The sequence below is a fragment of the Martes martes genome, assembly GCF_963455335.1.
Source record: "Martes martes genome assembly, chromosome: 12".
Classification (NCBI taxonomy): domain Eukaryota; kingdom Metazoa; phylum Chordata; class Mammalia; order Carnivora; family Mustelidae; genus Martes; species Martes martes.
The window spans coordinates 64,259,171-64,401,470 of NC_137900.1; the positions used below are offsets into that span (position 1 = coordinate 64,259,171).

General features: G+C 49.8%; 1 protein-coding gene across 1 annotated transcript; it reads left to right on the top strand.

The window, feature by feature from the left end:
• Positions 1–10,095: 10,095 nt before the first annotated feature.
• COL15A1 (collagen type XV alpha 1 chain) lies at positions 10,096–113,164 on the top strand. Its single transcript, XM_080820787.1, has 41 exons — positions 10,096–10,295; positions 10,399–10,484; positions 46,223–46,770; positions 47,978–48,052; positions 49,572–49,652; positions 55,222–55,369; positions 59,791–59,936; positions 61,750–61,905; positions 63,085–63,228; positions 64,621–64,770; positions 65,256–65,399; positions 69,171–69,230; positions 70,397–70,489; positions 71,543–71,668; positions 72,240–72,302; positions 78,222–78,257; positions 78,647–78,787; positions 78,984–79,052; positions 79,829–79,864; positions 79,967–80,050; positions 81,312–81,377; positions 83,370–83,405; positions 85,537–85,599; positions 88,102–88,170; positions 88,281–88,316; positions 90,961–91,014; positions 91,115–91,174; positions 92,655–92,723; positions 92,835–92,876; positions 95,254–95,299; positions 97,368–97,448; positions 98,056–98,105; positions 98,206–98,307; positions 99,199–99,343; positions 102,427–102,491; positions 104,235–104,363; positions 104,513–104,572; positions 105,284–105,337; positions 108,988–109,173; positions 110,786–110,901; positions 112,062–113,164. Exons 1-41 carry the CDS (start codon positions 10,285–10,287, stop codon positions 112,273–112,275), a joined length of 4,140 nt encoding a protein of 1,379 aa, XP_080676913.1. The 5' UTR covers positions 10,096–10,284; the 3' UTR covers positions 112,276–113,164.
• The last annotated feature ends 29,136 nt before the right edge of the window (positions 113,165–142,300 follow it).

The following is a 142,300-nucleotide window of genomic DNA, read 5'->3' on the forward strand; positions in this document are numbered from 1 at the left end:
CCTCTGCCTTCGGCTCGGGTCATGATCCCAGGGTTCTGGGATCGAGCCCTGCATCGGGCTCTCTGCTCGGCGGGGAGCCTGCTTCCTCCCCTATCTCTCTGCCTGCCTCTCTGCCTGCTTGTGATCTCTGTCTGTCAAATAAATAAATAAAATCTTTAAAAAAAAAAATTCCACTTCCCAGGGTCTGCCTACAGACATTCTGATTTGGGAGGTTTTAGGTAGAGACTCAGAAGCTGCATTTCTAGCATTCTCCCACAAAATAATTCTGATGCGTGTGGGCCACAGGTTAAAAAACTCTGGTCTGGACCAAGGCTGACTAATGCAGAGTAGCAGAGCGAAATGCTCTAGGGTGGCCCTTAGAAAAGTGGGCATCTCACGAGCGTGAAACATTCATTTCTTACTATCTTTCTGATTTTAACGGTCTTGAGTGGGGGGAACTTGGCAGGAGCCCCACAAGGCAGAGAGATCACTGGACAGGGGTTAGGGCACTTGGCCCTGGCTTAGCCCTGGATTAACTGTGGCCTGGGCAAGCCCCTTTCTCTGTCTGGGCAGGAGGAGAGACTGGCTTGACAGTCTCTGAGAACTCTTCTAGATCTGATATTCTATTTTTTTTTTTAAGATTTTATTTATTTATTTGACAGAAAGAGTACAAGAACAGGGAGCAGCAAGGAGAAGGAGAAGCAGGCTCCCGCTGAGCAGAGAGACTGACGTGGGGCTCGATGCCAGGACCTGGGATCATCACCTGAGCTGAAGGCAGATGCTGAACCAACTGAGCCACCCAGGTGCCCCTTCTAGATCTGATATTCTATGACAATAAGTATGGGCTTTTATTTATATTGAAAAGACAAAGGCACTAAATAATAAAAAAACAGAAAATTGCTTAGTGACTGCCATGTGCCCACTCTATACTACTATAACATTTTTTTTCTTTTTTAAAGATTTTATTTATTTATTAGAGAGAGAGAGAGAGAGAGAAATAGAGCACAAGTGGTGGGGAGGGGCAGAGGGAAAGGAAGAAACAGACTCCCTGTTAAATGGGGACCTTGACGTGGGACACGATCCCAGGACCTTGAGATCATGACCTGAGCCAAAGGCAGATGCTTAACCAACTGAGCCACCCAGGCGCCCCACTGTAGCTATCTTTCAATTCATGACACTTGAGGCACAGAGACGTTAAGTGACTTTCCTAAGGCCACACACTCACTAAGAGACAACCCACGAATTTAAAGCTATACAGTCTGATTTTAGATAATCTCTGCTACTCACGTGTCAGATGTTAGATGGAGTCCTTCTGTCCTTTGAAAGTGACCTTTGCCTCTGCCATTCTGTGGCAGAGCTTCTTTTGGAAGCTCAGAGTCACCCTCAATATCTAAACAAGTTCTCAGAAAGCTGAAGTTCTTATGCTTACCTCTGATGCCGAACTCCTGTTCCTACTAAGTTTCCAGTGATGGCTTATCAGGACATCCCATGTGGGCAGCCTTTGTTCTGTTCTGGTGACCAAGATATGGAATTCATCTCTCAGTCGATGTCCTTAAAATCCCGTTTTCACAAGGCATTTATGTATTTGGAAGACTTGATGGAAGGCTTCTGTTCTTGTGGCTTCAGGAAGGGGACAGTCAGGAGGAGTTTCCATTGCTGAAATGCAAACAGCTACAAGCTGTACCTTAGCTTCATAGTTTCTCCAAGGGTCTGCAGCCAAGCCGGCTACAAATGTTTCACCGGCTGCATCATCTACAGACTTTCTGGCCTCTTTGTGGGTACTGGTTAAAAGCTCTTATTCTCGGTCTTAACCTGGGTTTCAGAACTCAAGTTCAAGGCAAAGACTTCTGCGCTAATTCATTACAGAGTACAATCCCTGGAAGGAGGGAAGTGGGAAAGAATCAAGGAACAACAAAGATACTAAAGAGGCATCAAGTGGAAACAGTTTCTCCCTCTTGTGGGATATTCTTTTAAGAAGCTGATCTGTAGGGGCACCTGGGTGGCTCAGTGGGTTAAAGCCTCTGCCTTCGGCTCAGGTCATGATCTCAGGGTCCTGGGATCGAGGCCCACATCGGGCTCTCTGCTCAGCGGGGAGCCTGCTTCCCCCCCACCCCCGCCCCCGCCTGCCTCTCGGCCTACTTGTGATCTCTGTCTGTCAAATAAATAAATAAAATCTTTAAAAAAAAAAAAAAAGAAGCTGATCTGTAGGGTGGTTCATCTGGAAGAGGGAGGGAAAAATATCTATTCACTGGTTTCTATCTCCCATTGTTCAAAAGTCAGCCACACAGTATTTCCTTTGCATTTCCAAGTTGCTTGGGCACTAAGTGGATCCTGCGGCGTCTCAAGCTTCTGCATTGAAGGAGAGGTCCCAAAGCAGGAGAAGGGTGGTACCCAGTCTGGGTGAAAGGCTGCCAGGCAGCACACATGGTTGGCTGGAATCCTTGCAGAGGTGATGGCCGCAGTGAAGACTGTGACTGGAGCACATGGCCGCCTGGAGACAGGTGACACGGGAGGATTTGAAGTGGTGTGCTAGGGTTGCCTAATCTGGTCCATGCCTGTACTTCTTAGGTTTGCACATGCCTTCCCAATAGATCTGGATCCCATGCTAGGATATGGGGCACCGGTGTTGTGAGAACAAGATGTTCTCTTCAAGTGCAAGTCCAGCCAGTCAGAGAGTTCCTTTCAAGATCACAGCCTTGATTGTTTCATTTGTCATCAGTATGGAATATGGAGGGGCCAAGAAATCCCCATGAAATCACTTGAGTTCCTCCCTACCCTCATATGGTAGCTGCTGTCACACTTACGGAGCCTGGTGGGAAAGACCAAAGGGAAGTCCTTAAAACTTCCACCCTTTCTCCATCTCCAAGAGTAAATAAGAAGCAATACCACCTCCCAGGAAGCACGGCAGAGATTAGACCCTCAATTAAGATTCAAGTAGTGCAGACATGGTGAGTCCCATTATACTTCCACTAATTCACCTCCATGGCTCTTGCAAAAGCCAAATAGATTGTGATGGGTAATAGTGGATTGCCATAAACTTGCCCAGGTGGCAGCCTCACTTGAGCTGTCGTGCCAGATGCAGTCTTTACTGGAATGTATCAACACAACCTTTGGCACTTGGGGCGCACCATGGTCTGGCATGGTCATGGCACGATCCCCATCAGTAGGGAAAACTGAAAAGCAATTTTCTTCCATATGGCAAGGAGAGTACTAGGTATCTACTTTTTTTTTTTTTTTTGCCCCAGGGTGGTGTTAACTCTCCGGTTCTCTATTATAATATAGCCCACAGGGACTCTGTCCTCCAGACATGCCACAGGTCATGATGCTAGTCCCCTCTGTCAATGGCATCGTGCTGATTGGACCTGGTGAGAAGGAAATGACAACCACCTAGAGACTCTGTTTCAACACATGAGGGTGAGAGAGCGAGAGGTAAGCCCTGCCCCCGCCTTACCCTAGGCTCTCAGGCAGCAGTTTTGGGTGTCAGTCTGGCATTTGGGAGTACAGTCACAGGAAGCAGGGGTGAAGGAAAGGGGAATGAGGCGCGAAAGGAGGAGGGGCCCATAAGACGCATTAGACAAGAGATGCCTGTCTCAGGAGACCATGAGACACCTTACACATGGTTCTCTTGGGACAGGGCATCTGGGAGAAGTAGGGAGAGACACATATCTGTTGGCTTCCACTGGCAGAAAGTTCGCTTCTCAGGGAGTTATTTGCACATCATTTCCAGGTGGCCCATGCTGAATGGCTCACGCATGTGGCAGCATCCACAGGGAGCCCTGGGGCAAGGAGCCAGAGGTGTTCCATGCGAGCAAGGGGCATGGGGGACAGGGGACTCTTGGGGTCTCTATGCATTCCCACCAAGGGGGAAAGGGAGCTGACTGCCAGTCATTGGCTGAGAGCTGCTCGGTCAGCGACAGCTCCCAGCACCTCAGGTCCAGGTGGCCAGAGCAGACTCCAGCAGCCAGAGAGATCACTCAGGGAAAGGGAAGCAGGCCCGGTAGTTGGAAGCCTTTGCCTATAATACACACAAATGTCAAAGGCAGAGGGTTCAAGGACCAGACACTGACAGTGGCTCTGAAGAACATCCGACATGCTCTCCCTCCTGGTCCACTTCCCCTCAGGATCGTCAATTTTCAAATTCACCATTGTTGGTTTTTTGTCGTCGTTGTTGTTTATGGAGCCCTCCGTTCCCCTTTTGCACAACAGAACACATCAGAGCAGTCATCAGAGCAAGGCTCCTTGCTGGAAAGCAATTGGGGCCTTAAACGGCCATTGCTTTTTCTTGATCACCCAAAAGGCCACCCTCTTTGGTTATTCTAGCAAATTCTTTTCTAGTCAGCTAGCTAAGTTTATTCCCCTTTCTCTGCCCATGGAATCAGATGAGGATGCATGCTGCGGGTGCCGGCAGGAACTCTGTCACCACCACCCCACAAGGGAGGTATTATCCCTGCGTCCTGAAGAAGCAGGCTCGGGAAGACGTGTGCTGTGAGCTTGGAAACTGCTTCCCCAACCAAAACTTGGGATGCTTCTCACTGACTTTTGTACCCCTTCCAGCTTCTGGAGACAGTCTGGAGAATGTTTTTGGAGACTGTGTTTTCTGGGACACTTGGGTAGATCATGGGAAAATGGAACAGCACATTAATTTAGCTGAGTCCTGGAAGAGCCAGGGACATAAGATCCCCACGTCTCCACATGTCTTAATCTCTCAGATTGTACTGAAGCTGTGGTAAACAATGTAAGACCCGCTTGGGTTTGACATGAGGCTTCCCCTTGGCTATTTCTGCCACTTCATACTGAATGGAAGGAAATGGCTGAAACCCTCAGAACACAGTCTGGCAGGAGGCGAATTGCCTGGCTTGGCGTCCTACCCCCATCCCTCCCACACCTGCAGCTGGGACCATTTGGATACCCTGCACCCTCCCCTGAGCTCACAGTTCCTACCTCTAGACCTAACTCCAAAATGAGAGCCCTACCACAGCCCTCTAGGATTTGGCTTCTCGGGTGAAGTAGGTACAAAATTAACAATATTCACATGCATTCGGTTCCAGGCATTTGTGCAGAAGAAATGTGCTTTGGAGACGTTCATCTTTAGGTTCCAGTGAACTGGATATTATCCAATATGTACGCAGAAGTTGCAAAATGTGAAATATGCACACAAGATGCCCCTGGCAGAGTAGTAAAGGAACCCGCCGCCTTAAGCCTACAGATCTTTCTCTACTTCCAGTGTGGTTAAGTCCCGATAAACCCAAGTTCGGTTGAAAATATCCTGAGTTGAAAATGCATTTAATGCATCTAACCTACAGAACATTGTAGCTTAGCTTAGTCTCCCTTAAATGTGCTCAGAACACTTACATTAGCCTATAGTTGGGCGGAATCTTCTAACACAGAGCATGTTTTATAATAAAGCATTGAATATTGCATGTAACTTATCAAATACTTACTGAAAGTGAAAAACAGGACGGTTGCATGGGTATGAATGATTGTAAGTGTATGGTCTGTTTACCCCCCAATCGGGTGGCGGATGGGGAGCCATGGTTTGCTGCCATTGCCCAACATCACGAGAGAGTATCATCCCCCATACATCTAGCCTGGGAAAAGATCAAAATGCACAATTTGAAGTATGGTTTCTATTGTACTGACTGCATATTGCTTTCATACCACTGTAGAGTCAAAAAACCATAAGTCAAACCATTGTAAGTCTGAGGCCATCTGTACGTACCTTGAATTATAAATGGGACCACCGTTAAAGTCCACCAGGCAAAATGCAGCCGTGCCTTCATCCTTCCAGTAGCAACATAACTGAGGGGGACAAGGCTTGTTTCAAAACAGCATCTTAGTTTTCTTTCTTTCCCAAGGTAGATATTAAACATGCAGAAATATGTTCTTCCACATCTTTCTTGAAATCTGACTATATATTTATACATCTTTTTGTATTTTACCCATTTTTTACAGAGACATAAGCACTCAGTCCATTCTACTTTTTTCTTTCCTTTTTTTTTTTTTGGAAGGGTATGGGTAGGGATGGGCAGTGGGAGAAGGAGAGAAAGAATCTTAAGCAGACTCCACGCCCAGCATGTAGCCTGATGTGGGGCTCCATCTCACAACACTGAGGTCATGACCTGAGTTGAAATCAAGAGTTAAGTGCTTAACCAACTGAGCCACCCAGGCACTCCCCAATTCTCTCTTTTTTATGAGAAAGGCAAAGTGGATGTAATGGCAAATGAGTCATAGCCTTGGCGTTGGGGAACAATAGGGAATGGTGGGAACTATGGCAAAGTGGAGAGCACAGCCTTACCTGAAGGCAACAGCCCCTTTTCAATACAGTCAACTGTTGGCAATACAGGCAACTGTTTGCACGTGGGAATGCAGGCCCCACGTTGCCAGGTTTTCCAAAAATTTAAAAAGAAGCCAGAAATCTAGACTTTAATATAAAATCACATAATTACCCAATATTGTTAATTTAATTTTGATCTTGTCACCAGACAAGTCAAACGAAACATACCTGTAGGCCAAATTGAGCCAATGGCCACCAGTTCACAACATCTGGTTTTAAGTCAAATAGAACCACAGACCTACCAGAAAATTGTGGCTTGCATGGCTCTTTCTAAGCAATGTAGAAATGTATTCTAAGTTTGAGTTCTAAGGAGGCCAATTCTATGTCCAGTTGATGTGATACTTTGTAAGCAATAGAGAAATAGAGAACTAAGAAAGCAAATTCCCTATGGTTGGTAATTCATACTAAAGTAAGATATTCCCACACAGAATGGCTGCAAGTGGGAGAGAATTCATATTCACAGAGAGTACGAACAGATGAAGAAAGAAGCCTGAAGCAGATGATTTTGTTAGAATGTAGTCTGCCTTGTGTGTTAATTCTACGTGGGGCCATCCTAGCTCTAGAGCTGCTTTGGCGGCTGCTGCCTTAGCCTCTTGAAGGCTGGGCTGGGGGTGGGGGGTGTCGTCTCTCTTCCAGCCACACCCCTTCCCAGAATCTCACCACCATCAATCACAGAAGCTAACATCCAAATGAGCATTATCTTGCGCCAGACACTCCGATAAATGCTGTGTACGTCAGAAACCTCTCCATCTTCCCAACAACTGATAGGAAGAACGCTTCATCATCTTTGTTTTACCAATTTGCCCACATTTCATATAGCTCCTTAGTAACAGAGCCAGAATTCACCGGGAGGCATGATCCCAGAGCCCCAGTTCATAATTCCTGCCTTCTCTGGGACCTCTTGTTTGTTAAGGGGTGTGTCTCTCTTGTGGCAGGGAATTCACCACCTTTAAGGATCTTCTGCAACACTTGAGGACCTTACCCCTGCTCTCCTTTTACGAATCTTCCTCCTCAGTTCTGGGACTTGTCAATTTGTCACTTACTGGAGAGTTAACTTGTAAATTACTTGGCCTTTCTGAGCCTCAGTTTTTCTGTCAATAAATTAGGGACAGGAGGGAGGTGGCTGGATCAGATTTCTCAGGGCTCTATGTAATGTTCCAGGATTCCAAATGTGTAGAGAATGCCAGTGATTTCAAGGCCACATTCAAATACATCAATTGGCATGTCATAGAAGGTCTTGGCTCCGTAGCATTGCCCTGCCTGCCATTCTGCTTTCCAAACCAGGACGTCTTTAGCCATTTGCTGCTTGAGTGTCCACCTCTAGGAGTAGTGCCTTCCCCTCCCTCCTCCGAACCTCCCCCCCGCCAAAACTCTCCCCTGACCCAGAGGCTGGGTGAACTTCACTTTCATCTTGAAACTTCTCGTGCCTTCTCCAGGCCATGTTGCTCTCTTCCCGTTCTGAAGGCCATTCACATGAATCCTAGCTGTGTACAGATCCCAGATACGCAGCCCTTTATGGGGGAAAGAGCACCTTTCCATGTTTTTTTTATCAACAGACCCACAGCCACTTGCCCACACCAGGACCATCGTGTCCACTATACAGATGAAGAAATTAAAAAACCAGAAAATGGCAGGATTTGCCCAACTTTATTCTGTAGCCCAGGCCAGAACTGGACTGGAAACCAGCTCCTTTTTTTTTTTTTTTAATAATGGTTTTATCTTCTTTTTTTTTTTTTAAGATTTTATTTATTTATTTGACAGAGAGAGAGGTCACAAGTAGGCAGAGGCAGGCAGAGACAGAGAGGAGAAGCAGGCTCCCCGCCGAGCAGAGGGCCTGATGTGGGGCTCGATCCAAGGACCCTGAGATCACGACCCAAGCCGAAGGCAGAGGCTTAATCCACTGAGCCACCCAGGCACCCACTGAGCCACCCAGGCACCCCTGGAAACCAGCTCCTGATGGCCTCGCTTCAGAGCCCTCACTGGCTGTGCAGGCATTAACCCTTTCATGCTGGGGTGCTGCATGTCTCCAGTGGGTCTAACCCTATTGTCATTAGGTCCATAGTGTGATTGAGTGGTGAAAAGCATGGGTGCCTGTCCCTGTCCTTCATACGCTAGGCATGTTTTAAGCCTCGGCTTCCTCATGTATGAAATGAGGATCATTGCAATCCTGCCTTTCCAGGGCTGGATTAGATATAGGCATCCCCTGCTTTACCAATGTTCACACTTTGCCACTTTGCTTTTATGAAAGACATACAGGAGTACCTGTTTTCTGTTACTAAAAGAAATCCGAAGCAGATTTTCACTTTTGCGGAGAAAAGGGGCAAAATGAAAGGAGTGCTCTGCGTTTCGCAGGCAAACATTACAGATGCAGCAGGGACCCCAAGCAGTGGGATGTTCCCCCCACCCCAATAAGCATCTCAGCATCAAGCTGCCACCGCTTTGGACCGTATCTATGAGCATCTGTGCTTTATCTCAATTTATTTTGGGCATCGTTAGCACGATGTGTCCTAAGGTGTCACAAAAGCCCAAGAGGGGTTATTTCTGGGGTCTGGGAACTCTCAAACATTTTTCTAGATAAATTAGTGGTAATTGCTTCTTCACCTTACACCATTCTGGCTCAGCAAAGATTTCATAGGCTCGCTCTATGTTCTGATGGTGGGGGGAATCTGTAAAGAATTTATTTAGCACAGGGTCTGGGAAATAATCAGCACTCCATAAATGTTAGCTACCATGTCCATCCCCCATCCCATCTTTGGGGGCTAATGCAAATTACTAGAACTGAAAACTGGGAACTGACCACAGTGCTTTAGCTCGATGTGGCCACTTGGTGCTTCAAGAAGAGAGGCCCCTGGGTCTTGCAAAGCTTCAGAATCATGCAGGTCCCCGTGGACTCCATGGTGCCTCCTTGTAACCCCAAATCTTGCTCTGCTGTACTTGCTGGTAATCATAATAAAAAGCCACCATTTGAGGGTTTAGCCAGTGCCAGGCCCTGTGCTGAGCTCTGTTCACGTGGGGGCAGTCACACACACCAGGGATGATTTTGGAGGCTGAGCCTAGTTCCCATGTCCCACATCATCACGGTGCCTGGAGTGGTCTCACTTGGGACCGCGTTCCTTCATTCACCCAATGTTTATTGGCATTTCCTACCACCCGGTACTGCTTTAGCCAGGTAACAGAATAAATAGAAATTCTCACCCTCCTGAAACTTACATTCCCTGGCAGGGGGGTGGAGGGGACAGGCAAGTTGTAGAGAGGAAAACCTTGGAAATAGTCAACACATTTAAAATTTTTATTAGGATCATCTTTGCTGCATGAGTTTGTATGTATCACCGAACCCCTTGAAACAGGGCCACTTCTGCGGGGTTCGTGGGTCAGGCGTTCAGGGCCGGCACAGCTGTCAGGACTCGGTCCCGCTGTGTGATCTTGGATGTTCGCTCCATCTCTCTGAGCCTCAGTTTCTTCATCCGTCATTGAAGGAAATCACAGTGACTCCAGCCTCCCTGGGCGGTGGAGAGAATTCCATTGGCCCATGAAAGGAGAGCGCGTCGTCTGCGGGGCAGCCCCGACTGGGACAGACGTTAGGGCGGAGGGGAGCCAGAGCCCCGCATACCCAGAGGAGCGCGTGTGGGGGGCTTTTCTCGAAGGTTACATAAGGCCGTTCCGGCGGCGGCCGCGGCCGGGGGCGCGCGTCCGTCGAAGTGGGGAGAGGGGTGTGGGGACGGCGGCGGCGGCGGCGGGGACCCTCGGGGCGTGAGTGCGGCGCCGCTGGCCGAGGTGGGCGCGGCACGGCGCGCGGGCGAGCGCAGGGCGCGGCGGAGTCGGGTTTCAGAGCGCGGGTGACTCAGGGGAGCAACGAGGCTGCCCGCCGCCACCGCTGCCCAGCGCCGCCTTTGTTCGCCGCAGGAAGGGCGAGCGGCGGCCAGCGCGCAGCCGGGCGCACAGTGCCTTCGGGGGCTCGGCAGGCCTGCGAGATGGCGCCAAGGTAGGACTCGCTTCCCCGCGCCCCGGCCCCTCGGCCCCTCGGCCCCTCAGCCCCTCGGCCCTCCCGCCCGCCTCACCTTCTCGTCCCCCGCCACCTCTTGCAGGAGGAACGCGCGCTGCTGGCGCCTGCTCTTGCTGCTTTCGATCTCCGCGCTTCTCCCCCCTGTCTCCCGGACCCGCTCCGCGACAGGTAAGCGACCCGGCCTGAGGGTGGCACCGTCTGCCCCAGCACCCTCCGGGGAAGTTGGTTTTGGCGGCGGGCGTGCCTGCGGTGCGCTCCTCATTCCTGGACATAAAAGGGAGTCCTCGCCGCGCGGTGCGCACTGGCGGTCCCGCAGCTTCCCCGGGCGGTGCAGAGGATGCGAGGGGCGAGCGGGAGTCCCTCACCCGCAGGGCCGGTGGTGCACGGTCCGGCTACTGTGGAGCTAAGCGCGGCCCCCCGGATCGTGGGCACAGAGAGACATTGGAAGCACAGTGACAGCGCCAGCGGCTCCGCGGGGACAGTTAGCTCCAGCTCACCGAGCGCCCGCGTGCAGGTCGTGCGTGCTGGCTGGTTCATTGTAAGGGCAGGTCTGGTGCCCTCTCTGGACACAGGTGCGGGAGCGTGACCACCAGCAGGGACACCTGGCGCCTTTGCCGCGCAAGAAATAACGGGACTGAATTACCTCGATGTTTAACTTAGTCCTGAGTTACCAAGGCCAGTCCCCCATCCATCGCGGGGAGTGGTGCCATGGGTGATGAGAAGAGCTGGGGGTGGAGGAGAGCCAGGGATCTGGTCTCTTCGGTTCCCCGAGCCTCGGTTTCCCCACCAGAACCCAGAGGCGGGTGGATGACTGGTAGGGTCTGAGTTAAAACTGATTTTGGTGGGGGGGGGGGTGCCTGGGTGGCTCAGTGGGTTAAGCCTCTGCCTTCGGCTCAGGTCATGATCCCAGGGTCCTGGGATCGAGCCTCACAACAGGCTCTCTGCTCAGCAAGGAGCCTGCTTCCCCCCCACCCCGTCTGCCTCTCTGCCTACTTGTGATGTGTGTGTGTATGTGTGTGTGTGTGAGAGAGAGATAAAATCTTTTTTAAAAAATGTAATACAACAAACTGAGGGTTAAAATAAATAAATAAATAAAATCGATTTTGGTTGAAGTGTGTGTTCAGGCTGTCTGGGCTTGAATTGTGGCTGAGTTAGGTGACCCAGCTCAGGACAATGAATTTCATGTCTCTGTGCCTCTGTTTACAATAAAGGGCAATAATTAGACCACCTGCCCTCCCAGGGATGCTGCGAAGATTTAAAGAGGTATTAGAAATGATATGCTTTCCACACTGTGACCCATACTAGGCACAAAGTAAGTGATAGAACTTTGGGGTTGATCCTTGAAACAAATGTGTGAGCAAACAATGCAGTCTGAGAGAGGCTTAGGAGTGGCCTGTCCCAAAGGCAGGATTTGAGCCCAGCTCCCTGGGCTCCCGTCCTTGCTCCCTCAGCTCTTTCTCCTTGCTGTGTTGTTGGGGAACTATGTTGGCCCAGCGGTAGCCTCCCACCCCTTTTTAATTTAGAAAATCAGTACTTAGCCTCAATAGAAGAAGTGTGTGAGAAGGGGGAATCAACCTCCTTCCCTGGGTGGCCTGGGTTAACTCTTTGTGTGCCAGAGGAAGCCTCAGACAGCCTAGACCATTGTCTCCTTGGGAGCAAGACCTAAATTCAAAGACCACTTTTTCCTGCCCGAGCCTCCAGCCTGGCATTTCTTGCAGATCAAAGGGCAGCTGGAGCACAGCTTTGGCTTCTGAGCACCATGGCCCATGTCGAAACATTGCAATTTTCACGTGCTAGAAGGTACTGCTGGCTCAGCAGCAGAGGGCAGCTTCATGTTTCGTGGTCTTTGTGAATTTTGCTATAACCCCCACTTCCAAAAAGGAAGAAGATTCTGGGAAAAGAGACTTTGGTGTTTTTATTTCTTCTCCTGTGTTTGGAGGCTGGACTCCTTGATGTCAAGTCCGTTGTTAGAAACAACACAGAGGAAGTCCTGTTCCCATCCATAACGTAAAAAGGAAGTGCCAGGAAGCCCTCAGGAGCCAAAAAGGGCAACGAAAGGGCCATTTGCAACTGATGGGTACTAGGCATCCCTCGGAGCCTCTGCAGAGACTCTTCCCAGACACGTGAAATATCCTCCTGCAAACCAAATTTTGCATGCACTTTAATCAAGCCAACACTTAAAACAAACCGCTTTATATTTTCAGGCAGAGGTGTGAGCAGGTCTGAGTTACCTTCATCCAGTCCTCAGAATCACTGCAGGAGGCATGGACCAGGACTGTTATTATCTTTGTGCTTTAATAAGGAAACCAAGGCCCAAAGTCTCAAGGCTTCCTATCTCCTGAGGGTTTTCTGGCCTGTCCTATTTAAAGAGACCCTTGTCAATGGGACCCTGTCCCCCACACCGATCCTTGTGCCCCTAACACATCATAGCCGAGCCAATAAAGTTACAGTGCCATTGGGATACCTCTCTTTTAGCAGATAGGGAAGTGGTTTGGGGGACGGGGCAGTGGTTCCACAGGTAATTTGTTCCTGCTAATAAAATCCTGATAGATGCAACTTACTTAGTTTTCTTTAAACTGTTTTACCATGAGATTTAACACCCATGCAGAAAAGTGCACACAGAAAGTATAGTCTAATGATTTATCATAGATCAAACATCCATATAACCCAGGTCAAGAAATAGGATGGGGGCGCCTGGGTGGCTCAGTGGATTAAAGCTCCTGCCTTCAGCTCAGGTCATGATCCCAGAGTCCTGGGATAGAGCCCTGAGCCCCACATTGGGCTCTCTGCTCAGGGGGGAGGCTGCTCCCCACTCAACCCCCGCACCTGCCTCTCTGCCTACTTATGATCTCTGGCTGTCAAATAAATACATAAAATCTTAAAAAAAAAAAAGAAAGAAACAGGATAGCCCCAGATGTTCTCTTTCACCCCTTGGATGTAATTATTCCCTCCCTGCCCTCAGAGGTCACCATCACCTTGACTTTTATGGTGATTGCTTCCTTACTTTTTAGAAATAACTGTAGTACCTAAGCATGTATCCCCAAAGTCTACAGTTCCATTTGACTTGAGTTTGAACTTTACACATGGTATCTTTCACTGAATATTAAGTTTTGAGATTCATTTACGCTATTGTATGTGGCTGTAGTGAATTCATCTTTGTCGCTGTATCATTTCCCACTGTATTAATATGCTGTACATTATCTGTCCATTTTTCTCCAACAGGCTTTGGGGCATTTCCATGTTGGCAGATAGAGCGATGTGTTTCTGAACATTCTCATACATGTGTCTCGGTGCACAGGGGCACGTATTCCTGTTGGTTCCGTGTCTAGGGGCCGAGTGCTGGGTAACGGGGTGTGCCGCTGAGGCCGAACAGACAATGCCAGCCCCGAGGCACATGGTGACCCGCCTGGTGTAAGAGCTCCCACTTCTTCAAATCCCCAGCAGCACTTGGTCTTGTCGCTGGGCTGAATTTTGGCCCTTCTAATGAGTACATTGTAGAATCTTACTATAGTCTTTTTTTCTTCTTCAAAATTTAATGTATTTATTTGACAGAGAGAGAGAGACAGAGAGACAGTGAGAGAGGGAGCACAAGCAGGGGGAGTGGGAGAGGGAGAAACAGGTTTCCCACTGAGCAGGGAAGCCAATGCAGGGCTCAATCCCAGGACCCTGGGATCATGACCCGAGCCAAAGACAGGTGCTTAATAACTGAGCCGCCCAGGGGCCCCTAGAATCTTACTCTAGTCTTAATTTATGTTTTCCTGATTTTCAAGTTGTTTGCCTTTCCATATCTTTTTTTGGATCTCTGGTTATCTTCTCTGACTTTTTTTACTGAGGTGAAATTCACATAATGTGAAACTAGCCACTTTCGTGTGTATGGTTTGGTGGCAGTCCGTACATTCATATTGTGGCACAGCTGTTTCCTGTCTAGTTGCAAAATGTTTTCATCACTCCAAAGAGTGAAAAGTCTTATTTCTATTAAGTGGTCCCTGGCCATTTTCCCCAGGCTCACCCGACCAGCACTAAGCAACCACTGATTTGCTTTGTGTCTCTATGGATATGCCTGTTCTATTTCACATAAATGGCATCATATAACTTGGGTCTTTTGTGTCTGGCTTCTTTCATGTAGCATGATATCATTGAGAGACATCCATGTGTAGCGTGTGTTGGGACTTCATTGCCTTTTTTTTTTTTAAATTTTTTAATTTACTTATTTGTCAGAGAGAGAGAGGGAGAGAGAGTGAGGGAGCAGAGGCAGAGGGAGAAGCAGGCTCTCCGCCAAGCAAGGAGCCCGATGTGGGACTCGATCCCAGGACGCCAGGATCATGACCTGAGCCGAAGGCAGCGGCTTAACCCACTGAGCCACCCAGGTGCCCTCATTGCTTTTTATGGCTGTGTAATATTCCACTGAATGGATATACCACATTCATTTAGCCATTCTTCCATCAATGGGGACATTTGCGTTGTCTCCTCCTTTTAGCTATCATGGATAGTGCTGTTAGAAACATTTGTGTACAAGAATTTGAATACTTGTTTTAATTATTTTGGGTATATACCTAGTAAAACTGCTGGGTGATGTGGTCACCACCCAGCTCAGGCTTTGTAAAGATTCCCAAATCTTTCCACAGTGGCCGCACCATTCCACAGTCCTCCCAGCAGCGTACGAGCCTCTGATTTTTCCACATCCTTGCCAACGCTTATTTTTTTCCATTTTTTAATTACGGTTATCTTAGTGGGTCTGAAGTGGTCCCTTCTTGTTGTTTTGATTTGTGTTTCTGTAATGACTAATGACGTCGAGCATCTTCTCACGGGCTTTTTGGCCATCTGCAGATCTTGGAGGCAAATCTGAATGCTAATCAGAGCCAGTTTGGGATTCTCCTCTAACCATCTCACTCTCGCTCATGGCCATCTGATGTGCTTTCCTGAAGGAGAGAGGAGTGGGGAAGGGTAACACCTGAGATGTCCTGTCCCTGGCCTCCTGCCTCCCCTGGGGCATGGCCTGTAGTGAGCTACTGTTGCTTACACACCATTGGAAGTTGTGATGAAGATAAATGATGGTAGTGTTTTCATTACTGGATAAACTTTTTGGGTTTATAGAAAGTGGGGAATGCCCGTGGGGGCCTCCTGTGCTGCCTGTGTGTTTTTATGACAGAGCTCCGGCTGAGAACTGGCCACGGATCCACTCACAGCTTCCCATGTCGTCTTGGGGTTTTGTAGTCTCTTTGACTTAGCACAAGATGTGACCTCCTCTCTCCATCTAGAGACTGCCTTGCCCTCTGTTTCTCTTGAAGGCCTAATGCTACCTACCAGTTTACATGGCACCCTTGTAGAGGCATCTTGCCAGATAAGCTTTCTCATCACGGAACTCCCCACGGCCTTCATCTGTCTCTCCCGGCGCCACCCACTGTCCCCCTTCGCCCCCACCAGTGTCAGTATGTTTGTCTCCCTTTTCCGTGGGAGCCCTTTGATGGTGTGGGTCATGCCTCGTTTGTCCAGAGTTGGCCACTTGGACTTCAGCTGTTTTGTCATTATTAGGAACAGTGCTGCTGGGACCATCTTCTGACAAATGGCCTTTGTTTTCCTTTTGGATTTTTTTTTTTTTTGACTATATTATCCTAAACAGAAGTGCCCATCAACGAACAGAAGTGGTTGGATAGTTCTTCTGTATTTAGATGGATCTGTCTTAGATACAAATTTAATCATTCTCCTTCTTACTTTAATTGCTCTCACTGGGTTCTTACTGTACCTCAGAGGGGGTCATGCTTCTTGCTGCAGAGGGCCCTTTGTGGCCTCCCAGTCTTTCCAGTCACACAGAGCCCCTACTGAGTTGGGCTCACACCAAACCACTTCTAGCTGGTGGAATAAGATAAGCAATGACTCATCTTTGTGTCTCTGCCCAGGCTGGTTGCTCTTTGAGACTACCTTTCTCCTCGTGCCCCTGACAGCCCCCCATTCATCCTTTACCCATTCTCCTTGGGAAGCCCTCCTCCACCAAGCAGGTGGGGTGTCGTTCCTCTGGGCTGGCACTAACCCATTCCTCAGTCACAGGGCTTCTCAGATGGCTGGTGACCACTGATGAAATCACTGATGAAGTCTGCCTTCCCTACTACACAGGAATCTCCAAGAGGCAGGGACTGGGCCTTTCCAACTCTGAATCCTAGAACCTAGCCCAGGGCCTGGAATGAGGGTACATTATTGGGACTTTCAGTTTTTTTTTTCCTTTGGTAGCTTTAATAACTAGTTAGAAATTTATGCTAATGTCATTTTGCTCTTTATCTTTTTTTTATTATATGTAATTGCGTAACAATTTGTTGTCTAGCTTATCCCCATTCATCTTATTCCTGATGGCCTCCATTTTGTCAAAAGTTGTACATTTATCTTTTCTTTTCTTGCTAAATATTGAGTTTATTTTCAAGGTTTCTTTGAATGTCTGCAGCTTGATCTGCTTAAAATGGACTGTAAATTAGGTTAATTACATAGATTATGTAGTGTGTAATCCGAAGTCAGTTTTTTTTCAAAGTGGTACCCAGGATTCCCCAAAATACTAGTTAGATGTGAGTGATTTATCCATCACTATGTTGCTTCTGGTTACCATGTAATTTTTTTCTTTTTTTTTTTAAGATTTTATTTATTTATCTGATAGAGTGAGAGATCACAAGTAGGCAGAGAAGCAGGCAGACAGAGAGAGAGGGGAAAGTAGGCTCCCTGCTAAGCAGAGAGCCAGATGTGGGGCTTGATCCCAGGACCCTTAGATCATGACCTGAGCTGAAGGCAGAGGCTTAACGCACTGAGCCACCCAGGTACCCCTAACATTTTTTCTTAAATGATAGAAATTTTTTTCTCAAATCTCTACTGTTGATCCCTTCTTGTGTGTATGTGTGTGTGTGTGTGTGTGTTTTTAAAATCTCACTTGGTCTTGATAATTACTGCATTCTAATATGTTTTAGAATCTGGTAAGGAAAGTCACCCCTGTCTCATTCATTAGGCCATACACTTTTTTAGTACACATTGATGTATCACAGACTTTTCTCATGATATGATTTTGTAGTGGGAGTGTTGAAGTGGTGGTGGGTGGGTGAGGGTTATCAAAAGGGAGGAAATCTTACAATAAGATTCAGCCGAAGACACTAATGTGCAATAAGGAGAATGGATGAGCAAATAAGGTTTCAAAGCCAGAGCAGCAGATCATGGGGCCTGAGATACTACTGTTGGCACAGAGCCCAGGGGAGCAGAGATGCATCAGAAGTGTTGGGAGGAGCGGGTTTGCTGACTGATCACCTTCCTCTGCTCCACCCCAATTCAAGAGAGAGAAAGTCTAGGGTTAGAGCAGAACCTGGAAGAAGATCCAGACCTATTATTGGGAAAGCTTTAATGAGGGAGGTATGAGACTGGGGTTAACTAATGAGTGCATCCCACCTGTTATCCCCATCAGAACTCAACTCAGCCCAACCTAATCTAATACAACCCAACCCAACCCAAACCAATTTTATCCAGTCCAATTCATTTTGCACTTGTTGTATGACATGGATGACTTGAAGGATTGGACAGGGAAGAAAACTCCTCTAGGGATCTTAGTCTCTCTTTCAAATGAGCAGGACCCCTGACTTCAGATATTAGGAGGGCCTCTTCCTGGTTTTGAGGGAGCTTGGCTAGAGTCTGATTTGCAGGGGGCAGCCTTGCCTTCAACGTCTCCAGGAGTCACCCTTCCATCACTGAGGACTTGCATGGGGCCCAGCTTTAAATCCCCTCTACCGCCAGGAGGGCTTTTTCAACAAGTCTTTCTACAAAGTGAACATCTGTTGAAGTCTTTGAAAAACTGCCATGTTCTGTGTTCTGGTTACTATATAGATATATCTGTATTTTTATATATATAATATTTATATATAATATTTTTATATATTTATATTTATAGATATAGATATAGAGATATATTTATAGATATATAGATTTCTGTCTTCTCCCCATATTTCCTAACTGCCTGATCTCACAGAGGCCCTCTGGGATGTGTGGTTGGTGTCCAAGAAGATGCACTGGTCCAAGCGTTCATATCCTAGAACGACTCAGAGCTCAGTAGTAGAGACCAGTGGGCAGCCGCTGACTTAACTGCTAGGGAGCCTATCATGTGTGTCCTAATGCAGGTGCAGGTGAGCCTCTGCCTTACCAGAGTAGGGATGTCTGTTTCCACCAGCAGATGGGATGGCAGGGGGAGGGAAACGGGTTTTGAAAGAGGAGCTTTATTTTTTCAATTACACTAAAAAATTGATAGTCAAAGTAATAGTCAGTGTAAAGATCTGGAGGGTGGAGGAGTTTACAAAGGCTACATATTGTCTCATGACTCAGAGATAAATGCTGCCAACATTTAGTGGACAATTTTTCAAAGTTATTTGCCTTAATGTGCATATATGTTATAAAGAGAATAGCTCATTCTGTACATTGCATTTCATTGCTTGGCATTTTTCCCCCCTTAATAGTCATCTAAACACTTCCTCTGGAGCATTAAATATTGTTCTCTAACATCCTTTGTAATTGAAATAGTATTTCATTGCATGTATGTCCCATAATTAAACTAGTCCCCTTTTATGCAGTTAGACGGTTTCTGGTTGTTCGCTACTATAAACATTATCGTGATGACCCCATTCTTGTAGTTCTGTATTTGACCCTTTCCCCAGTTATTCCTTAGCACAAATTCCTGAAGCAAATTGTTGGCTCTAGTGCATGCCCATTTTTAAAGCTTCTGTTGCATTCTTTGGGAAGGCACTAGTGATTTCTCCTCCTCCCCACAGCAGCACACAAGAGGAGCTCAGCCGGCCTTTATCCGCTGCTGCTACTTCTCTAATCCAAAGGGAGATGGGGCATCTGGGTGGCTCAGACCGTTAAGCCTCTGCCTTCAGCTCAGGTCTCAATCTCAGGATCCTAGGATCGAGCCCTGTGTATTAGGCTCCCTGCTCAGCAAGGAGTCTGCTTCTCCCTCTTCTCTGCCCTCTTCCTCTGTCTTCCCCTACCCCCACCCTGTGCTCTCTCTCTCACTCTCTCTGTCTCAGATAAATAAATAAAATCTTAAATAAAACAAAACAAAAGAGAAAAGTGACAGCAGGGGGAGGGACAGTGCTGCATCACTGCCCCATATTTCCCTTAGTTGAACGGAGTCGTGAATCCTTCCTCCCTTTGCCCTTCCTGCTTTGTTCATTCATTCTGCACATGTCCTATAAGGGCTGGACGAGAAGAGGGTCTTTCTGGAAATTGGAATTCCAGGAGTCAGGTCATAAGGACCTTGGTGGTTCTTAACCTTGGCTGTACCTTAGAATCACGTGGAGATTCCAAACGAACATGATGCCCAGCCTTCCCCACTTCCAGGATGCTGGACCCATCCAGGGTGAGTTTGAGCCACTGGCAGGTTTTAAAACCTCCTGGTGTGATTCTGGGGTGCAGCCAGGATTGAGAACAACTGGTGCAGCCTGAAGGCCTCCTTTCCGACGTGGCGATCCCGAGTCCCAGAGAGGAAAGTACCAGCCCGTGGTTGCAACACAGAGGAGGGGCACGGCTGGCACTGGATCCCAGAGGGAGCTTCAGGGGGCATAGTTCAGGCAGATGAGCCCTGGGAGCCTGGGTCTTTGGTTCAGATCTCAGCTCTGCCGCTTCGCACTGAGTGACCTCTCTCTGCCTTACCTTCCGTAGCTATACATTGGGCCAATAATTCCTACTCAGAAGATTAAGGAGGTAAGCATCGGGCCTGTAATTGGTGACTGTTCAGTACCTCCTTCCTTCCCTGTTCCCACATCACTGCGGGTTCCCCGAGGGCAGGAAACCTATTTTATTTATCCATGTTTCCTTAGCATCTGACATGGCACCAAACGGACACAATGAGCACTTGAATCCATTAATGAATGAATCATTCAAAGCCTGAGACTGTGGAGATCTGAGTGAAAACCCAGCATTATGAACCCTTGACCTTAGCAAAATCTGTGTATGTCCGCTGCCCTGCTGGGAGACCACCCGCAGCCATCCGCTGTGACAGAGGGTGCTGGGACCAGAATGGGGGGTGTGGCAGGGACCTGGATATAATAGATAGGTCAGGATAGAGTACATGTCACCAGAAGAAAATGAAGGTAGGCTTTTCAGGTGCTGGGAAGTTGTAACGATTCTAGAATAGAAGTCCAGAGAGCCTAAATGCTGGCGGACAAACTGAACTTCAATTCATGCCGTTTCTACAGCATCACACCCAAAACTCCACTGGGCCCTCCAAGTGCTTCTCCCCTCTCAGCCCTGCATCTTAGCAATAGGCTTCTTCCATCTTTATTTTCAGCACGTAGGTCTGTCTCCTGCCACCCTTCGGTGTGTCCTCCAACTGTGGCCCACAGTAGTCTAGCTTCTTGCTGCTCAGATGTGGTCCAAGGACCAGCAGCAGCAGCAGCAGCAGCAGCATCTCCGGTCCCAGCCACAGACCCAGTAAATCAGAATGTGCATTGTAACAAGCTCCCTGGCGATGTGCGTGCACGTTAGAGCTTGAGCAACGCTGTAACACCAACTCTGATCCTGTTACCCCAGCTTCAAACCCTTTGTCATCTTCCCATGCTAACCACCCATGGATGGTGGTCATGGCCCTCCAAAGGTGTCCACGTCTTAATCTCCAGAGCCAGTGAATACGTATGGTGTAGGAGAAGTAAGGTTGTAGATGGAATTTAGGTTGTTGATCAGCTGATCTTAAAAGAAGTTCCTGGAAAAAAGAGCGTCCTGGAAGATGCTCGTGGGCCCAGCATAATCACAAGGGTCCTTAAGAGTAGAAGCAGGGGCAGGAGAGGAGGTCAGTAAGATGCAACATGGGAAGAACTTGACTGGCCTTCTTTGCTGATGCTGATGATGCAGGAAGGGACCATGAGCCAAGGAACACAGGTGGCCTCTAGAAGCTGGAAAAGGCAAGAAATGGATTTTCCCTTCAAGCTTCTGGAAGAGAGCCCGGGTCTGTTGATACCTTACTTTTTTTTTTTTTTTTAAATTTTATTTATTCATGTGTCAGAGAGAGGGAGTGTGCACACAAGCAGGGGGAGTGGGAGACAGGGGGAGAGGGAGAAGCAGGCTCCCTGCTAAGCAGAGAGCCCTGTGTGGGACTCGATTCCAGGACCCTGGGATCATGACCTGAGCTGAAGGCAGACACTTAACTGACTGAGCCACCCAGATGTCCTGAGATCTTACTTTTTATCCAGTAAGACCTGGGTTGGACTTCTGACCTAAAGAACTGTAAGATTATAAATTTTTGTTTTTCTTTTTTGATGTAAGTCAAATTTGTGGTGACTTGTTACAGCAGCTATAGACGACAATGACAACACTACTTAGCATGGCATTTGAGACCCCTGACATCCCACCAAGGTGCTGTTCTGGCCTTGTGTCCCAGAATATCCCTCCTCACAGCCTGAGCTCAAACTGCACATTGGAATCTGGGAGAGGGCCACCTCGAGCGTCTAAACTGGGGACCTTTTCCATACCCCAGCACCTAGCACCATGCCTGGCCCCTGGTAGGTACTCAGGCAATGCTTCTGAAATGAACAACCCGGTGGAAACCTGCTACATTCAGGTGACCCTCAGCCATGGAGGGGCTCCCCTATCTTCAGGAGGCACAGATGGCAATGATGGGGTGAGGCGCAGTAGACACCTGCCCAGTGGCTCAACTTTGATGTTCCCCTGTTCTTCCTTTGTCTCGAATTGATCTCTGCCTCTTTGGAGGCCCCAGTTTCCCATCTGAGAAGTGAAGGTGAACCCTAAAAGCACTGTTAGCAGGAACATTCTAGCATGCCCGAGTTCAGTCTGGCCAGATGCTGTGGCCCTCGGAGGGCAGTGACTGAACTCCGCAGCTCTTAGCCCTGTCCATCCAGTTGCCAGGCAGATGCCTCACTGCACCCCCGTCTACAAGGCAGGATACAAAACTGTCCTCGACAACCGTGCATTTGGCACAAAACGGAGACCACAGCTGCCCTCTCCCCCGTCTAGTTAAAATGCCAAATTACTCAGTCTCCCACGGAAAGAAGAAAAAGGGGGGGGGGGTAGAAACTCTTTCTCATTGCGGAGTTTTTCCATGTGACACATTTTCTAATTTTACTTCAGGTTTAACTGTCTAGAGTAGATGGCTCCGTTTCAGGGTCTCCCCCTCTTCTTTTAGAATGTAAACTTCCAGTTGAAGAAATGGAATGTTTTTGCTTGTTTCATATTTGCAAGTGCGGGCTGATACCAAATTACAGCTGAATGTCTTCGTTTTTTCCGCCGGGGAAATTCTCTGAAATGCCCAGCACTAGCTTAGCAGTCTGATTTCCTCGATGCTGGGCCTGGCTGTGGGAGCTTGACTGAGTCACTGCCACTCCGGGACTCAATGTTGGTGCTGGAGCAAGGCAGGACAAGGCAGCCCTTTGGAGACAGCTGTCCGTGGAGACTGTACAGCTGGACTGGAAGGAGCGGTTGGTGGGCCCCATTTCTAAGAGTCGTTCTGTTTGAGACTCCTTCGGAACGGTGTGCACCTGACTTTATGTCCGCTGCCGGCTCTGGCTCTGCATTGTGGCCCCAGTGTGTGGAGGGGCTGAGAAATTGTTAGTACATGGAAAGAGCACTGCTGCTTTGTTGGATCTGCCCACCCACCACCCTGGCGTCAGGGCTGTGTCGTGTCCTAATGGACTGTAGTAGCAGTTCCCTTGATGGTGGGACCTCCATGTCTCTGTTCCCAAACATGCCCTGCAGCTCATGGAAACACAGGTCCCATCACATCACGCCCCCTCTTAGAACACTTCTGTGCTTTCCATTACACCTTAAATTCCACTCTCTTTGGGCCAGAGCTCAAGGCTGCTTGTCCCCTCCCATCCCTCCTCATGCCCTGGCTCTAGCCACGCCGAACTGCTTGCTGGGCTCTGAATTTCACAGTATGTTCCCTTCACCCAGCCTTCGCTCGTGTGTGCCTCCCTGCAGGCTGGGATACTCTCTCTGCCCTACTGAAATCTTCGTTTGCCTTTCCTCCTCTATAGACTTACTATTCAAACTGGTCCCTGAACCAGCCCATGGGCATCAGCTGGGAGCTTGCTAGAAATGCAGAGTCCCAGGTCAGCATCACCCACGCCCCTTGGGGATGCGGGTTTTCGTGCATGGCCTTTGTAGCATGGTGGTTAAGGGTCTGGGCTGTGGGGGCACACAGAACTGGTTCAGTTCCAGGCTCTGCACATACTGGCTGGTAATTTTGGATGACTTACTAATCCTCTTCTAGCCTCGGTTTCCTCGTTTATAGAATGGGAGATAATAATCGTGCCCATCTCAGAGTTCTTGTGATGAGGCCGTGGGCTCATGTCCCCATAGCTCTTAGCACAATGATTGTACCTGCTTCAGTCCATCAGGGCTCAGAATTCCTCTGCAGGTCCATTTCGCCAAGGATGAGGAGGACTGGAACAAGGTCATTCAGCTTTGGAATCATTGACCTTCTAGTGGAGTGAATGTAAAAAGTCATACTCTGCTGTGGGAAAAGTGAAATACAGCTAAATGAGGACTTTGCAGGGGCAGGTAGGTGGGTGGGATAGAATTAATCCCAAAGTTTCTCAGTAGACTTTGCCATTCTGCCTGTTATACCTGGTAGGTCTGTCTTTCTTTAGAGAGAGAAAGAGAGGGGGAGGGGCAGAGAGAGAGAGAGAGAATCCTAAGCAGGTTCCAAGCCCAGCACAGAGCCCAACTCGGGGCTCCATCCCACAACCCTGAGATCATGACCTGAGCCCAAAACAAGAGTTAAACACTTAACCGACAGAGCCACACAGGTGCCTCAGGCTTTTCGTTCATTCATTTGTTCACTCATGGTTACTGAATAAATATTCATTAACTGCCTGCTTGGTACAAGGCAATGTGGTATGTCTTGGCAGCAAATGATGAACAAGAGAGACATGGTTCCCGCCCTTGAGGGAGCCTACAATCTATGGGGGACAAAGACACTAAATAAATAATTGTAAAAAAAAAAAAAACAACCTAAATAATTGTATGTGGTGAGCAAATGTTATGAAGAGGTACAGGGAGTTCTGAAAGCACAGCCCTGGCCATTCTGATCAGCACTGGAGAGTCAGAAAAGTCTCCATGAGGAGTGACATTGAAGGTGAGATGTGAGGGGTAAATCGATTTAGCCAAGAAAGGGGGTGGGTCTGAGGGGTTGGAAGAGAAATGGAATGTTCCAGATCAAGGGAGCAGAATAAAGAAACGGTGGAAACAACAGCATGTAGGTGTGGGAGGGGAGGCTGTGGGGAGTCTCAGGTAAAAACAGAACCTCCATCCAGGAGCTGCTTTCCCAAGCCTGGCCCTAGGTGAGCATCCTGGCTTCCTTCTGTCCCATGGGTCCCTTGCAGTGCTCATAGCCCAGAATCCATGGGCTGGGGGCCTCCAGGTCCTGCCTTCCGCCCTCCTTGTACCGCTACTTGCGAAGAATGAATTGCTTCAGGGAGGAAGTACAGGGTCTCCACCTCTGTGTTGCTCCAGAGCAGTGCATTGGAGAGGTAGCAGCAAAATTTTGGTACCATTTTGGTAGTACCAAAAATGGTAGGGGAGCGGGGCTCAGTGAGAGCCACCCAGAGCCTGTGACCCCGGCATCACCAAGAGGCCATGAATGTCACAGGGGGAAAGAGTTCTAAGACTCGCCCTCTGCAGTGAGACTGTAGTTGGTCTTGGCTTTGAAAAGCTTCTTCCTGTCTATGAAACGAAGGGGTTAGACCAGCTCTCAGGCCCATCCAGATCTGATGCTCTTATTTTGACATTTGTCTCTCTCTGGATCTCAGTACTCAGAAGGTGTGTCCATAAACACGATGCAGAAATCTCTTGCCAGGGAACAGAAGCAAGATCCTGGGGCTCATAACTCTGGGGGGAAGCTTTTAGATGTGTTTACACAGGAGAACAACTTCTTTAGAAATGGTGGGGTAGGGATGATGCTTTACCTCCTCCCGTCCGGGCCGTCCCTTTGGAGACCTCACCTTGGCTGTGCTCCTGGCTCCTGGCTGGGTGACCGTTGGCACAGAGTCACGTTGTTTATTTCCCACATCCATGTTACTCAGAAGCTGGTAACTTGGCTGGGGGTGGGGAGTCCAGTGATGACTGGGGAACAATTAAGAACATTTTATACTAAAAGGAACAGCACACATATATTACGGAGCAGGATGCAAAAGTTGAGTGCTTTTAGAGTTAAAGCAAGAGGCTTTCGTTAAGTCTCTGAGCTCTGGGGGCTCTTCGTGTAGACCCAGATCCTCAGGCACAGGGTCCCCTCTCCCTGATGGCAGGATGCATAAGTGGAGATGATGTTATATATAGATTTGAGGTCCCCAACTTGTAGGAGAGGTTCAGAATCATGGCAATGGATGCCAGAACTCACTCTTGTATAAACATTTTCTCCACCTGCAGATACCTAATGCACTTGTATGTGGAAGGGATTCACTCTTTGTTGTTGTTGACAAGATGGAGATCATTGCTTTCTATAGCTCTTGTACTAGAACTGTCCATGCCCTAAGGGGAGGAACTTGTCTGTCACAGCTGGATCCCCAGCACCTCTAATAAGCAGACAGCAGGTGCTCTGCAAATGCCGGTTGAGTGAGTAGATGTGTATGTGTGTTCATGGCTATGAGAAGCTTTCCCTCTCAATCTGCATTTACCTTTCCAGGAATGAGCGTGTGGGGCCGCATTAGCATGGCAAGGTTGAGTGGAATGTGAGAAATGCTGCCCATGTGTGTGCAGGCGGGGGACTGGCCAGTCCCACTCAAGTTCAGGGTTTCTAAGAACCGCCCTTTGGAGGCAGCCTCCTCCCCATGTGGTCCGTGCCACAGTGGATCCTGTGGGAGAAGGCACAGAACCACTGTTTGTGCACCTTGGAGAGCTGGGTTCCTAGGGCATCCCTCGCAAAGGACCTGGAGGTCCCCCAAACACTTTGCCTCCATCAAAACCCCCTGGGAACCTTGGGGACCCCGAACATGTGGGGCTTTCAGGATCATCTATTCTAGTTCTAAATTACAGACAGAAAGATGGGAGCCACATAGCTGGCCTACAAGAAGCCTGGATCTGGGTCTTCTGATGTCCAGGTGGGGGCATTGCCCCACTGAGAACTCCCCCAGCGCCGCGTGACTGTAAATGCATGGTTGGTCTGTCCCACCCCTGGAGACGTGGGAAGAGAGGCAAGGGCAGGCATTCACAGACACTGAGGTCCCTTTTGTGTATGGCAGCCTGTGGTTAGTACTGAGCTTTGGAAACATCAGATAGACTTCAAATCCCAGTTCTTTCTTTTCTGAGCGATGTGTCTCGGGCAAGATCACTCAGAAGGAGGGATGGTTTCCTCTCCTGGATGTGGGACTGGGGTGGGCAGAGGTCCCACCTCTGGGACTGTGTGAGGCATTCAGCAAGTGATGCTAGGGGAGTGCTTGGAGAGAGCCAGGAGCAACAGGCCTTCAGTGGATGGGAGGTTTTCCTAAACCAGGGACCTCACGCTGCTGCACCAGCGGCATCGCTGGCCTCATCCTTGCAGATTCTGACCAGGGTGGCCGCCGGGCATCAGTGTTCGAAAGCCCGCAGTGGTGGTACTGCCAGGGATGCTCAGTCCTAGACCACACAGACCATGAAGACCGGTGCCTCTCCAAGACTAGCAGTGCCAGGCACGTGGTGGTTGGTGCTTGATACTATTTGTGAGTGAGTGAATGGGTGGATGGATGAATGAGTGAACAAACGGAGGGAGGGCGTGGTTGGCACCTGATGTTGCCCTATGCCACCCCCCAGAGAGCTGGCTCTGGCCATGTGTATGCCCATATAAGGAAACTAATGCTCAGAAATGTCAGAGGACTGGCCCAAGGTCGCCGGTTGGTAAGTGGTGGAGCAAAGATTTGCATGCAGGTCTGTCTGGTGCCGAATCCCCCATCCTTTCCCCTGCACCCGTGGGGTGACACTGGCCCTCCTGGGATTCCCTCGACGTCACCCTCAGTTTTAGGGTTCCAGGTAGGGGCATCTCCGGGGTAGTCATCATGGAATTTCTGCCCCCCCTCGCTCTGGTCACCACCCCACTCTCCCTCCGGCAACATGTGGGGACCGTCGAGCTGTACTTTCATCTAGATTAAACAAGAGTCAGCCTGTTGCAAAATATGACTTTAGGGTCACCATCTGTTCCAGCTGTTTACTGAGACTCAAATCCCACTGCAGAGCCGAACGGGCTCCAGTGTCCAGCAGGGAGCCAGTCTCTGCGCCATCGAGCGGGCCAGTCTGTAGGAAGAAGCAGTGTGTTTGGTGACAGCTGTCAGCAGGTGGCTTAGGGGTTTTTTCCCTGCCTGCCCATCAGCACCCAAGTCATTGCATGTGTGGACCGCGGGCCCCCACCACAGGCACAAAGACATTTGAGCCCACATTGGGCCTCTACTGTGTGCCGAGCACTGGCTGAGGTGCTTTCCCACATGGCGCCTTCTCTAGGGTTTCGGGGGAGAGTGTCCTGGAGACTAGATGGCCATGGGAACATGCCATCTTGGGTGACTCACATCATCAATCTGGGCCCTGGTTTTCTCGTCCTGGGGACACGGGACTGGTGTTTCCCCGAGGTCCTCCCCAGCTCTGAAGGCCTCCACCGGGCTTGCTCTGCGTGGGTGAGATTTCACGGGCCTGCCGAAGCCGTGAGCTCACTCTGCCCGGCGGCTTCTCCGCCCTGGCTCAGTTCACACCAGCTCGTCTGCTGGGACGCCCCGGGCTGCTCCCACGGCAGCTTGGTTTGCCCGAGGCAGAGCCACATGCCAAGTGCCCTGAGAGGCTGCAGGAAAGTATGTCTCCGGCTGTTGCCAGCCTACCGCCTTCACTCTGCATTCCAGTTCCCCAGTTCCACCCTCTCTTTGGCAGGGGAGGGAAGGGACCCGGCTGCCAGGGGCAGCCACTCGGGGTGAGGTGGGGATGCCTCCTAAAATGGTCAGCAGTGGCTTTCCTCAGAAGCCTGCTGAGGCTCCCCGTGGCCTGTTGGATACACTTCGGTCTCCTTGGCTCTCAAGCCTTTCTGCAATCTGGTTCCTGTCTCCTATGTGCAAAAGTGGTGTGACTAGAAAGAGCTGGGGAGGACCTCAGGTGACCCCCTGTGAGTCCCAGCCACCTGCTCACCAGCCCTGGGGCTTTCGTCTGCAAAATGAGATAGCGGCAGTCCCCACCCGGCCAAATTGTCCTGGGATTAATGAGCTACTGCATACTCACTTTGACACTTCTATGTCTGTATTTCCCCGGATTTGTAATTTTCTCCTTGCTGCTCTAATGCAGGAAGTTATCTAAGGGGCCCGGGTGCTGCTCCCCCAGAACCACGCACATACCCCTTATTTTCTTTACAGTGGGGTCACCTGTGCTGTGCTCACTCTACCACGTTCACCTGTGCAAAGCCTTCCAGTTCAGGCCACCTGTAGCAGGGCTCTGTGTTGGTGTCTTGTCCCCTCTACTAAGCTGAGAGCTACTTGGGGACCAGACACTGCATCCTCTCCATCTCCCGGAGTCTACCCCAGAGCCAAGTTTGGACGAGGTCAGCCATGGGACGCTGGTTGTAGGCAAGGCCAGAATCCTCGACAGGGACCAGGATAGAGTAAAGGAAAGATCCCTCCAGGATCTGTTCTCCCCTTGTGGCTGCATTGGAGCTGGGGTAATGTAAGTGATGGCTGAATCGAGGCAGGTGATAGCAACTCTTTGAGAGACTTTACTGACCAGGTAGTGTCACCCGTGCCAAAAAATTCAAGATTGAGGAGTGAGGATATGCCTCACTTAGAGAAAAGACTTAGCTCCAGAATTGTTAAGGCTTCCAAGCTCCTCCCACCACTTGATGCCCCTCCCACCCTTGTTTCTTGGGTGAGGGTGGGGGATGCAGCCAGGAGCAGGAATCTTTCCCTTCTCCCCCCAGGACCTGGAGGGCTGGCCTGTCCCATCCCATCCCACTTGTCCGGTGGCCCCAGCTCATGTCTGATACCCAGACAGGCTATGAGCAACTTCTCCGAGGCCTCCAGCGAAACTTCAGACTCTAACAGTATGTCAGGGAGAAGGGCAGTTGCTCACATCTTCCTCGTTTCAGAGAGGGGGGACATGGGGGCGGCTGGAATCTAGTCTGAAGTCTGAGAGGCCAGTGTGTTTAAGGGAGGCACTCCCAACTCGGTCAGTGGGTGAGAGCCAAAGGCTGGAATTTTGCAGAAGATTGGTCATTCAAAGCCGTCTTGCTTAAGGGTCAGCCAAAAGGATGGAAGACTGCAGCCCTCACAAAAGTTAACATCAAGCCTTTGTAATATTATAATAATAATATTCTATTATATCTCGACAGCGGGGATCCGATGAGAGCTGGGCTATTAGGTACCTATTGAGCTGATGGTACTGGTGGGATTACAGTGACAACAGTTGACATTCATTAGAATTCTTTTGACTGATGACAATAAATAGGAACTATTAGGGCAGGTCTGCAGTCACTCTTGTCCAGAATCTACCGAGCTCGTTCATTCACTCACATGTGTGTTATTTTCCGTCCATCCATCTGTCCATCCACCCATGCTCAGCTTTCACTTACCCCAGGCAAGGTCCCATGCTAGAGGGGTGGGTGAAGTTGGAAGATACAGAAATGAAGCCAGAACATGATGTCTGTACACTGAAAGGCTCATAAGCCAGTGAGAGACACAGGCAAGTAAACATAATAACAGAGTAGTGAGAAATTGGAGCTTCCTGGGAAACTCACCCAGGGAGGATTTCTTGGCAAGATGGGGTGACTCATTTGTAGTCATCTAGAACGAGTGGGCCCTGAGGCCCAGATTCCCAGTGTGGCTGAAGTGGACTTCTCTGGGTGTCTTCAGGCCCCCTAAACCGAGTGCAGGGCAAGGGCAAGCTGGGGGAGGCAAGAGAAGTAGCTATGGCCATCCCCTCTGGAAGGCATGGGCTCCTTCTGCTCAGGACAGGCTTTCCCTGGGGAATAGCTCCCTTGGAGGCCATCAGCTTACTCCTGGCTGCAGAACCCTCAGCCGACAAGCCCAGGTCCTTGGGTTGGGCCTCCCAAGCCTCCCTATATCTGCTTATCTCCAGCCTGGGGCCCCTTGGCCACCTCACTACAGGGCCTGAGGCTCTCCTATTGTCAATCAGTGGGATCTAGTCACTCAGGGGACTCAACATTCCATTGTCCTGTCTAGGAAGTCGCTAATTTGTAGCTCATCACTGCGGGCTGGACTCCTGACAAATCCTATGCCTGGGCCCCAGCCCTGCAACAGACTTCTCCATTGCTGGGTGTCTGCTCACATCTCCTTCTGCCTGGTTCTCCACCACTGGCCTCTGTTCTGGCCTTGGGCCATAACCTCAGCCTCCATCAGCACTGTGTATGACAGGTATCACCAACTTGAGGGTGATGGTCCCCGGGAGGACTAGTCCAAACACACACGCTGGCCTTTGCTGCAGAGTTTCTGAGTCATTAGGTCCGGAGGAGAGCCTGAGGATTTGTAGCTCTGGGTTCCCAGGTGATGCTGCTGCTGCTGGCTCAGGAACCACACTTTGAGAACCATCAGGGCCATGGGTGAGCAGATGGGCTATGGGGCGTGAACCCAGGCTCTCTGGGTTCAGATCTTGTCTCTGTCACTTACCATCTGTGCGAACCCATGCCTCTACACTTCAGTCTCCTCATCTATAATCCAGGCTGCCGTGAGCACCGAATGACCCAGTCCAGGTCCCACCTGGCACACAGTAAGCATTCAGCGACTGTGTTCGTCTCCCTGGCCCAAATACTACAGTTGGGGTGCTTCAAACAACAGAAATTTATTCTTGTACAGTTCTGGAGGCAAGAAATCCAAAATCAAAGTGTTGGCAGGGCCACTCCCCCTCTGGAGGCCCGAGGGGAGGGTCCTTCCTGGCCGCCTCCAGCTTCTGCTGGCTGCTGGCATTCCTTGACTTGCGGCAGCCTCCCTCCAGGCTCTGCCTCCATGGTCACAGCGTCTCCTCCTTTTCGTCTGTCCGAACTTCCCCCATGTGTTTCTTTAAGGACACTTGTCATTGGATTTAAGGCACACCTGGATAATCTAGAATGATCTCTTCATTTCAAGATCCTTAAATACATCTGCCAGTAAATTTAAATATATCTGCAAAAGACCTTTCTTCCAAATAAGGTCTCATTCACAGGTTCTGGGGACTAGGACGTGGACGAGCGCGTGCAGACTTGTCTTTGGAGAGCCATCATTTCACCCACTGCAGTGGACATGGTCATTATTATTACTATTTAGTAGTTGTTTCTTCCAACACCTGCAGTTAGGCCTGACCCTAACTTCTCGCCCTGGGGTGTGTGGGGTGGGTATCGAGTGGGGTGCTAAGCCAGTTTCCAGGTTCCAGCTCCTCTGTGCTGGCCCCATGGTACTCGAGCTATTCCCAGCCCGGGGGCAGGGATTCTGCTTCTGAATTGATGCTGGCCACGTCAATCGGATGAATTCAGAGCTGAGCACTCTCAGCTCCCAGACACCTGTTTGGAGCCCTCTATCCTTATAAATTGTTCCCTGGACCAGAGTAGGCTGTGTTTGACAAAGCATTTTCCCATTCAGAGCCACCCATGGCCCTCTCTGCAACCTAGGGAAGGAAGCAGTATCGTCCTACCTGCAGGTGAGAAGACTGAGACCCAGAGGAAGGAATCTTATGTCATTGATGATAATAGCAACCGCCCCAGCCAACGTGCTCTGCTAAATGTCTGCATTTGCTAGGCCCTCAGCTCAGCATTCTATATCTGTTATCTACCTCAGGTCATTCTCAAAATTCTTTCCTGCAGTAGGTGACATTATTCCTATATTATGGATTCAGAGCCCAAGGCTCAGAGAGGGGAAATGTTTTGTCCAAAGTTGCACAGCTCTTAAATGCAGAGCTGAGATTTGAAGCCAGAGCTGTCTTTCTCCCCAACACTACTCTGCTTGGAGCTCCTTCTCGCAGCTCTGAAAATATGTCTGGTCAGCCAAGATAAGAGATGGGCTACCCAGTGGCCAGCAGGACCGGAGTCTCCACCCTCCCGGATCTGCTCAGAAGATGAAGCCCAGGAGAGCCTGTCTCTGGCTGGCAGCAAAGCCCTCTTCCTCGTAGCTGGTAGGGAGAGGCTGTGCTGATCCCAAGAGCGATGAGGAGGGGCTGTCAGAGCGTTGGGGATAAGAGGCAGATGGGCCCAAGATCCCTGAGGGCTAAACAGGGGGTGCTCCCTGGAGAGGGGCAGCCTTGGATTAAAGTGACATTCCTGGAAAGGAGGGGGTAGAGACTCAGCTTCTCACATCTGACAGATGAAGGATTAAAGTTGCCAGTTCTGGGACCTGATAGCTGTGTGCCCTTGGGCAAGTAATTTAACTGCTCTGTGCCTCTGTTCCCACATCTGTGTATTGGGAACCATAAGAGTGGGGTTTTTGTGAAGAACTCAGAGGCTGTGTTGGGGTACCAGGGTGACTCAGTTGGTGAAGTGTCTGAGTCTTGATTTCAGCTCAGGTCATGATTTCATGGTCCTGGGATCCAGCCCTCTGTCGGCCTCCATGCCCAGTGTGGGGTCTGCTTGAGATTCTCTCTCTCCCTCTCTCTTTGCTCCCCCTGTGCACACTCACTCTCTCTCTCTCAAATAAAGAAATAAAATCTTAAAAACAACAACAACGACAACAACAACAAAAAACAAAATGAACTCAGGGGCTGTGAGTATCACCTTATGTGACTTCAGCAGCCCAGGCCACGCTTGGATCATCTAAATCAGAATCTGTGGGAGTGAGGCACGGGCAGTAGTGTTTTTGGAAATCTCCCCAGTGACTCTGCTCTATAGCCAGATCTGAGAGCTACCGCCGTGTGGGTAAAGCCCTTGCACCCAGGACACAGTGAGGGCTCAGTACACGTGAGCCATCGTTACACACAAATGCACTCATACGTTCCTGAAACTGGCCTTTGGGGGGCACCTACCTGTGCCAGGCTCTGTGCCAAGCATCACCTGGATGGGTCAGCTGTTCATATTCATCGATCAACCATTTCTAGCCCTGCTTCTAGGAAAATGAGTCAGTTGGGTTCGATGCTTTGTGAAGACATGCCCCAAACCTGACATTCTGAGAAGGTTTTGCTGACGAGGGGAACATGCAGAAAATATACCCACATGAGAGAAACCGAAACCCTCTGTGTAGGATGTAGGCAAAGATCTCCAAACCCTTCAAGAGGTAGCTGGAGAAGAAAGAGTGGGCCCCCGACTCTCCGTGCGCCCCTTGGCCAGCGGCTTCTCTTGCCGTGCTCCCTGGTGAACATCAGTGACGTCGAAGGCTTTTGATGGTGGGCTTTTTGGTTGGTGGGTGGGTTTTTAGCTACCAAACCCTGTCTTCCAATGAGACTGTGACTGGAACCGAATCCATGAAGCAGGAATGGAGTCGGAGTTGCTTTGGGGCGAGTGTGTGTATGACGATAGGCAAGTGTGTGTGAATGTGTGAGTGTGTGAGCAGACGAGTGCGCATGTGATTTTGTGAGTGTGTACAGGGGATGAGTGTGGGCAAAGGTGTCAGAGTGTGTGTGTGTGTGAACGTGCGTGTAGGAGTAGAGGCGTCTGTGTGTGTGAGGGTGCTTGTGTGTGCATATGAGCATCTGTGTGGTTGTGTGCGTGTTTGTTAGGGGCCCTACAGGCAGGCCTTCCCCCCTTCATCCCCTCCCCTGCACCCCCATCCCACCACTGGCAGCCTCCTCTGTGCGCCTCCTCCCCAGAGCCTCACCCCGGCCCTTGGGAATGCCATTTGAAGCCCTCTGGTCCAGATGTCTACACTGACCCCGCCTGGCCTCTGGCTCTTGGTTTCTTGTCTCCATCTGGCGCCGAGCCTGGCAGTGTTCAGGATCTGCGCGTTGCCAGGTGCCTGCTCCTAGCAGGCTGCTGCGTGCTCCCATCTGTGCCCCTCAGGTGCCCCCAACAGGCCCCGTCCCCTCCATGCTTGTTTTCTATGAGTTTCCCTCACGGTGCCTTGAGCTGAGCCCTCCAGAGCTGCCTGCTGGGACTGATGACTCATTGCAGCTGATGTCATCCTTGGGACTCAAGGCCCTCCTCACACTCAATGAGTCTTTGTTCCCCAAATGGAAAAGGAAGGGCCATGCATCGAGAAGAGTTGACTAGAAAACTCTGCCCAGATGCTCCCGCCGGCCCACACCTGCCGGCTCTCACGCGCCACCTGGTGCACGTGGCCATTGCGCTGACTGGTTACCCAGGTTTCTAGGACAAATCTGGGGAATAGCCGAGCTGCAACAAGACAGCAGGACCCGCTGCTGCTTCCTGAGGCCTGCGTATGGCTCTTGCTCGGGAGCTGATTTCTGCCTGGGCCAAGGGGTTAGAGTATGTGTGTATGTGCCTGTGTGTATATGTGTGTGAGTGTCTGCAGGAGGAGGTAGTGAGCAGACCTGGGTCACAAAAGGAGGGAGTCCTCACATATTCTCTCCAGGCTAAACTCTTCACTTCCTTACTTGCTGGGCCTATGTATCTAATGATATTAATTCTTCAATGGCTAAGAGTTGGAGGCTGGCTGGTGAGAATGTGGGGGGGCTGGGCCCAGAGTTGGCCCAGTCCAGTTAGCTAGGACCCGCAGTTGGTCCTGAGTTTTCAGATGTGCCAGCCCTCCGGTAGGCATGGCCCTCATCGTGTCATTCCTTCTCATCATGACCCTGTGAGCCAGTTCTGTTGCTGTCCCTCCATACAGCTCAGAGGAGGGAAGTGGCTTTTCCAAGGCCATACATGGGTTAGTGGCCGACTCAGGACTCAAGCCCAGGTCTGCCTGATAGATAAGCCTGGGGTTGGGGGAGGGGGGCAACTCTTACCTGGGCCTGCCCCATGGGGGAGGGCATCACACTTACTCAGGCTAGACCCTGCAAGACACTGGGGTCCCCAGGGCGAGGCAGGAGGGGCAGACCTCTGTCTTTTTGAAAGCTCCCTGGGTGACCCTGATGTGTGGCTAGGACTGGAAACTTCACACCAGGCTGTACCACCCATTCTGATTCGAATCCTGACTTTAATCGCTTATTGTCCTCATGGCCTTCGAGTGGTGATGAACTTCTCCCAGCCTTAGTTTTCTAACCTGTAAAATGGGGATGATAACTTTATCTACCTCATAGAGAGTCTGTAGAAGATGAAATGATTCATGGAGAGCTCCTTGAACCGTGCCTGTCATGCAGCAAGCCCACAGTGAATCTTAGCTGCTGACTTTCTTCTTGCTTGTCTTCATTCATAGGTCATTCTTGCCAGGCTCTGCCAACACTGGGGACTGAGAGGGGTCCCCACAGTCTGTGCCCAGAAGCTTATGTGTCGTCATATCAGAGGGGGAAGGGGACGCACCAGCAGAAGGCAGAGAGATGAGGCTGTTTGGGTGGAGGGATGGGTAGGGACCATGGGGACACAGAGGTGTGCAGCCGGACCCGGAGGAGTCCCACGGGCAGCCTGGGAGGGCGTGGCTTGTCATGGGCAGAGGCCCAGCGTCAAGTCTTCAGTGCTGGTTCCTGCACTGGGGCTTCCAGTAGGCTGGGTCTCAATTTCTTCCTCTTTGAAAGGAGAGAATGATCATGCCTTGCCTCCCCTCTGCTGGGGGTGCTCAGGTGAGGGGATGCTCTGGAAGCCAGAAAGGGTGCTGGGTGGGGGACGACCTCGCCTTCCTGCTGGGTGGGTGGGGCAGACAGGCCACAGTGCCTACACCTGGTCCGTCTCCACCCACAGCCAGGCACCTTCAAAGCCATCCTTCTCTCGGTTTACGCCAAAGGCCTGAGAGAGCGAGAGAGCGAGAGAGAGAAAGAGAGGGAGGAGGGCTCACACAGTAACTTCATTGAGCATGAAAATTCCTATGCTATATATGAAAACCGGAAAAGGGAAGGAGGCGTTCTAAGTTTACATGTAGAAAAATGCTCTTCTGTAATTCAGAAAAATGAGGTCTTTGATTGTTGCCAAGCCCAGGTCTCCTTTCTAAGTTGATCCAGGATTTTTTTTCCCCCTGGCAGGAAAATGGTTCTTTTTCTAAGAAATGCATTGGGTGGCAGGTTTTTCTAAGAACCTTTTGCATCTTTTTGCTGGTTGCAGATGGATCCCATGCAGTATGAATTCTTTCATGTTCCTTTTCCTTGGGAAGGGACTCAGGTAGAGCTGGGAGCCTCTGCGGGCTCCAGACTGGGTGGGGCGATGCTTCGTTATAGGCCGAATTGTGACATTTTCCTGGGCACAGCGCTCCATGCCTCTGGCCAGGCTGTGCTGCCCAAAGATGAGGAAGTCTGTTGGGGAGGGCTGGGTTTGTCCTGCTCCCTGTTGGAGTCATTCCTTCCAGGCCTGAACGCTGTGGGCTGGAGGAATGGACGGTGAAGAGTGGTTAGAGAAACTGGAAAAATAGGTGGCAGACGAGAAGGACACAGGATTGGAGACTTGCAGACCTGGCAGGGGCCTCTGGAAACATCATCCTGAGGCTCAGAGAAGAGAAGGGATTGCTCAAGATCATACATTGAGCTAGTGACAGTCTGCCTCCCAGGCTGGCCCTTCCTCCCACCCCCTGCTTCTGAGAGGCCATGATGCAAAAGTCAAGGTCGACTTGTGTGTGGTCCCAGAGTGGGGAGAAGGGCTCAGCCCGGCGGGGCGCAAGCTAAGGGAGACCACCTTGGTCTATCAGGAGAAAGAGGTCTGAAGACTGAAAACTGTCCGGCAGTGGTCAGGGTTCTCAGGAGAGGGACCTAACTCCCCAACAGTGGACATAGGCACACAGAACCCTTGCACATGGCCTTTTGGTCATTATGTGGTAGAGGAAACTCCTTCTCCAGGTGGTGAGCTGTGCTCTTCCCGCTTACAGTCTGTGTCTTGCTGCCCTCTCTGTTTCCTGTCTCTGGGGGGAAGTGAGAGGAAGGGAAGCCACGGGCCAGGAGGTCTGATTTGATAACCCAGAGTCCTCAGGGGCCATGTCCCTGTAGGGGTATGGAAAGGGAAGGGAAAGAGCAGTCCTGAGAAGATGCGAGAACGTCTCCCTCCTAGGCAGGATGGCCTGAGAAGGAGCAAGAGAGGGACACTTGGTTCTCTGAGGCTCCCCAGTTTATGCTGCTGGAGCAAAAGAGGTATTGAGGAACTCCTCTCTCCCCAGAGCCCAAGTGCAAAGGGGCCCTGCTGGGGCTCCCAGGGTAGATACCCCCACTTTACCTGTACTCCCTTAGTTTACTGGCTCTAGCTCCAGGAATATAGGGTCCTCTGGACCCCTTGAGCCCTGTCTCCAGTGGAATACACCAACCAGCTTGAAGGAATCCTGGGTCCCATTTAAGCTGATGAAAGTGTCCCATGGGTCTTCACAGCCACAGGTGGGAATGAGATGTGGGGGCCACCTTTTGCTTTCCCAGGCAAGCAGAACAAGAAAAGTGAAAAGGATAAGAGGTAGGCATCTAAGTTTTGAGCCTGACTTGGCTGCAGAAACCAGTATGACCTCAAGCCTGCCCTCTGGGGACCCTCCCAGACCTTTGACCCTCCAGACCTTTGGTTGTGTTGTTGCGATCCCTGTCCTCCCAGTTTCTCCAGGCATGGGATGTGTCCCTCCCAACTGTAGCCTGGGAAGCCTTCCTTGGGTTTCACGGAGGTGCAGTTCTGCCTACGGCCACCAGGGGCCGCTGCCATGCACCATCCTGGGGTGTCCTCAGCCTCCCTCCCTGTCTGGCTTCTCTGCAGCCCTAGTTGACCTAGAGCCAGAGGAACGCTCCTTAGCTCCTTCCGGCCTTAAATGCTAACAAGCTCGAGCATTGGGCGCAGGTCCCAGATGATCATCTGTGAGATGGAGCTTTGCGAAGCCAAATACAGTTCCCTAGGGAGGCAAAGCTCCAAAGCCCAGACTAGCCCTAGGCACTGCCTCCTCACCCTACAGATGGAAGGGCTGAACCAGCCCATTACATAGAAGGAGAAACCAAGGCTTGACTGGGGAACAGAGATGCCAGATGTCCTGGAGTCTGTGGCTGTGGAGAGAAGAGGGAAAGTTTCCTATGTTTCACTTCCTCTGGCCAGGTTGCTGTCGTCTCTGTGGAATGAAAACCTGAACCCTGCCCTGTTTGTTTCTTCATCACTAGGAATCTGCCCTGGTTTCCATGGAAACCGGCTTTGGACCCCTGGGAGGAAAGTTGCACCCTGCTGTGACTGTTCAGATTTTCCTCTGCCTGGTCCATCTCTAGAACCATCTGATGCCTCCTCCCTGTGCCCTCGGGAGGGGCCGCCCAGAGCTGTGCTCAGGAGCCTGAGCCAAGGACTTGTCCCCTTTCATCAGGCCACGGCACTAAGTGCCTGCTCTGTGCCCAGACCTGATTTGAGTATTTAGAGGAGGGATTGAAGCTGTGGCTCTGTGTATAGGGTGGGAGGAGGGCTCCAGTGTCTTGGAGTGCAGATGAGCAAGGGCAGGAAGTGGGTGGGTGGGGCTCTTCTTAGATGATTTGGCTCTGAGAAGATGGGAATAGAAAGAACAGCTTGAGCAGAGACAGAGATGGGGGTGAGGGGGCAGATGAAGAGATGAAGCAGAGGGTGTCTTCCCTGGAATTTTGACTTGATCCTACAGGCACTAGGGAGCCGTGGAATGCTTTAGAGCTTGTAAGTAGCATGAATGGATAACTGTTAACCAAGACACCTAGATCATGAGTTTCTTGAGTGCCTGCATTCTAGATTCAGCATCATATCCCTAGTGGCACATAGGCAGAATGTGGGGACTTTATAAATGTTATCAATTCTTGGATTGAAAAAGTGGGTTGAGAAATCCCCATCGGAGATGAAACTATTGTTATGCATTAAGGAAGCGAGAGATGAAGACTGAAGTCAGAGTCACCACCAGGAGGTATTTGGAAGGCAATGAAGATACCTAGACTATGTTTATATGGCTATGGCGCCAAAAATCCATCTTGTCTAACTCCTTGATGTGCATATGGAGAAACTGAGGTCAGGGATGGAGAAAGCTTGCCCAAGGGCACAAATGGAGTCAGTGGCAGAGCTGGGGCTCAACTGAGGAGTCCTGCATTCCTGCCCTTACCCCACCCCCCTGATCCCTGGCCTCTCTCATGGCCCCATGGCTATGTCCATGCCTGGAGGGCTCCCGGGGCCTGTGGACCTAGCATTGTGGGAATGGGAGGGAGTTTGGATCTCCAGGTGATGGACGAGCATGCAGTGAGGTCCTTGTTAGATGTGGAGCCTGAGCCTGATCTCACTTACCTTCTCCGGGGCCTCAGATTCTGAGCCTGGCACTTCCTGTGTGCTAAGCATTTTAGATATATAATTTCACTCAAGTTACACAGCTGTCCTCTGAGAATAGATGTTATTATCTGTGGAGAAGTGTGGCCCCTTCCCATGAAGGGCCCCAAGGTTCTTGAGGCCAGAGAGTTCCAGAGTTCCAGGATCAGCCCCTGTCAGACTGCCTTCTCCGATCTAGCCCGCCCCCCCACCCCAGGATGGTGGGATGTCTTCCCACCAGCTGTGATCCCCACCCTCCCACTTTCCCCCCAGGGCAGAGCCATCCCAGGACAAGCCTATGGACCAAGTTGTTGGGCCTGTTTGTCTTGGCTCCCTGGCTTCTCTCCCCTCCCTGGTGGCCGCCTGAGCAGGTGGCCCTCCTGCAGAAGCCAAGGGGAAATGAGCCAGCAGGCCCAGGCGCAGCCCTGAGCATGGGTCACTCCAGGCCAGGGGTCACTCTCCACCACGCCGTGCCTCGGGACACCGAGTTTGGAGGGAGGTTGGGGTTGCTGAGAGCAGAGCTGGGCTGACCTGGGCTTCCTGCGGATTGCAGCTTGGCTCCCTCTGTGGCCAACCTAGTGGAAACAAGGCTTGTGGCCAGGCTCCTAGGCACTTGTCTTCCCTCGCACAGCTGGGGCCTGGACGGCAGGAGGGCGGGGGGCGGCTAGGGAGGGTCCTCTTTGCAGACTTTGCTTTCTGCTAAGTTTATACCTTTCAGTCAAGTAGAACACGAATCACTACTATTTGCTGAGCATGGGCACTTCCCACCCTTCGTTTCATTGGCTCCCCACACATGAGATGAACCGAATGTCCCCATATCCCCGCTAAGTCATCCACCCAAAGGCTGCCCACTTGGTAAATGGCGAAGTCTGGATCCCAACCCAGCTCTGCTCAATGCCAAGAATTCTCCTCCGCAGGTGGCTTCCTCTGCCCACTCTCCAGATGGCCAACCCATCACCAGTGCCCGGAGGGGCTGGGACAGCAGGGCAGAGTCACACCTCCCCTCTGTCCCTCTTTGCCTGCTGCTCAGCTGCTACTTCCTGGCTGTGGCTTTATAGTCACAGAGCTTCATCCCTGGCCATTCATTTTCCTATCTATAAAACCAGGAGGTTGGAGAGATTTGTGATTTTCTTTCTTTCTTTCTTTCTTTTTTTTTTTTTAAGCAGGATTCTTTGAGGACTACAGGATTCCCAGAATTGCCACGTGGAAGCCTGGGCTGCACTGGCCATGGCAGCACTGGGCTGGTTTAAGCAGGATTCCTGGCCTCTCTGCCTCTTAGCCCCAGGTCCTATGAACCGCCACTTGTCCCTGAAACTGTGGGGACACAGTGGCTTGTTTGCAAGCCACTGGCTGAATGAGAGCTCGGCCCATTTACTCCCATGGAGGGGCACGTTTTTCCAAAGCTGGGGTGGCCCATCGGAAAGGGGCTTCCCTCTTCTTCTCAGGAGGGGGGAGATTGGAACAGGAGGCCGAGCTTCACACTGGATCCGGCTGTCAGCAGGGTGCTGTGGGTTCTGTTTTGCTTTTATCTTTAAACCTGGAGGGGAGAAAAGAAATCCCAGTCGGGGGTCCATTTCTTTTCTTTTCACTCTTTCTCTCCCCTTTCTTTCCATACAGAGACAGGCCATATCTGAGTGAGGACAAGCAAGGAGAGAGGGTTTTATAATTTCTAAAAGGGGATGGAAGGAGTTAATGTCTTTAAAATATGTAAATGTCTCTTTCACACCATGTATGTGGTATAAAATTTCTAAAAGTACAAAAGAGTGTCTAGAGAAAAGTCTCTTGTCCCCCACCCCCCACCCCCCACCGCCACCGGCTCCCTTCCCTGGAGACAATCTCTAGTCCCGGTTTCTTACGTATCCTTCTAGAGAGATTCTAATATATATTTTAAAATATATCATATACATTTATATCATCTATATATGAAATATATATATAATACATGTAATATATATTATATATATAATACATATGAAATATGTATTAATATATGTATTTCTAACTCATAGTGATTCTGTTCTGCACTTTTTTTTTTGGTCTGTTTTGACTTAATACATCTTGTTGATTGTTACATATCAGTACCTAAGGAATCAACTCTTTTAAAAATTATTATTTATTTAAAGCCTTCATGGTATATCAAAGCTGATTATTTATTTAACCATTCCCAAAGATGGACAATTAGAAACATTTTCAACAATGCTGCAGTGAATATTCGCGTACATGCTTTAGATTTCACATATGTGACTTTATCTGTTAGAGAATCCGTAGAAGTGTAATTCCTGGATCAAAGAGCCCGTGTACACTTGTAATTTTGATATATATTGTCAAAGAGCCTCCCACTGACAGTATACCGGTGCTTGTGGTCCCACCAGTAACCCATGACACAGCGTACTATCTGACGTTCTGATGTGTGCCAATATGAGAGGGAAATGGGTGTCTTTTCATTGCCTTAACTTGTGTGTCTCTCCTGAGGGAGGTGGAGTATCTTTTCATATATTTAAGAACCATTTTAATTTTTTTTTTAATAGTGGAAAGAATTTCCCTGTTCTTCTTCCATTTTTCCATGGGGCTGTTGCTTTTCTGTTTTGTACTTAAGGTGACTAGTTTGCTGTCTGTACTAAATGTAGCAAATATTTTTGTCCAGTTTGGGATTTTATTTGACACCAGTTTGGGAATTTTTGTTGTTGCTATGCAGAACTCGAAGAATTTCGGTGCAGTTAAATTTAACCAGATTTATCAATCTTTTCATGTATGCCTTCTGGGGTTTCTCATACTTAAAATTAATTCCTGTTTTAATGCAAGTTGCAAACTGGAGAGGAAAAGCATTGGATGGAGAATCAGCTCTGAGTTCCTAGCCAGCAGTCTCCTCCCTCTTTTAATCTCACTTTCACCCCTTTGTAAAATGAGGGGGTTGACTTGAGTCCTGCGTTCATTTATTCGTTCGTTCATTCATTCGTCAGGACTAGGCTGGATACTGGGAACCCAGAGATGAGTGGTGTGGTCCCTGTCCTCCTAGTTTAATGGGGAGAGAGACAAGTGGCCCAGCAGTGACATGCAGTGAGCTGAGGGCAATGATGGACGATCCCAGTGTGGTCTGGGAGGGCGTCTAATGCAGCCTCCAGAGGGGAGGAGGGTGTGTGTGCAGGAGGTGAAACAAGCGATTTCAGGGGAGGCGAGGCCAGGGTTGGGTCTTGAAGGATGAGAAGGAGGTCTTCTGGCAAGGTAACTGGTTGGAGTGAGATGGGATGGGCAACAGAGGGAAGCACACTTGCTGTTCGGGGGGAAGACCTGCCCAGGCCTGCATCAGGGCTTGCTGGGGAGCAGGGAACACAGCTGGGTCTGGACCACCAAGTCTTCTCAAGCCAGGAGGTGGCAGGCGTCCCCCAACCCCCACGCTGACTGCAGACCCAGAGCCCTGGGCTAGGCGGCCGGAGACTACTCAGCAGAGCACCAACATGATCAGATTTGCTCTTTTGTTGAAGATGGGTAGTTGTTTTTGCTAAAATGTTGTGAAATATTTTCCATGACGTGGTTTATAAACAATACTACAATGAATATTTTTACATATTGCTTAGTCTCAGAAATAAACATTATTGCTAAAGCTGAAAAGCCCCACAGACTGTTCCCTTGGGTCATCTCCCTACCTCCCCCTGAGTGCTGGTAAGAGTGTGCTGCTGGTGGGCACAGCAGCATCGGAAATGTTCTTACCACCAAAAAAGAAGTGATAGTTACCGTGATGTTGGTGGAGGTGTTACCTAAAGCTGGGGGTAATCATATTGCAATACAGCAGATCAATATGTTGTGTATCTTAAACTTATACAGTGTTATATATCACTTACGTCCCAATGCAAAACAAAACAAAACAAAACAAAAATCAACACAGGTGCTTCGGAGGCCATTGTAGCAGTGAATTTGTAGGTGTCTAGCCCCACAGCATCCAATCACCGCCCCCCCCCCAACCAGGTAAGCACCAGGAGATGTGGGTAAGAAGTCCGCGGTGGTCATGTTTTGAATAGCGGTGAAAACCTCCCTTCCCATCAACAGGAAAGTGAGCCAGTCTGTTCGGCTTACGGATACTGTAGGGGACTATTGGGAAAGTATAAGATCCAGAGCCAAATGCATCAACAAAGATCAACCTTCAAAATACAATGTTGGGTGGGGGCTATAAAAGGGTCAGAGGAGTCCACACGGTATACCAACACTGCTGCAAGGGTTAGAGACATGCGCAGTAGTGGCACAGTCTGTGCTCAGGTAGCAGACAGACAAAGGACATGCATGGGAATAGGCATGCCATGGGCTTCAGAGAGGCTGCCTTCGGAGGCATGGCCAGGGGAAGAGGACTGGAGAGTGTCTGAGGGCTTCTCCCGGGTCATTACTGTCTCCAGCAGAGGGGTGGACTCAGACGTGTTCTTCATCAGATTCTTTAGAAATTATTTAAATAATATAGTCTATTTAACCCACTATTTCCCCAAATTATCATTTCCTTTTATAATCCATATACACGTGATTGATGAGATATCTTACATTCCTTTGTCCAAACGAGGTCTTCGAAATCCGGTTCACATATTACTCTTGCAACCCAGGTCAGTTGGGACGACCCACTGGAGTCACCATCTCTCTCTCCCCCATCCTCCAGGGAAGTCTGAGTTCCTGGGTCACCCAGAGTTCAGTTGCATCCTCGTGCTGCTCAAGGGTCACTGGCATGGCAGGCCGACGAGGTGCAGCTCCCCGCCGAGCCCCTGGGAGGGAACCCCTGTCTGAAGAGACTGAGGCAGGGAACCAACCTGAGGTCAGACCAGTCATGGCTTGAAAACTTGTGCCATTTACCGTGTCACCTCAGGGAGTGACTCCATCTTCCCAAGCCCTGGTTCTTCATCTGTAGGATGGGAAAATGGCAGATGACCCCGGGCCTGCAGTGAGGACGAAGGAAAATCATGTATGAAAAACCTGGTCAACTTTATTCTGTGTAGGGAGCTCAGGGAACACTGAGGCAGGGTGTCCAGGCCACCATCTTGGCCTCCCTCTCCTTGTCAGCACAGTGCAGTTGATGACCCCTGTCCGTCAACCTCTTGGGCATGTTGAGTGGATGTCATCGAAGGAAAGAGTAGTGAATGGTTATTGTGTCACCGCCGTATTTACCAGGGCTACACGGATGGCCTCCTTTATCAATTTCGTGTGGCCCATATCATAGAAGGACACACAGCCGTGGGGCAGTGAAATGAGTCACCAGCTAATTAGTTGTCCACACAGACGGGCAAGTGGGTAGACTGAAAGGCAGGATCAATTTGTCAGATGGGGCTTTACTCACAGTGTCCTTGAATGGCGTGGGTCTTCTCTGGACACAAACCCTGTGGTCACTTGGGCTCTCAGGGTCCTCTGGCCTTTGGCCGTAGCCCATGTGGTCACCAGATGTCTGCTCTGCTCCTTGGTCTCTGGCTAAGTACCCTGCTTGGTTCCGACCCTCACTCACTCCAGGCCTCCTCCTTGGGCTGTGTCCTCAGGATCTGGCTTCACTTCTGAGGGCAAGGTGTCCTGTGTGTCCATTGTCCTCTCTGGGGGGAGGGGGTCCTGTCTGCAGGGGTCCTGGCCACCTGTCCCTGAGACCTGCCTTCCTCTCTCACTGCTGGGACCCTGGCATCTCCTTCGGAATGGGTGCGCATCACTGCAAACCAGCTCAAAGCCTGCTCCCAGAGCATCAGTGTTGGACAGATTAAGGCTTCTGAGCCTCAGGGCCTTTCCAGACCACCGCAGTGGAGCCCTAGGATTTCAGCCAGATAAGAGCTCAGACTCTGGGGTCAGACACTCTGGCTTTGAACCAGGGCAAATATCTTAACTTTTCCCTGAAGTAGAATGAGGCTAAGGGTACAGAGTTGTGAGGATTAGATGAGCTGAAGTATGTGAAGAGTTTAGAGCTGGGATCTGCACAGAAGAACTCAGGGAATGTCCATCATGACGCTGATGTGAATTTCAACTGCCTTAGACCTGGAAACACTTCACCTTGTCCCAGTTTTCCCCCATACCCTGGGGCACTTCAATAGTAGACCTCATTCAAAACAAACAAAACAAACCTACCCTGTTTTACAGAAAGAAATGAGGAACAATCTGTAAGTTAACGGGAGAACGTTACATAGTCTGCGAATTTTCTAGGACATACTTAAAAATGTTTCCCAAACTGCAGGTCAGGACTTCTTAGTGGGTGATGAAATCAATTTAGTGGATTGTTGCCAGCATGCTTTTAAAGATTCTATTCATTTATTTGAGGGGAGTGGACAGAGGGAGAGGGAGAAAATCTCAAGCAGATTCCCCGCTGAGCATGGGGTCCAGCTTGGGACTCGATCTCATGATGTTGAGATCTTGACCTGAGCCCAAACCAAGAGTCTGACATTTGACCAACTGAGCCAACCAGGGACCCCTCCAACATGCTTTTAATAAAATAAAAGAGGTGAAGAATTCCCAAAAGGAAAATATCAGAGTGCCTGATGAGTATTGAAAGTAATAATGTTTTAGGAAACATTGTTTCGGTGTTACAGGTGCATGTTTATCGTAACTTGCGTGTTGGGTTGCAATATAAATGCATTTCTTATGGTGGGTCATTGTTGAAAAAGCTTGAAAACCAGCAATTAAGGAACTACAGTGAGGTTTCTGAGGGATCCCATTTCACTTGGGACTTTCTCTTTCTTCCCCATTTCCAAGTTTAGTAGAATATATGTGTGAGCCATGGCCTCTGTTTCCCCACCTGCAGAGTTGGCTTCCCAGGGCCACCTGGACCTCACGGAGCTCATCGGTGTCCCGCTGCCCTCATCTGTGTCCTTCGTCACTGGCTATGGTGGCTTCCCAGCCTACAGCTTCGGGCCTGGTGCCAACGTCGGCCGCCCGGCCAGGACCCTCATCCCACCCACCTTCTTCAGGGACTTTGCCATCAGTGTCACGGTAAAGCCCAGCAGCGACAATGGTGGCGTGCTCTTTGCCATCACTGATGCCTTCCAGAAGATCATCTACCTGGGCCTGCGGCTCTCGGGCATGGAGGACGGCCGCCAGCGGGTCATCCTCTACTACACGGAGCCAGGCTCCCACGTGTCCCACGAGGCTGCTGCCTTCCCGGTGCCCGTGATGACCCACAGGTGGAGCCGCTTTTCCGTGATCGTCCAGGGCGAGGAAGTGATCCTCCTCATGGACTGCGAGGAACACGGCCACGTCCCCTTCCAGCGGTCTTCCCGGCCGTTGGCTTTTGAGCCCAGTGCAGGAATCTTCGTGGGCAACGCAGGAGCCACGGGGCTGGAGAGATTCACCGTGAGTCCAAGCCCTGCAGATCAGGGAGGCCCCGGACGCTGGCAGTGAACCCAAGCAACTGTTCTTACTGTTTTGTTCTTAAAGCCTCAGAGAGGCACGTGTGTACGGTGGCAAGAGTGCTAGTCCTGGGACCCCAAACCTAGATTCCAGTCCTGTTTTCAGTTTAGCCTGATGATGTTAGAGCGTGGATCCTCCGATTCTCTCTGGGTCTTCTTATCTGGGCACGATGATAAGCAAACCTACGCCATGGAGTGGTAGACTCAAGTGGGATGGTCTGAGTAAAAGCTTTTTGTGCATTTTAAGACACGATAAAAAGAGGAAGGTTTATTATTTATTCAGAAATTTTTTTTTTGGTTACCTTTGGAGAGGAGTGTCATGTACATTTAAGTAATTTCTGTGAAGGTGGAGAAAGCTAGAATGCCAGAAGGAGAGGTAGCTTTTCTCTCTCCATTTGGACAATGTGTTCTGAAAAAAATAAGAAGAAAATTAAGTTTAAAATTAACTTTCCTGTCAAAACAGGCTTTTATGAATAAGCCATTCTAAGAAAATCTCTAAGTAGTTACGCATCTAGTCAGCACACCTGCTTACTGATCCCTTGGCTGAGTGATACAGGGTAGTACCGGGGGTCAGAGTTTGGGTTTACTTGTAGGACAGCGGGACAGTGGGACAGTAGGACAGCGGGAGACCATCAGGGAGTCTGAAGAAGTTACAGTTACAGTTTTTCCACACTCACTTTGGGAGCATCATGGAGAACAGACTGTCAGGGGTCAGGGGTGGAGAGAGGAGGTGGGGGTGGAGGCCGGGAGGCTGGCTGGCCGCTCTTCTTCCCATGAGGCCTGCCTGCCAAGGAGCTTCGACCCTTTCTGGAAGAGGGGAGACGGGCATCCCAGGGCCTGCCACAGACAGGCTGGGGACCTGGGACCAGGTAGGAGGCTGCTGGGAGTCTGTACCTTGAACACAGTACCCTTCAGGGGCTTCTCCAGCTAGCGGAGCTCATTTTACATTGGCCCAAGCGGAACCCCCGCCCCCAAATGAGGGTGGGCCAAGAGGTGGCTTGTTCCACTGTCATGGCCGCAGGCAGTGCATTCTCACGCCTGTCTTCTCGCTTGGTGGCCTGGGCTCCGTTGCAAGAACAGTCATGCTTGCCACTCGTGGTCGTGCCGTGGATGAGCAGGTGGTGGCTTCTGACCCTGTGCTCTCCCCCCAGGGCTCCATACAGCAGCTCACCGTCCACCCTGACCCCAGGATCCCTGAGGAGCTGTGTGAGTCTGAAGAGTCCTCGGTGAGCCCCCATCCCCCACTGCCCCCCACCCCTAGCCTCCGGTCGGCCAGGAAGGGCTGGACGCCCAGGCAATTCCTCTTCCCCAACGTCACCGAGTCTCTAAAATCCCTCAATTTGTCAAGCGCTGCCTCAAGTCCTATTTTGGGCTTTTCGGCTTTCTTTTTTTTAAGAGCTTCAGCCATCTCTTTTGTGGGGGGTGGGGGGTTGGGGGTGGGTTGCGTTTCTTCTAAGGTGTTGGGTTCCCCGGTGGCTGTGGCAGTCCGTGGCCTGGTTTCCAGACTTCCTGCCAAGAAAGGGTGTCAGGATTCTAAACTCTAAGACATGAGTGTAAATTCCTATAAAAATGAGCCTAAATTTAGCTTTTATGCTTGGCAGATGAATCCGTTCCTAAGTTGAGGATGGAGTGGTAGGCAGGGAAAAGATGGGTCCTTCCGTGCCCTCCTTCCCTTCTGCCTCCCTCCCTTCCCCCAGGAGCTACTGAGTCCCTGCTAGGTGACAGTCCTGGGGGATGCTGGAAATACCGAGATGCGCTGGCAGCCGTCTCCGTCCTCAAGCTGCTCATGCGGACTTCCGCGCCCAGAGGCAGTGACAGAACCACGGGGTGACTAGAACCTGCGTGGACCTCAAACCCAAGCTCTCTGGGTTGGGTGGGGGGCACGAAGGTGAAAGAAGAGGGACCAGAGTAGGCAAGGGAGGAGCTGATACCTGACCAATGACAAGCAAGTATCCGTCGGATGAGAAAGAAAAGGTGTTTCGGGCAGAAGCCTCAGCTTGATGCAAAAAGTCAGAAGTGAGCACAGCGTGCCATATTCCTAGAACCTCTGTTTCTCTTTGGGGGGTGTCAACCCCAAAGCAAAGCAAAAGTTGATTTCATGCATTTAGAAAAAAATGCTGCCCATTTAGTGGGGAAACCCTTCAGAGGTGGAATTTGGCTCTGTAAGGTTGGCTCTCCCTGAGGCCATGATCCTGGCCTGACATTCCTGGGAAACTGGGAGAAGGGAACCCTTATGTCTATGCATTCCCTACTCTCTGCGTTGCTTTTGGTACCGGAAAAGTAGAAGCTGCCCGCGAGTCCAAGAATAGGGTATTCGTTACAAAATGATGGCCCTCAGGCTCCCTGGCTGACATCAGGCGGCTCATTATGAAGACAAAGTAGCAATAGGCAGACATTCTGCAAATGTCAAGGTTCTCCAGCGTAACATTCGCGTGACAGCCATGCAAGTGGGAGTCCCTTTGGCAGAGGTTGAAGGGACCTGGACAAAATGAAAGGAGGTATATTAGACTGTATATTGACTAGGTTTTTGTCCGTGTGAGCAATAAAATAGGGAAGGAACAGCGGAAAGAATAGCGACTGTATATGTGCTTGCTCTCGATTCCTCTCTCTGTCCGTCTCTTTCTCTCTTTCTCTCTCACACACACATACACACACACACACACACACACACACACGTGCACAGTTTCTCCAAAGGAGTGACCGTCTGTGACTTGCCCTCTGCTGGTATCCTTTGTCTCCACACAGGCGTCAGGAGAGGCCAGTGGGCTTCAGGAGACAGAGGGAGTCGCTGAGATCTTGGAAGCGGTCACCTACACTCAAGCGCCGGTGAGTACTCAAGCCACGCCGTACCTTCTCCGCCAGCTCTTCGAGGCCCAGAGTCAATGGAGCGTGCCTGGGCCTAACATCTCTGTTCTCAGATCTGTGGCTTTAATTGTGGGCTTACCTGGGGAGGTCAGGAAAGTCCTGGCCCAGGGTATTTGGCCACAGCCCCGGTGCCCTGGAATGTCCGTATCTCTTGGCCACCATGTGCCATGGCCACAAGAGTACTGTCCAAAGGCAAATGTTGTGCTCTCACGCCTCCCAGCTCTGTGAGCTTAGGTAGCGTACTCAGCTTCTCTGGGCCTCTGCTCCTCTTCCATAAAATGCTATTCAGAGTCCCGTCTCAAGGACGTGTTAGGAGGGTCAGAGGAAGCAGTGCAGGGTCAGGGCCTGGCATCAGGCACGAGGGAAGTGGCCCTAAATGGTGGCTGGCATCACATTTGTTCCAGGCTCTGGGCTCTGAGAAAGAAGGCAGGGCCCCCTCTCCTGGGACACGCAGAGCCTTCCCAGGAGCTCCCCTCTGCTCTCATGGGAAGGTGCAGTCCTCGCAGTGACTGGGGCCTCCTCCCTCCTGGGAATGTACTCTGTGGCCCAGACGAGGAAGTGGTTTTGAAAGTACTGAGTCAGACGGTGGGGGCAGCAGGAGCCTATTTTAATGAAAACAGCCAGCAGGGTCTGAGTCATTGAACACATAAGCCCAGAAATCTCCTCGACCGGGCTGGCACATTCTGCAGACTCATCTCTGATAAAAGAAAGCAGGGGAATGAGGCGGAGGCTATAGATTATAGACTTTTAGTGACAGAGGTTTGGGTGGGGCAGAATGGAACCGTAGTCCCTTAGTGCAGGGGGTAGTGCATAAAGTTCTCCTCTTTCTGTCCAGAGGTATATGGGAGACTGCCCTTTGTACAGATGGGCAGACTGAGGCCCAGACAGGGGATGAGACTGCCCCTTGGGTGCCTGGGCAGAACTGAGGCTAGAGCATGGGCCCCCTGATGCCCCATCCAGGGCTCAGGCCGCAGTCCTGTGCTTCTGGCTCGGGCGGTGTTGTCAAGTTTCATCCCTAGCACTACAGCCAGCTCTAGGGCAGCAAAGGCAGAGGAGGCAAGGGTCCAAGGTGGCCTGCGTGGTGATGGTGATGGTGGCTGCTCTGGGCAGAGTTGTAACCCTGTGTGCCACAGCTCTGCCCCCACCCCACCATTGGTGTGTCCAGGGCACCTGCAGCAGGGCACAGAGCGGTGGTCCCTTGGGCCTTCTAGCCTGATGCTGTCCCCCAGAGCACCAGGTCACAGCGAGGCTTGAGTTCAGCTCGGGCAGGGATGCCAGTAACATATGGTGGCCTTGCAAGAGGGGCAGGAAAGGGGAATGAGGTTTGAGAGCTTAAGATGATCGTGGCGGCAGGAATGGGTCCGGGAGGACTTTCTGGTGGAGGAGGCATTGACACTGGGCACTCTGGACAGGGGTGGGAGAAGGGAGGGGATGGAAGAGGACCAGCATTTCTCTGCCTGCTGTGGGCCTGGTGCTTATGTATATGTGACTTGATTTAATTCTTCCAACCACTTTGCACTGGGGGGTTGGTGGGGGGAGGTGGTGACAGAAGCTCAGGGAGCAGGGTCGGGCAGCTGTGATGTCAGGACCTCAGGCCTCCAGGGCAGGGCAGGTGCGCAAGCATGCTGCAGCTGAGAGGACGTAAGAAACATCCCTCCAGATCTGAAGAAAAGTCAGCTGAGGGACTCAGTGGCCCCTGCCTGCCTCCCCGCCTCCCAACACTTTCCTTCCTAGACTTCCTAGCCTCACTGTCCTCAGTGGTGCTGAGATAACTGGGGTGTATGAGTCCCCCTGGGTGTGGTTCAGCTCCGCCCCTTTCTGGTCCTTGACCATGAGGCTATCACTTCCCCCACCTCCACTGAGATGTAGCAGACCTCCCCCGCAGCTGCTGCCCCAGGAAACATGGGCAGCGCTTGGCACATGGCCGCACATGGCAGCCCTTGGCCTGTGGTGGTGGGTGTCGCCCTTGACTGATAAGTTTATTGTGCTAGAGTGCCCTGTCCTCTTGGGGCCCCCTCCTCCCCCCTGCTTCCCGGTTGGCTGGTGACTGGGGGTGCTGGGCATGCCAAACTGCTATGGTTGCCCTTAGTCCTCAACAGAATTCTCTCTGGACGGTGGGTCCCGGAGCTAACTGGTGTGTTCCTGGGATTGGAGTCCCATTCCTCCTGGCAAGGGTCCTGCAGAGTGTCCGTTCGCTCCCTTTGCTGTTTGCTGGGGAGTGCTTTTCTATTCATTCCTCAGAGAAGGTCCTAAGGCACAGAGGAAGGAAGACCTTTGTCCCCAGGGCTGCCCAGCCTGGAGGTGGAGAGCTAGGTCTCTAGCTCTGGGCTAGGGCTCTGTCAGTGGCATCACAATCTCCTGGAAGGGTTCCGTGGCTCCCCTCTGTGGCCACCCCTCCAGGGCAGGGAGTTTCCCTCTTCTCACAGACGTTCCCCTCCCATCTCTGTCTGGCTTCTCTCTTGGAATGAATCTCACTTCCCTGTCCTCACCCCTTCCAGCCTGCCACCCTGCAAGACACAAGCCATGAGCAGCAAACTGAATCATGGGCTGTCTGAGCAGTGAGGGACTTAAAAAGCCAGCCTTCCTCACCTCTTTCCCCATTTAGGGCAGGAGTCCCTGCTACCCCATGCTTCCCCCTAAGTCAGCTTCTCTTGACACCCCTTTCCATTTCTGGAAAGTTCTATCATGCTGAGTTAAAATTAATGTCCTTATGGTTCTGAGCCCTGGCTTTGCATTAGAATTGCTTGTGTATCTGGGCGGGTGGTGGTGGGGCAGTGGTAGGGGGACACTTGCTTCCTGGCTGCATACTTGGACATTCAGATTCAGGGGGTCTGGAGTGAGGTTCAAGGGACTGTACTTATGAAAGCTCTGCCGGTGATTCTGATCCACAGCCAGGACCTCTGCTCTAGCCACACCTAAATGCCCAGTTTTCCCAGGCTCTGTAATCTTTGTAACCCCTTCGTCCAGGCCTTGGTCCTGGCCATCCGTTTGCTTGGAGGGCCCTGCCCACACCCCCCACCCTGCCTGGCCAATTCCTAACTTCCCTTTCAGGATCCAGTCCCCAGCCCCTTGTCGGAGCCTCCCTCCCGTCCTCAACTCTCCCCTCTGCCCTCACACTCCACATTCAGCCACACCATGTCTGAGTCTGGGTCTCCCCACAGTCCAACAATGAGAGGGTAGACACTCTGTCTTTTTTCTTCATTTCTGTATCCCTCGGGGTCGGCGGAGGACCTGGCGCACAGTAGTGCCTCCGGAAATACACGTGGAATGAACAACTGTGTTTGCGAATGCGAGAGAGGCTCAGCCAACCTCAATGCTTTTAACACAAAGTCTTGAGACTCGACAGTCCCATTTTGTCATTGACCACACAGGTTCCACGTCCACACTAACCCCTGAAAACCAGCGGACACCTGTTGGACACAGGACCCCTGGCCCGAACCACCAACGGTCAGCTTACCAGATTCACGCTCTGCCTTGAACAGGGGTCTGTAGCAAATGCCTCACAAGTTTGACAAAAGAAGGTTTTGGCGGACAGGCTGGAGTGCGTGATTTCCTATAACAGAATCTTTGCCATCTTGAACAGAGCTCAGCCCATGTCACCTTGCCGTCCTGTTTCCCATGCCCTGCCTGTCCTGCCTGCCTTGTCCTGAAGCTCAGGTTCCTTACAGAGTGACTTCCAGCAACCAGCAGGGACATCCTCAGAGAGCCACCGCAGAGGGCCCCCCGCTCCTGGAACGGCAAGGACAGGAACTGCCTGGGGCGGAGGTCCCGTCACCCTGCTGGGGCAGCTCAGCTGGGGAGGAGCTGGGCAGCCCACTATGGGGTCCTTCACGGCTTCCGGTGGGGCCGTCTGCTCTCTGTTCCCATGGCCCGCCCTGGTTCCAGCCTCACTGGGCCTCTGTCATGCACCCTCCTTGTCTCCTGGTCTAAACCTCAACTCTCAACCCTCAAATCCACGCCCTCTTTGGTGCCAGGGTGAACTCCCCGAAGCATTCGCTTCTCTTGAGCCTGCTACACGTGAGGGCTCCAGGTCCAAGGCCAGATGTCTCACCGGAGAGCCGGCCTCCCCACTCTCTGCCTGCCCTGGCTCTGGCCCCCTCTTCCCTCCCCGAACCCTTGAACCCAGGCCCTGACAATACTGTGTCTCTTCTTACCTGGCGCCTCCCTCCACCCCTGTCCTCTGTGACTCTCCTCATTCTCTAAGGCCCAGCTTCTGGGAGGCTTCCGTTCCTGCTTCTACCCTGGAGATTTTACAGTACAATAACCTGTATTTTCTTTCTCATACGTAAATATTCCATCCTCATTTTGGAAAAATTACAGTTGCGGTGAGCAAAAAAGATAAGGCAGTCACCTTTAATACCAACACCCAAAGAAAAGTATTAGTGAGGGGTTGTTCTTTCTCAAAAATGTGAAATTCCAGTGACGTGAATAATAGCTACCATATGTGGGTTCATACTACGGGCCTGGCTCTGTTCTGAGCACCTCCACATGCTTTCTACCCTATAAGCAGGCACCGTTGTCCCATTTTACAAAGAGGAAGGTTACACGACTTGCCCAACAAAACGTAGCCAGTAAGCGGAGTGCAGAGATTGGACCTAAATTTGATCGTAAGAACTGAACCATTGAATCCCAGATTATGATGCCCGTAAGAATTCCCTTTGTTCTAATGGACCAGAGACATACTCTTTGTATACTAGATTCTGACATAAAGGAAATAATCTTGTTATTAGTCAGGATAGTCAAGTCATGCTGCCATAACAAATCAGCTCTAAAAATCTCAGTGGCTGGGTGGTTTCCTGTTCAGACCACAGGGCCAACGCTGGTCCCTTCCATTCACCACCCGCAGCTCCTTGAGCTCAGGAAGGGATGAGACTGTGAACATCCCCAAGCCCTGGGCTTAGGAGCTGCTACCTGAGCCTGGGTCTAGGGATAGTGTCATGACCTTTGTGCGCACCCCCCCCCATCAGGATTTCTGCCAAGATCTTGAAGATGCGCTGTGTTTTAAGCTGTTGGGGGGTTTTGTCTGTTCATTTTTCTCTACTTGGGAAAGTTCATTAAGACATTGACTGCTTTTGGAAAAGCTGCCCAGATCCTGAAGTTTCCTCGGAAGGAACTCACCCCTCTTCTATTTCGCAGGCGCGCAGTACACATCTGGCATTGGATTTATATGGTTTTTACTGAGGACACCCAGGTTCCTCTGTTTACTCGTTCATTCCCTCATCTAAGAGATCTCTGTTGATCACGTCCTCTGCGCTGGCCTGGGATGCAGGGTCCTTTGTACTTGAACGTCAGCCAAGATGAGCTGAGTCTTACTGTAAACAGATCAGAATTTCATCACCCCTAGCATGCACCTTGCACAGGTCCCGGGAGGGTCAGCGATAGCCTACGTATGTAATCGGCAGGTCCAGGCACTTTTCTGGGTTTGTTCAGCGTGTCGTGGACATTTTATTTCCTCCAGTGAAAATCCCTACCATTTTTCCTGCTTTCCTCCCAAGTAAATCCTTTTGGGTCTCGTTTTTTCCCCTTTCAGTCTAAAGAAGCAAAAGTTGAACCCATAAACACACCTCCAACTCCATCGCCTCCTTCTGACGATGCAGAACTTTCTGGTGAGCCTGTACCTGAGGGGACTCCGGAAACCGCCAACTTGAGCATCACCGAGCACAGCGGCCTGGAGCAAGGTAAGTCCCCACTGCGCCTTCACCCAGGCGGTTTTTTATGAGGTGATGCCTGTGTGCCCAGCCTGCGCGACGTATGCCACATAGAGCCTCTCACAGAACCTTCCCCTCGGTCCTTTGAGGAAGGAATTAGAACCATCCTCATTTTATGGACAAGATGGGGAAATCAACTCAGAAAAGTTAGTTGACCTAGCTGGGGTTCTTTGGCTTGTAAAGGGCAGACCTGCATTTGAACTTGGATACTTGAACTTTTTTTTTTTTCTTTAAGAGTTTGTTTATTTATTTGAGAGAGAGAGAGAGAGAGAGAGAGAGAGTGTGTGTGTGTGTGTGTGTGTGCTAGAGTAGGGGAGGGACAGAGGCAGAGGGAGAAGCAGACTCCCTGCTGAGCAGAGAGCCCGATGCAGTGCTCGATCCTAGGACCCTGAGATCATGACCTGAGCTGAAGGCAGATGCTTAACTGACTGAGCCACCCAGGCACCCCTGACACTTGAGCTTTTAACCCCCAGACTCTGGAAGGGCTTGAGTTCCAACAGAAAAGCTTACAGTAATTTGCTGTTAATTAAATACCTGCTGTGCACCAAGTGTTCACCTACTTCATCTCCAGTCCTGACAGTCCATGTCCTGGTTGGGATTATTGGCCAGTATTTTATGGGTGGAAAAACGGATGCTTGAAAATGTAAGTGACAAGCCCACAGTCACACAGCTACTGTGTGGTGGGACAGACCTCATGCCCAGGCCCGACTCCAGAATCCCCACCCTTCCCAGCTTTGGCCACGAACTTCTGACTCTCAGAGGATAGGATCAGGTCCTCTGAACTCCTGTGGGGCCCACAGTGGAAACTGGTGGCCAGAGAGGGGCAGGTAGGCAACCATAAGTCAGCAGCAGGCCCTGGGGGTGCTCTGGCCTCCTGTGTCCCCATCCAGGGCTCTCACCCCTGACCCTTGTCCCCCAACATGTGCAGAGGACACTGGTCAAAACCCAAGATCAACTGTGACCCCCAGGCAGCGGCGTGACATGTGTCCAAGGCTGAGAGGGGTCTGCACTTCCTGCCCTTTATCAGAGGCATATTGGCCTCGGACTGAGATTACTGCCCGCGCCAGAGCACCAACACGCAGGGCAGAAAACACGGACAGAAGCCTGCTCTGCCTGTGGGAAAGATTGGCTGGGCAAGCTGCCTTTCATGCATGTGTACGGCCTTGATATTGATGATGCAGGAGATGTAAGGACCCGGGGACGGACTCGTGCGATACGCTACAAGGAAAGCATATTTCAGAACTCTGTGTGCTGCAACCCTAACTTTGAGTATATTATTTATATCTATTTATATATAGCCATATGTGTGTGTGAGAGAGAGAGAGAGAGAGAAAGAAAGAAAAGAGAGAATAATAGACAACAAAATGTTCTAAGTAGTTATCTGGGTGGTAGGATTATGGCTGGCTTTTCTGTCTTTACCTCTGATTTAACAAGCCTTCCGTAATCCTATGTATCATTCTTCTTCTCACTTCTGCCATCAGTAAATGCACATTATTTTAACAACTAAATTGGGAAGTCTCTGGGAGAGAGAAGGTATACAGGACTGAAGAGGAAAAAATTTGTATCATCGTTTAATACCGTCACGGAGTCAGGGTGTTGCTGGGGAAGACTGGGAACAGCAGACAGCTTGGACAGAAGCCCTGCTCAGCCACCTATTTGCTCTCCGGCCTGGGGCACATTGCTTAATATTTCCAAAATTCAGATCTTTTTTTTTTTTTTTAGATTTTATTTATTTATTTGGAGAGAGAGCGCGAGAGCTCGGGGAGGGGGGGGGTGGGCAGGGGAGAGGGAGAGGCAGGCTCCCCGCTGAGCAGAGAGCCCAATGCCCAGGACCCTGGGATCATGACGTGATCTGAAGGCAGACGCTTAGTGGACTGAGCCACCCAGGCGCCCCAAGCTTCAGAGTCTTTACCTGCCCCCTGGGAGTGTTCACGACCCCTGCCTCCCAGGGAGTTTAGAGGATTGAGCGCAGCCAGGGATGTGCAAGTGGTTTATGGATTGTGAATGCTGTTGTCCTGGGTGGAATTAGGATCTCTGAGGAGGGGCAAGGAGCCGGCAGAGGCTACAGGGCTAGGCTGGAGCCTCTCCTGGACCTGGGGGTGAGTGCCGAGGAGGTGGGAGCCAATGCAGACAGAGACACGGATCCAGGCACTGGCTCTTCTGCTCTCTGGGATCAGCCGGACTCTGTTACTGTCAGAGAAAAGGCCGAACAGAAACAGCAGAGCTTGCTGTAGTGTTCCGGTTCTTCCTGCCGGATAGACAGCCCGGATGGTGAGCAGGAAGGGGCCTGAACCCTGAGCCCTGTCTCTGTCTAGGGAAAGCTGCCTAGTAGTTTCGTTCCAAGCTTTCCTGACACCATCTTGGCCCAGGGCACCCCTCCCTCCACCCTCCAATTTAACATCCTCCAAAGGAGTGGAGGCTCAGAGGTTTGGGGTGTGGCCTGCTGTTTGCACAGCACCCCCTGGTGGCCAGATCCGGGAGGACAAGAGAGAGCGGTGATGCCTGCCGGGATTGGGATTGGCGGGCTGGGGGATCCTTCGGCACCTTCCCCGGCGCACACTGTTCTCACCGTGGGACATGTGTGCGCACAGCATGCATGGACCTGGCCTGACACGAGGACAGGCTGACCTGGCTTCAGGGCCCCTCCTTTCTGTGGGACCCTGTTCCTCCTCAGCAAAATGGGGTTAATCATAATAAGGTGCTCATGTGTGTCAGGGCAGCACACACATGCCCTGGGGTGATAGGGAGGAGCCTGGAAATGTGGGATTCCTGTCCTGGCTCTGCTCCCCCAGATGTCAGGTGGTGGGAAGGTCCTTGTGTGTAGGACAGGTAGGCAAGCGGGAGGATTAAATGGGGTACTGCATGGGACATGCTTAGCATGGGACGCAGCCCATGACGGGTGTACATTCATATTAGTATAATTTCTTTTTCTTTGCTTTAGGATTCCACTTGTTTTAAATTTTTTAAAATTTTTAAATAGAAATTTTAAAAGATTTTATTTATTTATGTGACAGAGACAGAGAGAGAGGGGGAACACAATAAGGGGGAATGGGAGAGGGAGAAGCAGGCCCCCTGATGAGCAGGGAGCCCAATGCAGGGCTTGATCCCAGGACGCTGGGATCATAACCTGAGCCAAAGGCAGAGGCTTAACCAACTGAGCCACCCAGGAGCCCCTCCACTTGTTTTTTTGTTTTTTTTTTAAAGATTTTATCCATTTATTTGACAGAGAGAGAGAGATCACGAGTAGGCAGAGAGGCAGGCAGAGAGAGAGCGGGAAGCCGGCTCCCCGCTGAGCGGAGAGCCAGATGTGGGGCTCGACCCCAGGACCCTGAGATCATGACCCGAGCTGAAGGCAGAGGCTTTAACCCACTGAGCCACCCAGGCGCCCCTCCACTTGTTTTTTAAATTGCAAAAAGATAGTGCTAGTGGTAACAGTTCAAGCAATGCAGAATTGTATGAACCCTCCAAGATAGTAGTTTCCTTACCTGTGCTCTGGAGGAAACCAGTATTTAGCCTTTGGGTTAGCCAACGTTGTATGGTTTATCTGCACACACCTATGTTTCCATATATTACATGAGTTATTTAATAATCGTATTAATTGTATAATGATGATTATATATATATATGTGTGTGTGTGTGTGTGTGTGTGTGTATATATATATATATATATATATATATATATATATATATAAAATGATGATAAAACCTGAATACTCACAGGATGCCTGGGTGGCTCAGTCAGTTAAGCGTCTGCCTTCAGCTCAGGTCATGATCTCAGGGTCCTGGGATCGAGCCCCACATCGGGCTCCCTACTCAGCGGGAAGCCTGCTTTTCTCTCTCTCAGCCCCCTGCTCATGCTCTCCCTCACTATCTCTCTCTCTCTCTCATAAATAATAAAAAAATAAAATCTTTAAAAAACATGTACACTCACATAGTTTTTTTCCCTTTACACACAGAACGGCACTGACAGTGAATATTTATGAATGGCTAACTAAATTGCTAACTCTATTGAGGGACAGTCCTCAGTGCTTTTTTTTTTGTGTTCACTTATTGAATCCTTGTAGCACATAACCTTCCAAACACCCTTGTAAAATAGGAATTATCGTTCCCAATTTATGGATGAGGAACCCGAGGTCCCGGCTGAATGACTCACCACAGGTCACATTCCTAGTAAGCGGCAAAGCCAGGTTCCCACCCGCAGGTGGTGCTGGAGCTGGTTGAAGCCCAGTGTGATACTGCCCTTCAGCGTCAGTTTTTCTGCAACTTGGGTTTTTTCTCCTCTTAATCCTATATTATGGACATCTTTTCAAGTTAATAAGTAAAGAGATACTTCATTCTTTTCCAAGGTTACAAAATACAGTCATCAATTACAGAATGCCTGTTTCTTGTAGGGTCTGGTGAGGTCCTGAATGACACGCTGGAGGGAGTTCATACTATGGACGGTGCCCCCGTTACGGACAATGCCCCCGTTACAGATGGTGCCCCTGTTACAGATGTTGGTTCGGGGGGTGGAGCCTTCATTCATGTCACTGAAGAGGTGAGTGAGTGGTAAATTTCATTTGCCAAGTTGGTAGTCAATTTGTTTGCTCATTGCAGACTTGATGGGAACTTGTACAGGGCATGGTAAAGAATCAAGGGGGGTTTTGCTGAACATGCTCGTACGGAGGAGAGTAGACCACACACCAGGTCAGGGGGAGGAGATGCAGCACAAGCTCGTCCTCACACCTTCCCCGGCGGATGGGTGCCGGGTCCTCCCCACGGTAACCACCTCCCTCCTGCTCATCTGTGAAGACACACAGCCTTTTCCTTTGGAGCCCCTTCAAGACAGAACCAGATTGATTGCACACGTGCATGTCCACTCCATTGTTGTGTAATTGGCTTTTATGCCTGCAAAGCCATTTTTTTTAAATGTTAGACATAGTAAAGTACAAAATTAAAGCAAATGTCTTCTTTTCACAACAACCTCTGCTAAAACCCCATAGATTCAGCTCATTCTTTCTGTTATTGTGGGATGGAACTCAGACACTTCTCATGCTCTCCTAGATGCGACCTGATAATAAGCTATTTTCACAGCTTTTTCCAAAGTCTAGTCTGGTATAATATCAAGATTCAGCCCCTTTGTCTCTCAGTTTCCAAGGAACACATATCCAGCTCACAAATGGTTTGTAGTGGGAAGAAGGGAGGAGAAGGTCCCTGCACGCCAGTGATTGTCTCCAAAGGAATGCTTTACCTTTTTCTCTATAGCCCGAAGGCAGGTGGCAGCTAACCTTGATAGAACTGATTTCCTTTCTTGTCTCTTAGTACATCCCACACAAGTGGTCTGGTCCCTCCTTCTGGCATGTGAAGTGTACTTAATTGTACAATGAATTAATTGTTCTTAATTATACTTTAGTGTAAGGCCTTTGGGACTTCAGCTCAATTTGAAGCAGAGTCTCATTTTAAAATCTGTGACACCACCTTCTCTTTTTTTGCGAGGCGGGGGGGAGGAGACAATAATTCTGCAGGGATTAATGTTGTAGGGAAAAAGGTTCTGTGGTCAAATACATTTGGGAAATACTGCACTTTATATCCTCCTTATGATCGTCCCCTTATAAATCCTGCAACAAGGAAATCTACCTTTGATCAGCTTAGTGGTTTTAGTATCCAAAAGAGCTACTTTTTGTGAAACAAAACAAAATAAAATGACCCCGCACCCTCCAAATTTAAAAGAAAAAAAAAAAACCTTTGGAAACTGAGATATAACATAGATATAACATTATATAACATATAACTGAGATATAACATAGACACTTAACTGCCACTCGCAGCCAAACTGCTGTATCCCTTTCATGCATTGGCTGTGAAGCATTTCCCAAGGAAACTGAGTCACAGGGAGAGATGAATCATGGGGGGTCAGTCTGGAGAAGCCTGGGGAGGTCAGAGTTGTTGCCTGCATCTCTCTGAATCTCTGTCAGGGGCTAAGGCTTTTAACTTGTTTTTATGGCTCCTGGATGGGCACCTGGGGGAGGTCACAGGGACACAGATGTGTCTAGACAGAAGTGTCTGGAGCTGAAGTAGGCTGACGCAGGAGTCAGGGATCTCCCGGTCACTGGGCATGTGCAAACAGATGCTTGGAATCAAACAGGAGATCCATTTGCCTTGCAATCTCTCCTGTCCCTGGGATTCTGGGATTCTGGGACTGTCGTGGTGTGGGGGTGACGTCATAGATAAGAAAGCGCTGTGAGAGAAGGAAGCTACAGAAATACAAGCTGACGGAGAGGGGTGTGAGCAGTCTGATCCGTCCAGCCACAGGCACACTGGTCAGAACCACGGGCTCAGTGACATGGTCCCTCACAATGCTTTTGTTTCAGAGTGTGCGTGCTGAGGAAGGTTTGGCGGCCACAGCAGCAGTCGGGGAGGCCGAGCTGCCTCCCAGCCCCACTTGGGAAGCAGAGGCCAGCAGTGTTCCCACCGGGGGGCCAGCCCTGTCCTTGTCCACTGAAGACACAGGGGAAGGGGTCACTCTGGTGAGTAGCTCAGAGCTTATGCCATTTCTGGGGGAGGGCGGCCATCTCAGGTGGGAGTGGTCACTGGTCTTCCTTCTCAGCTGCAGAATGCAGAGTGGGGACCTTGTGGGATCCAGTCTGAGTGGACACTGATTTGGAGGCTGAGGGCTCTGCTGCGTCAGCCAGCAGCTGTTTGTGGAGTGATGTGTTATGCTGGGCACAGGCAAATAGGATAGACCAGTTCCTGGGGACAGAGCTCTAAGAGGTGCAACAGGAGAAGCACCGAAAGGGGCCCAGAACCCAGACTTGGGGGTCCTGGAAGCCTTCTTAGGGAAAGGATGCCAAAAGCGAGACCATGGGGATGCCTGGAAGGAGCCCGGCAGGTGGGAGTGAGACAGGTTCCAGGAGGCAGGCCAGCAGGAGCAGAGGCCTGGAGGCATCAACAGAAACATGCAAGGGGCATGTGTAAGCAAGAGGGGCAGGGAATGTGGCCAGAGAGGCCCCTGAGACCCGGGGAGCCACGCGTTGGAGCTGGAGTGTGTTCAGAAATGGCGAGTCACTGAAGGGCTAGTGGCCTCGTCAGAGTAGGGCTTAGAAAGTGAAGAAAGGGTGGGAGAAGCAAGCCCGGAGGCTTGGGCCTGGGATCGGAGGCTGTTATGGTCCAGGCGACAGGTGATATTAGGTTGCTCTGGGTTTGGTCAGTGATGTCATATCCCGCCACGTGTCTTGGTGAGTAAGGGCTTGTAAGGCACCCGGTGGATCTGTCCCCGTGGCTGCTGGTGACTGTGGGGAGGGCAGGGTTAGGCACGTGGGAGGTGTCGAAGGAGCGTGAGATGAGCAAGCTATCAGTGAGGGCAGCCGACTCCTCTAACAAGAAAGAAGGCTGGGCATTGCGAGCCTTTGGGTTTTGTCCTAGCACCACGACTGGGTCATTGGTGAGAGCCCTCCTCCTGGGAGGAGCAGAAGGGTGAAGGCGAGGGATGGAGTGAACCACGTAGGTGGCATGCTGGCCCAGGGCTCACGTCTTGAGCAGTGTGCAAGGTGTGGGTTTCTGTGTGGGTGCCATGTTCAGGGCATTAGCATGAGGTGAGGTCTGGGAGCTGCAGGTACCTTGAGGGCCAGGAAGTGCCAGCAGGCAGACACTCACAGGGCCCGGGCAGTCTGCTGCCTCCGGCTCCCTCATGATGTCTTCCTGCTCAGGGTGCAGACGCTGAAGAAGGCTCGGCAGCCACTGCAGCTGGGGAGGCCGGCAGCAGCGCCGGGGAAGCGGAGGCCAGCAGTGTACCTGCAGGCGGAGTGACCCCGTCCATGCCCATCCAGGACGCCGGGGAAGGGATTACATGGGTAAGGGATGCAAAGTGCCCCAGTGCTGAGTTCTCAGCTGGGCAGGTCCTGACCTTCTCCGAGGACCCATCTTCATTCTGCTCAGCACACCCAAGGGAGCCTGAATGGGGCACTTCTCTGAAGGGGAGCTGGCCAAGGCCGGGGCATGCACGTGCTAGAGCCCAGCTGGCTTGGGGATTTCATGTGCTGACAGCCCCAGCAGGCCAGTGGGGAGCTGGGTTGAAGGGCAGTGGAGATCCGGCGAGAGGGGGCAGTCTCAGGGACCCACCAACTCCACCAGTGGTGGGGCAGGAGCCAGGGTGGGGGAGCCTGGATGTGGGCGGGACAGGTAATGGTGGGCACAGCCATGGCCGATTTCTGGACACAAGCACAGGCTGGCAGAGGGTGGAGGGAGATCAGGGTCAAAGGCAGGGCCAGGCCTTCTCAACCTTCTTCTTAGGCAGCATGGAGATAGTGTTCCCAGCTCGTGAAGGTGGGATGCAGATATTTCAGGACACGTGGCAGGTCTGTCCCTAAAAGGTCATTACAGTGGCAGTCCTGAAAGTTCTTCAGACTCAGACTCAAACCTGGACTCCCCATGCCCACTGTTGTGTCCCCACCTCAAATGATTGGGACCATTGCCTCCTCGTCGGCCAATCAGAATTCTCTCCCGTCTTCTTTACTTCCCACATCCTGTCAAGCATCAGGTCTTGTTGGTTTTCTATCTAAATCCACTGTGCACCTGCCTCCGTCTCCCCTGCCCTAGTGCCAGCCTGTGGACTGAGACAGCATGTCCCCAGTCCAGACAACAGCTGAGGCCCCGGGCTCACGTCCTCCATCCTCTCCCCCAACTCCTCTTGTGGCGGCAGCCCTCTGCTTGGAGCTTCCCATCGCCGTTGCTTTTCAAGTCACAAGGCTGGTCAGGATCTGGCTGGCCAGGCTTGGTGACCACATCTTGGTTCACTGTCTCCCTGGCTGTCAGTGCTCCCACCTGACTGACCTTTCTTCAGTTTCTTGAACATGCCCAGACCTTCTCCTCTCTGCCTCGAACCTCTGCTTCCCTCTGTGCTGCCTTTAATTCTGGCTTAGCCTTCAAAGTTCAGCTCAAATACCACTTTGTCAAGGAATTACCATCCCAGGAGCACCCGGGTGGCTCGTCGGACCCTTAACCAGCCAAAGCACTGGGCAGCGGGGTGCCGTGGGTGTGTCTGGGGGACGAGTGCCCTGACCTGAGAGGTGCACTCCAGCCTGGGGTTCCGGGGCTCTGTGGGCCAAGGTGGGTCTTGCACAGGCAAAGCTACGGCCACGTGAGTTATCTATCTGGTGGCCCGGCGGCTTCCTGTCCCGCAGCCATACACCTGCTGAGGCAGGGCGGGTAGAAGAAGGGGCCGATTCGTGCCGTTTTTGTTTCAGGGTGCAGCCGGGGAGGCAATGTTCACAACACCGGCAGCTGCAGCGGAAGTGGCCCCCAGCACTTCTGAGGAAGAGGAGACTCGTGGGGTCCCCACCGGTGGCCTGGCCCCTCCCACACCCACAGCGGCCCCTGAGCAAGGAGTCGCTTCTGTAAGTGTCTCCTGGCATTTTCTGTTTGGCTTGCAGCAGGGAGAGGGGTCAGTGTCCTGGGACAGGAACAGTCACTGGCCTTCCCAGCTATGGGAGAGCCCAGATCGGGGTCGGCGCCCCTGGAGGGAGACAGGGTACCTGGAAGGAGCGTGAGAGAGCAGGTCAGGGAATCAGGTGCCCAACCCTGCTACTTCCTAGCTTGGTCCAAGAATTTTCTCAGAGTGCTGCCAAGTCAGAAGGGGTCGCTAGGGATGGGGGTGGGGTGGGCAGAGGAGGTGTGGGAAGAGAATGCACGTGTGGGAGGGGAATTTTGAGTCTAGGCTTCTGTGAATGTATTGTGTGTACCGACGGTTGAAGGTAAGCAAGTGTTGTGAGGTTGGACAGGCACTGTAGGAATGACAGTCACCCAGACTCATGGGCAGCCTGCCACACGCTGCGTCACAGGCCAGGTGAGATGATTTCTCTTGTTGGTTTTGCTTTTTCAGGGTTCTGGTGAAGAGGAGGACCTAGCAGCAGCCGCAACAGGGGAGCCCCTGCCCGGGACTGTGGCAGAAGAGCTGGATGGCAGCCCCCCAGAAGGGCCCCCGCTGCCCATACCCACGGTGGCTTCAGAGAGAGGGGTCACTCCGGTGAGTGGTGTAGAGGCACAAAGATTTGGCGTGGCCTGTCTTACTGAGGGGAAAAAGAAAGGCCGGTGTCCTGGGAGGGACCTGCCCCTGGCTTGCTTAGAGGTAGGTTTCATTTTGGTTTATGAAGTTCCACATTTGGGCATTTGAGGGGCCTGCGACCTGGGAACAAGGAAGCCACAGAGTGCAGAGGAAAAAGCAAGAGGTAAAAAGGTAGGGGACCTGGGTTCATGTCCTTAGTTGTCTCCAAGTTCAGTTGAGAACTTTGTTAATAGGCAGAGCTGGCTGAAGACACTAAGACACTGATGCCAGGTGAGTCCCATCCTGGACTTGGGGAAGCTTTTAAGACTCAGCAGGGACTCAGAGGTGTGTGGGGGTGACCTCCACATCCCTTCTCCCACGAGTTTCTGTAATTCTGGGCCGTAACTGCATGACCTCAAGCAAACCTGTTCTTTTCCTAGGCCTCATTCCCTCCTCTTCGCAGGAGGACGGCTGTGAGGCCGAGTCAGGATGCAGGTCTGGGAATGTTTGGAAAGCTCTGTACGCATGCCCAGCATTGCCCTCACTTACGGGCTGTAACTTCGTGTTTTGGAACTAGAGCCCCAGAGCTGGTTCCCAGCACGGGCAGCTGTGAATCTGAAGGAAGCTGCTCTTCAGGTGTGAATATTTTTAAGGGACAGTCTGGTGACCAGAGTTACACCTGGTCACCAGCACTTTCAAAGCCTTGACCCAGGCTACCAGTGTGTGACCTGTGGGACCTGTCACAGCCCTCCAGGACTAACCCCCTGCGTTGTCTAGTTAAACCAGCCCCTTTGCTGGCAATGCCACTGGGCTCACTACTCATGAGAACCTCTTGGCGAAATTGACCCAGAGGCTCCTGTTCTGGGAATCAGTCCTAAAGGAGATAGTCTGCTGTGTAAAAAGGCTTGGTTGTACACAAATTTGCTAATGTCCATATTACCCATAATAGAAGAAAATCGGACACAGTTTAATGAGACAGCCATGGGGGGTTGATCGAATAAAGTATATTCAAATAACGAAACATTATGCAGCTACTAAAATTACACTTATTAGGAATATTTAATGGTGGAGAAAATACAACATAACATTGAATGATGAAAACCGGTTATAAGCCTGAGTACATTCTGTGGTCTTCACTATTTAAAAATAAACTCACGCACAAACTCTGGAAGGAAATACCCTCCCTGAGTGTTAGCAGTTGTATCCTCAAAGTGGCAGGACTGGGGAGCCCTGGCAGGTTCCTAATACATTCTGGTGTTTTCACCAGAGGTGTTTATGACTTTACAGTGGGAATTTGCGAAAGCTCTAAGGAGGGTCCAGGCAGGGGGGACAATGGGGAAAGGGGGAGCCACACCGATTGTAGTTTGCTCTGGCATGTGACTGATGAAGACAGGTCACCCCTAAGTGTCCGTGCCAGGAATCGGCAGGGAAGGGAAATGGAAGCCTCGGTTCATGAGCAAATGCTTTAAAAGCACAGTAGGGGCAGCGAAGAGAGCACCCACGCCATCTTTAGGATCCTTGTGAGTCTCAAAGTCACCCAAGGCAGTGGGGGAAAGGGACATCCAAGGTTGGCTCTGCCACAGCTCTGTGACGCATTTCTCACCTCTCTCTCTGTTTATATAACACAGGGTCTTAACACCTATTTCTGGGTGGTGGTGAGAATCAAATGAATCAGTACATGGAAGAGCTTACCTAACGCATGGCTACACCCAACCAATTACGTATGCAGGCCCAGAGAGGGCTGGCAGTTTGCTCAGGGTCACACAGCTCCCAGGAGATGAGTAGGGGTGAAAGCCTTACAGTCTGGACTTTGTCTCTTTGTGTTTTGCACTGTCCCCAGCCACCCATCTTCCGACATGAGCCAGAAGCCTGTCATCAGGGTCCAGGTGGTCCAAATGAGGTCACTCCACTAGTCATTTGGGGAATACTTATCAAGACCCTGGTGTCTGCTGGGTGTGAGGGGCACGGCAGAGGCTAGGTGGCCAAACCTCTGTGCAGGGGCTCTCTGCAAGCTCCCAGGCTACACTTAGCTCACGGAAGGGCTCCCACATCAGAGCTGAGCTGCTCTGTCATGTCTTTGGGACATGGACCATGTTTCAATGACATCTTCTTGTCTTGGCTCAGAGAGGACATGTGGGAAGGAAAGGGCAGGTTGGGCCCCAAGCAGAAAAGGCTGGTGCTGTGACCATTCTGGAGAACATATTGGCTCTGGTCAGGTGCCTGGAGCATGTTATTTGGGGTAAATAGAGTCTGGTCTGATCAAGGAACTAGCAGAAGCAGTAAGAGGACTGAGCCCCAAAGAGACTGAATTGGGAGTCCAGGAGAACCGAAAAAAAAAAGGTGTTGGGCTCATGTCTGGCCACCTCCCCTCATTGATCGGTGGCCTTAACCTCTGCAGGCCTCAGTTCCCCCATCTGTAATCGGAGGGTCCTTCCAATTCTGGTGTTCTCCGGCTCGGCTCCCGTCTCTGCCCCTGATTATCTTCCTGGGAAAGCCCAGGAGCATGGGGGCTTCAGACACTTGGGTTTGCTTCTCGGGAGTTGCGGGATTTCCGGAGAGGTCTTTGCCACTTCTGTACTCCAGTTTCTCCATCTATAAAATGGGGGTGGTGAAGACCACCCCTCGAGGACGCTGTCAGGATGAAATTAGGTGCTGTTGGTGGGAGTGCCTTGTCTGGTGTCTGTCCCCACAGACAGATTGCAGACTGCTCCTGAAGCAGCAGTGAGGTTGAACGGTCACCGAGGGGCTGTGCCCACGGTGACCAGGGCCAGGGCCCCCGGGAGCCCCCCAGCCTGCTGAGGTCCCACCCACGGAGCCTGCTCTGGCCAGAGGCAGCAACCTGCCTGCTGGTCCCTGTCCTCTTGCCTCCCTCCCACTCTCCCCCGGATGGAGGGTGTTCCGGCCCTGGTGGGGTCGGAGGGGCTGCCAGTGGGGATGGAGGGACGGGAGGGCTTGGGGTCTGGGGAGGGTGGTGTCCTCCTTTTAGGCTGGCCTCCTCGGTGGACTTCGGATGCTAGCAGAGTTCCCAGGAGCAGGTCACACCACACAGGCTCTGTACGAATGTACTGTTCATGTTTCCATTCCTTTTGGGGGCTCAGGCCATTCTGTCACCTTTTTTGTCAGAGCAGCCATTTCTCTGCACCCTTTGTGACAGCTGAATACCCCCTGGGATGCTGCGTTTTCTCATTTTCTGCTTCCTTCTCCTTCCCAAGTCAGTATTCCTGTCACTCTGAAAGCATTTCCTGAGCGCCCACCAAGGGCTAGGCACCAGGCACCGGGGCCTGGAGGAGATTCGGGTGCCACACCTGCCCTCCAGGAGCCCCCGCTCCCAGGGAGGCAGACCTATGAGCAGTGAAGGCTGTAGACAGGGTGCAGGGCTGGTGGGAGCAACAGGGGGGCCAGGACCCACTTCAGAGGGAGGCACATGGGCCTGGCTACCTTGTTCTGGCAGCACCTGGACCGGGGCGTGGGGCGGGGGAGCCCTAGGTGATGGGATGGGGAGGGTCCCTACTGCCTCCTTCCTTCCATCATTCCCATCCACACTATGTGTGTGATGCAGGGATGAAGGGCTTGAGCCCAGGGTGGTTGAGTGCCCCTTGGGCTGGCTTATGAAGAACAAAGCCTTCTCCCTCCCTGCGTAAGCCTCCTCTTAAAGATGAGCAGTTCTACAGGGAGCAGAGGGGACAGTGTGTGTGTGTGTGGGGGGGGGGTGTGGGGCGGCCAGCACTCCACTGACCATCTTGTTCTCTTTAGGCTGAAGCTGAGGAGGGGCTTCCTGGCCACCCTGAACCTGCCAGGCCCACCGGACCCACGGTGAGACCCCCACCCAGGCTCAGCGCATGCACAGCATGCAGGGGCTGGGAAGCCAAGAAATAGGCCCAGCCTAAGGTTCAGGGTGTCTTCCAGTGACACGTGGGGCCTTCACCTCTGTCAGAACCCTCAGTGAGCTCAGGAGCGGAGTCTCTTTATATCCCGTTTATATCCGGCGCTCTGAATGGCCCATACGTCTCTCAACCACATCCTGAACGACTTGTCGCAGTGCCCCAGACCTGTTCCTCTCTCAGGATGCCCCGTTTCTGGGAGTGGTACCCCATCCTCCTGGATACCAAGACAGAAATCAGGAAGCCTCCTCCAGGGGCCCTCTGCCTCCTGCACCCCATCCAGGCAGTCTCCAAGCCCCGAGTCTAGCTGGTCCCTCGGATGGTGTCAGCAAGCCCCCACAGTCCCCACCTTCCTTCTCCCACACCACTGCCACCCTTCTCAACCCAGCCCGGACCTCCAGCCCAGCTTCTCCTCGGGGCCTTGGAGCGTGTGCTCCATACATGTTCTGTGATTGAGTTCAGCCTCACCTGGTTCTTGGGCTCAGGAATTAAGTGCCAGAAAGGGGTTTTTAGAAATTCCCTTTTGTTATTTGGAGGAATTTGATGGCATTCAACAAGTAAGCACTGAGTACCTTCTTGGTACCAGATCTTGTGCCAAGATACTGGATATCCAGTGGTATCTCAGGATGGGCCAACCCTGGAGGGGTCCTAGTCTGGAGGGGCTGACAGACCTACACACAACGGAGCTTCAAGTGGGGTGGTCCTACCACCAAATCGAGACCTCAGCAGAGGTTGGTGAGGAACACAGAGTAGGGAGAGATGAATTCCGCCTCCACCTGGAAATGGGGTGGGAGGGCTTCCTGGAAGTGGTGACAGTAGAACTAGGCCTTGAAGGATGAGTAGGGGTTTGGAAGGCAGGAAGTGAGGCTGAGAAGATGTGAGTGAGCACAGTATGTTCCAGGACCACTGTCTGTTGGCTGTGCAGCAGGACGTGGTGGGGGAGGAGGGGAAGGGTAGAAGGGAACGGGAGGAAAGGCCAGAAGGAAGGTTGGCAGCTGCAGTTACAGGGCTACAGAGTAAGGAAAGACTTTTGGCGACAAGGCTGTCCTTAGGGAGTGGCAGGTGAAACCAAGTGGTGGGAATTTCTTCTCTCTCCAGGTGGGAGCTGAGGCCGAGGGCTCCGGCCTGAGCTGGGGCTCGGACATCGGCTCCGGCTCTGGCGATCTGGTGCGCAGTGAGGAGCTGCTGCGGGTGAGTGTGAGGACGGAACCACGTGGTGTCTGGGGTTGCCTTGCCAGTCATCGGGAGGATTATATTTTTCCCCCACATGTGTCTATGTTTGGCATTTTCCACTTTGATCAGTTTTGTTTCAAGTGAGTATGAGCCTTAGTTTCCCTTCAGGACCCCTCCTTCGCCCCTGCCCCCTTTCCCTGGCATCCAGGGCTGTCCCACAGCATATGCCTATGACCTTCACATCTTACTTGGCTTTGCCCCCGTTCCCTGTACCCACTATAGAGAACCACTGCCTCTTCTCTAGGTAGTATTTCACACGTTGCTTCCAGACTCTTCTGGAAATCCCCCCTACCCTGAGGCAGCCCCTCCTACCTCTTCAGCCACTCCTTCTTCCTCTTTGGTCTTGACCCCCCAGCCTCCTGCCCAAGGCAGGGCCCCCACTGGTTCCTGGTTCCTGGTTCCTGGGCAGCACCTCCCTGCTCCAGCTGCAACTGGTGGCTTTGTCCTGAGGCCCCCAACCTCACTCAGACCCCCCTGTGCTGATTCCCCACCACTCAGTGCCCCACCCCCCCTGCCCCAGCCCACACCTCAGGATAGAGCAGGAAGGTTCTGGACTCACTGGATAAATGGAGTGGGAGCCACATGGTTCTTCCAGGCTGGTGGGATCAGCCAACCCAGCAAGAGGCTAAAGAGTTTTAGTAAGGGTTAGCAACAGGAAGTTTTTGACTGCTCTGTCAGGTAATCAGAAAACTAAATTAGAACACCTCTGAAAAGTCTAACTGATTGGACTTTTATTGTATACGTATAACTGGGGAGAAAACATGATATGAGGGGCTCAGAAAGACCCTGGTTCAAATCCCAGCTCTTCTAATAATTAGCTGTGAGTGTGTGAGCCCAGACCAAGTCACATTATCTCACTGAGCCTCAGTTTCCCCCATCAGCTAAGTGCGAACACCGCTCTCTACTTGTAGTGTTAGTGTGAGGAACAGAAAGAATGGATGGAACATAAATGTTTAGTATATGTTTATCCCCTCCCCTGCTGTCTCTTAACAGACTTTCTGGTTTTTTTAGGGTCCCCCAGGCCCCCCAGGCCCACCTGGCTCACCTGGGATTCCAGGAAAACCAGGAACTGACGTTTTCATGGGACCCCCTGGATCGCCTGGAGAGGATGGAGCTGCTGGTGAACCTGGCCCCCCGGTGAGCCGCTGGGGTCCTCTCCCCCTCTCAGTGGCCATGAGGCTTCCTCTACCAGGGAGGCATGTAAAGCCCCCAGACTCCAGCATGAAGGCTCATAACAGAGAGTGAGCAGCTCGCTAATGTTTGTAAGCAAAAAAGTCCTCAGCTGAGTCATTGCTAAGAAATAAGAGGCAGAAGCCAAGAAATACACCATCCTACCCCCTCCTTTGCTGCTTTATCTTAGTCATTATAGGAGAGGCAAACTCAGGTGGAATCTTGGAATCCTAGGACATCAGAGTGCTGGGCCTGGAGCACGAGGCCGCCAGAGACCATCCGGTCTGACCCTGCCCCCAGCTCCCCTCCAGAGAGGAAGATGCCGCCCAGAGAGTGAAGGACACTCGTCCTCGGGGCATGGTCAGCAGTGACCATGCTGGGGCCAGAGGCCTGCATTCTGCCCTGGACCGACACAAGGCTCCTGGACCTACTGACGTCACCCGCTCAGTCCTCCCAGCTATGGCCTCCTTCTCTAGGAAGGGTTCATTCTTGATTCTTATCAGAGATGTTGTGGACTGATTGTCATTGCTGTTCCCAGGGCCCTGAGGGACAGCCTGGAGCTGATGGAGCCTCCGGCCTTCCTGGGATGAAGGGAGAGAAGGTAAGGGCAGGGTGGGAGGGGCCCAACACATAGGGGCCACCAGGCCACACTGCCTCTCACTTACCTCTAGGCCTATTCTTGCCTCTTAGGTGAATGACCCTTTCTAATCCCCTCCAAATCCTCTCTCTGCTGAATGTCTCCATCCCAGGGCTCTTGATGCGCAAACCTGAGCTCAGCATCTCCAGCTTCAGTGAATGATGTTGCCTTCTACCCAGTCACGAGGACGCAAACGCAGAGTCTTCTCTAAGCCCTCCTTCATCTCCCTTTCCTGCCCTGCCCCACCTGTTTCGGGGACTGGCCCATCTGTCATCCACATGCCTTGCCTCTCTCCACCCTGATCTGAGGTTCGTCTCTCCTCGTCCGCACGGCAGCTTCAGGCTTCTTGCCAGTGTCCCATTCTTCCCACCCGCAATCCAGCTTCCACCCACCTGCCCCACCTGTCCATCCTCCTGCAGCAGGCTCCCTCTGGTCTCTGCTGAGAAGGTATCAAGGCTTGCTGCTGCCTGAAGGACCAAACGCTGACAGTGCCCAGACCTGCCTTCCCAGCTCTGTTCCCTGCCGCTCCCGCACATGGATTCTGGGTCAGCCAGCAGCCCTACTGCGGTGCTCTGGGCCTGCCCTTCCTGGATGGCCCCCTGCCCTTTGCACATGCTTTCTCTCCATCTCAGGTGACTTTCCCTTTCCTCATCCTCCAAGGGCTGGTTCAGATACATCCTCTGAGAAGCCCTTTCAAACTCCTGATGAGCAGAAAGCAGCTGTCCCTCCTGCACTTCCCATTAGCACAGCATTGATTCTGCCGGGACCCCTCTGAGCCCGTGTTAGCTTATCTGCGACAAACAGCTCTAGCGCTGTCTATGTGTCCTTAGAATCTGGCTCAGGCCTCTGTGAGCGTCTGACCAGCGAATTGGCCAGTCTCTTCAGTCTCTTCATTCTCTGTATTGTCCTCAGTCTGCAAACCCCACATGATGCCGCGGGGGTGGAGGTCCTGCCCTTCCGTCGGTCCCCAGCCACTTTGAGGAGATAAGCCATAGCCTGCAAGGGAGAGCAATCAAAATGAGGTATATACGCAAATAATGAATGATGGAACACTAAAAAAAAAAAAAAGTAAACCTCCTTGCAGTGATGCAGTCATGAGTTTCCCTGGAGATCAGAGGAGGGAGGCTCCCTCCCAACTGGGATGGGGAGCAAGGCCTTCTGTGGACTCCGCTGTATGAAGCTGTGGAAAATGCTAACTCCCCAGACGCCACCATCTTCGCTGAAATGAGTTTCCAGTTTCCATCAGCTCTCAAATGTGTTTATTTTAATTGAAACAGTAACTTGATTTCCATGGAAAGCTCATTTCTCAGAAAAAGAAGAAAGAAACTAGTTGTCAAGCATTATAGGGCTCATTTTTACATGTACCAACTATTTCATAAGAAATTAGATTTTGCAGGAAACATCACAGACCTACACTGTTCCTCCCTGTCCTTCTTACCAGCCTCTCCCTTACCCACCTGCACACACCCCTCCCATGCTCGTCTCGTATTTAAAAATACCCATGGCCACATCCACACATGGACACGGGGCAGGCACCGTCTGCAACTGCCCGGGGCAGCAGGCTCACCCAGGATCACTGTTGGAGATAAATCACAGTTTTCTCCCCCAAATTTGCATGAATCCGAAATTGTCGCACCATGCGCAGAAGACACTTTCTGGTCAAGTGAAAGCAGACTCTAGAAGGACTTGGAAATTTAGATCTAGAAAGCTCAGAAGAAACTTTGCAGATGACATTTACCTAAAAAAATCTCTTAAAGGACAAAAGTAACTCAAGGAGCGTGGTAGGGATGTCAAATAACAGAAAGGTGCTCGAGAAAATGAGCAGTCTCCAGGTCGTCACACAACGTAGGATCCAGTGACACAGCATTTGATCCTTGACTCCCCTCCATGGTATCTGTTCCTCAGCTTGCATACCTCCCGTGACAAGGGCCTCATTTCCTGCCAGGCGGTACGTGGCCGCGTGTAAGGGGATCATTCCTCACGCCGCTCAGAAAATAGCCTCCCATCTCACTCACCGTGTGTGGAGACTAGTCTGGGCAGTTGTCCAAAGCGCGGTTTTCCCCCAAAGAATAAAGAATTTCCCCCCAAGGAATTATTTGGCTGGCAAAAGAATATTATCCTATATATTCATTATTTTCAAATTGGGATTGTCATCAAAATGTGGATGGTCATTAAGAATTTATGCAATAGATTACTTTATGTTGAGTTCGATGACAGGCGTTCTCCTCAGTTTATTTTCCCTGAATGAAGAGGAGCAGCTACTCTGAGATCTTTAGCCCATGAAGGAACAGGACAAGAGTAGCCTGCTTTCCCAGCTACAGAATGCTTCTGGAAAGGATGCTTCTGCAACGTACTAGAGATGGATCTCTGGAACATTCCTTCCTGCTTTGTGCCCGGCACACTGTGCCACCCAGATCTTCAGCACACGTGTAGCATTTGCACTCCTCACTCTTGTCCTCCTTTTACAATCTGAGTCATTTCACTGTGTTCTTCGATGTCAAAAGGTGCTGGGACAGCCAGGCAGGAAGGAGTTTGTGTTTTGAAGTTTTCTTCAATGCCCAGAACTGCAGAGGGGCGTTGAGCTCCCAGTAATGGGCTTCGAGTGATCCCGCTGAGCTGCCAAAATGTCATCGCTGGGCCTCATATAGGAGATTCTGTCTTGGCCATGAGATGAGGGGAAATGCAAGTAAATCATTATCAGCTGCCCTTTCTCCACTGAACCCCACCTGGGATTTGAGCAGTTCTCTATATCTTACACACGGCAGAGCAGGGTGCCCTCGAGAACCTACACGGTGAACAACGCTTAATAAAGGTCCAGTAATGGGTTTGGGGCTGGTAATAGCTTAGGTCACTCGAACATTTCAGTACTGGCCCGATTTCCTGTTTCATGTCTTTTTTAACCGTCAAAAGTGTTTGGTACAAAATCAGGATCATAGGCCCCCATCAGACTAAATGGACCATGGTCAGTTCTAATTGTAACAAGTTGAAGTTATCAGTGTAACAAATACCAAGAGCTCAGCTGACAGACATGTATGAGGCAGTAAGTTGTAACATCACAGATACCACAACAGGAAAAAAAATCAATGTATTTATTAGGTTCTTTGATGTTCTTGTACGTTGAAGTCAAATAAAGTCCTTAGCAAATTCAATTACCATAACAAGCGGAAATTCTAGCGAATTCTGAAGCATGATTTTGTAGCACTCCTGCACCTCAGTCTCTGGCAGTAATTCCGTTGTGGAACTGGCCTCTCCATACCTCACTGCCCCAGCCAACCCCGCAGCTGGGCTGGTTGGAGTTCCAGGATCCTCCAGTCCCCACTGAGCAGTGAAGTACAGCTCTACCCCGTCATTTTGGGAGCAGAGAGTCTTTGCTGACTCTTGTCACTGGGGTTCCCAGGTTCCATTCTATGTGTTCACGTAAATTCCAGTAAGATGAGCTCTTCCGTGCCCCAGGCCGATCCGCTCAGATTCCGAAATGGTGGCCACCCAATCTGTGAGCCAGTGGAATGGGTCCAAATACTACCTTTTTGCATATACATGCTGGATAAAATCATCTGTTTCTGAGACCAATTAATCAAGGTCCAAAATACTTTCCAGAACTTCCTTTGAAACTGCTACAAGATGTACTCTCAATTTGAAGAGCTGGGAAGGTAACGTAAAAAAGACCGTTTTTCACTTTCCAAACATCATTTTCTTTAACATGCTCAGCTGGGAACACAATAAGTTTTTCGGAGGTTAGAGTCCAGGAGTCGAGAGAGGAGGCTCGTTTAACTTCTCTTTCACAATATCCCTGACTGACTGCAATGTGACTTGTGACTGGAAAGGTGCACAAGGTCGGCACTTCCTTCAAGGACAGATGGTGACAGGCCGCAGAGGATAGCATGGCTGGTCACACCCAAGAAAAGTAGGCACAGAAACCGCAGCCTCCAGATTAGGAGGAGGAACTAGAATACAATTCTTTTCTGTTTCTGCCCATGGTGAAAAGTCCCATGTTGGTTCTCAGCAGTCAGCTTGGTAGGCAGAGAAGCCTCTGAGCCCGGCCACCACTGCTTCCTTCTCCCGGCACCCCTTCCCATCCCGCCATCCACTAATGTCCCCACTGGAAGGCAGGGGGACTCTGCAGCCAGATTCTGTTAATTCTCTCCTCCGGTGCCTCTCTTGTGATTCAGCCCCTATAGAGCACTTCCTTTCTATGGTTATGTATTTTTATTTCTAAGATCTCAAAGTGATCTGTGCTTATGCCATGATTGCTTGCCCACATCTCGTGGCTAGAAAGCCCTCCCTTTTCTCCCTGAGAATACAGATTGTATACACTTAGAGTCCCGATTGGCTTCTGTTCTTCCCGCTCCTTCCCCGGGCGTTCATCCCGTCAGCACTGCCGCCTCCCTTTCACAGTGTTGCCCTCCCTCCGGATGTGTGGTGTTTCTTGCTTGTCTGTTTGCTTTCGAAATTGGAACCTCTCTTCGGTCTGTTTTCTGCCTCTGTTGGAGAGCTGGGCAGCATCTACTTCAGGGACCTGCAGGTTTCAGGGAGAGGATGGGGGCAGTGGGGTGTGCCATCAGGCAGGGCCCCTCTGCAGCTGGTCTTAATGAGTTTTGGGGTACCCCTGGACCTCCCTGGGTTCCCTTAGCCACTCAGGGCTTGGCCCTATGTCCTGACTCTCGTAAACAACGTTCATTGTTCATGTAGGTGTGAGACCAGGAGGTGAGGGGGAATGGTCACGGCTTGCCAGCCTTCCTGCTCCAGAACTTTAACCTATCTGCCCATCAGAACCACACCCAGCTCCTGGCTTCCGCTGCCACCGCTCTGCAGGATCCTTTTCCCCCTGTGTTTTCTCTCCACCATTGAAGTCTCTGGCTGCAGCTTCCTGTGATTTTGCCTAAGCGTTCCTCGCTATTTTCAGTTTCGGTGTCATTTGCCATCTGACTTTTGAGCATATTATTTTGGAACTCTCTGTTCTGTCCTTTCTATGGATTTGATATGAAGGGCCATCCAACCCAGGGAGAGAGGGACTGGGGAGAATGGCAGAGCCACAGAAGGCGGGTACATCACAATCAAGTGTCGGGACCTTTTCCTGGCTCCTTCTTTTGTGAATCCTGAGAGGTTCTCCCACTGGGGGGCCCTATCCACAGTCCCCTGATATAGGGCCATGTCTCTTGTGGTTGACCACTCTTGGCCACCAGACCCCCATTGGTCCTCCCCTCTGCTCAGAGCTAATGGCTGGTTCTCGTCTATGGGATCTCGTCTATGGGATCTCATCTGTGGGATCCACATCTAACATTCTCTCAACCTGTACTGTGGTCCACATTGGGAATGGACGTGCAACCCACTTTAGAGTGATACCCTCCCCCCAACCTTATTCTGGGGCCACCCCAGATATAGCTATATCCAGAAGAAAGTCCGTCATCATTCCACAAATCTCCAAAAATCTAGGAAAATGCATATCAAGTTCTTGAAGCCCCTTTCTTGGCTTCAGGTAGGAGACATATCCCTTTACTTACATTGTGGGAAGGTGGGAAAAGGGACCAGCCAGTATACAGATAATTCTCCAAGGGAATTATTCCTCCCCAGTCTCTCCCTGGTTCATCTTTAACTTCTCCTTTTCACCCTTGAGGTAGGTAATGAGCTAACAGTTGAAAAATGGACTTCTCTAGCTTTCAGTGTAACTTGCCTAGCAAACAGACAACTGTAATATGCCCTCGGCTCAGAGACATAAGCCCCTTTTAATATCCTGTTACTTAAGAGTCAAGAATTCTGGATTTTTTCTTCTGATTATACCAAATGAGATGTATATTAATTGGTCCTTTTTCTTGTTTTTTGTTTTGTGTGTGTGTGTGTATGTGTGTATTTTGTTTTGTGTTTTGTTTTGTTTTTTTCCCCCAGGGCGCAAGAGGGCCTAATGGCTCAGTTGGTGAAAAGGTAAAAAAAAAAAGAAAAAGAAAATGCTTTCTTCTCATTCGTGGACTTTCTCTGGGTTTGCTTAATTGGGATGGAGTGCTGAAGGTCTGCGTGTCAGGGAGCAGAGAGAACAGATCTCAGGAAGTGCTCAGGGAAAGCAGAATGGATACCATGTCTGCTCCCCTCCCACGCCCTCCACCCAAAGGGCCAGATGCACAGAGTGCATCAGCGTGTCTCCAAGTGAAATGTCAGTTAGCAAGACGGAGGTTTCTGTACCTTGAAGCAGTGCTTGTCAGAGAACCCATCAGCCTCATTAAGTACAAAGAATGATTTTCGGACTCAGGCGTGTCTGTTGCTCCTTTCACCAGTGAACCCAGGGCTGCACAATAAACCTGTCATCTTCCTTACAGGGCGACCCTGGCAACAGAGGCTTACCCGGACCTCCAGGGAAAAATGGACAAGTTGGCTCTCCTGGGGTCATGGGACCCCCAGGGCCTCCTGGACCGCCAGGGCCCCCAGGTCCTGGATGTACAGCGGGACTTGGACTTGAGGTACTTTTCCCCCTTCTTGTGGCTAAAGAACAACGTGCACTAGGGACTGTGGAGCAAACCAGCTAACAGATGTTGGTCCAACGGCAGAGATGGTGGTGACCCCCCACCGAGCCTAGCCCCAGGGCCCACCTCCCCACCTGGCACCACTAGGTGCTCAGGAACTGGGTAAGAAATTCTCATTCTCTTTCCTTCCCAGGATCCTGAAGGGTCTGGAAGCATCAGGCTGTTACATGAACCTGGAATCTCTGGACCAGTGGCTCCCAGTGTAGGTTGAGTTTGGAAGCCTTCATCGCGGGGGGGGGGGGGGACGCTGCCATCCGGGCTCTGCTGTTTTCAGTAATTCACCCTCTCTGTGCCTTTGGCTGCCAGCTATGCAATGGGGACACCAAGCGCTCTTTATAGCTTGTTTCTTTGAGGAGCGGTACAGACGTTTTGTATAAAACATCATAGGGGGAAACTTGAAAGTCTTCTCTTTGTCCCTTACCATTAAGCCTCTTGGCTTCCTTGCCTCCTACCTGCTGCCCCCTTCAGTACTCACACTTTCCTCATCTCAGAGCCCTGCGCTCCGGACAGGGGCTCCTTTCTGCTGCACCTAGCCCCAGGGAGGTATTATCCATCCTCTGCAATGATTTCTGCTCTCAAGAGGACCACCCCTCCCCATCTTTGTCCCATCCGACAAAGATAATGAGATCTTTGTCGGATGGGACCCAGAGCTGAGCATACCTGTCCAGGAGAGAAGCCTCACAGGGACAGGCAGCATAGCCCCCTCTGCGATTAGATAAGACCCTTCCCTCTCCTCCAAATGCAGAAGGCTCTGAGATTCAGGGTTAAGAGGATACTCACTCCGTGCTGGCAGAGAGCTTCTATGGGTGTTCCTTCTTTCTGACTCCAGAAGGGGAATTTGCCCATCATCTTTTACCCCCATTATCTGGGGGCAAAATTCATGTGGGTGCTTAGAGAGAGATGGCAAGACAGGAGGATAGATGGGGAGGAAGCAAAGTGAAGAGAAGAAAACCAAAGAATGTCTGTTTGTTTTACCAGGGTCCCAAAGGAGAAAAAGGAGACCAGGGACCCAAGGTGAGGTCACAGATCTGAGATGGGGGTGGGGGTTCCCAGCCAGGTTCTAGGAGCATTATACGTATACAATGACTTTCTTTCCACTATCACTGCTGTATCCAGGGTGACAGAGGCATGGATGGAGCCAGCATTGTGGGACCCCCTGGACCCAGGGGGCCACCAGGTCGCATTGAAGTCCTGTCCAGTGTGAGTGTCATCCAGGTTGGAGAATGACTATGTATTTTGTGCCTTTGCTGAAGGGGAGATAAGGTTGTCCACAGCTTTTGGGGCCTTCAGCACTGGTGGTTACACAGAGGGCACATAGCTGGCTTCTGGCATTGGAGTTTCTGCCTGCCAGCATACCCTGTGTGTCTGTTCTTACCCCAATACCACTGTTCTCTCACATGGGGCTTCCAGAACACTCCTCTGGTTGGCAATCAAGAGAACGGCTGTAACAGAGCTATAACAGAGAGGCAGAGGAACATAAGTGAGAGAACAAGTGAGGAAGATGTTTTGGGTTATGAGAAATTCAGGAAGACTTTCTGGAGGAAGTTTCTTTGAGCAGAGACTTGAGAGCTGGGAAGGATCTTCAGGTAAGGACAGGACCTCCAGCATTCAGGTGGCAGGCCCACAGTTCAGAGTATAAACGTGTGTCCAAGGCCCAGGGAGCTGATGGCTGTGGACGGGGTGGAGAGAGATGGATGTTTGTAGCGAAGGCTGGGATGTGGTTGGGACCAGAGCAAGGTCCCCTTCATGTTAGGGCCTCACACTGGTGAGAAACTGTGGCCCTTTGGAGACACATGACATCATACCGGTAGATGACAGAAAAACAAAAATCCCAAATAACTGGAAAAAAGGATGACTAGAGTTTAAAAAGGGGGAGAGAGGGGTATTAAAAATATCCAGCATGGGTAAGGGTGTGGTAAAATAGTTAATCTCATATGCTCTAGCAACAATGTGAGTTGTATGGCCCTTTAAGACAGCTTTTAGCAATACCTTAAAACTAAAAGTGCCCCATACCACCAGTTCCACGTGGAAAGATGGCCATGCTGCATAGTTAGAGAAAGCAAGTTGAAAAATCATACAGACGGCCTGAAGCCATTTATGTAAACAGGCACGTAGACACACACACACACACACACACACACACACACACCACCAACCCTGTAAGCTTACTTATAGATACAGTGCTTAAAAATATAGACGCATGTTTAAAATTTTAAAAGAGAGCAGGCATGCGTGTATTGTGCAAGTTTAGGGTTAACTTAAAGAAGAAAGTGCTTCGGCAGCTCAGGGCTGTTGTATAAGAAGTGGGGGAGGGAACAGGTGCGTTGGCAGTGAGTTTCGGGTGTTACCATGTCCACCTGTGTTCTGTCATCCTGGGGTGACCTCTGTTAAAGCCTGCCACCAGGAATGGGGTGGGATGTGTGCTTCCTTCTGTCTCATTGTCTGTTTTCTTTCTTTTCAGTCCTTGACCAACATCACCCACGGATTCATGAATCTCTCGGACATCCCTGAGCTGGCTGGGCCTCCGGTGCGTATCCACAGCTGCCCCCAGAGTGAGGGTCCTACCCAGAGGCCCCTGTGGAAATGAAGTTGGGTTGGTTTGGAACCCTTTTAGCTCCTGAAGCGTGGAGCTAGAGTATATCAGGATAGAAGGGGAAAGGAACTTTGCATTTCTGAGAAGTTGCCATCACATTAATTTGATTGTCCTGGGAGTTTTGTCCAATGCAGTGGAAGCTTCCAGTCTCAAGTACCAGAAATATGTGTCATGGAAATCAGAGAATCAGAAGAATGTGTCATGGAAATCAGAAAATCCCAAGTAACAAACCCAGTGACGTCTGTGTGATGGCTTTGGCCTGCTTTTCTTAACATGATCTCATTTCGCAGCATGGGAAGAGCCTAGAGAGACCTAACCTTGTGCTCATGGGAAAAGTGGTGCACAAGGAGAGGACGTGACTTGCTTCGGTCCTTCTAGCCCCTGTTAGAGACCAGGAACACTCAGGGAAGCTAGTCCACAGAGTTGGTCTAAGGCACAGCAGGACCTAAGAGGAAGGAAACCCCTTCCTGCAGGCTGTGCCATACATTCCCATCACCCCTCCTGACATCTGCTGGTGACAGCTGGGGAGAGAGGCAAAAGCTCTGAGGAACCTTGGGGTTCTAGCCCGTCTGTCACACACCCCCTGAGCCCCTGAGCCTGGTCTCTGATAAGACCTCACCAGCCTCTGGGGCAGCTTGTGAGAGGCTGGGGCATAGACCTGCTTTGCAAATGGCGCCCTCTGTGGAAGCCCACATGGAGACTGAGGCTCATACCTCCACAGCTGGCTTTGGGGGTCACTCCCCAGCAGTCCCCACTGAGGTTGGCCTGGAACCCCCACCATCCATGTCCAGGGGCCCTCGGTGCTCTCCCCAAGGCTTCTGCAAATATCTGGGAGGTTCTTCTAGAGGCGGTCTCTCCTGCCGGGTGACCTTTGTTGGTGGGGCCTTCCATTGCCGCTTCCGCACTACATCTCCTGGGGCCCCTCCCCTTGATTTCTGGAAAATCACCCAAAACACCCCAGTGATCAACCCCTAAAGCAAACCCGCTATCAAACCCAAGTTGCCTCACAGAGGCTCTTGGTATTTCCCAAACTATTAGAGGTTTAGGGTATTAGGTGGGTTATTACTAAAGCAACGTACAGGCTCAAATGAAAGATTTGGCCTCTCTGTTCTGAGAGTCCCTGGGCCTTGCCTGCCCCGCCCCTTCTCCCTCTCCTCACCTCTAGAATCTACCTTCCCTGCCAATCCCTGTCCCTCCTTAGCAAATCCAGGTCCTCAGGGGTCCTTTTCAGTCCTAATGGAGGGCCAAGATTGTCCTCTTCAGAGTCCCATCCCTCCCTGATGGGACTGAAGTCCCGGCCAGCACCCTCATGCTTCCCCACCCCCCTGTACGCACAGGGCATTGAGAAATGTGTTGCTTTCCAGTTGTCTCTCTCTTTATGCATTCTGCCAAACTCACAGACTTTAATGAGTACGTGGGTGCCTGGGCCAGGAGACAGAGCCCTGACCAATGTGTAGTGAACCAGACTCTCTGTTTATTCTTCTCTGAGGGAGAAGAACGTCACCAAAACGCCCCCACTTCCACCCGCAAACACCTCAGTGCACTCTTCGGGCCCACTCCTCAGAAATGAGGGGCTTATTCTCAAGAACACGTGTTGAGGTTGATGCTGAGTGATTTCCCAGAGCGGGAGTCAGCCACTTCAAATGCAGGGTCCTCCCTGGCGGTGGAGAGGGAGTGGGGCTCTGGGCTCCTGGGCACAGTTTCTGGCTCTGTCACTAACTAGCCATGTGACTCTGCACGGTTCCTTCCCCTCCTGGGGCCTCAGCATCCTCGTCTAGGAACGGATCATGGGGTCCTCCACACAGGAACATGCTTGGGCCTTTGGGAGGTGCTGGGAGGGGTGGGCTCTGAGGCCCAGCATTCCTGCTGGCCTCCTGCTGGAAATGCTACTCCTCACCCATCCACTTGGTTTTTGGTATGTCACAGGGTCCGGAGGGCATACCCGGGCTGCCAGGATTTCCAGTAAGTACCACAGTGGCCCTCCTCCCTCTGTGCTCTGCGGCTGTGTTCATTCTGTTCCTTCCCCCTGGAATGCCACTCTCGTTCTGCATGACCAAGCTCTGGTGCCATCTTGTTCATGTAACCTGTCCTCGTTGACTTCCACATGGAGGGATCCTTTCCTCCTCTGAGTCCCATAGGCTTTATTTTCAGCTCTGCCATGATTCTTTTCTGCCCTGAATAACAGTTATTTGTGTCCTTGTCTTTCTTTCTCAATTTTACTGTGAACAGCTTGTGGAGGTTGGGTCTTATCTCTCTCTTCCACAGTACCAGCGTAAACCAGAGCTCATGGTTGGCTTTCTATGAATGCAAGTGGATGAGTCAAACATTTCAGTCGGTAGATAGATAGATACAGTCAATACAGTTCCAGCAGATCAGTTTCCTAAAGTGGGAAGATAGTAGTGATGGGGGATGGGGGAAGGGGAATCATAGACCAGGAGCCCAACAGTTCATAGGAAACCCCATTGGGGTTTCCATCGTGGAAGGTGAATATGCATTTCTGTGTAGAAACTGATCAGTTCTGTCTAGAACTTGGAACCTGTGCTGAAGCTCAGGGCTCCAGAGTGAAATCTACATGATTTCTCCAAGACACTACAGCTCTGAAACGTCCCAATGCCAGCAGGCCTATACACTGTCTCTGGGAAAATGAAGGGAATTTATCAAAACTGTGACGTAAATTGATTCTTGATGGTGGGATGATAAGCAATTTCTTTTTCTGTTTCTTTTTTACTTTTCTGAACTTTTTACATTTTGTAAAAGGAGCATATCCAACAATGACACTGAAAATACGTATGAAGTAACCCTTAGACACAGAAGAGTGGCAGCCGAGGAGGACACCTCTTTGTTAGGAAAAGAGGCCACACCTCTGAGCCCCGGCGTGGTGGCTTCAAACTGGTGGCATGTTCCAGAATACGTTTTCCTCCAGACGAGTAGTTCTGCGTTCCTGAGGGAGCCTACAGGGCTACTTTAGCGAGTAAAGAGGAGACCACAAAGGCAGGTTCTGGGGGACCTCCAATAAAGAAGCTCCGTTTGACATATTTTATATATTGGGTTTTCATTTAAGTCTTGTTTGAAAAAGGACGGCAGAGAGCTTCATTACTAAAAAATAGTAATCACAGGGGCGCCTGGGTAGCTCAGTGGGTAAAGCCTCTGCCTTCGGCTCAGGTCATGGTCCTGGGGTCCTGGGATCGAGCCCCGCATCGGGCTCTCTGCTCAGCAGGGAGCCTGCTTCCCTTCCTCTCTCTCTGCCTGCCTCTCTGCCTACTTGTGCTCTCTGTCTGTCAAATAAATAAATAAAATCTTAAAAAAAAATCAATGGCTTTCTGTAGAAACAATCATTAGCTGCCTTTGTGTACATCATTAAAAAAAAATAGTAATCACAAATATTTGAAAGCCTCTGCTCTCATGCATAACTCACCCTTCAACCCAGCGGAGAGGACAGGGACTAGTGCAAAGCTTCATGGCAGTAAAGCGTGTGATCCTTTTTGGGGCAGACGTCTGGCTGTGAGTCATCGTCACAGGTATTGAGCGTCTGTTGGAATTGAGAAGAAGTCACCTCTGGCTGGGTGTGCAGAACTTGGCTCCTCAGGGGGGCAGATGGGCCTTCCTGCAGGGGGACAGACATGGGCGGAGGCGCAAAGGAGAAGGGGAAAGGCTCACCCTGGTGGGGTGACAGGGAGAAGGGGGTGAGGTCTAAGGCTGGCTGGGCTGGGTGTGGGTGTCAGGCTGGGCTGCCTGGATCTCGCCCCATAAGTGGTAGGGAGCCAGAGAAGAAGCAGGAGTCATGGAAGGTGAGTGGTGGGTGGAGGCAGGCTACGGAATGGCCTGGAAGGACCCACAGGGCCACCAGAGGCAGCAGGACGAGGCTGTTCCAGTGGTGGCCATCAGAGGAAGCCTCCAGGCCTGGTTCCGCTCAGTGTTGTCTTCTTTCTGCCAGACCCTGCCAGACCACGGCTTCATGGCTCATGGTGATTTCTTCCCACCAGCAGAATGACACTCCATATTCTACTTTTTGAAAAAAAAAATAATAATTCCACTTGGCTAAAGCATTTTAATCTTAACAAACCATAAAATAGCCTCTGATGATTCCTTCCAGGGCCCTCGAGGACCAAAAGGGGACACCGGTGTGCCTGGATTTCCAGGACTGAAAGGTGAACAGGTAAGAGGGAGTTGGGTGTTTAGTGGCATCGCGCTCCAGAATAGGCTAAGTATTTCCAAGTGGCTGAAAGTCACTGTTAACTTCTGTAAAATTTCTGAGATATAATTCACATACCACAGAATCCACCCCATAAAGGATTGTAGAGTTCAGTGATTTTTGGTATATTCACAAGGTTGTACAACCATCACCACTATCCAATTCTTGGACGTTTTCTTTCTTTTCTTTCTTTCTTTCTTTTTAAGATAGTATTTATTTATTTGACTGAGAGATAGAGGGCACAAGTAGACAGAGAGGCACACAGAGGGAGAGGGAGAAGCAGGCTCTCCACTGAACAGGGAGCCTGATGAGGGACTTGATCCCAGGACCCTGGGATCATGACCTGAGCCAAAGGCTTAGACGCTTAACAGACTGAGCCACCCAGGTGCGCCCAATTCTTGGACATTTTCATGCCAGGAAGAAACTCTGTATTTATTAGCCATCATTCCCCAGCTCTTAACTTTTCTAATCTCCATGGTCCTCCAAGGTGTAGGTGGGCCATGGATGGAGAAATGGATTCTCATCACAGTTTGGGAAAAGAACTCAACACGCCCTTGAATGTTGTTGTCACATGTGCTGTGCTTTGTCTAACTCCCTGTTGGGCGCCCCCCATTAGAGTGTGTGCTCCCCAAGGGCAGGCCACATGCCAGTTTCTTCTGTATAGTTCCTGTGCTTAGCATGGGTCCTGGTACACAGATGGCAGCCAAGACATTTATTGATTAAAAATATATAATTAATGAGTACAGTGAATGCTAACATTTAGAAATTATAAGCTGGGCATTCTGCGTTTGGATGGCAGTCTTGGTCCAAACGCTTTGGAATAAAAAGCATGCGAAGCATGTCCTTGGAGCTCCCAGGACACTGAGTAGACCTTTATACCCTTCTACCTTTGCCTCTTAGAATTAACTCCCCAGTTGGTTTTTATAGATAAGGTGGAGAATGACATCCCTACACAGATTGCCATGACTGGGGACTGGGTCATTAATTCATCTATCCATTTGTGTACTCATCCGCCGCATATCTGTTCCCTGGGGTGTGCCAGCCAGTTTCCCATAGTAGGCACTAGGGACACAGAAGTAAGATAGGAGGAACAGATGTGCAATTAGCCGACAGAAAGTATGGCCACTGCTGCGCGGAAGGTCTGTGCAAACCCAGTAGGAGCAGCCCAGGAGCCTGCCTTGAGAGTCACGGAGGGTGGTTATGTCTCCAAAAGGAGGGAGCATTAAGCTTCTCTCTTTCTTTCTCCCTCCAGCACCCGACCCTGGCCCCCCAACAGAGGCTCTGGTGTCTGTTGAACCACAGTCTTGGGGGGAGGGGGAGCAGTGTGTTGGGCGAAGGGGGTCTAAGTTTGGCGCCACATGGGGCGATGTCTTGGGATGCTTTTCACTGCCTTGGGCCTTTGGCAAGCAGCTGCTCTGGCTTGGGAGGAAGCCTGGTCAAGCAAGAGTGGCTCTTGCCTTACACAGTTTCTAGAGGGATCTACATGCCATGGCCGCCCCTAATCTCCTGCCATCTTGAAAACTGGGAGAGCGCCCAGCCAGCTGCCAGGCATCACAGCAAACAGGCTTTCTCTTGCTCCGCTTCTAACGCTCTTGTGCTTGTCCTTCTCGCTGCTGCCGTGCTCAGGACTGCCTTCCCTCACCGGCGGAGGGGTAAGAGCCAAACATGAGGTGGGCGCTTAGGGGCACAGAGGGAAGAGGCTGCTCTGCTTGCTTCGGCACCACTGTCCTGGCTGCTTGTGGCCCTGTGGGAGGGAGACTTTAGGGAGGTCCAGCCCAGCACCCCCAGGGGCCAGTGCTGAAGCTTGGAGCCAAAGCCTCAGGGTGGTATCAGGGTTCCTCCCCGCAGCCTTCTCTGTGCACCAGTATCTTCTGTCCACCAGCCTCCTGGGATAAGTAGATGGCTCTGCTGAGGACAGGATTTGGGGGTGGAATTTGCCTCCGGTCTCCCCATCCCCCGAGCTCCCGGCAGCTGAGATAACTTTGCCCGATCAGGTTTGCCCAGGAGCCTGGCATTGGGGACAAAGTTCCACCTGGAGACACAAGGCCTCTGTGTTGAGAGAGGCTCCTGGTGTTCTCACCTGTCTCTTTTCCAATTACAGATGTTTTAACAAAAATAAGGATTGTTAGGAAAGCAAGCCGCCAAATAAATTAGGAGTCAGAAGTTCTCAGAGGGGTGCCGTGTAGCAAGAGGTGGGAGGACCTCGTCAGGCTGGTCCCAGGAGGGTAGGGGACCACAGTGCCGATCCATCAACACTGGGGAGCCCCGTGGGGGGGCTCGCAGGACCCCCACCTGGTCCTGTGGTGTTTGGAGACAATAACCTTGAGGAGGCTGCTGCGGTTCTCTCTCCAGACACAGGTTATGTCAGAGTGGCGGGGTTGGAGGGCCGGGGCCGGGGCGGCAGGAATGGGGGACCCGGGCAGCGAGGAGGAGCCCGACTTCATCGAAAGGTTCTCTGAATTGCAGGGTGAGAAGGGAGAGCCAGGTGCCATCCTGACAGGGGACATTCCTCTGGAACGGCTGCAGGGGAAAAAGGTAATTGTGTCACCCGACCCTGAAGGCAGCCATCTGCGTCAGCATCCCAGGTTTGTTCCCGCCATGGACTGTGGCCCTCTGAATGACAAGTTCATGTCTCCCTGCTTTAGGGCGAACCTGGAGAGCACGGAGCCCCGGGACCAATGGTAAGCCAGTGCGCCTCTTGGCCGGGGCTGGCCTGGGGGCTGAAGGGTTCATCATACGTGGGCCCCGTTAGACTGAGTTGTCCCCATTGTGAAAATAGAAAGGATGTGGCCCGATGTGTGTGGATTAGGGTAGGCTAATTGTAAGGCAATAGAAGTCTCCCCGGTTTAACACGGCAGAGGCGTGTTTCTTGGCGGGCTCACTCCCGCCAAGCCCACGGTGGTGGTTCCTTGGCGGGCCTCTCCCCTCCCCTCCAAGCCATGACTAGGGGACCCAGGACACTTCCATCCTGTGACTCACCATCTGGTGGCTTCAAGGCCACACTGGCATCTTCCAGCTGGCAGGCTGGGACTAGGGAGAGGAAAGAGGCCATGGAAAGTGATGAACATCACCTCTAGCACATTCTATTGGCCACAAAGAGCTCAGATGCTTGGGGCAGGATGGGGGGAGGGTGCGCTCAGAAGTGTGGTCGAGCTGTGTGTCCAGGAAGGCAAGGAGGCCGGGATGGTGCTGCACAGGTACCCCCTCCTCACCAGCATTACCCCAGGAGGCCCTCCAAGGAATCCCAGAGAGCCTCTCTGCTTTTTGGATTCTAGTTGTTTATCCACGGCTCCTTTGTCATGAGGTCTGGAGCAAGTCCACTTCTCTCTGGGCTTCTGTTTTCCCATCTGTAAGGGAAAGGTAGTGAATTAGTACTAGGTGATAAGATAGGGCCCTTCTCACTTTATGTGCTCTGGGAATCAGTAACCCATTTGGGCTGCAGAATGGTTTTGGAAACTGCCAGTTGTCTCCAGAATGAACTACAAGCCTCTCTTGTCATAGTCTCCACCCCCTCCACTAAAGAACAAGAAAATTGAGGTGTAGGACCCCCCACTGTGGCTCAGACACACTGACACTTCACGCCATCTCATTTCATCCTCAGCACTCCGAAAGGTGACTATCAGAATCCCCATTTTAGAGACCAGGACACTGAGGTCATAGAGAGTGAGGAGCCTGCCATCTGTCACACAGCTTATAAATGGTACACTGGGGATCTAGACCAAGCCTGTCAGACTCTGTGTTCAGGGTTTTCCCACTGCCTCCAGGAAACATTTCTTCAGAAGCATTTTGGCCTGCAGATGTGCACCCAGGGTTTCTTTGGTTGAAATGACCTCAGGCCTGGAGAGAAAGGGCTCAAAGACACATGTCTTTGGTGAATGAATGGGCCATAACCTCCAAGGTGCATCCTTCAAAGGCCCTTCTGAGGTCCTTTAAGTCAGGCAGAATGGATTGCCCGGCAGTGGAGAAACTGGGGGTTAAGGCAGACTGGGGGAGTATTGTGTTAACCACTGGTTAACACTTATTAGCATCTGGTCCCATGGGAAATAGGGTAGTTAGCAATGGTGGCCAGCAGGCTGCTGGGGATGGCTGCTTTGATGGTTCCTACTGAAGGCTGGTGTGAGCACAGCTTGCCAAGTATAGACCGGAAGGGAGCACCTCCTAATTTGCATGAAGGTGCCCTATAGGGCAGCCGTGGCCCTCATGACCTGTGCAGCTTACACTTCCTGTACAGTTTCCCTAGAGCCATGTCGCTTGTGGCTCATGGACCAGCATCATCAGCATCCCCTGGAAGCTTGTTGGAGAGGTGGAGCCTCGGGCCGCACCCCAGACCGCCTGGGTCTGCATTTTGACAAGATTGCAGGTGATGCCAGGCACACGGACATTTGAGAAGCTCTGCACTAGAACATACCACCAAGTGGCCCGCGCCCTGTGATTCCTTCTGTTCTTGCTTTTCTTTCATGAGGAGTAATGCGGGCTGGGTCCATTATGTTCAGAGCGTGTTTCCGATCAGTTTTATTTGCCAGTTTCCAGGGCGTGAACGTATATGTTAATGTCAGCAGGAAGAAGGGGCTTGGCTTAAACTAGGCATTCCCTTGAGAGACAGGGCAGCCCCACCTACAGAAGTAGGAAGGGGCAGACTGGAGGTAGAGCCTGTTCTGGGAAGATGTCCTGTGCATCGTGTGTCTCCCGGATGCCAGAAGGTGTGAGGGTTCCTGCAGGAGACTGGAACAGGGCTGTGTCTCTAGAAGCATGAAGACATAGAAAGCAAGCCCTGGAATGAATAAGGGTCCACAGGTCAAGGACTCCTCTGGAGAATCAGGGCGCTAGCCCAAGACTCTGGTCCTGAGAGGTAGGAGCAAGGCAGAAGCCCAATCCTGGGGCAGGTTCTCAGGCTGGGCTGACATGAGGGATGAGGGAGGATTGCATTATTCCAGTTGGAGACGTGTCCTGGGACCTAAGACCTAGAGCAAAGATCCAGCTTCTAAGCTACCCCTGCACCCCGCTACCTGGGGGCCAAGGCCCTGAGCTCCTGACCTCTTGCTCCTTCCTAAGCTCTAACTGAGAGGGTGGGGTTGGGAGTCTGGGGCAGGGCAGAGCCTACAGGAGCTCCAGGGGAGGTAAGGGGTGGAGCAGGTGGTCCCAGAAGAGAGCAGAGAGGCTGGGAGAGAGGGGACAGGCAGGTGGCTACTTCATAATTGTCCCGTCCTCCTTCCTCCCCTCCGTGATTCATCCTCACCCCTGCTCATGAAGGCAGGCCAGTGCCCCCCATCGCCTTGGCTCTTGACTTTCTGTTCTTTTCTAATCTGGTAATTGTTTTGCCTCTAGGGGCCCAAAGGACCGCCTGGACACAAAGGAGAGTTTGGCCTTCCTGGACGTCCTGTAGGTGTTGGTGTTCCTCCGACTGGACATGAGGGGCAGACTCATGGGCTGGGCTGGCTGCTGGGAGTGGGTTAACTAAGGCATGACCTGTGGGTTTCAGGGTCGCCCGGGACTGAATGGCCTCAAGGGAGCCAAAGGAGACCGAGGGATCATGATGCCGGTGAGTGATGTGACCGCTGTCCCAACCCTTCCCCCCCAACCCCCGCGGGAAAAAACCCTGAGTCCAGTGCCCAAAGGAGGACCGAGAGTGTGCCAGGTCCAGCAAGTGGGGCATGCAGACAGAATCTTTAGGAGTGTTTTTCTCCTTCCTCCATTGCCTTTCAAAGATCCTTCAACCCCTCCCCATCCTCCAGGTCACTCTCGGGAGGATCCCTGTCTCTGAGAACACCTTAGTGGAACAGAAGCTTCCTTGTTCAGACCCAAGACAGAGATGGGAGAAAGCAGTCCAGATGTGGTCAGGAAATCTGGTCTCCAGCCCCAGTCTTCTGACCCTGGGATAATAATCTGTCTTCCCTCCGTACCCAGTCCTGAGATTTCACACATCCCTAGGGGCTCGTGAGCTGGTATCAAAGCTAGGTCAGCTACTTAGGCAGAAGCTCCCAAGAGGGCAGACACTGGGAATGTCAGCAGGCTCCAGGGTCTACAATAAGGAAGCCAATGTTTATTGAGCACCTACTGTGTCCCACACTCTCTGCTAAGTCTCCTTTCGTTGGCGCCACACTGTCTCTCCTTTGAACATGTGGAAATCAGGAATGCAGTTTTACTAAAGCTTGTGGGGACTGGCTCATGCTCTTTAAGCCACTGCAGCTGCTAGGGAAAGCAGGCACTCATGCCTTCACTTAGGATAATGAGTGCGGCTTCCGAGCAGGCCAGACTCCTCATTCCTGTGGTCAGAACCTCGCCCCTCCTGCTGAGTGGTCCTGCTTCCAGTCCACGCTCAAGAAATCTTTGTGTGGTGTTAAGGCCAGGGTGACCTGACTTTGCAAATAGCTCTGCTATTGAGGAAGAGTTTTACATACATTCTCCCCAGTACCGAGTCTGGTGAAGGACCCTCCCCACCCCTCCTGCCCCCGCCTCCAGGGGTGTGCTGGTGGAGAGGTGGTGGGTTCTGTGTTGGCCGAGCCCACCTCTGGGAGTTAGAATCTGAGTTCCGACTGTGTGGCCTTTAGCAGGTCACTTCCCCTCTCTGGGCCTCCATCTCCATTTGTAAACCAGGAAGACTGTCTGTTCAGCTGCCTCCCCCATGTGCTGCTATAAATATGCCCTGAGGGTCCCGGAGGTAGTCGTGCTCTTTAGAAGTGTCAGGCCTACCTGTGGGAGAAGTTAACTTTAAGAGGACTCTTCTTTTTTTTTTTTTTTTTTTAAAGATTTTATTTATTTGTTTGACAGACAGAGATCACAAGTAGCAGAGAGGCAGGCAGAGAGAGAGAGGAGGAAGCAGGCTCCCTGCTGAGCGGAGAGCCCGATGCGGGGCTTGATCCCAGGACCCTGGGATCATGACCTGAGCCGAAGGCAGAGGCTTAACCCACTGAGCCACCCAGTTCTTTTTGAGTCGCGTCCCCAAATCCTGGAGGAAATATCCCGCGCCACCTCTGCACACAATAACCAGAACTCAGAAAAGGCCTTTCTTCTCCCTTCAGGGCCCGCCTGGCTTACCTGGTCCTCCAGGCCCCCCAGGGCCCCCTGGAGCTGTGGTTAACATCAAAGGAGTAAGTTGAGTGGGGCGGGGGAGGGAGACCTTCAGCGGGAACGACTCCGGACTGGCCTAATCTGGATGGGTGTCCTGATGGCCTTACTTCCGTTGTTCTCACTTTGCACAGGCTGTCTTCCCCATACCAGTCCGGCCACACTGCAAAACGCCGGTAAGTAGTGTGGAGTCACTGCTTTACAGGCCAGACTTGGGCATAGAAAGCAACCTAGAGAAGGTGATCAGTCTTTGTCTTGAGCCCTTGCAGTCCAACAACGTCCTCTTCAATATCTCCCATCACCCCGAAGTAACTAGCTAGAAGCTTCTAGAAAATGGACTGTGGCAATGAAACATACTGGGTCTTCTAAAGGTGCACGTGCTGTCAGAGTGTTTCTTGTAATGCGATCAGGAAAGCAGTGTCTCATTGTAACCACATCAGCTTCCTGCATGGAACCACCCAGTAAGAAGGAAGACAAACCCCTTAAAAGTATCGATGGGAAAATATAGCAATTCCAATCAGTGTTCTTTGTATTAGGAGCTGTGGGCTAAGACCTACAACTGAGTGTGTGCTGTCCCTTCCCAGCTGGGGTGCTGCATAGCACACAACCCAGAGAGGCAAGCGCTCCCGCCCACTTTGTAATGAGCGAGCAAACTGTGACTCAGACAAGCTCCCTGACTTGTCCAGGTCCATGGTCCTAACAGAGCTGGGGTCATCCCTCGCGTCCCCTGGCCATCAGGCACCAGGTATAGACACTGTGACTCCCAGGATTCAGGCATGTGTCGGGTCACCCAGCTAGGCAGTGGCACTGTTGCTGAGGTCTTCCCTGTTTGGGGAGGGTCCTGTTTCCATGGGGAAGGCCAGGGAGAGAGGGCCTGTCCCCACGCACAGGCATTAGTCACAGAACCATGCGTGATCACTTTCTCATTCATTCAACAAGTATTTCTTGAGGACTTGCCCAGAGCCAAGTACGCTGCTGGGCCCTGGAGACACATGGGTGAACTAGACAGGCGTGGCCTTCCTTCTTGGGAGCTTGTAAATGGCAGCTTACAAAGATTCCTTGCAGTGGGTTCATAATTGATGCTTATTGGGTGTGGTGGTGAGACTTGGGTCAGAAGCTTTAAAATGACGCAGTCTGGCTGCGTGTTTGCCTGGACATCTGTCTGTGTCAAAATTTTGAGGCACACAAGTCTGCAGCCCAGAGCCTGGGAACTCTGGCCTAGGAGGCAGATGACAGGACCCACTAAGATGACCAAGGGGCCTGCCGGCTCCCAGATCTCCGTGAGGACCACAGCAAGCCAGGTCATGTTATGGTGATGGCCTGAAGGGACACCTCCAAGAGATGGCTGCATCCTACCTCCTTAGCATACAGAAGGAGAGCCTGTCTGCTCTAGGGACCCCGTGAGTTTGTGCCCGAAGCCCCCCTCTGCTAACACGGTTGCAGTTGTCAATGAAACAACTATAGGGCAGCACTCGACAAACTTGGTGACCATTGTAAATATACTACTGCCATCACCACGGCCTGTGCTAGGACCCTTTGTCATAGCCATGGCCCCTGGGGTCATGAGGCCCCTGAAAAGAAACCAGCGATGATCTCAGAGCATTTTTGATGAGTTTTTGATTTCACCTTGCCTGGCCGGACACCATGGACCTTTCTGGACCAGCTCTCAAAATGGACACTGGAAAAGAACTGCTTTCTGTCCACATCCATCATGCCATAAGCCCCTTCTGCTTTCAGCCCCTTTCTGACACCACAATGTCAGCCCACGTTGGGAGTGGAGGTACCCTATTGGTGTAGCCTTACGGCATCAGCTTCGCACTGCAGTCTTCTTCCCTAGCTCCAAAGTGTTGTTTGTAGGGATTCCCATCCACATCCCCTGTTCTTCTCTTGGTGACCCCTGAGCAGCTTGTGACCCTCCATCCAAAAGCAGGAGGATCCCGGTACCAGAGAGGTCATTTTGATTCTATGTATCAACTGGCAAAGGGTGAAGCTGGGTATTAAAAGCACGGCCGCAGGTAGCTCTGTTTTATAGATAAGGAAATGCAGGCGTCTGGGAATGAGCTGTGAAGGAGTGATTATCTAGGATAACTTGGGTGCCAGACCCCTGACTCGAAATGGGGAGTCTAGAATAGCCCTTGAACCAAATGCTAACGCCTTATTAATTACTGCTCCCATCATCAGCTCCTGTTCGTTACGTCCCTCCTTGATTCTATGTCGCAGCAGAGCTCACGGCCAGCCCAGCCTTGGGACCATGAATATCACTCACTGGGATGCTTAACCTCTTGCATGAATCAATCCTAAATCATAAGAAAGGAGGCTAAGGACACTCATAGTTGGTCACAACTTGTTATCTTGAAGCTTTGTGCCTTCCCTTTGCAGAGCTGTCCAGCCAGTGAGTGTCCCCCAGGCCTGTGATGCCCACCACCTGCCCCCTGGTTTGGCCTGTGCAGTGAGGGCTGCTGGGGAGCTCAGAGTTTTGGGGGGCTCCAGAGCCCAAGAAGGGCCTGACTCCATGACAGTGTGCCTTATGACCTTGACTCTCTTCCTCTCCAGGTTGACACCACACATCCTGGGAATTCAGAACTCATCACGTTTCATGGTACAGTGTCCCTTCTTCACCTTATGGTTCTGTGGGACTTTTCCAGACTCTTGTAGCTCTGCAGAAGGTGGTTTTCAGTCCTAGCGCTGGACCTATGACTCATGGCTGGGAAGATCTGGCTGCGTGTGGTAGGAGCGGGGGTCACGGGGACAGTGCTGTGGGGCTGGGCACCTCTTTTGGTTTTGTCACACATCTGCATGTTCTGTACATCTTGGCGGGACTTCTAAGTAGCGGGAAGTACTCCGTTTGTGCATTTGTTTGTTAGTTTGTTCATAAAGCATCCACAGAGACCATAGCTCATGACAGCACCCCATGCTGTGGGATGGGCTGTGGCAGGTGAATCCTATGCTGTTCCTGCCACCCAGGCTCTTAGACTCCATGAGATGGAACTATTATAAGAACCATGATAATGCAGTGTGCCAGGAACGAATTCAGGGGAGGGCCATGGGAGTGCAGAAGCCCTTTGCTTCGGCCTGTTCTCAGACCAGCAGCAGCAGCACTTCCGGAAAGCATGTTAGAAATGCAGCATCTCTAGCTCCACCGCGGACCTGGTGGTCTGAGGCCCCCTTTAAGCTCCTCCTGGAGGTCTGTGTGCAGGAAAGCATGAGAGGTGCTGGCTCTGGGTGTCTCATTAGTAGATACCCACAGAGGGCATAGGTCAGGAGACAGGAGCCTGCAAGGGAGCAGTCACTCTGCTTCCCTGTCCCCACACCACATCACTGTTTGTCCCCCTTTTTGGGATCTCTGAACACTTACCGTTTAAACGAGTAAAGGTCATTTTTTCCCCCAAGACTGACCTCTCTTGTCCGTGGCCTGCCAGGCCGTCGTCCCACTGACGGTATCTGGCCCCGTAGTTTTTCTGTTGCTTTTGCAAAGCCAGATGTCTGGCTTTGACCCTCCATGCTCAGGTCCATTTCAAGGCTCTGCCCCTGCCCCTGGTGCGAGGTAGACACTGGGGAGGCAGGGTGGGCCTGGATTTGCCGTCTCGGATTCCTGGGGGTTCACCGTCCTCACGGGTCCACTCTGGGAGGGAGGGAGGAGGAAACAGATGTTTCTGGACAGGACTGCCCCTGGTAAGCCTGTGTCCTGCTACTTAACTGTGGCTGTCACTTCTGCTCCCCGGGGTGAGCACCCTCATCCATGGTGGAGAGCTCGGTATCCCCTTCTCAGGGCTTCACCACTGCGTATGATCTCACCGTGGGTGGGTGGAGAGGTTCCCACCCTCGCCCTGAGACTGCATCTCCCCGCTGACCCCCAGCCGGGGGAGGGGGTCGGTATCACACCTCTGGTACTCACACTGCTTTCCCCCATGCTGAGAAACCTGAGCCCCCAGCCCCATCTCTAGGCTCAAGGGTACTGCTTGGTTGATCTGTCACACCTCTTGGGAACTAGGAATGCAGAGATCTGGTGTCTCCCCCACCCATCAAAGTGGGCACAGGGGATTGCTTCCCTTCCCCAATGCTGAAGTTCCAGAAGGCTCCCTCCCTGCCTCTCCTCCATAGAAAGAGTTGGAGAGACAGGTTGCTTCTCCTAAATCCTAAGAGATGGTGGAGGGGGACACAGCTGGGATCCTTCCAGCTTTGTACATGGAATACTTAGCACGCTTGGTGTCCTCTGAGGGCACCCCTGAGAGAGTCCTCTCCTCTCCTGCCCCACCATACTACACAGGCAGAGAGGAGATGACACTGGAAGGTTGCCTGGGTGTTGAGCCTATGAGGCTACGTGCATGCAGCTGTCCAGGAGAGGGTTACCGGTAGCCTCCGCTGGGCCCCTACCGTGCACCACGGCCCCTAAGTTTAGCACTCACTCTGTCCTGCCTTGTGTTATCCTTCATGTGTCCGTCTCCCCAAGCAGACAGAGCTTTGCAAGGTGAGGAATTGTCTCTCATGTATCTACTTCTGCCCTCCCCATCATTTAGCAAAGGATTTCATACCTTCAATAGGCCTTTGTTTCTTGAGTGGACTTTGCTAAAGGGACTCTTGTCTCAGGAACATTTTATATAGAATGAAGGTGATTTTCCATTGTTTTTTTTTAAAACAAAACAGAACATATATGTATTTGATGACAGGTGTTAAAGGAGAAAAAGGATCCTGGGGTCTTCCCGGCTCAAAAGGAGAAAAAGGCGACCAGGGGGCCCAGGGACCACCAGGTATTCCAACTTGTTCTGGATCTTGCCTTGGATCTTTGTTTCTGAGAAATCCAATTGACTGAGCCAGAAAGTAAGACAAATTTTACTACCACACTGACCGCAAGCTCCATGGAGTTCTAGAGAGACCCAGTCATGGGCCACACATACACGTGATGGAACACTGTCAAGAGAGACCAGTTCCAATCATTCATGCTTCCTGTGCAAAACAAGGCCCAGAGAGGGCCAGGGACATGCCCAGGATCCCACAGTGTCCGGGTTGTGGGGCCCAGCCTAGGGGCCCAAGTCCAGTGCCTACTCTGTGAGCTAAACCAATGTGAGGTCACTTCCACTAGGGAATAATGATTGTTGCCAACTTGGAGACTTTTATTTATTTATTTTAAAGATTATTTATATGGGAGGGAGGCATGCTAGCAGGGGAAGGGATAGAGAGACAAGGAAAGCACGGAGTCCACTGCGAAGCTCGATCTCACAACCCTGAGATCATAACCTGAGCCGAAATCAAGAACCAGACACCCAACTGACTGAGCCATCCAGGTGCTCCTGGAGACTTTTATTTTTGAATCTCCGAGGTTATAGTTGTGAATTTTACACAACATTTCCTTTTCAGGCCCTCCAGTAGATCCGGCTTACCTGAGACACTTTCTAAACAGCTTGAAGGTGAGTTTTTCTCTACCAGACATTTGGCCTGTTTCCAAGTGCTTGGGCTTAGGTCATAGACCGCTTCTTCTTACTCTTACTGAATGTTCTCGGCTTGCAGGGGGAGAATGGAGACCAGGGGATTAAAGGAGAAAAAGGAGACTCTCACAGTGACTTCTCTGTGTCGGGGCCTCCAGGCCTGCCAGGAAGTCCTGGCTTGGTTGTGAGTAGTGACTTCTCCTCGCCATCTGCCTCAGTGAGCCCAGCCTTCCCTGAAGCCCCCCAGCAGGACCCGGCAGTTGGAGAGTCAAGGGTCTGTCACAGCACCACAAGCTGGAGACAGGACTTGGGGATTGGCCTCCCTCCCTTGTATTTCTTTACTGATGGGGAGGTTGGCTGAGACTCATGGAGGAAAGGGAGCAGGCTGTGGCCGTATGCATTCTGGCAACTTCCAGGTCCTTCACCACACTGCCTTATTCATGTCAATGGTGGAAAATTCACTCAACCCAAAGAGTTACTAATCGTGAACATATCAGATAATGAAGGCGGAATGGAAGGGGAGGGGGATATTTTAGGAGGGACAATTTGATTCTTCAGAAATTTCATCAAAGAAAGAAACCCTAGATAGGTTCGGTCTTCTTAGGATGCCAAGTTTCTCCAGCTCACAGGAGAGAAATTCAGGTTATGCCTCCAGTGAGATAATGACCAGATCATGACCCTCAGGAGCCCTAAGCAAACTCTGGTCCCAGAGCTCACCATGAGGGTGGATCCCGCAGAGCCAGGAGACTGGGGGTCCACTTCCTCCTCTGCTGAGAATTGGCTTTGACACTGAACAAGCCCCATCCTCTCTCTGTGCCTGAGTTTCCCAATCTGTGAAATGCAAAGTTGGGGCCCTTCTGACTCCAGGGCTCTGTGGAGTTGGACACGGTGCGTGGACATGGACATGGACATGGAGCATGATGACTGGGCTGCTGTTCTCTAGGTCTTCTTCCGCCAGAGCTGTGCCCAGCATGGAGGCTAGTTACTGACTTTTTACCAACCTACAGAGACAGCTGGGGCCTCTGGAGAGCGATGCTGCGTTTTCTTTTCTGTTACTGTGCTCTTGCCTTGACAGGGCCAGAAAGGGGAGACTGTCGTCGGGCCCCAGGGACCCCCAGGGGCTCCTGGCCTGCCTGGGCCTCCGGGCTTTGGAAGACCTGGATCCCCTGGGCCACCAGGACCCCCAGGGCCACCAGGACCCCCAGCGATCCTTGGAGCAGGTTAGTAACGTGCATAGTGGTCTTTCATGCTTTCCTGCTGTTGTGCTCAGGGTCAGCTTCCCCAGCTGAGTGGCATGTCCGGGCCACACTGATTGACAGAGAACTATTTCCTGGACAGGCCTTTCTTTCTTCTCTCTTTTCTTAAACTGGTATATAATTTACATGCCATAACATTTACCCATTCAAAGCGTACAGTTCAGTGGTCTTTAATATATTCACAAGGTCGTGTTGCCATCTCCTCTCATTCCAGAATGTTTTTATCATCCCCCAAAGACAGCCTGCACCCATGAGCAGTCATTCTTGCTCTCCCCCCTCCGCCCCGGACCTGGGCACGCGAAAGTGTACGTGCTGTTGCTCTGGCTTGGCCTGCTCTGGGCCTGTCCTATCCGAGGACCCACACCCCACATGGCCTTCTGTGTCTGGCTGCTTTCCCTCTGTGTGATGCCCTCCAGGCTCAACCATGCTGTAGCGTGCCCTAGCTCCTCCTTCCTCGCTCGGGCTGAGTGCCAGTCCACTGTGTGCACCCGCTACCTCCTGCTGCTGCGCTCATAGGCTCCTGGACACCTGCATTGTTTCTGCTTCTTGGCTATTGGGAATAATGCTGCTGGGAACATTCACATACACAGTCTTGGGTGGACATACGTTTTCAGGTCTCCCGGGGGTGTGCTGCTCGGCCTGGCCTTGCCGGGTGCCAGAGACATGTGTTCACTCTGTTTTGCCTTTTGAGGACCTGCTGACCTGCTTTCCAAAGTGGCCACCCTGTTTCTGCAGCCCCTCTAGCAGCGCAGGCCGGCCCCGGTGTCTGCTCGCTGCCACCCACCCCTGTTGGTCTTCTACCCGTTTTATTCCAGACAGCGCCCAGCGCCATGAACAGATAGCTTGTGGTGGGTTTTGTTCGCCTTTCCCTAAAGCCTAGAGACATGGAACCCCTTTTCATGTGTGGGTGGGAACTTCTTGGCTGCTTTGTCAATGCCCGGCCCTGAGGGGACTCGAGGACGTGTGTCGATTCGAACTCTCTAGAAAACTCTCCCTACCCAGAGGTCCCTCACTCCCTCAAACAACAAATAGGTGAAGTAGAAGAAAATCTCCCTTTACTGAACGTTCACCAAGCGCCAGCACTCCACTCGTCACTCTCCTACATCATTTCATGGAATTCTCACAGAGCCCTTCAAGGAAAGTACTAGCATCTCCATTTCACAGATGAGGAAAGTGAGACCCACAAATGTTTCCAAGGTCGCACGGCTAATCGGGGGCACCGACCGGATGCAGACCTAGATCAGCGTAGCTCCAAAGCCTGTGTTCTGCCTCCCGGGCCCATGGTGGAAAAGCAGCGGTCATAGCATGAGTGTGTCACTTTTGTTGTTTGTACCGGCACGAGCCATGTGTGATGGAAGGACCCCCGGGAAGGGAAGTGTCAGGGACATCAGGGAGAACCTTACACAGGAGGTGGCTTTGGGATTGGGCTTTTGGGGTTTTTTGGCGACAAGTGATAGAAACGTAACTCAAACTAGCTTAAGCAGAAGGGAAATTTATTGGATGCGAAGAAAGAAGTGAATCATTCTTTGTGGGAGGGACCGGCCTACAGCTTGACCTCAGGCACAGCCAGAACCGGGGACTCGAGCCCTGCAGGGATTCTCTGGCCATCTCCTGTCTCGGCTTCTCTCTGTGCGCTAGCTTCACGATTCTTCACCACAGACCACATCCCCTGCACGGTGGGAAATATGGTTACTGACAGCTCAGACTTTCCACCACTCAGCTAGAAATCTTGGCCTTATTTCTCGGTTTTAGTCTGAAAGATCCTGGGGTGGAGAAGGCCTAGGGAAGAATTCTGACCAACCTGGCCTGGCCCCGATGCCCAACTTTGGGCCAGTCACCTGCGGCCAGAAGGCGGGATCACATAACAGGACGGTGCCTTCTGAATCCAAATGGGGGGGTGGGGGGTCGGGGGGAAGGGAGATCTCAAGAGAAAGAGGAAGTGAGGATCCTTGTCCCACAAAGAAAGAAGTTGCTGGGCAGATGACACCAGAGGAGCCAACATAACCTTGGGGGACGAGCAGCAGTGGCAGGAGGAGGAAGGACACTACGGGACGCAGGGAATCTGTTGTTCATAGCAGCCCGACGGGAGATGCTGCCCAGGGCTCCTCGCTCCACTGACGAAGGACTGTGTCTCACCTAGTGCACGCCATCCCTGGTTACAAAATGTCCTATCAATTAGCCCACTTAATCTTGGCAGCGACCCTGGAAGGGAGAGGAAATGGATATTACTACACAACTCATTTCATGGATGAAGACACTGAGGCTCAGAGAGACTAGGAGACTTGCTCAAGGTCACAAATCGTAGTAAGGGCTTGGCTGGGATCCAAACCCAGGTCCTCCAACCCTCTCTTCGCCAGACATTCGGCATCTGTGTAATGATTTTCAAGTCCTATGTCAGAACTGTGGACTTCCTTGCCCCTGAGCAATCTCATAGGATAATTTTACTGGGACTTGCCAAAACATCCTGAACTGTCAAGAGCTTTGCAGATTTGGGGGGTGGGGGATGGGGCGTGGAGAGGTAGAAGGAAAGCATGGGCACGAGCATTTTTCTAGGGAAGAGGGCTCCGACTCTTCAAACACTGTGAATCTCTGACTGGATGCTGTGTAGTTTGTGTAAAGCACATCCCTAGTTTCGATCTTTTCTCCGTTCTCACCACAGCCCAGGGAAGAGGAAAGGCTGGTTTACATTTCACAGGTGAGGAAACAGGGGTTCAGGGAGCTTGCTGTTCCCTCGAGACATTTTTGGAAACTCCACTCAGACTGACCTATACGAACAACAGAAACAACGGGGATGCAGTCACTTGCGAAACTGAGAAAGTCCTAGTGTGGCTTCATGCGGGGCTACCGTCAAGAGTCCCGGCTCTCTTCCAAACCTGTCTGCATGGCCCAGGCTGGGCCCACAGCCCCCCAGCCGCACTTGCAAGGCTCAGGGCTCCGCAGTGCTCTGAATGGGGCTATGAGGGCTCCCCTCGGTGACCCTGCCGACACCTGAGGTGTTTTGCGGAGAGGGTGCCCTTTTGTAACTTCTCTTTTCTGCTTTGTCTTAGCTGTGGCCCTTCCAGGCCCGCCAGGCCCTCCAGGACAGCCAGGGCTTCCCGGATCCAGAAACCTGGTCAGTATTACCACGGTGCTTTTCTCCTTCTGCTCTGGCTGGGTTTCCTTAGAATTTCAGCTATGGGGTGTAGGGGCTGGCACACCTTTTAGGTAAGAATTAGGCCTCCATGACCATAGAATTGGTACAATTCCACGTAAAGAGGATCTTATCGTGTCTTTAGGTGACTTATCAAGTAAAAAGAGAAGAGAATACAAAATCATTTACGACTCTGGTTCCACCCTTCTAATCCTTAATTGACTAAATGGTCACAAGAACCAATTCCATTACATCCAACACCAGAAACATCAGAGTATCAGCAGGATCACAGCAGGGCCCCTGCTGGTCAGATCTCCCCTGGGTCATTGCGCTTTCTCACTCCTTCCCCGGGGACATCTCTCCTACATTCATTCCCCTGCACACCATGGGCCCAGGGTGTAGCTAGCACTCAGAGGTGATTACCATGCCCAGGAAGAGGGACGAACAGCTCACAAGGATGTCCGGAGTCCTGGGAATGCTCTGAGATCTTGGCTGGATTTTAGCTGGAAAATGAAGCTGTCAAAGGGAAAAAAAAACATGCAGCTGCTGACAGAATGTTGACATCTGGTGACTTTGGGGCATGTCTAAGCCATTTTGATGCCCAAAGTCATGATTTTCAAGACTAGGTGAAAACTAACTTTTTATGCTCTTTCTCAGTCAAGATGAAAAATACAGGCTGTCTTGGCCGATACTTCTCAGAGGTATGATGCCTCTCGGCAGGTTTTGGTAACTTTTGTGGCTGCTCCTGGGGTGGCCAAGATGGACAGCTGATCTTTGTCTAGATGTTTTCTAGACGGAAAAATTAAAGACCCTCATTGCCTCTCATGTATTTAATATTACAACTTTTTTGTTTAATTTTTTATTTTTATAAAAATAAAATTAAATTTTATTTAATTTTTACAATTTTACAATTTATTGTAATTGAAATTTATTTAACTGTACAATCTTTTTTGCCCAACCGGGCAAAAAAGTTTCCAAACCTAAGTGGAATGGCTTGCATTTCTAATTCCAAATGAAAGCAAACTTGACACTCTTTAAGGACTAGCAGGAGTTGGGGCACCTGGGTAGCTCAGTGGGTTAAAGCCTCTGCCTTCGGCTCAGGTCATGATCCCAGGGTCCTGGGATCGAGCCCCACATGGAGCCCCACATGGAAGGCTCAGTGGGTTAAAGCCTCTGCCTTTGGCTCAGGTCATGATCCCAGGGTCCTGGGATCGAGCCCCACATGGAGCCCCACATGGAGCCCCGCATCGGGCTCTCTGCTCGGCAGGGAGCCTGCTTCCCCCTCTCTCTCTGTCTGCCTCTCTGCCTACTTGTGATCTCTGTCTGTCAAATAAATAAATAAAATCTTAAAAAAAAAAAAAGGACTAGCAGGAGTTAAACACATTTAACAATGTCACGGCCACCAAGCTGTCACACAGATCCAAGTGGCAAAATGTACCCATGGTTTTACTGATGCCAAGACCCAAGAAAGACAACCTTCTGTATAGTTTCTAACTGTCCTTGTGCCCCTAGAATATCATCTTCCTATTTTCCCTTATTCATTACGGTTCCAATTTGTGCTCTGAGCTAATTGGTGTTTTTGTTTCCTCATAAAGAATGTCCTTTGGCTATTAATGAAGTTATATATGTCTCAAAGGCACAAAGAGCCTTTCACTGGCTGTGAGGGGAATCCTGCCTCCACTCTAGCGATAACGGCACTGTTGGGAATGGAAAACTTTCTGACAGGTGACAGCATTTAGCACCATGGATGACATGCTGCAGAAAGCACATCTGGTCATTGAAGGGACCTTCATCTACCTGAGGGACAGCACGGAGTTCTTCATTCGGGTCCGAGATGGTTGGAAGAAATTACAGGTTAATTCTTAAGCTTCCTTTTAACAAGCTGCCTGCAAATACCCTCTAAAAATAATAATCTACCCCCTGGAAATGCCATTTTTCTGTTTTGAAACTAGGCTGACACTCTCAGGTTGATGTTTCATTTTCAATGTATTGTTTTCTTTAAGCTGGGAGAATTGATCCCCATTCCTGCCGACAGTCCGCCGCCCCCTGCGCTCTCCAGCAATGTGAGTAGTTGCCCTGCCTTACTTCTCATTCCTTCGCTCATCAGCATCCACGAAGTCCCCCTCGGTGTCCAGAACCAAGCTTTCCAACCTCTGCCCAGCCAGCTCTGCATGGTTTAGTCCCTGGCAGAAGCCCAGAAATTCCCAAATGCCAACAGGATGCTCTCACAGGAGAGCAGAGCAGGAACGGGACCCAGAGGATGGAAACCTGCTATTTCCATGTCGTAGCTGAATCCTCTTGGGTAATGAGGGGCTTCCAACCCCTCTTGGCCTCAGTTTATTCCCCTGTGAAATCGTGGTTGACATACGTGGTCTAGAAGAGCCCTTTACTTTTTGCACTCTGTGACTTCTTTGCCTGATAAGACCATCAGCAACTTACATTGTCCATTTTTTTGGCCCTACAGCAACCCCTTGAGACATGTCTTGCCATCCCCACCCTGCCTTGCAGGAAACGGAGGCTCTGAGTTGAAGTGAATGACATGGTCTTCTGCTTCCTCAGTTCTGTGTTCTCTGTAAAAGATTGGAGAACATCCCCTCCCTTCCTGAGGATCTTGTCTTCCTGGGGAGGGGGGGGGCAGGGAGGCATGAAACTCCTAAGAGTGTCCTGGAGACAATGACAGATGATGCAAAGCATCACAGCCACCCCTGGGTGTGTGCTGAAGATCAGACTGGATGCCTATTCGGGACCATTTGTTTTCCTCTTTTATGTGACAGCCACATCCGCCTCCACTGATGCCACCCTCAAGTGTCAGTTACGAGAGACCTGTCGTAAGTATGGTTCACGCTTTTTCCCCCCTGCAAGTGCTGGGTGTGTGTCCGCCGTGTACTCCCCCTGTGCCTGGAGCCCTCTCCCTCCCCGTTGAGATGCATAGAGACAAGCAGGGGCGCAAACCAAAAACCAGAGAGTTACAATAGCTGGTAAGTCATTGAGGCAAGGCACACACTGGGTGCTGGGGGAAGGAGGAACCTCAAAAATTCTGCCTTCTTTATTAGAGGGAGCCCCTAAACTAAGACCTACAGGAGAGTTGAGAGCAGGAGAGAGGCAGGCGGGTGGGAGAGAGTGGGCATATTTGAGGCAGAGGGGATTTGGAACAGAGGGAAGCAAGGGGAGGTACTGAGCATCGTGGAACAGCAGATACCTCGTCTGGCTGAAGAGGCAGGTTTTAAGGCAGAGAAGGGAGAAGTTTAGTTTGCAGAGGGCAAGGGCCTGTAAGTGAAGCTAAGGGCTTTGACCTGTTCCAGTGGGCAATGAAGAGCTACTGAAGGGTCATAAACAAGAAAAGAGTCTCTAAGATCAGCATTTCAGAGATTACCTTGGTTACCGTGTACACATGTTCGGAAGGGACAGGCCCAGGAGCCCAAAGACAGTCAGGTGGCTATTGTATTCCTTGAACCAGGATCACAACGGTGAACACGTAGAAAAATAAGATTGGAGAGAAAATAAAAAGGCAGGAGTGACAGATTTGGTCCCTGGTACAGATATGGGGCAGCGGGGATGAGGGCGATCGGGAACGATGCCCAGGTTTCTGCTTGGATCGTCGAGGGTGCTGCTTTCCTGCCGGAGGGTCGTTGTGTTGCCAGGATGACAGCGCCGACTCTTTTCCTTCACGAGCTTAAGTGAAGGTGTTTAGATCACTGCAGAAACCTTCTGACACTCAACAGCAGGAAGTACACTGTCCTGGGACTCCTGCAGGACTCCTGTCCCTGCTGTTCATCCGCGTCAGTACAGGGCGGCTTCTGGAAGGCTCTCTCTTCTGCCGCCTTTCCACCCGCATCCCAACACGCAGACATAGGTCACATCCACAAGCTTGCACACCACTTTGGGTTATCGTGGCACTGACCTTGGTCCCAGCTCCAGGGGATCTTGCAGCTGGAGAGCCCGATACCACCTGACTCGGTCCAGGGTCTGTGTGGAGAGGTCATCTGCAGGGGTCATCTTGGGCTCATTGCCCACTCCCAGCCGAATCGAACGTAGCCAAGAGAATGAGATTGAATGGTCTAAGGCCATGCCTTTTTAGTGAGGGTCCTGGGGCATTTTCAAAGAACAAGGCCTGGATTCGCACCACAAATGTGTTTCCTGGGGTGCCGCCACTCACCAGTCAGGACCCCGTCTGGGGAACAGTGAGTCTAAGGTACCCATAGGATATGTGAATGGAGGCCACCCAGAGGGAGTCGGATTGGGGGTCTGGTCTGGACGTACTGACCTGGGAGTCTTCCGCCGAGCTGTTACCCAGGTGGGAGGGTGGTAGATTCCCAAAAGAGACTGTGCGCACTGAGCAGGGTTGGAGAGCGTAGAGCAAAAGCAGAAAGGAGCCGATGGAAGAATCATGAAACAAATAGAAGCCATAGCCCAAGAGGAAGAAAGAATGCCAAGCAAGGTAGAAACCAGCAGTGTCAGAAGCTGCCAAGAGGTCCATCTGAAGAACAAAACGGTGTCCTCCAAATTTAGAAGCCAGAGATGAGCATATCTGAGTCGTGGAGGGATGCCAGTGAGATTCTGATTGCTTGAGACGACATGGGAGGTGAGATGAGGAAAGAGAGACGCGTGCGGAGGTCAACCTTCCAAAAGTTCGGCCACGAAGGGGAGAAGTTAGGGCAGCAGCTGAACGATTTTTTAAAGTAGTATTTTATCAGTTCTAAAGTCATGTGTATTTTGTAGAAAATCTGGGGAATAAATGAAAAGAATGGAGAAGGAAACAGTAAATCCCCAATAACTTTACCAAAACTACAACCACTCCCCAGATCACCCTTTTAACATTTGATTGTTGGACTTGTATTGTCTTCATAAAAACGATAGCATGTTCATTATTAAAAATGTCCTGGCTCTTACAGAAATACAGACATGAGGGCACAAAGGCCCCCAGTCTTGCCGTTTGAAACAGCCATCATTCCAGACAGTTCTTTTTATATCTTTGTAAAAAAAAAAAAAAAAAAAAGAAGGTGGAGATGGGTGGGATTAGAGGGATGCATGCACCTGTGCCCCTTCTCCAGGTGTCCTCTGGTATGGGGACGCCATCCTCTGGTGACTGCACTTGGGTGTAGCCACGAGAAGCATGCTGGTTGGAAGGTTGTGGAACCCTGGGGCCTCATCCCTCAGGTGCTGGTCCTCAGGTCGGTGGGAGGGAGGAAGACAGAGCCTGTATGTGAGGCTGGAAGTCCGGTGGCCTGAAAGTGGTCTTGGTGAGCGAGCAGTGGGCTGCAGCTGCCTCCTCACCCTCAGGCTGGTGCTGGGAGGGCTGTGGGGGAAGCCTTGTCTCAGGTAGGGGGCAAAGGGTGTGCTTGACCTGGACCTCTATCCAGCTTGACGATGCAGGCAGAACCAGGGGTGAATAAACAGGAAGAAACTGGGAGGTGTGGCAGGCATGGTCTCTTCTTTTCAAAATGGGGAAGGAAAGGGGTGGTGAAACAGAGAAGAATGTTCCAAGAAGAGCAGGGGGGACTGCGTGGGACGGTCTGAATGTTGTGAAATGTGTGAATGGTGGCCGGACCCTTGACGAGTGGGAGAATGCCAACATGGCGACCCTTGGTGTCGGGCTGTGTAGCAGCTTGGTGCTGGGGACGTCCAGCCTGGAGAGGCAGCTCAGGAATGTGGAGAGAAGTGCTGACCACCTCCTGCCTCACCCCACAGGGCTCATTTCGTGTCTTTTGGTTTAAGACCTTTTGAAATATTTTTCTTTTCTGGGGACTTGGGCCAGCCCTCTCTGAGGTGACATTGAAGAGGGAGAGGGCCACTCCTGGACACATGCCACAGAATGTATTCCAGAGGGCACAGCGCAAAGTCCAGGAGAGAGGGATGGGTTTGGGGAGAAGTGTGGGAGAAAACAGACTATGGAACGACTTTTATTTTGGCTGCTGCCCAAGGTGGCAGGAATGCGAGGCTCGAGTTACCGTGTGACCCCTAGTTTCTAAAAGGGTCTGCCCGGCAGTCTTAGCAAGAAACGTCATGACTTTCTCCTTTCAGTGCCTTTCCCTCTGGACCCTCATGATCAGCCCCAACCTACTCGGGCAGTAGAGGAAAGGGCCAGGCCAGCCAGCGTGGTGGAGCTCTGGGATCCAGTACCAAAGCTGGCTTAAATCCCTCTTGGAAGCTGAACTAGGGCAGACCCAGGAGTCTCCAGTAGATGGCCCGCACCCTGGGTTCAGATCTCTGAAGTGCTTGCTTTTGTTTCGTTTTCTGCTATACGGAGGACATGGTCACCATCTAGAGTGGGTCAGAGAGCTGAAGCCTGCTGCTTGGGCTCCGAGCTCCCTGCCCCAGAGACAGTCAGGCGGGGGCTGGAAAGCCTCCCTCAGGCAGAGGCTGAGGGACACCTATAGCGCCTTCCGTCCTGGGGAGTCCGGGGTCTTACCAGCAACCTGAGATCGGTATGTGGGTTGGAGTTGACTTCCAACTTTTAACTCTCACTTACTTTTCACAGCTGCACTTGGTTGCTCTGAACACACCGTTTTCTGGGGACTTCCGAGCTGATTTTCAGTGCTTCCAGCAGGCCAGGGCTGCGGGGCTGTTGTCCACCTACCGGGCCTTCCTGTCCTCCCATCTGCAGGACCTCTCCACGGTTGTGAGGAAAGCAGAGAGATACAGCCTTCCAATAGTGAACCTCAAGGTAAACATAAGTATTCTTCCCAGTGGCTCCTGGGGGCACTAGTCTCACAGGGACGGACGTCATCAGAGGCGTGCTGGTTCCAGACCCCGCCTGTCCCTGATTGGCTGTGTGCCTGTGTGGGTCAGTTGAACCTCTCTGTGCCTCAGCTTCCTGACATTTACCGTGGTCCTTCCTGCTTAGATGGTACGGCTCTCGGAGCAGACAAGTACAAAGTGCTTTATACCCATCATCTTAATAGACGCTTCCAATAAAAGGGAGTTATTCTTTCCTCAAATAGTTATGTGTGGAAACTGAGGCACAAAAGGAGAGAGGAATTTGCAGGAAATCACTAGAAACCAGAAGTCAGGTCCTTGACGCCCAGTTCAGGGTTCCCAGTTCCAGAGAGGAACTGGTGAGCACTGGTCCCAGAGCAGAGCCCAATTGTCCTGCCCCCTACTTTGGTCCTCTTGGCACATTCAGACTGCCCGGACCTGGCAGGTATTTCTCTGCCCCCTTTTGGTGGCAAGGCGGGGCCTTGTAGGACCCCTGTTCCACCATGGAAATGGCCGGTTCCTTTAATTCCATGGAGGGACAGCTCTGTTACCACTCACACGCAGCCTGGACCTGACCTCTCACCGTATTTCACAGTTACTCTGAGACCTCCAAGGCCCTGTGACCCATCGTGCTCCAATTTGGTACCTCCAGACCCCACACCTGGCCCTTTCTGTCTCTTTCCCTGAGGTTCTGTTCTGCCACATTCACCCACTCAGATGACCGGTATTCTTGGAATACAGATAACTGAAGGGAACTAGGCTCCTTCAGGAAAAGGAGTGAGAGGGTCATCTCCATACAGTGCAGATTGGCACAAGCCCTGGCACAACTCTGAAGTTCAGTATATACGTAGAAAATTTTTTAAAAATAAAAATTCATGGGGCACCTGGATGGCTCAGTGGGTTGGGCCTCGGCCTTTGGCTCGGATCATGGTCTCAGGGTCCTGGGATCGAGCCCTGCACCCGGCTCTCTGCTTGGCAGAGAGCCTGCTTCCCCCTCTCTCTCTGCCTACCTTTCTGCCTACTTGTGATCTCTCTCTCTGTGTGTCAAATAAAATAAAATAAAATAAAATCTTTGAAAAAAAATTAGTAAAGACCTAAAACACACTTTTGATGGGGAGGAACCTTTATATGCCTATAATAAGAGAAATTGCCTTAAGAAATAAACAATAAAAGCAGAAGGATTCAAGGATGGATTGTAAAATCAAACCACAAACATTTCCTGAGTTCCCACTCTGTCCAGGCTCTGGGCCTGGGGCTGGTGGCTTTGGCATGGGGTGGCCTCTCGGCTTTAAAGAATGAATAAATAGGGCACCTGGGTGGCACGCTTGTTAAGTATCTGCCTTCGGCTCAGGTCATGATCCTAGGGTCCTGGGATCGAGCCCTGCATCGGGCTCCCTGCTCCGTGGGAAGTGTGCTTCTCCCTCTCCCACTCCCCCTGCTGTGTTCCCTCTCTTGCTGTCTCTCTCTCTCTCTCTGTCAAATGAATAAATAAAATCTTTAAAAATATGAATGAATAAATAGCTAGTCCACTAGCAGGCCCATAGCACAGTAACTCCAATGAAGTATTTCTATCTCTACAGGGCCAAGTACTTTTCAACAATTGGGACACAATTTTTTCTGGCCACGGAGGTCAGTTCAATACACATATTCCAATATACTCCTTTGATGGCCGAGATGTGATGACGGATCCTTCCTGGTAAGTCGGGAGTAAGCCTTCAAAGTATACGGAATGACAGACAGTTTTAGGAGACATTCCAACAATGAGATGCTTTTACTGGCCGCCCCTCTGGCCTGTTGCTAAAACAGAGCCTCAGCCACATGGCTGAAGGCCATAGAGAGAGCCCTGGTCCTGCAGCCGGGAAACCTGAGACCAGTCCCTTAATAAGGGACCTTTCAAGTTTCCTCCACATTATGAGCCTCAGTGACCTCACTGTGAAATGGACAAGATGATCATATCTATACCACAGAATTGCTGTGAGCATAAAATGATAAGTGTGAGAACGTCCAGCATGCTGTAGACACTCAGCAAATGGTAAGGAATGCTGTTCTTCATGATTCTTTAACCCTGTGCTGTGAGCTGTGCTCTAATTCTTTGGAAATGGTGTGTGCTATTAAGATTAAGACGGTTTGGTTGGGGTGCCAGGGTGGCTCAGTCGATTGAGTATCTGACTCTTGATTTTGGCTCAGGTCTTGATCTCAGGGTCATGAGTTCAAGCCCCTCATTGGGCTCCACACAAGGCATGGAGCCTATTTTTAAAAAAAGAGAAAGATTAGAACAAGCTTGGCAAGGATTTCCTCAGTGTCTACCCTATGTCAGGCCTGATGCCCACCCTGAAGGCATAGTAATAAACCTTTACAAGGCTCACAGTCTACAGGGGAGGACAATCGCCACCTAGCTACAGTTCTAGATGGAACACTGTAATTGTAAAATGGAGTAACAGGTATGATGATGGGAGCACAAAGGAGAGATTTAGCCTTATATGGGGCTGACAGTCAAGAAGGCTGCCTGTAAGAGGAGGCATTTAGTGGACTTTGAAAGACCAGAGGGAATCCCTAGTCTGAAAATGAAAGAGAAGCCACTCCAGACTATGAGACCTCGTGAGCAAAGGTTCAGAGTCATAAAAGCAGAGAGTATGGTCTGAGGACAGGTCCGAGCTGGGTGGGGATGGAATACAGGGTGTTCAGCTAGGTGGAAGGAACAACGTTCCCAGTGCTGGGGAGAGACTATGATGTGGGTCAGACCATGAAACGCTCAAGAGTTGGACTTGATTTGTGACTTACGCCAATTTGTTCTTCGATGAGGTAGGCCACAAAGAAGCAACATCTCAAAAGTAATGTGGCACAATTCCTTTGCAGGCCCCAGAAGGTCATCTGGCACGGCTCCAGCCCCCACGGAGTGCGTCTTGTGGATAACTACTGTGAAGCGTGGCGAACCGCTGACATGGCCGTCACGGGACTGGCCTCCCCTCTGAGCATGGGGAAGATTCTGGACCAGAAAACATACAGCTGTGCTAATAGGCTCATCGTTCTGTGTATCGAAAACAGTTTCATGACAGATGCCAGGAAGTAGTGACCTTCTGATGATTCATAAGGGGTTTCCAGTTTTTCTTATGTGAAGAGTTGACACTGAAATCTAAAAGGTTTAAATGTTGTAAATATTAGTTTATTTTTTATTACACATTCATCACAACAGCAACCAAAGAAAACATACCTCAATACACTCAAAACTGAAGACATAAAGGACTCAGATCAAAAATAAAATCTGATCCATCTATTGGTGCTAGATTTTGCAGGCGGCCCCGTGCGGTGTGGCCACGTCCCACCACTGTTAAGAGCGAGTTGAAAACAAAGGCCTCGGCATTCTGCCCCCTGCATCCTTCAGAAAGGAATTTCTTCCTTTAACCATTGTTGCTGAGTGTAAGATGTCCTTCATGTTTTCTCACAAAGTCAGTGTTTAGACATGTTACCCTTTCTAAGTTATGTGCCGACCAAAAGCCTTATTCTTCACGCATCCGTAATACACACCCGTCCTTTGCTGTTCGTACAGAGACAGAACTGCTCAAAAGATCCCATTTGTATTTTCTGATATTACCAGACTTAAATGTTTATTTCCTAAACTATTATTGCCATCATGCTTTAGGAGTTTTATATTTTTACACAATCGTATTTTAGTATGGCATCTGTTTATATAACTCTGACTTGCTGGAAAAGTTTAAGCTCCAAATGATCTGAAACTAGAAAAGAGATTGCGTCTAATGACTATCTTTCCCTTGGAGGCCCTCCTCCCCACCCCCAGCCCCCTGATTGTATGACTTCCTTGGGGTAACACTCGAAAATTCCAACTACCATTGAACCAACAGGTTCAAGAAGATGAGTTTTCTGAGATGCATATATCTTCGTGCTGTATACTTCGATTTTTTTTTCCATGTAAGTGAACATAAAAACATCTTTTCCAGGCACTTTCTTCTGTTTGACTCTTTGCCCCCGGTTCCTTTATTCTCCACCGCTGATGTGGAAGTGGCCCTGGGGCGAGTTTGGTCACCCTGCCGCTGCCACACGGCCCTCGGGAGATGATTAGAGAGCAGGAGGATTTCCCATCATGCTCCTGCGGGTCTGTCTGTTGTCTCCCCCTTGGTGGGGGCATCATGGGGTGAGCAGAAGAACCCCAGCAGGTGAAACACGGTGAACTGTGACTTCAGCAACGCGTGGCCTTGGGCAAGCCTACTGGGTTCTTTCAAGGAGGTTGGGATAAAAGAGCCCTAGTATCAGCTGCCAGTTATTAAACATCAACATTATAAGGCCCATTTGCCTTTCTTAATAACCCTGCAAGGTGGGTATTTTTAGCTCCACTTTATAAATGGGGGGAAAAAAAAGGTGAGGCTCAGGAAGTCCCTCGTTCCTTGTTCCAGGTGGCCTAGCTGGTGAATGGTGGGGCTGCTTTCAGTCTTGGTCTGTGTCAGCTCTTTGCAAGGAACCCCTGCAGGAGGCTGCCTGCCTGCTCTCTCCAGCTCTGAGTCTGTGATGCTCTGGCTCTTGGCTTGACCCTGCAAGAGAAACAGAATCACCAAATCCACCCAAATAGTCCTTGAGGTAGGAAGGAAATTGAGGACAAAAAAAAGCACACAGCCCAGAACCTCCACTTAGGGGCTTCCTAAATGGAAGAGTGATGAGAATGTCTAATGAGTCACAGAATAAAAGGCAGTTACAGGTCGGAAAGTCCCAGAAGTGGGTTGTTGAGGACTGTCCCACCTACCGAGTGACAGGGGGCTGGGAACTGCCTGGCATAGACGGGAATGGAGAGAGGAGCAGGGCAGGAGGCTCCTGAGGTCACGACGTAAAGACGCCATCCATTTTAGTCAGAGCCCAACACGGCCGTGGGTCACAAAGTGGGCAGGGCAAGATGGAAGTTCGGGGAGAACCAAAGGAGGAGAGACTCCTTCCTCTACCCCAGGAAGGGAGGTGAGTTTCCTGCCCTGGCTTCTCAGTCCTCCTTGGGCGCTGGACTCAGTATAACCAGCTCCTGGAAGAGGCCCCGAAGCAACCCGAGCCCTTCCAGTCTCTGAGAATGAAGGTCAAAATCCTGGGCATCCAAGACCCTTCACTGAACAGCAGCTTTCACATCACTTGCCAAAGGCCACCAGCCTGGTGTCCTCATGGGTCACCAGTGAGTCACGCAGGCTCCTCTGCCAGGCTGTTGCTCATGTCTCACCCCATGTCAGGACAGCTGTCACCACCATTTGCTGATAGCCAGTGTAGACTGCTTCTTCCACAACATCCCCCAGCCCTCTAAACCTGTCTACCTGTTGTCATTCCTCCTCCTCTGAGCACCCGGGGTTCTCATCGCACAGTTGAAACACAAAGACTGAAAGTTCTCTAAGCCTTCGCTCTACTCCTGGATGGACCTCAGGCCAAGAAGCAGACTGATGCTCTGAGGCACAGTAAGGGAAGGAAGTATGCCATGGACAGCTCGTCTTTACGGTGCTGGAGGCCTTTGGGTACTGGATCTGAGTCTGTGTTATAGACTCTCAAGGTCTGAAGCCCACAGCGTCCAAGGTCCCCCGTCTAGAAGCAGAACCAGAATGACAGAAGCGGCTGTCAACCTATGCGAGGGGCTGGGCCCCATGAAGAGGCAGACTTCGGAGGGCCCAGAAGAGCCAAGAGACTAACGAGGTATGGGGGGTGGTGGAGACAAAGCATGAAGGAGAAGGTCCAGGGTGATACTTTCTGCCAACATGAGCATGACCATGTATGTGCTGGTGTGGAAGGGAAACTGAGGAAACAGGAGGCTGGATCACAAGAGCCACTCTCACATGTCCTGCACCTCTGGACTTTGTATGGCGGGTACTACATTGTCTGAACCTGTGGAGAGTGCCAGAAGGAGACCGCATGGACTTTAGGGAACTGTCAGCAATCCAGCACAGCTGAACGCTGGTCCGTAAGGGAGACACAAGCCAAATTCATAAGCCAAAAACACAAAACAGCAAACACACATAAAGGAATGTACTGGTTCTGGAAACCAGGAGGAAGGATGGGGAGTACAAGAGACTCAAGTGATGTGATCACTTAGTCTGTTTTGTGTGTGCGTCTGTGTGTGTGTGTGAGAGAGAGAGAGAGGCTGTCTGTCTGGTGGCTTGCTTCTGCTTTTCTCTGTATTTGGTCTTCCTTCCCTCCAGGGAGGAACAAGGGTTCTTCGTGTGGTAGGAGTAGTTCACAGATATCCCCAGCCTTACATTGCCCCCCACCCCACCCCAGAGGCTGGCCTCAGAGGATAGAGACTTCTTCTCCCTCCTGGGATTCTGTTAATTCCTGGAAAGGACTTGATCCATCCCACGTGTGTTGTGTGTCTGAAGTGGATCAGCAGCTCCACCCAGGATGAACCGTGCAGAAGGAACAGTTCCTCCACCCAAAATGTGAGGGTTATGATGACCAGAAAATGGGGACTCGGGAAGTTGAGAAAACAACAAACTAGCAAATAAAAATTCCAGCACACAACAGGGAAGGGCCGAGCGTGGGGGATATGGTGGGGGTTGAGAGGGGTGAGAGCACACTGGCCTTGAATTCGAGGATGAGGCATTTGAACTTGATCCCGCAATTGGGGGCGCGTGTTGGGAAGATTTTAAGAAGATGAGATACGGGATCAGGCAGGTCTTTTTTCGAGAAAAATCTAGTAGATCTCTTTTGTTTATTCATTCAAACATTCAGAAATACTTTGAATGAAGACTTTGCACCCAGAACTAGGTTTGGATTTGGAAGTACAAAGACAGATGATGCTCCCCACTTCTTAAACCCACCAAATGCATTCTCGTGCCACGGACTATAGCATACCTCCTGTATATCTCCTTCTCCCCCAAGTCCACAGAGACCTCCCCAGGGGAGGCAAAGACACGGGTATAACCTCTGCCTAACCTAGCAGCTGGAGAAGTACTTTTCTGTTTATGCCTTGAGCTCCTGGGTCACTGAGACCCCACTGAGCCCCTCACAGCTCTTCGGTCCCCACTGGCTGACTTTCCCCTTTGCCTCCCACTTTATACTTCACCTTGCAGGGCAGTCGAGTATAGGCAGGCCTTGGTTTGGGTTTGAATTTGAGCTCTGCCCCCAAAGAGTCTTGGAATCATAGGCAAGTTACAGAAAATTGTCCCCTACACTCAAACTTCCCCTGAAGCTGCTTCTTCACCCATAAAACAGAGATAGCAATGGAAAACCACTCTCTGTTAAGTTGCTGGAAGCTCTAGAAAGGGTATTCTCACACTGAGTAAGCATCCGTAAGTGCTCGCTGCCCTGATGTTTCTCCGGAAGGAGGACCTGGGGGTCTGGCCTCGCTGGCTGATATCTTCTGATCTGCCTGGTTTCTCGGCCTGACATCAAACCCAGGGCTCGGGCTCCACCTGTAAACACTAGTACAACTACACCTGGGGTGAAGATCCACTGCCCCAACCCCTAAGTGGGTGAGAGGCCCAAGCTTCTGGCTACCCTCACCCTCTGCTCCTCCTCGTAATCCAACAACTAGTGTTATCATCTGGCTCTGCAGGGGCTCCCGGATTCCGCTGGGCCCTGGGGCTGGATTCCACCTGATTGACAGGAGCACGTGCTACAATGACTCTGAAATAGTCTGATGGGTCCCCGGCCTGCGCCTGCCCGGCACCCTGAGTTCCAGAAAGTACCCAGAGTGCCCTGTTATCTGATATGTCTGTAGAGGAGATTGTCTGCCTCCCCCCTCCCCCCAGACTTGCTCTTTTTCCCCTGGGCCTTCTCTCAGTGAATGGCACTGCGACCCAGTCAGCAGCCAAGGAGTCATTTATCTCTTCCTCCTCTCATTCATTCAACAAAGATGGATGGAATGTTTCCTTAGAAGTAGCAGTAATAACAGCAGCAACAGCAACAATTTAAGAAAAAAAACGTAAAGGTAAATGCTAGGAAGGTCGACCGAGTCTAGATATTTCCACGATGGCTACTTCTAGTCTTCTGAACATCACAATATTTAACCAGCATCTCAGGGCAGTTCTGCTCTGCTGTAGGTGTTGGTCTTTGAGACACAGTGAGGTCTTGACTCCTCTCTTACCTTCTGTGGGACTGCTGCTCGCACCTCCAGGCTGATCTCCTGGCCTCCAGCGTCCCCCTCCAGTTCCTCCTCCATACCAGGAGAGAGAGCTTTCTAAAGAACCTGCCACACTCTGTCATTTGGGTTCCCCCTTGGATGAGTGTTCATTTGCAAGCAGTTTATGTGGGAGGTGGTCCCGGGACACACCCGACAGGGAAGTGGGGAAGTCAGACAGAGAAGGGAAGGCAGGCTCTAAAGGGGGCATCCGGTTACCACTGTGGATAACCAGATCATGTCTCCTCTCAGGAACTCTGGGAGCCTGTATGCAATGAATAGACCCCACAGAATTTCCCACCTAAGGGACAAGGGAGCCGTGGTTGTGATACACCATCCATCACTGGAAGGCAGGGGTGCATTAAATTCCAGTACTTCTGAGAGGCTGTGCCCAGGCACAGTGGGCTCAGGCTCCCAGAGCAAGCCCTTAGGGCAGACTCTTTGCAAGGACAGGTTGCAGGTCTTTGGGCTGGGCACGGCAAAACCTGCAAAATCAGGCTCCGTTTAATGGGAAGCCATATGGGTTTTATTTCAAGAACAGTCAACCAGGCAGAGACCTCAAGAACTTTTTGGGAGATAGAAACCTGGCATGAGCGGGTATGTGACAAACACGATAAAGGCAGCATCTGCCTGGGACTCTGTCCCACCACTGACTTCCGCAGGACCATGCCTGCAGGGACTGGAGGCAAATGTGTTCTGGGGGCAGCTAGGAAAGCTCCCAGTGACCTGTGCCACTGCTCACAGCACTTGGAAGACCCCTCCCTCCTTTTCAATATAGACTTTCTTATTTACAAATACCGGAGACTGACAAGCATTTGGTAGTCACCTGAGGAGATTAAGTGGCCTCAACATGGAACCAGAAGATCGATCAGAGCCAATGAAGAAGAATTATTACACAAAGCAGGAGGTAATTTTTAAAACAATTCAAGTGTTTATTTCAGTGAAAAGACAGAGTGCAGAAGAAGCACGGAATAGAATACTGGGAGACCAAGAAACAATCCTTGGAAATAAAATAATTGTACACGCCCCCAAATCAAATAGAACTACAGCATATACACTATTGAAAACTGACTTAGTGAGTTGTCAGATAAATTCATAAGAATTAATGCGATCCCCTCAGAACACAGACAAAAAGATAAACTCATCAGATGAAACATAGATAGGAAGATAGATATAATATTCCATATTTATGTAATAGCAATGTTAGAATCAGAAAGAATTCCTGGACAAGAAGAATGGATAGACTTTTTTTTTTTTTTTTTTTTAGGATTTTTACTTGTTTATTTGACAGAGGGAGATACCGCAAGAGAGGAGAACAAGTAGGAGGATTGGGAGAGGGAGAAGCAGGCTTTCCACTGAGCAAGCAGCCTGTCAATTGCAGGACCCTGAGATCAGGACCTGAGCCAAAGGCGCTTAATGATTGAGCCACCCAGGCGCCCATTTTTTTTTTAAACTCTCTACACCCAATTGTCAGCTCCTCTGGGGGGACCCAAGCCCAACCACCTTTCTTAGAGTCCACTTCACCCCACCACAAATTCTTCCTTTCCTGCCAGACAGCAGTAGGAGTATAAGTACCTCCCTTCTGCCCCATTCCCAGCTGGAAACAATGCCAGCCCTCCCACCTTTCACAAAAGTCTAAGGGCAGATTAGAAAATGATAATCAGCTTGGGAACAGCAGGTCTCTCAGGGACCCCCTCTCTATGGCTGACTTCTTGGCGCCTCCCCAGTATTTGGCTTAGGGGGAGGGTCGTCTCTCATTACAAACATTGCTCTCCCCACAAAGCAGAGGATTCTGGCTCTAGCCCACCTTTTTTTCCTCAGTCCCAGTCATCTCATGAAGATTAGAAAGGAGGCCTGGAGGACAGCTGATAGGCACATTCTGACACTTTCAGTAAACCCCAGCAGGGGAAACTGGTGCTCTGGGGGATGGAGGGGAAGAGGCAGCTCTCTTGAGACGGTGGATGCTTAGAACCTCTTTGTCTTCACCTCTGGGCTTTAGCTGGAATTCCTGGACAATAAAAATCCTACTGAGTATCCTGCTACCTTTGAACATTGGAAAGGGGACAGGCTTGCAAAGATCTGGGGGAAGGGTGACCCAAGAAGGAGAAACAGTAAAGGTAAAGGCCTTGAAATTCAAACTCGGTTGGTATGTATTAGGGGCAGAAAGAAGCTGGTAGAGCTGAAGCAGTGAGGGGGAAGACAGCGCCAGCCGAGGGAGGATGGGAGGAAGCCACAGATCTCCTAGGCTCCTGCCCACTAAGGTAAGGCGTTTGGATTTTATGCGTGGTTGCTCTGAGAAGCTACTGCAGGGTTTTAAGCAGAAGAGGGACACAAACTAGCTTTATTTATTTTTTGGCAGAAGCAAATTATACAACTGAATGCATCATTATGATATCTTCCACTGTCAAAGAACACAAAACCAGCATTGACTCTTCACATACTCCAAGTGAGTCTCACAAACATGTACTCGCCTCCTGCTGGTAGCATTCATTTTATTACTGACATAGATACAACTATCTAGATGTTTGCTCTCAGCAGATCTGTTAGGTTTGACAGTGTATGAACTGATTTTTTGTTTTGCAAGGACCACTGTGACTTCTGTGTGCTGAATGGACTTGGTGGTGGCGGGGGCAACGCTGGAGGCAAATGGTCTGCTCGGAAAACTGTCAGAGTGATTTAGCCAAGATGCCATGTCGTCCTGGGCCCCGGCTAAGCTGAGGACATAGTGAGAAGTGGGCAGATTTCGGCTGGGTTTAGGAGGAGCCTCCTGAAAGGGCTCCATAGTCGGAGAAGGATTCCTGGGATTTGGCCCTGGCCAGTTGGCTGGATGGTGTCCCCACTTCCTGGTATGGGAATGACTCCCCCAAGTCGTAAATCTTGGTTGGTTGGTTGTTTTCTTCCTTGTTGTATCCCCAGGATCTAAAAGATCCCCAGGATCTCTAAAAGAGATCCAGCAGTTAGTAGGTGCTCAATAAATATGTGTTGAGTAACTGAAAAAGCAACAACTGGGCCAGGTTATAATTGAGAAGCCAAAGAGACCTACTCATCCTCTTGCCATCTATGACTAAATGATGCATGAACCCTCTCCCTGTATGTTTGCAAAATTCTATTTTTAAAAAATGGAATGGGGAAGCAGTTCCAGTTGTCATCAGGCAACTACCTACACCCTATCCTTCCGGACAGAGGCAGGAAAAACTCACTTCTCTGGCACAGGAGCAAATTCCCCTACCCTCCTTTTGGTCCTGCCTCTTGCGGGACTTGGAAGAATTCCACTGAGCAAACCAGACCTCCTAGCAGAGGGCTGTCTTCTCTTGGCCACAGGCCTGGAGGAGTGTCCATTTCCTGGGGGCTCAACTTCCTGGCCTGAGCTGGCTTGAAGTGCCAAGAGACGAGGAAGGTCCATTCAGGCCCTGGGCTGTGCCGCATTCAATACTACTCCAAGACAAGATGCTTCGTCTTTATTTCCGTACTCTCCTTCCTAGCCCCAGACCGCTGCTTTTGCAATTCTTCAAGGAAAAATATCACCTGACTCTCTGTACCCTCGGCATCTCACTGTGAGGAGAAAGACCTCTTCTTGTATCTGTCTGCTGACCCTTCCACTTTTAAACAGCCCAACTTTGAGGAAAGCATCCTTTTCGGTAGTGCATTGACAGCCCACTCTAGCATCCTGGCATCTTTTGATGGAGACCTTGGAAAGGCTGCTGACAGCACAAGGCCTGGAAGGCCTACTTCTCTGCCAGCAAAGAGGAATCCCCGAGGCTCTGCACCACCTTGCCCGAGCCAGTCCCCTCTTTTAGGGTTTCTTACCTTATTACCTACAAATCTCCTCGTGCACGGATCAGTTGCTGTATTATTCACCCTTCTTTGGTTGTGGGACAAAAATCCAGCTAACCCTCGCTTACCTAGAGAAGGAGAGTTCCTGGTGCTTGTACCAAGTGCGGGGGCGGGGGGAGGGGAGCCCTGGGACTGGGATCACTGCGTCCAAGTAAACAAATTATATTGTCAAGTTTTTCCACCCTGGACTCTCCACGCCTTTCTCTGCACCACTCATCTTGACTTTTCTGTGTGCTCGGGCCCCATTTTCTCTTACGTGGGATGGCTTCATCCTGGCGAGGATAGAGCACAGGCAGCATGGCCACCCGAAGCTGCTGACCTGTTCTTTAGCTCAGTGAGGCCGAGGCCGTGAGGAAGCTGCTCTCTCCTCCGGGCGCTTAACCTGATGTGAGTCCCAGCGGCCGCTCCTGCCAGCTTCCCCCCAGTCTCCGCCCCCAGTCTCCAGGCTGCGGGACGGGGTTCTGTGATTGGTCAGGCTTCGGTTGCGTCATCACCCGGGAGCGGGGAGGGTGGGGAGGGAGGGGGGAGGTGTCCAGAACCTGCGACCGGCAGCCCCACCAGAACTCAGCAGCTTTTTGAGGGAGGGGAGGTGAGGCTGCACTTTCTGCGAAGAAAGTCGGGAAAAGGAGCCAGGCAGGCCGACGCAACAGGAGATCGGACTGAATGCAGTCCGGAGACCGAAGAGAGAGTGCGCGCTCAGGCTGGTGTGGTTTTCGTTGCTAACTTACACCAGAAATATGCAGGTTGCGGGCAGGAATGGTAGTGAGGAAGTGAGCTCTGCGGCTTCCTCCGTGGAGACACGTACGAGCGAGGGGTTAGCGGTGAGAGGAGGTCCTGCCCTCGCACAGCCCGCAGGAGGCCGGGGGAGGGGGGTGGGATCCGCTTCTGGGGATGACTCAGTGCGGTGTATATTGTGCCTTCTCGGTTCTGCTCTGTCCAATTCTCCAAAGCCAAATAAATAGGAAGTGTGGCAGACTGGATTCTTTTTAGCAGCAGTACACTTGGGTTTGTTTTCGTCGGCATGAGTCCACTGGAAAGCAATTATTTTCTCTTGCCTTCTTGCTGCATCAGAGAAATGGAGCAATTTTAAAGAGATTTCAAAGAAACAATTTTGTAGCTTACAAAATGGAATCACAGAGGGACTGCCAAGTTGGCTGTGCTGGTATGTCAGGACTGGTTCTTTTTAAAAAAAATAAAACTGTGTATATTTAAAGTGTACAACATTTTGACATACATATACATAGTGAAAGGATTACTACAGTTAAGCTAATTAACATATCCATCGCTCCATTTGTTACCATTTGTGTGTATTTATGTGCGAGTGTGTGGTGAGAGCACCTGAGATCTACTCAGCAAATTACCAGTATACAATACAATATATTTTTTTAAAGATTTTATTCATGGGGCACCTGGGTGGCTCAGTGGGTTAAGCCTCTGCCTTCACCTCAGGTCATGATCTCAGGGTCCTGGGACCAAGCCTGGCATCTGGCTCTCTGCTCAGCAGGAAGCCTGCTTCCCTGCCCTCTCTCTCTGCCTGCCTCTGCCTACTTGTGATCTCTGTCTGTCAAATAAAAATAAAATCTTTAAAAAAAAGATTTTATTCATTTATTTATTTGTCAGAGAGAGGGAGAGCACAAGCAGAGGGAGTGGCAGGCAGAGGGAGAAGCAGGCTTCCCACTGAGCAATGAGCCGGATGTGAGACCAGGAGCCTGGGATCCCAGGAGCCTGGGATCATGACCCACGCAGAAGGCAGATGCTTAACCGACTGAGCCACCCAGGTGTCCCTACAATACAATATTATTAACTATAGTCGCCGCCCTGTACATTAGATCTCTAGAACTTATTCATACCACATAAGTGCAACTTTGTACCCCCTGCCCAACATCTCCCCATTTCCTTGCCCTCCCCACCTCCGGTAACCACCTTTCTACGCTCTGCTTCTAGACGTTTTTTAGATTCTACACACGAGTGAGATCACGTAGGATTTTTCTTTCTGTGTCTGGCTTATTCCACCTAACATAACATCCTCTGGGTTCATCCATGTTGTCAGAAATGCCATCATCTCCTTTTTAAAGGCTGAATAATATTTCAGCATGTGTGTGTGTGTGTCTGTGTCTGTGTGTGTCTGTGTGTTTAGGTTGTTTCCATATTCTGGCTATTATGAATAATGCAGCAATGAACGTGGGAACATGGGAGCACAAATAGATCTTCAAGGTACTGATTTCATTCCCTTTGGATACATAGCCAGCAGAGGGGTTGCTGGATCTTATGGTAGTTCTAGTTTTAATTTTCCAAGGAAACTCCATACTATTTTACATAATGAGTGTACTAATTTACATTCCAACCAATAGCATATAGGAGTTCCCTCTTCCCCACATCCTCTCCAATATTAGTAATCTCTTGCCATTTTGGTAATAGTCATCCTAACAGGTGTGAGGTAATATCCCACTGTGGTTTTGATATACATTTCCCCCATGATGAGTGATATCAAGCATCTTTTTCATGTACCTTTGGCCATGGTGGTTGTCTTCTTTGGGAAAAATGTCCATTCCAGTCCTTAGCCCACTTTTAAAATCAGCGTTCTCTTTTGTGTGTTTGTTGCTGTTGAGCTGTATGAATTCTTTATATATTTGGGATAGCAACCCCTTATCAGATATATGGTTTGCAAATATCTTCTCTTCTGTAGGGTGCCCCTTCCTTGTGTAGATGGTTTCCTTTGCTGCAGAAGCTTTTTGGTTTAATGTAGTTCCACTTGTTTGTTTTTGCTTTTGTTGCCTGAGCTTCTGGTTTCTTGTCCCAAAAAATCATTGCTACGACCAGTGTGTCAAGACTTGTTCTTGATCATATAGTTTCTATGAAAGTCACATGCTAGAGTCAGGAAAGATCTTACAGATCACAGCCAACCCTGTCACACACCAGAAGAGGAAACTGGGGCCCAGAGAGGGGGAAGAGAGTGATTTAAAGGTCCCTTGTGAGTTTGAGGCAAAGTGAAGTCTCACACCAGGTCTTCTGCACTGTTGCACCTGAATCTTGCCGCTAAGTCACTCAAGACTGCTTCATAAAGTAAATAATGGAGCGTCTCCTACAGCATTGCTTCTAAATGTCCTTGAAGACAGTTGATGGGAAATTTCAACCTGCTGCTGCAAGGGAAATTGCTAAATGAATTCGATTCTTGCATGCCAAAAATATCTCTGCAAAGATGTGCCTCTGTACTTGTTTAAACATGGGACACTTGAATTCAGTCATCAAGGACATGCCCCGGCCTCCCAGGGGCCTTCTGGATCTCTGAATTCCTGTGGTCTGAAGGCGGTCTCCCCGATTCGGCTCCTTGACAGTGTTTTTGTCATCTCTGGTACCTTCTGGGTTCCCCCATCCTGATTATTGTGCCATGCTGCTCAGACTGGCCCCCCTTGACTTCACCCCCACTTTCACAATGAGGCCGTGTGGGTCCCTTGCTCTTCCGGACCCACCTGGCTCTGTGCCCTGCACCCTGATCCATCTGGAACACAGCACTGGGTTTCCTTGTGCTTTGGCTCCCAGGTAGGTTAGGCCAACTGGCTAGAGAGAGGAGGGAGGGAGGAGTGCGAGTTCAGGGGATTTCTCTGCCAAGTTTCCTGTCTTTGGGCTCTCCAAGGTCTGGCTGCACCCCTCCATAGAAAAGAACGCCATTGTCAAGTGGCATCCTGGGCAGGCCTCTCTCTCCACGTGCCCAGAGCTCCTCCTCCCCGCACCCATTGTTCAAGCTGGGCTAGTGACAGCAGCTGCTGTTACTGGTGCCTCAAGGAGCACCGTGGGCTTCTGCATTCACCCTCATGATTTCCCCATAATCTTACCATCCCTTTGAAAACAGTCCTTTTATTAAATGCTCCTTAAATTACCCCATTTACATGTATTACCTGTTTGGCTGGGGCTTGGACTGAAAAACTACCTAAAGCCAATCTGGGACTTCGGTCTTTCCTCATCATTGGGACATACTCTATCCCAAGAGAGACAGTGTTTGAAGTCTAAGTTCAGGAGTCTGTTTGCCTGGAGTAGCCTTGAACCTAGACTCCTAAGTCTTGATCATGAATTCTCACTTTATTCCTGAGAACAAACCTCCAAACTTAGGAGGCAGAGATGGCAAAGAGCCAGAAATCAGAACCTTGAGCAAGGAGCCCGATGAGCTGTACTGCTGTCTGGCCAGAGCTCTGGGTGTCCTATGGCAGAGGGGCAAGGACAGGACCAGGAATCCAGAAAGAGAGCTTACCCTGCAAGCACCAGAGTGCTCCTGTGCTGTCTCAGGCTGTGAGGAGCTAGGAGAAGGGATTTGTGTCCATGTTTCGGCCTGAGCATGAAGGACGAGCAGCACCTGCCAGGCGTTGGTGTGACAATGGCAGTGGGAGGTCTTCTAGCTGGACTGAAAGAGTCCCTGGGGAAGGGGAGGCACAGTATTCTCCTCTCTGCACTAACCCCCTGTAGCCCACAAGTTCAAAGTCCTGGTCCCCCTAGACTAGTCCCCCCCCAGCATCCCTGAAGCTCCAAGTCCCCGTTCTGGCAATCACGAGCTATTCAGTAGTAGCCCGTGCCGCCTTTATTTCTGTCCCTCATTGTGCTAGACACAAAATATGTGCGATTGAGAATAATTTACAGTCACTTACAACCTGCTTCCTTCAGACTGCCACTTGAACACAAAACTGTGTAGGATAGCAGATTCACAGAAGAAGTAAGCAGTTGCAAAGATGCCCAGAGTGATAATATTATCTCACATGTTTTACAGTTTGTCAGAAATTTTCTCATGCAGTACATACCAATTGAGTCTCACAATAAACCTATTGTATATGTGTGTATCCATCTATCTATCTAGCTTTCTGTCTATGTATCTACCCATCCATGTATGTATCAAATGCATCAGAAGAACCCCAGGCTTCAAGAAATAAAATGACTTACCCAAGGTCTTATAAATAGCCCGAATGAATTCCTTCTTTATATTTCTTGTGATGTCGTTGTGTAATATATTAGTTGTGATTATGTCTGTCTTCTGCTTGAGTCTGTGAGCTCACCAAGCATAGAGCCTGTGGCTTATTATATTTTTTGTCATATAGGCCAATAGGTGTGTGTTTGTGTATGTACATGTGCGTACACTGTATCTTTAACATTTAATGAATAATAAAACAACCAGCCATGTATCTACCACTTAGATTAGGAAATAAATGTCTTACCATCCCTGCTGAAGACCCTTATTTGTCCTTTCCCTATCTCTCTCTCTCTCTCTGTCTCTCAATCTACTAAACCACTATTTTGAATTATTTTATCATATCAATGAATCCTTAAGAATATCTTCTTTCCTTGTGTATGTCATTTAATGTTATGTAAATGGGTACGTGGCCCATTTATCGTCACTGCACCCACACCGCGTCCGGATTGTACACAGACATGTCCCATGTACCATAGGGGCTTGGCCTAGCCTGGCCTTAGCATGATCAGAAAGCACCTGTCTACTTGCTATAATCCAGTCACCAAGGGGTTGAAGAAGGCTGGTCAGAGGTTGGAGCTGGGTGTCGGATGACAAAAATCATGGAACAAAACATCTTGGGGCCCCCAGCTGTACTGCATACCCATACTGCCTCCAGAGAAGCCCGCTGTGGCCACAGATCTGGTCTGTTCCAGGGGACCATCCTGCAGACTGCTTACTGCTTTGAAGCAGGAGTCCCACTTTGGAGCTCAAAACTCTTCTGCTCTCAAGGCCAGTTTTCTGAGTCACAAGTGGCAAGCGCCAGCCCTCTACGCTTCATGACCTTGTACTCCCCATTAACTCAGCTTCCACTTCCTTACACACTTCCCTGTTACATTCCTGGAAAATTTACGACCCATTTTAAAAACCATTTAAACAATGCAAGCGGTCCATGCAAATTGTAAGGGCAGCATTTTTCAAACTGTGGGCTGTGACCCCCTAAGGAGTTGTGAAACCCATCTAGTGCATGTAGACCAGGGTTTTTAAAAACTAAGGAGATAGAATTGAGTGGTACCTGGTCAAGAAGCCGGGACTGCACAGTATCAGCAGGCATTCCCAGCAGCGAGCAAAGGGTAAATACTGGTTTGTGCAAGTTCTGATACAGTGCTGTGGGGTTTGGTGTGGGTGGGTACTGGGTCACAGCGTTAAGTGTATTTCTTACTATAGATCATGTACAAAAAGTGTTTGCTAGCCATTGCTCAGGAGGAAGTTTGCAGAGGACACTGGTTGGTCACGTGCCACTGAGACTCTCTTTCTCCTCTCTTTCTCTTTCTCGGTGGGATAGCCTTGTGGTCTGGGTGAGCTCTAAGAGTATCCATTGACTGATATAAACCAACTACTGTACTTGCAATCGGTTGCCACCGTGATTGGTTCATGGGTGGTCTGTAGTCCTAGGCCTAGACCAAGATATGTCTTAGTCTATGGCCACAGTGAGGGGACACATGACCCAATTAATCCAGGGATTCTGTCTCTTAGGAAATCCAACCAGATGCTTTGATGGGCCTGGAAATGACATATAAATACTTTGGAGATGCCCAGTCTGGTCTAAAACACAAAAAGGCTATTCATTGTCCACCCCTCCCCCATGCGGGCCAGAACTTGCCAGGGAGGGAGGAGAGACCAAAAAAAGCAAACAAGACATGGGGTGAGTTCCAAGCTACACCACTGATAACCTACTTATAAAAGTCCTAAAGTTCTGGTTTCGCTGTCCTAAAGAGAGCATGGTAGTTGACCATGGGTCCCTCTTAAGCTCCAGGTTCCCCCTGGGAGGTGTCTACATGTTGGAAGAACCTGGGCACTCAGCAGCTGAATTCCTGGGGAAACAGGGAGTTGGGAAGTCATCCGCATGTCCGTGCCAGAAGAGGGCTGGGGAGCAAGTGAGGTTGTCCAGGAAGAGGTGTGAGTTGAGTCAAGATGAGAAGATCTGGGACAGACCCTAGGGAGCAGTAGTGCTTGCGGATGGACAGAAGAAAGTGGTAAGAGGGAAGACTGCCACCACCACTGCACCTGTCCCGCTGTACCGCGGGGGACACAAACAGCAGCAGTTGTCCCGCCTGCCTGCTCTGGCAGCCTGCCAAGACCTGGTGTCCATTTGCCCACCAGAAGCCCAGGACTTTCGTGATAGAGATCTGGGTAGTGGGAGAAGCAGAGGGAGAAGGCTAACTGGGTAGATGTCAGCAGGGGCAGAGGGCCTGTCCGGAGCGAGGAAGAGGATGTGGTGGTATCGGCCACATTTGGTCGCTTAACTGTAATCTTTCTGGCACCACGACAAATTTCATTTTCAATAAAAACGTAAATGACTTTTTGTGTGTGTGCTTTGGAAAGTCAGACTGTTGTTTCTTTGCTCAAACACAATGCAGGATCTGGGAGGTGGTCTGGAGATATTGAAGTTAGTTAATTACATTCAGTTAATTAATATAATTAACAATAAGTTAATTGTATGCAACAATTAACAATACATTAATTGTTAATTGTGAGCTCCTAGAAGGAAAACAAGGGCTGAGCTGGAAGGAGGTGACCTATCTGTGTTTGAGAGAGGAAAGAGGAACAGTTGCATGGAAAGACCTCTTGTTTTAGTCCTGCCCTTCCAGGGCCCCCTGCCCTTCCCCATACAACCCGGCTCCTAGGCCTGGGAGATAGAAAGCCGTGCATCCAAGAAGCCTGACCCCTTTCCCCTCACACTGGCTTTTTGTTGGGATTGGAAGCAAGGAGCCCATCTCAAATAACATGAAGTCATCTGTAAATGGAACTCTCGAGTAGGGTGAGGAGCAGAACCTTCCAGAAACTGAAACACAGAGATTCTATAAGCTTGGTGGTGTACAGCGTTTTCTTCTTTCATTTCCTTAAGCCTCAAGGTCGAATTCTTTGGAAAGTACCTATTGTCTCCACTGTCTTACCAGAAATGAGGAAAGAATTTGAGTTACCTTCTGGGGCCTGAAGGAGGAGTCGAAACCTGTACTCTGGGAGCCAGAGTTGGTGATGCTGGCATGGTCTGGGCCTACCTGAGTGGAGCTCATCCAACACTCAGGCTCTTTGAAGTCTCTCCTAAAAATGTGTCCTGCCCATTGCTCTTGACTCAGGGGAGATGCTTCTCAGAGCCTGGCTCCCACACCTGCGTGCTGGGTCTGCCCGGCTCAGCCTAGACATAGGAATGAGGCAGAAACCTAGGTGTCTTCCCAGTGGAGGCGGGGTCCCGGAGAGGCTGGGACTGCTTACCATCCAGGCGTCGGAGCCCAAGACTGGTACAGAGCCATGGTGTGCGGCCTTGGGACTGCTTCCCGGGGTCAGAGAGAAGATGGCTCACGCCTGCTAGCCCTCAGCCCGAAATCACAAGGGCCAGGAAGCTGGCATTACTTTACGGTTTTATGACAAGGTAAGGAGGGTGGTAAAGGCCAGAGAATGTGTCTCTGGGGAGACAGGGAAAGCAGTGGGGAGAGCTTAATGCACGGCTGTGTCTTTGCAGATCAAGCAGTCAAAATTAAGAGAAGATTAACTACCAGGATTAAACCTACACACACAAAAATTCACATATGCCCAAGAGTCTGCTTCTGTTTTCCAGTATCCATGGGGGCGTTTATAAAATTAATCAAAAATTAACAAATAAATAAAGTCCCCAAAGCAGAGAAAGTATCCAGAGGACAAATTCTTTCTCCATAGTGTGTTTAAAAGGAGACATCCATAACAAAAGTCTAAATGAAAACAAAACAATACAAAACACAAAACAAAACATTTTCTTAAAGCAACCCAAGCATTTGGGGAGACCAGCTTGACAGAGGCGAGTGGGATAGACAGCCTGTGAGCATATTTTTAATGTTTGAAAAGCAGCAGAGACAATGGCAGAAGCTGAATCTCTTTTGCACTGTATTGGCAACATAGCTTTTGTTTGAATCCCCTCTGATACCTATAACAGTTACAACTTTGTTATGCTGCAGCAGAAAATTCGATGGTGATTTATTTTTTAAAAGATTTTATTTATTTATTTGACGGACAGAGATCACAAGTAGGCAGAGAGAGTGGAGGAAGCAGGTTCCCTGCCGAGCAGAGAGCCCGATGTGGGGTTTGATCCCAAGATCCTGGGATCATGACCTGAGCCAAAGACAGAGGCTTTAACCCACTAAGCCACCCAGGCACCCCTCGATGGTGATTTTTAAGATGTCTGCGTAATAGGAGGTTAGGCATAGGCGGTGCGTTCCTGACAATTGGTGGACTGACCCTCCCATGGGATAAACCTAAAAATGCCTGGGAAATATGGCTTCCTAAATGCCTTTATCAGCTGGCAGAAAAGTAAGAAGATTCTTGGGCCAAAATACTAAGAGAAAGTAAGGACTCACATCATGGTGACGGGAGCACTGTAGCCGGCTGATGCTCTGAGGGCACTTACTGAAGCGGATGAACTTGACTTTCTGATGTCTGGTCTCACAGAGTATAGGGAATCACAGAGCACAAAGATCAGGGGCCATTGAAGGACTCTGGACACGTCCTCCATAAACATGAGACCCCAAAGGTCTATAATCCCAGTGAAAAGGTGAACCAGAAATAGCTATTAACCACCAGCGAGTTGCAGGAACGTGGGTGCTGAGCACAAAAAAAAAAAAAGAGGAAAATAATGTCATCACTGAGAATCTGGAAGCATAACTGTCCCTCATGCAGTCTGAAGCCCCACATCACATTACTTGTGAGTTCTAAACAATAAACACATTAAACGCCCGCCCTCCAAATTCAAGCCAACAATTTCTTAGAGTAACCTGAGACTGCTAGCAGTACAGGTTGCAAGAACAAATGTAAATATTCCTCAGAGGACCCGACCTTTACCTCAGACCTTAAAGAATTTCTGCAACTAAAATCCCAAAGAAGATGCACCGCTTTCAATAAAAAGGAACAATAAGAATACAGACGTACTGTAAATGAGAAACAACAGACACAGAAATAGACCCACAAGAGTTCAAATGCTGGAATTATCTATACAAATACAAATATGAAATAACTATGATTGCAATTTTTTAAAACATACTAATGCTTTAAATGCTTAAAAAAAAAAAAAGATCAAACTGAAAAACACACATTGGAAACAAGGAACAATAAAGGAAGACCAAACAGATTTGGAAAAGTTCCAAATACAACTTCTACAAATGAAAAAAAAATTAAAATTAAAACTTAATGAAAACAAATACATGGAGGTTAACTGGCATGCTATTGAACAGTGAGTGGATCAAACAAGAAATCAAAGAAGAAATTTAAAAAAAATACATGGAGACAGATGAAAACAAAAAAACAATGGTCCAAAATCTTTGGGATACAGCAAAAACTATTTTAAGAAGGAAGTTTATAGCAATCCAGGCCTACCTCACGAAGCAAGAAAAATCTCAAATAAAAAACCTAACCTTCACCTGAAGGATCTAGAAAATGCAGAACAAACAAAACTCAAAACCAGTAGAAGGAAGGAATTAATAAAGATCAGAGCAGAAATAAATGAAATAGAAGTTTAAATAAACAATAAAACAGAACAATGAAACCAGGAGCTGGCCCTTTGAAAAGATCAACAAAGTTGGTCAACCTTTAATCAGATTCACTGGGAAAGAGGGGGAGGACTGAAATAAACAAAATCAAAAATGAAAGAGAAAAAATAATAATTACAATATACAATTGTCTAATCAATTATAAAATGCAATTATAAGAGAATATTAGGAAAAATTATATACCAAAAAATTAGACAACCTAGAAAAAATGAATAAATTTCTAGAAACATATAACCTTCCAAAACTGAATCAGGAATAAATAGAACATTTGAACAGACCAACTGTTAACAATGAAATTTATCAGTAAGCAAAAAACTCCCAATAAACAGAAGCCCAGGACTAGAGAGCTTCACAAGTGAATTCTACCAAACATTTAAAGAAAAGCTAATTCCTATTCTTCTCAAACTATTCCAAAAAATGGAAGAGGAAAGAAAGCTTCAAAATTCATTCTATGAGACAAGCATTACCCTGATACAAAAGCCAGATAAAGACACACACACATACATACTCACATACAAAAGAAGTGCAGGCCAGTATCTCTGATGAACATAGATGCAAAAATCATGAATAAAATATTAGCAGACTAAATCCAGCAATATATTAAAAAACCATTCACCACAATTAAGTGGGATCTACTTCTAGCATGGAAATGTGGTTCAATATTCACAAATCAATCAACCTGATATACCACATTAAAAAGAGAAAGGATAAAAATCAAATGATTGTTTTAATAGATGCATAAAAAGGACTTGACAAAGTACAACATCCATTCATGATACTACACTTGATCTTAGCCAAAAGGCCGAGAAGTGATGACATCCATTCATGATAAAACCCCTCAGCAAAGTAGATTTAGAGGAAACATACTTCAACATAATAAAGGCCATATATGAAGAACATACAGTAACATAATACTCAGTGGTGAAAAATTGAGAGGTTTTCCCTTAAGGTCAGGAACACGACAAGATATCTACTCTCATCACTTTTATTCAACATAGTATTGGAAATCCTAGCCACAGCAATCAGACAAGAAAAATAAATAAAAGTTATTCAATTTGGCAAGGAAGAAGTAAAACTTTCGCTACTGCACAAGACATGATATTATATATAGAAAACCCTAAAGACTCCACCAAAAAAAGCTATTAAAACTGATAAATAAATTAAGTGAGGTGGTAGGATACAAAATCAATATACAGAAATCTATTGCATTTCTATACACTAATAATGAAGTAGCAAAAAGAGAAATTAAGAAAACAATCCCATTTATAATTGCACCAAAAATAATAAGATACCCAGGAAAAAACTTAACTAAGGAGGTGAAATACCTGTACTCTGAAAACTATAAAACATCAGCGAAAGAGACTGAAGACAACACAAATAAATGGAAAGACATTCTATGCTCATGGACTGGAAGAACAAATACTGTTAAAATGTCCACACTATCCATAGCAATCTACACATTTAATGCACTCCCTATCAAAATACCTATAGCATTTTACACAGAACTAGAACAAATAATTCCAAATTTTGTATGGAACTACAAAAGACCCTGAATAGCCAAAGCAATCTTAAAAAAGAACAAAACTGGGGCGCCTGGGTGGCTCAGTGGGTTAAACCTCTGCCTTCCGCTCAGGTCGTGATCCCAGGGTCCTGGGATCGAGCCCCGCATCGGGCTCTCTGCTCGGCGGGGAACCTGCTTCCTCCTCTCTCTCTGCCTGCCTCTCTCCCTACTTGTGATCTCTGTCTGTCAAATAAATAAATAAAATCTTTAAAAAAATAAAAAGAACAAAACTGTTTCAAAAATAAAATAATAAAAAGAACAAAACTGGAGGTATCATAATCACAAGTATCAAAATATACTACAAAGCTATAGTAATCAAAACAGTATGGTACTGGAGCAGAAAGAGACACATAGATCAATAGAACAGAATAGAGAGCTTAGAAATAAACCCATGATTATATGGACAATTAATCTTCCACAAAGAAGTCAAGAATATCCAATGGGGGAAAAGACAGTCTGTTCATCAAATGTGTTGGGAAAACTGGACAGCCACGTGCGAAAGAATGAAACTGGACCACTTTCTCACATCATATACAAAAATAAACTCAAAATGGATGAAGGACCTAATCTGAAACCATAAAAATCCAGAAGAGAGCACAGGCAGTAATTTCTCTAACATCGGCTGTAGCAACATTTTTCTGGATCTATCTCCTGAGATAGGAGAAACAAAAGCAAAAATAAACTACTGAGACTACATCAAAATAGAGAGCTTCTGCACAGCAAAGGAACTAAACAATCAACTAAACTGGAAAACAACTTACAGAACAGGAGAAGATATTTGCAAGTCACATATCGGATAAAGGGTTAGTATCCAAAATATTTGAGAACATATACAACTCAACACCCCAATAAATAATCCAACTAAAAATGGGCAGACGACATGAACAGACATTTCTCCAAACAAAACGACCAGATGGCCAACAGACATGTGAGAAAATGCTCAACATCACTCATCATCAGGGAAGTGCAAATCAAAACCATAATGAGATATCACCTCACACCTGTCAGAATGGCTAAAAGCAACAATACAAGAAAACAACAGGTGTTGCCGAGGATGTGGAGAAAAGGGGACCCTCATGCACTGTTGGTGGGAATGCAAATTGGTGCAGTCACTATGAAAAATAGTATAGCAGTTCCTCAAAAATCTAAAAATAGAACTCCCCTATGACCTAGTAACTGTACTCCTGGGTATTTAGCCCCAAAATATAAAAACCCTACTTCAAAGAGATACATGTGCCCCATATTAATTGCAGCACTATTCACAATAGCCAAATTATGCAAGCAGCCCAGCCCAAATGTCCATTTATAAATGAATGGATAAAGAAGACGTGAAAGTGTGTGTGTGTGTGTGTGTGTGTGTGTGTGTGTGTGTGTGTGATGGAATATTACTCAGTCATAAAAAGGAATGAAATCTTGCCATTTGTAACAACATGGATGGAGCTTAAAGAGTATAATGCTGGAGCGCCTGGGTGGCTCAGTGGGTTAAGGCCTCTGCCTTCGGCTCAGGTTATGATCTCAGGGTGGTGGGACAGAGCCCCACATCAGGCTCTCTGCTCCGTGGGGAGCCTGCTCCCCCCCCTCTCTCTGCCTGCCTCTCTGCCTACTTGTGATCTCTGTCTGTCAAATAAAAATAAAATCTTAAAAAAAAAAAATAAAGACTATAATGCTAAGTGAAATAAGGCAGTCAGAGAAAGACAAGTACCATATGGTTTTACTCCCATGTGGAATTTAATAAACAAAACAAATGAGCAAAGAAAAAAGAGAGAGAGGGAAACAAACTGAGAAACAGGCTCTTAACCATAGAGAACAAACTAGTCGCCAGAGGGTGAGGGGTGGGGGGATGGGTGAAATAGGTGAAGGGGGATTAAGATGACACTTATCATGATGAGCACTGAGTAATGTAGAGAATTGTTGCATCACTGTATTGCACAACTGAAACTAATATAACACTGTATATTAACTATACTAGAATTAAAATTTAAAAATTTTAGGAAACTTAATGGAAACAATATTAGAAAATGAAATTTAAAATGAGTTTTATTTACTGTAACATAAAAATTTAGCTAGAAATAAATTTAACAGATATTATGAATGACTTCTACCAATAAAAACTATAAAACATTATTGAGAGAAATTAAAGACCTGAATAGATGGAGAAAGATGCTATGCATTTAGATTGGAATAATCAATATCATAAAGATGTCAGTTCTCCCCCAAATTGATTTATAGATTCAAGGCAATTCCCAATAAAAATTCTAGCAGGCTTTTTTTTTTGGTAGATACTGACAAACTATCATTATAATTTACTTATTAAAATAGGCAAAACAATGTTGAAGAAGAACAAAATTGGGAGGCAAACTCTACATGATCTTAAAAGTTACCATAATGTACCGTAATCAAGACAGTGATACTGGCATTAAGATGAACAATGAGACCAAGGTAAAAGAAAAGAGAGTCCAGAAATAAGCCTGCTAACATGCCCTCAAATAATTTTTGGAACAGTATCAACATAGTTTCAAAGGGAAAGAAAAGTTTTTTCAGCAAATCATAGTGGAGCAACTGAATGTCAGTACAGAAAAAATTAAGCCTTAACTCCAAGAGTTAATTCAAGGTGGCTTAAAGATTTAAATGTAAAAGCTAAAACTTTAAGGTAACTGGAAGAACACATAGAGGACTATCTCTGGGGTTGAGAGTAAGCAATTTTTTCAAGACAAAACACCACAAGAACTAATTGTAAAGAAAAACAATTAAAACCACTACTCTTTAAAAAATAACATTAATAAAATAACAGAACCAAAACGTTCACCATACACACATTTGGCAATGGACTCATATCCAGATAATACAGGTAACTCCTATAAATCATTAATATGAGACTGGAGCAAAAGGCTTGGACAGGCACGTCCCAGAAGATGATATGCAAATAAATACCAAACACAGATACTCAGCACTTCCTCTGATTTGAGGAGATAGAGATCGGTGCTCAGGGAGCCTGCAGCTGCTAGAATGTGCCAGGCAGAGTTCTGGAGAGGAAGGAGTTCTCCAGAGAGCTTGAGAAATCCACATTGAGGTCCTCTGGACTCTTTGGCTGAATACTAATCTATGCATGCAGAGAGTGAACCCCCACAAGGCTGTCAAGAACAACTTTGGAGACAAGAAAAAATGCTAAGAAGCTATAAAACAGATTCTCAGAGTTCAGACCAGCTCAGGAATCATTTGCGTTCTCTCCAGCCAAAGTAGAGAGATCTTGTGGACCATACAGAGTATTTAACAGAGATCCCAGAAAGAACATATCTTATAAGTGATGCAGAATTAGTCTTAGAATAATGGTTCTTTTGGACTTGTCCCAAAGGAGTTTTAAAATAAGCCTCAAAAGGGTGAAACTAATCTTCAAGTAACTTCACTCACTGTCAGAAAAAGTTCAAGACTCTTCAGGAAAATAAAGCATTCCAGACCCGAAAATTTACAATGTCTGGCATCCAATAAAAAGTCACTAGACATAAGAGGCAGCAGGAAAATGTGAGCCTAAAATATCAGTAAACAGAAACAGGCCCAGAAATGACAGAGTAGATGGAATTATCCCATGAGTACATTAAAACAGCTATTATAAATATGCTTCATATGTTTAGGGATATAAAGAAAAATGTAGACATAACGAGAGGAGGAATGAAGATTTTTAAAAGAACCAAACGAAACTTCCAGAGATGAAAAATTCAATAAAATAAAAGCAGCCAGATAGGGAGCAACAAGGACTCTCTTTCCCTGCTAGTGGGAATGCAAAATGGTACAGCCGCTTTGGAAGCTAGTTTGGCAGTTTCCTACAAAGCTAAACATACTCTTATCATATGATCCAGCAATCATGCTCCTTGGTATTTACCCAAATGAGTTGAAAACTTATGTCCACACGAAAACCTGCACAGGGATGTTTATAGCATTTCATCCATAATTGCCCAAACTTGGAAGCAACCAAGATATCCTTCAGGGGGTGAATGGATAAAGAAACTCTAGTGAATCTATATAACGGAATATTATTCAGCGCTAAAAAGAAATGAACCATCAAGCCACGGAAAGATAGGGAGGAAACTTAAATGCATATTACTAAGTGAAAGAAGCCAATCTTAAAAGGCTACAGTATGATTTTGACTATGTGACATTCTGGAAAAGGCAAAATGGTGACAGCAAAAAAATCGGTGGGTGCCAAGGGTTAGAGGGAGGGAGGGGGAGGAGACTGGGCACAGAGGATTTTTAGGGCCGTGAAACTACTGTGTGATACTGGAGTGGTGGATACACATCATTAAACATTTGTTAAAACCCATAGAGTGACACAAAGAGTGAAGTCTAAAGTAAGTTACGGATTTTGGGTAATAACGTGTCAGTGCAGGATTCATTGATTATAATAAATGGACCACGCCGATGGGGGATAATTATAGTGGGGCAGGCTGTGCCTGGGTAGAGACAGGGAATATATGGGAACTCTATGTAATTTATGCTCAATTTTTTCTTCAAAGAAGAAATGGACTAATACTTGATTTCACACGAACTACAATGGAAGCCAGAGACAGTGAAATGATCGCTTCAGTTGTTGAGAAAAAACAATTGCCAATCTACAGTTCTGTAGCCAGTGGAAAAAAACACACTGTTCAAAAATAAGGGTTAAATGTAGTCATCTCTATCAAACAAAAACTGAAATTGTTTGCTACCAGTCAGCTTTCGCTAAGGGGAAATTGAAAGGATGTACTTCAGGCGGAATTTAAGTGATTTGAGATGGAAAGTCTAGGGATAAAAAAAAAAATGAAGATCAGAAAAAGTGGTAAAAAGTGTTTGCAAAAAATGGCCACACTTGCATCTCTCCTGATATCTACACCCCTTTGCAATGTGATTTTGCCGTTCCTTTTATCAAGAGGTGGAATCTATTTCTTTTGAATTTGGGTTTGGCCTAATTCATTCCCAAAGCAATGGGAGGTGGCAGAAATGATGTGCCCATTGTAAACTGCCTTTCATTATCTTGGATCCCTGAACTGTCATGTTAACAAACCCAGGCTAGCCTGTTAGAGAGTGAAAAACCATATAAAGGAGCTGAGCTAGACCATTATAGATCTGTTTGGTTCCCAGATGACCTGCCACCTGATAGCAGACTCATATGTGAGTCAGCTGAGATCAATTTAAATTGGCCTAGACCAAGAAAAACAGCCCAGCCTACCCACAGTCTCATGAGAAATAATACATGGTTATTATTCTAGGCCACTAAGTTTTGAGGTGATTTGTTATTTAGTTAGGAGCCTAGGGATTAGCAATAGATAATAATGATATAAATCAATACTAGTTTGTAGGCTAAAAAATAAGACAGAAATAAAAATATATAATAGAGAGCATTGACCAGAATTAAAGTGTTTTAAGGTTAAAAAAGGAGATGTTTATTTTTCTCATATAATATGAACATCAGTGGTAAGCATTTAGAGCTGGTACGGTTGCTCAAGGAATTTATCAAGGACCCAGACTCTCTCCACTCCTAGTTATCGACTCTATTCATTCCTAGTTTCTCTCTACTATTCCTAGTTATGGACACCATCCTTATGCTCACAAAATGGCTGCTGTACTTCCAGGTGTTGCAGCTTTGTTCTAGATGGAAAGAAAGTGAGAATGTGATGAGTCTTTATAAGGAAAACAGTATGTTCCAGACAAGCTCTTCCTGGTAGACTTCTTATATTTCACTGGCTAGAACTCTGTCACATGGTCATATCTAGGTGCAGATGGCTGGGAAATTAAGATTTTTAGCTAGGTGAATGGCTTTCCCAAAGGAAATGAGGATTCTTTTCATAAAGTGAATGAATGTAGGAATGAATATAGTTTAGGCAACTAACCGTCTCTGCTCTCCATTTAGGAGAAAACATTTTACCTGAGAGAATAATCCAAAAGGAAAAGCAAACAATGTGCTTGGCATAAGGACTGAGAGGTAGCATTGTGCATAGGAGAAGGCACTGGAGGGAGAGTCTCTTAGTCCTGGCTCTGAAGCTGACTTGCTGGGGGCTGGTCCTCAGTTTCTTCCCCATCAAATCAAGACAGAGTAAACAAGCCTTTTCCAGAGCCATAGAGACTGTGAAGGGAATTCATATTAATGATAGATTTTTCATGTGCATAGCTCATTTAGACCTTACAACAAATGTGTGAGTCAGTGTCATTATCTCATTTCACACTGGGGGATGTGAAATCTCAGAGAAATCAAGTGGCGTGCACAGATCCTACATCTAGTAAATGGTAGAGCCGGAATTCAGCTAGACCTCCAAAGCCAGAGGCTTCTTTCCACTGTCCTCCCTTTCTCAAAAGGTAAAATAAGTACATGCATTTTTATTTACTGAATTTCAAGATAACACTTTCTAAACCAGCGTCTTTCCGAGTGTGGCCCAGTGACACCTGCCTCAAAATCACCCAGTGCCTCTGTTCCATATGCAAAGCCCTGGACCTCCTTCAGATGAACTGACGCAGACTTTCTAGGGCTCACACCTGGGAATCTGCATTTTAAAAAAAGTTTTCCAGTTAATTTGGAGACGTTTTAAAGTTTGAGAACTATGATTTTAAACTTAGAATTTATTGTTCCATTCCAATGTAGTTTATTTGTGGATCCATGGCTCATGGAAATTTCTTCCTAATATCGGGAAAATAAAATTTAAAAATAGTCCGTTTCTCCTTCCTGTTCTTCAGTGTTCTAACGAAGACACTCAATTCCACGGAAAATGTTAAGGAACTGGAAGTGTGTCATAGAAGATAACCCAACACTGATTAACTGAGGCTCTGTAAGGCAAAGGCACAGGTTAACAGAACATGAATGCTGATTAGAATCAAACAGAGCCTGAAGGGGCTGGGCAAAGGAAATGGCATTAACTAAATATTTACTATGTTCTTTTAAAAAATGTATTTACTATGTTCTAGACGCTGTTCCAGACACATTACGTCATCTAAGGGGCCCAAGACATGTGATTCAATCCCTTTTATTTATAAATGGGTAAGTACAATATTTCATTTTATTTTTTTATTTTTTTTTAAATAAAATATTTATTTATTTGACACAAAGAGAGCGAGCGCGTGCACAAGCAGGGGGAGCAGCAGAGATAGAGAGAGAAGCAGGCTTCCCGCTGAGCAGGGAGCCCGATGTGGGGCTCAAGCTCGGGACCCTGGGATCATGACCCGAGCCAAAGGCAGAGGCCCAACTGACTGAGCCACCCAGGGCCCCCTACAATATTTCATTTTAGAGATGAAGAATCTAATAATAGAATCTGATGAGAGGACACCTCACTTGTCTGAGGAGACTCATTCATTCATTCATTCAATAAATATCTCCTGAGCTCTAATGGAAGACACTGAGAACAGAGCAGTGGAAAAACAGTCTACAGACCTCAGGTATCCTAAGACCTGGATTTAACCCTCCACATCTCCTCTGGAAAAACTGGAACTGAGAGCGCAGATTGGGACTGGAACCAGCCAGAAGCATTCTTTGCCTGCTTGGTCGGCCCATGGCAGGGAGCAGCGGGAGAGCTTGCTGCTATTGGCCTCCAGCAATCAAGAGAGCCCAAGAGAGCAGGCTATGCCCTGTTTTTGTTAGTAGCTGCATCCCTAGGTAGGCAGTTCCTTGTACAACCACCCCCCCTTACTCATCCAGGGAAGAGGATCAAGTGTCTGGAGGAAGGGCCTAGAAGTAGAACTTGAAAGTAAATCTTTTATCTTCTCACTGACCTTGGGAGGTAGATACTATTTCCATTTTACAGATGAGGACATGGAGACTCAGAAAGGTTAAGGGACTTGTTCAAATAAGGGTCCTACCCAGGAGGGGAATAGGGCAGGTCTTAGATCCCAGCTCCGACACCCCCACCCTGCCCTCTTACAGCTCTGGACTGAAGTCTCTGCAGGCAGGTCAAGTGCTCACGGAGGAGCAGCTCTAAAGTCATTTGCAAATTGATCCTAGAGGGTGACTCTGATTCCTGTTACCAAGGTTTATTTAATTCCAAGCTCAAATCACACAGAAAATAAAATTTTCTCCTTAAAAGGTTCTGTGGAAAAATGTTCTCTGTTCTATGTAACAGCCTCCTCGGCTGTGTTTGTGTCTGAAAAGAGGACTAGTCTGACAGGAAGAATTACAAATCTGGAGCTCATTTTGGTGTCCCAGAGGGAAGGTGGGTGGAGCGTCTCACAATAAATTAGGAATTCAGAATGAAAACGTAGCCGAGTTTATTTGGGTTTCTAGTGACACCTCAGAATTATTGTGCAGGCGTGTCAGAGGCAAGTCAAAGTATTGACTGCTCCCCTTCCGCCAAAGGAGGAGTGCTGCGAGCTAAGAAGAGGAGTCCTAGTCCTTTGGGGGTGAGGATGGGGTCCTTCCCTTTCCCACCTGGATTAAGAAGAGGTCAGAAGGAAGGAGTGTCACTTGGAGCCCCGTTCTGGGTCTGCTCTTTGTTCCGGAAGGAGAGAGGCTATTTGGGGGGCGTGTCGGAGCTCAGGATCTGAATGAAGTCTGAAGCCAGGATTTCAGGACTTTCAGGGCCTGGAATTCGGTTGGGGTTAGACACTAACAGCGGGAGGAAACAGAAGACTGAGTCGTATAGGGAAGGCACTGAGGAAAGATTTTGGGGGGATGTTTAAAGTTGAGGCGTGGATCTGGGAAGTGGAAATTGAAGGCTGCGTGACGATACCTCGGATCTGAGTGAACGTGTTGGGGACTGGTGGTGCAGGACTGTGAATGGGGTTCGGGTGGGATTGGGGTCAGTACTAGATCTTACGATCTTGGAGAAGGCTACAAGAAAAGAGCCTAGAGGGGCCACAGCCTTTTTCCGAAAGCGACTCACACCCAGACACACCCCTCGCATAACCCTAGACCTCCGGGGCTGGAGGCTAGGCCAGGCCAGGGCGCGCTACACCCTACCTCTACCCGGCCTCCTCCTAACGGGGAGCGGCTCTGGCTGGGGCAGGGGTCTGGCAGCACTGCCCCCGAGGGAGTCTGGGGGCGTGGCCAGAGGCCGGCGCCCGCGGCTGAGGATTGGCTGTCCAGTGGGCCTGTAGGCGGGGCTCCGGGCTGGGTCCCGCTCGGCCGCTCGCAGACGGCCGGGAGGCGGG

Coding starts and splice junctions, on each gene's coding strand:
- COL15A1 (XM_080820787.1), top strand. Junction 46,771..47,977: donor CGGGGCTGGAGAGATTCACC/GTGAGTCCAAGC, acceptor CTCTCCCCCCAG/GGCTCCATACAGCAGCTCAC. Junction 105,338..108,987: donor TCAGTTACGAGAGACCTGTC/GTAAGTATGGTT, acceptor TACTTTTCACAG/CTGCACTTGGTTGCTCTGAA.